Here is a 112,269-nt window from a genome sequence, read left to right as displayed (position 1 = left end):
AATATTTGCTTTATTGTGGAACAAACAAGAAATAAGACAAAAAAACAAAAACTTGAGTGTGCATAGCTATTCAGACCCCCCCCCCCCCAAGCTTGGCACATCTAGCCACTGGAATATTTGCCCGTTCTTCAAGGCAAAACTGCTCCAGCTCCTTGAAGTTGGATGGGTTCCGCTGGTGTACAGCAATCTTTAAGTCATACCACAGATTCTCAATTGGATTGAGATCTGGGCTTTGACTAGGCCATTCCAAGACATTTAAATGTTTCCCGTTAAACCACTTGAGTGTTGCTTTAGCAGTATGCTTAGGGTCATTGTCCTGCTGGAAGGTGAACCTCCGTCCCAAGCTCAAATCTCTTGAAGACTGAAACAGGTTTCCCTCAAGAATTTCCCTGTATTTAGCGCCATCCATCGTTCCTTCAATTCTGACCAGTTTCCCAGTCACTGCAGATGAAAAACATCCTTACAACATGATGCTGCCACTACCATGCTTCACTGTGGGATGGTATTCTCGGGGTGATGAGAGGAGTTGAGTTTGCGCCAGACATAGCGTTTTCCTTGATGGCCAAAATGCTCAAGCTCAGAGTACCTTCTTCCGTATGTTTAAGGAGTCTCCCACATACCTTTTGACGAACACCAAACATATTTGCTAAATATTTTCTTTAATCCCACCAAAGTGTCCGATTTCAAATATGCTTTTCAGTGAAAGCACCACAAACGATTATGTTAGGTCACCACCAAACCACAATAAGCACAGCCATTTTTCCAGCGAAAGATAGCAGTCAGAAAAAGCAGAAATAGAGATAAAATGAATCACTAACCTTTGATTATCTTCATCAGATGACACTCATAGGACTTCATGTTACACAATACATGCATGTTTTTGTTTGATAAAGTTCATATTTATAACAAAAAATCAGAGTTTACATTGGCGCGTTACATTCACTAGCCACATCGTTTCAACAGAAATACTCATCATAAATGTAGATGATAATACAAGTTATACACATGGAATTATAGATATACCTTAATGCAACCGCTGTGTCAGATTTCAAAAAAACTTTACGGATAAAGCAAATCATGCAATAATCTGAGACGGAGCTCAGAACAATAGCCAAATTAGCCGCCATGTTGGGGTCAACAGAAACCAGAAAATACATGATAAATGTTTCTTTACCTTTGATGAACTTCATCAGAATGCAGTCCTAGGAATCCCAGGTCCACAATAAAATGTTTGATGCTTGATTTGTTCGATAATGTCCGTTATTTAGGTCCAATTAGCTACTTTGGTTGGCGCCTTTGGTAAACAATTCCAAAGTCACAAAGCGCCTTCACTATAACGTGACGAAATGTCGAAAAGTTCCGTAACAGTCAGTAGAAACATGTCAAATGAACTGAATCAATCCTTAGAATGTTGTTAACATACATCTTGAATAACGTTCCAACCGGAGAATTAGATTGACTTCAGAAGAGCGGTGGAACGGACGTCCTCAGCATGTGAAGGCACATGGTGAATGCATGATCAGCTCGTGGCAGTGATTACTCATTCCTGTCTCCTTCGGCCCCCCTTCACATTAGAGTCATCAGACAAAGTTCTGTTGACTGTTGACAAACTCATCCATATCTGGCTGTAATTTCATTGAGAGCTTGGTTGAAAATCTGCCACCTCAGAAACAATTCAAACAGGAAGTGGAACTTCTCAGGTTTTTGACTGCCATATGAGTTCTGTTATACTCACATACATAATTCAAACAGTTTTAGAAACTTTAGAGTGTTTTCTATCCGATATGAATAATACTATGCATATATTAGCAACCGGGACTGAGGAGCAGGTCGTTTAATATGGGCACCTCTGTGCACCTTTCATCGAAGCTACTCAATACTGCCCCTGCAGCCATAAGAAGTTAAATGGAAGAAGTTTGGAACCACCAAGACTCTTCCTAGACCTGGCCGCCTGGCCAAACTGAACAATCAACAATAAGAGCCTAGGTCAGAGAGTTGACCAAGAACCCGATGGTCACTCTGATAGAGCTCCCATCTATGCAGATGGGAGAACCTTCCAGAAGAACTGCCATCTCTGCAGCGTTCCACCATTCAGGCCTTTTTAGAGTGGCAAGACAGAAGCCTCAGTAAAAAAAAATGGCACGACAGAACGCATGGAGTTTGCAAAAAGGCACCTAAAGAGTCTCAGACCAGATTCAGACTCATCAGACCAGACTCTCAGATTCTCTGGTCTGATGAAACCAAGATTGAACTCTTTGGCCTGAATGCCAAGCATCACGTCTGGAGGAAACCTGGCACCATCCCTACGGTGAATCATGATGGTGGCAACATCATGCTGTGGGCATGTTTTTCAGCGGCAGGGACTGGGAGACTAGTCAGGATCGAGGCAAAGTACAGAGACATCTTTGATGAAAACTTGCTCCAGAGCGCACAGGACCTCAGACTCGGGCGAAGGCTCACTATCCAACAGGACAACGCCACTAAGCACACAGCCAAGACAACGCTGGAGCGGCTTCAGGGCAAGTCTCTGAATATCCTAGAGTGGCCCAGCCAGAGCCTTGACTTGAACCAGATCAAACATCTCTGGAGAGACCTGAAAATAGCTGTGCAGCAACACTCCCCTTCCCAACCTGACAGAGCTTGAGAGGATCTGCAGAGAAGAATGGGAGAAACTCCTCAAATACCGGTGTGCCAAGCTTGTAGCTGCATAACCAAGGCTCTAATCGAGGCTCTAATCGCTGCCAAAGGTGTTTCAACAAAGTACTGAGTAAAAGATCTGAATACTTATGTTAATGTGATATTTCCATTTTTTATGTTAAATAAATTAGCAATAATTTCTGAAAACCTGTTTTTGCTTTGTCATTATAGGGTATTGTGTGTAGATTGTGTGTAGGGGGGGGGGGGGGGGGGGGAGGAGAGAGAGAGAGAGAGAGAGAGAGAGAGAGAGAGAGAGAGAGAGAGAGAGAGAGAGAGAGAGAGAGAGAGAGAGAGAGAGAGAGAGAGAGAGAGAGAGAGAGAGAGAGAGAGAGAGAGAGAGAGAGAGAGAGAGAGAGAGAGAGAGAGAGAGAGAGAGAGAGAGAGAGAGAGAGAGAGAGAGAGAGAGAGAGAGAGAGCGAGAGCGAGAGCGAGAGCGAGAGCGAGAGAGAGAGACAGAACAATGGGAACACACACCGCTACCTGACCACGCACAGAGAGAGTAGAAATGTGTGTTTTCCTATGTGTGGGAAACTAGTCATTGCTTAACTGAATAACAATGTTGTCCTGTGTGGCTCCATTTGTAGTAGAGAAATGCCAGGGATTGTGGGTTCGATTCTTGCTGGGACAACTCATAAAAAATATATGCATGCTAAATAAAAGTAATCCTGTTCTTTTGAATTGGTCAAAATGTTTAAACTTATTTGTCCATATATAGACAGACACACAATATGTGTTTGAATATAATCGCCTACATATGCACTAAGCTTGTCTGATGCTTTAAGGACACTGTTCAATTAAATTAATTAAAGACACACATATGACTCAAGAACCCGATGGTGAGTGTTAAAAAAAAAAAATGACAGCGAGTTCCTGTGTGACTGTCACATATATTCTCGCTCTACTCCCTACTGCAGCTGGTTGGCTGGTTGTCTAGAGCCTGGTTGTCTGGCTGGTTGGTTGTCTGGGTGGCAGGTTGTCCTCCTGCAGCGAAAAGGCACCATAGCAAGTGTTTATTGCGCTGTCCGTGCTGAAGCTTTTCAACCATTTAGTTTTTTTTATTTACTTGACTAAAAAGTACTGTTACTGAAATTCCTAATTTGTCTTTTCGAAAAACATTCCCTCAACACTGTAAATCACTTTGAACAAAAGCGTCTGCTAAATGGAATATATTATTATAGTAAGAGACACTGGGCTTAGAACGTACAGCACCAAAATATCATAACACATCCGTAAATCTACATAACATCCCTGTACACTTCAAAAATAAATATCTGCATCAAAATTCACCCTCAATATACCCTGATATATAACACAGTCTTTATAAATAAATTTCACCTATGTTATTTACAGAAATGTCATTGGCTGGAATTTGTATGAGCAGACGCTGCCCCCTAGTGGCCAAAGGGACAGATAACAACAAACACTGGCTGGGTTCTATAAAATATCACTGGTTCGAATTATACACAATATAAGCTATTATTTACATGTTTAAATGGTCACTAATCAGTAAATAAACATGTTTTGACAAAAAACAAAGATTTTTGTTGATTTTACGATAACAAGCTGATACTATTTTCCACGTTAGACCCGTGTTATAGCCCCATAGATTTGCTGTACGCATGGCTATAATTACCTTTTGAGAGGGTTATTGCTCAGGGAGCTAAAACAAATTCATAATGTGTATTTAAATCATTATATACACTAGAATGGGCGGTTACCCATTCTCACCATTTCTTCACGGTCATGCGCAATCAGAAGGAAGTGGTGGATGCATTTCTGGTTTCAGGTTGGGTGAAAACAGAGTTGGGTGCTGTGGAATCGGTGACACAAAGTGGTCTTGTGATATTTGTTTGTGTTTCTGCTGGTCAGAGGGAGAAGGCGTTAAACAAATGGGGGGCAATAAATGTGAATTGTTTCTCTCAAGAAAAGACTGCCATTGAAAGGATTGATTACTGGGGTAACAGTAAATGTAAAAGTTGATCAACTGAAGGGGAATATTCCTGGTGTTTGTGATGCTCGCCGTTTGGTGCGACGCAGACAGGCTGGCGAGAGAATGATGCAACAGAAGAGTCGTTGTTTGTTCTTTTGAGTTTGGATGTTGAGTCTTTGCCCGACAAAGTGACTTTAGGAAATATAAGTTCTCCTGTACGAGCTTTAGTGCTGAATACATTACGTTACAGGTGTCAAGCTTATGGGCATGTGGGTAGCAGTGTGTAGGAGGGAGATTCCTAGGTGTGAGAAGTGTGCAGAAGGGCATGAGACAAAGGAATGTGTAGCATTGGGGAAAGAAGCGTTATATGTTAATAATAAGGGTGCCCATGGGGCTGGGGATTTGAAGTGTCCGGTGCGAGAGAGGCACTTTGAGGTTTCCAGAGTCTTGAGTAGTGGAGAAGGTTTCGTATGTTGAGGCAGAGAAGAAAGTAGAGGAGGATCTGTCAAAGGAGAAAAGATCCTGAGAGGATCCCAGTGAGTAGTAGATCTGTACCAGTACAGAGGGAGGGGACAACGAGTGAAACATGCTTCAGTAAGATTGTCTTCTTAGCGTTGATATCAATGGTTATCAACTGTACCACAGAAATGGAATGTCACAGACAACTGAGGTGGTGGTGGAAGCTGCATGGGGGTGTGCGAGACGTCAGAAGACTTACAGGGTGTGTTGATTGGTGGTGTCCCATCCTTTCAGGTTGTTGGCCTGAGGGAGGTCTAAATAGTTTTAAATAGTGGAGTAGGGTGGTGTTCTTGTGTATTATTATTATTTACTTATCGTGAGCGTAGTGTTAGATGGTAGGGTATTTAGTTATTGACTTTTTTTTTCAAGCAAAGCATAAGAGAGTTGTACTTCAGTCCAGTAGGTGGCGGTAATGCAACATTTATTGGATGCCAACCGCCGTTAAACCTCATCGAAGAAGACAAGACAACTGACGACATGGGAACGTTTCAAGAGGTAACATTATTGTTTATGTTGACGATTGATACAAGTTGTACAGTTTATGTAAGTATTTGATAGAATACATGGCCAAGCATGAATGACTCACTAACTCAATAATGACTTTACAGGACAGCTTGAACATAATTTTTGGGAAAAAACGAATCGTTGCTGTCAGAGTTGTGTTGAGCGTCCCTGCTAACGCAAGTGCTGTGCAGACTGCTGTCATCTTGACACACGGGGCTGGAGGGGACATGAATTTAAAGCATTTGGTTTCTCTTGCTCATGTACTTGCCTCGAATGGTCTGCTATGTCTTCGCTTCACGTGTAAAGGTTTAAACCTGGTTTACAGAGTGAAGGCTTACAATGCTGTTTTGGTAAGAATTATTTGTGAAATCCAGATTTTTGCACATCTTCACAGTTAAGAATAACACTAGAGTTTGTGTGCCATTTATGGAAATAGTCTGTTTTATTTTGCAGGAACACTTGAAATATCTTAAGAAATTCACAATAGGACACATATTCTTTGTTGGTAAGTAAGCAAACCAATTTTTGACCGAAATGAAACCTCAATTGGTCTCATGTATTTCCCAGTTATGAGCCAAGTGATGAGGCTGTCACATAACAATAAACCAATTTAACCACATCATTCTGGAAGATATTTTTTCAATGTGTGTTTGCACATAGCTCTCTAGGTCTGCTGTATCTCTGACCCCTGGTCTACTATACCCCTGGTCTACTGTACCCCTGGTCTACTGTATCTCTGGTCTACTGTATCTCTGACCCCTGGTCTACTGTATCTCTGACCCCTGGTCTACTGTACCCCTGGTCTACTGTATCTCTGACCCCTGGTCTACGGTATCTCTGACCCCTGGTCTACTGTATATCTGACCCCTGGTCTACTGTATCTCTGACCCCTGGTCTACTGTATCTCTGACCCCTGGTCTACTGTACCCCTGGTCTACTGTATCTCTGACCCCTGGTCTACTGTATCTCTGACCCCTGGTCTACTGTACCCCTGGTCTACTGTACCCCTGGTCTACTGTACCTCTGGTCTACTGTACCCCTGGTCTACTGTATCTCTGACCCCTGGTCTACTGTATCTCTGGTCTACTGTATCTCTGACCCCTGGTCTACTGTACCCCTGGTCTACTGTATCTCTGACCCCTGGTCTACTGTATCTCTGACCCCTGGTCTACTGTATCTCTGACCCCTGGTCTACTGTATCTCTGGTCTACTGTATCTCTGGTCTACTGTACCTCTGACCCCTGGTCTACTGTATCTCTGACCCCTGGTCTACTGTATCTCTGACCCCTGGTCTACTGTATCTCTGACCCCTGGTCTACTGTATCTCTGACCCCTGGTCTACTGTACCCCTGGTCTACTGTACCTCTGGTCTACTGTACCCCTGGTCTACTGTATATCTGACCCCTGGTCTACTGTATCTCTGACCCCTGGTCTACTGTATCTCTGACCCCTGGCCTACTGTACCCCTGGTCTACTGTATCTCTGACCCCTGGTCTACTGTACCCCTGGTCTACTGTATCTCTGGTCTACTGTACCTCTGATCCCTGGTTTACTGTATCTCTGATCCCTGGTCTACTGTATCTCTGACCCCTGGTCTACTGTATCTCTGACCCATGGTCTACTGTATCTCTGACCCCTGGTCTACTGTACCCCTGGTCTACTGTACCCCTGGTCTACTGTACCTCTGGTCTACTGTACCCCTGGTCTACTGTATATCTGACCCCTGGTCTACTGTATCTCTGACCCCTGGTCTACTGTATCTCTGACCCCTGGCCTACTGTACCCCTGGTCTACTGTATCTCTGACCCCTGGTCTACTGTACCCCTGGTCTACTGTACCCCTGGTCTACTGTATCTCTGACCCCTGGTCTACTGTATCTCTGACCCCTGGTCTACTGTATCTCTGACCCCTAGTCTACTGTAACTTTGACCCCTGGTCTACTGTACCCCTGGTCTACTGTACCCCTGGTCTACTGTACCTCTGACCCCTGGTCTACTGTATCTCTGACCCCTGGTCTACTGTACCCCTGGTCTACTGTACCCCTGGTCTACTGTACCCCTGGTCTACTGTGTCTCTGACCCCTAGTCTCCTGTATCTCTGACCCCTGGTCTACTGTACCTCTGACCCCTGGTCTACTGTATCTCTGACCCCTGGTCTACTGTACCCCTGGTCTACTGTACCTCTGACCCCTGGTCTACTGTATCTCTGACCCCTGGTCTACTGTATCTCTGACCCCTGGTCTACTGTATCTCTGACCCACTGTATCTCTGACCCCTGGTCTACTGTATCTCTGACCCCTGGTCTACTGTATCTCTGACCCCTGGTCTACTGTACCCCTGGTCTACTGTATCTCTGACCCCTGGTCTACTGTATCTCTGACCCCTGGTCTACTGTACCCCTGGTCTACTGTATCTCTGACCCCTGGCCTACTGTACCCCTGGTCTACTGTATCTCTGACCCCTGGTCTACTGTATCTCTGACCCCTGGCCTACTGTATCTCTGACCCCTGGTCTACTGTACCCCTGGTCTACTGTATCTCTGACCCCTGGTCTACTGTATCTCTGACCCCTGGTCTACTGTATCTCTGACCCCTGGTCTACTGTACCCCTTGTCTACTGTATCTCTGACCCCTGGCCTACTGTATCTCTGACCCCTGTTCTGCTGTACCCCTGGTCTACTGTACCCCTGGTCTACTGTTCCCCTGGTCTACTGTATCTCTGACCCCTGGCCTACTGTTTCTCTGACCCCTGGCCTACTGTATCTCTGACCCCTGTTCTGCTGTACCCCTGGTCTACTGTACCCCTGGTCTACTGTACCCCTGGTCTACTGTATCTCTGACCCCTGGCCTACTGTATCTCTGACCCCTGTTCTGCTGTACCCCTGGTCTACTGTTCCCCTGGTCTACTGTATCTCTGACCCCTGGCCTACTGTATCTCTGACCCCTGGAATACTGTACCCCTGGCCTACTGTATCTCTGGCCCCTGGTCTACTGTATCTCTGACCCCTGGTCTACTGTATCTCTGACCCCTGGTCTACTGTATCTCTGACCCCTGGTCTACTGTACCCCTGGTCTACTGTATATCTGACCCCTGGTCTACTGTACCCCTGGCCTACTGTATCTCTGGCCCCTGGTCTACTGTACCTCTGACCCCTGGTCTACTGTACCCCTGGTCTACTGTACCCCTGGTCTACTGTATCTCTGACCCCTGGTCTACTGTATCTCTGACCCCTGGTCTACTGTATCTCTGACCCCTAGTCTACTGTAACTTTGACCCCTGGTCTACTGTACCCCTGGTCTACTGTACCCCTGGTCTACTGTACCTCTGACCCCTGGTCTACTGTATCTCTGACCCCTGGTCTACTGTACCCCTGGTCTACTGTACCCCTGGTCTACTGTACCCCTGGTCTACTGTGTCTCTGACCCCTAGTCTCCTGTATCTCTGACCCCTGGTCTACTGTACCTCTGACCCCTGGTCTACTGTATCTCTGACCCCTGGTCTACTGTACCCCTGGTCTACTGTACCTCTGACCCCTGGTCTACTGTATCTCTGACCCCTGGTCTACTGTATCTCTGACCCCTGGTCTACTGTATCTCTGACCCACTGTATCTCTGACCCCTGGTCTACTGTATCTCTGACCCCTGGTCTACTGTGTCTCTGACCCCTGGTCTACTGTATCTCTGACCCCTGGTCTACTGTACCTCTGACCCCTGGTCTACTGTATCTGACCCCTGGTCTACTGTATCTGACCCCTGGTCTACTGTATCTGACCCCTGGTCTACTGTATCTCTGACCCCTGGTCTACTGTACCCCTGGTCTACTGTATCTCTGACCCCTGGTCTACTGTATCTCTGACCCCTGGTCTACTGTATCTCTGACCCCTGGTCTACTGTATCTCTGACCCCTGGTCTACTGTATCTCTGACCCCTGGTCTACTGTATCTCTGACCCCTGGTCTACTGTATCTCTGACCCCTGGTCTACTGTACCCCTGGTCTACTGTACCCCTGGTCTACTGTACCCCTGGTGTACTGTATCTCTGACCCCTGGTCTACTGTATCTCTAACCCCTGGTCTACTGTACCCCTGGTCTCTTGTATCTCTGACCCCTGGTCTACTGTACCCCTGGTCTACTGTATCTCTGACCCCTGGTCTACTGTATCTCTGATCCCTGGTCTACTGTATCTCTGTCCCCTGGTTTACGTTATCTCTGACCCCTGGTCCACTGTATCTCTGACCCCTGGTCTACTGTATCTCTGACCCCTGGTCTACTGTATCTCTGACCCCTGGTCTACTGTATCTCTGACCCCTGGTCTACTGTACCCCTGGTCTACTGTATCTCTGACCCCTGGTCTACTGTATCTCTGACCCCTGGTCTACTGTACCCCTGGTCTACTGTATCTCTGACCCCTGGCCTACTGTACCCCTGGTCTACTGTATCTCTGACCCCTGGTCTACTGTATCTCTGACCCCTGGCCTACTGTATCTCTGACCCCTGGTCTACTGTACCCCTGGTCTACTGTATCTCTGACCCCTGGTCTACTGTATCTCTGACCCCTGGTCTACTGTATCTCTGACCCCTGGTCTACTGTATCTCTGACCCCTGGTCTACTGTACCCCTGGTCTACTGTATCTCTGACCCCTGGCCTACTGTATCTCTGACCCCTGTTCTGCTGTACCCCTGGTCTACTGTACCCCTGGTCTACTGTATCTCTGACCCCTGGCCTACTGTTTCTCTGACCCCTGGCCTACTGTATCTCTGACCCCTGTTCTGCTGTACCCCTGGTCTACTGTACCCCTGGTCTCCTGTACCCCTGGTCTACTGTATCTCTGACCCCTGGCCTACTGTATCTCTGACCCCTGTTCTGCTGTACCCCTGGTCTACTGTTCCCCTGGTCTACTGTATCTCTGACCCCTGTCCTACTGTATCTCTGACCCCTGGAATACTGTACCCCTGGCCTACTGTATCTCTGGCCCCTGGTCTACTGTATCTCTGACCCCTGGTCTACTGTATCTCTGACCCCTGGTCTACTGTATCTCTGACCCCTGGTCTACTGTACCCCTGGTCTACTGTATATCTGACCCCTGGTCTACTGTACCCCTGGCCTACTGTATCTCTGGCCCCTGGTCTACTGTATCTCTGACCCCTGGTCTACTGTATCTCTGACCCCTGGTCTACTGTATCTCTGACCCCTGGTCTACTGTACCCCTGGTCTACTGTATATCTGACCCCTGGTCTACTGTACCCCTGGCCTACTGTATCTCTGGCCCCTGGTCTACTGTACCTCTGACCCCTGGTCTACTGTACCCCTGGTCTACTGTACCCCTGGTCTACTGTATCTCTGACCCCTGGTCTACTGTATCTCTGACCCCTGGTCTACTGTATCTCTGACCCCTAGTCTACTGTAACTTTGACCCCTGGTCTACTGTACCCCTGGTCTACTGTACCCCTGGTCTACTGTACCTCTGACCCCTGGTCTACTGTATCTCTGACCCCTGGTCTACTGTACCCCTGGTCTACTGTACCCCTGGTCTACTGTACCCCTGGTCTACTGTGTCTCTGACCCCTAGTCTCCTGTATCTCTGACCCCTGGTCTACTGTACCTCTGACCCCTGGTCTACTGTATCTCTGACCCCTGGTCTACTGTACCCCTGGTCTACTGTACCTCTGACCCCTGGTCTACTGTATCTCTGACCCCTGGTCTACTGTATCTCTGACCCCTGGTCTACTGTATCTCTGACCCACTGTATCTCTGACCCCTGGTCTACTGTATCTCTGACCCCTGGTCTACTGTGTCTCTGACCCCTGGTCTACTGTATCTCTGACCCCTGGTCTACTGTACCTCTGACCCCTGGTCTACTGTATCTGACCCCTGGTCTACTGTATCTGACCCCTGGTCTACTGTATCTCTGACCCCTGGTCTACTGTATCTCTGACCCCTGGTCTACTGTACCCCTGGTCTACTGTATCTCTGACCCCTGGTCTACTGTACCTCTGACCCCTGGTCTACTGTATCTCTGACCCCTGGTCTACTGTACCCCTGGTCTACTGTACCCCTGGTCTACTGTACCCCTGGTCTACTGTGTCTCTGACCCCTAGTCTCCTGTATCTCTGACCCCTGGTCTACTGTACCTCTGACCCCTGGTCTACTGTATCTCTGACCCCTGGTCTACTGTACCCCTGGTCTACTGTACCTCTGACCCCTGGTCTACTGTATCTCTGACCCCTGGTCTACTGTATCTCTGACCCCTGGTCTACTGTATCTCTGACCCACTGTATCTCTGACCCCTGGTCTACTGTATCTCTGACCCCTGGTCTACTGTGTCTCTGACCCCTGGTCTACTGTATCTCTGACCCCTGGTCTACTGTACCTCTGACCCCTGGTCTACTGTATCTGACCCCTGGTCTACTGTATCTGACCCCTGGTCTACTGTATCTCTGACCCCTGGTCTACTGTATCTCTGACCCCTGGTCTACTGTACCCCTGGTCTACTGTATCTCTGACCCCTGGTCTACTGTATCTCTGACCCCTGGTCTACTGTATCTCTGACCCCTGGTCTACTGTACCCCTGGTCTACTGTATCTCTGACCCCTGGCCTACTGTATCTCTGACCCCTGTTCTGCTGTACCCCTGGTCTACTGTACCCCTGGTCTCTGATCCCTGGTCTACTGTATCTCTGACCCCTGGTCTACTGTATCTCTGACCCCTGGTCTACTGTATCTCTGACCCCTGGTCTACTGTACCCCTGGTCTACTGTATCTCTGGCCCCTGGTCTACTGTATCTCTGACCCCTGATCTACTGTATCTCTGACCCCTGGTCTACTGTATCTCTGACCCCTGGTCTACTGTACCCCTGGTCTACTGTACCTCTGACCCCTGGTCTACTGTATCTCTGATCCCTGGTCTACTGTACCCCTGGTCTACTGTATCTCTGACCTCTGGTCTACTGTATCTCTGACCCCTGGTCTACTGTATCTCTGACCCCTGGTCTACTGTACCCCTGGTCTACTGTATCTCTGACCCCTGGTCTACTGTATCTCTGACCCCTGGTCTACTGTATCTCTGACCCCTGGTCTACTGTATCTCTGACCCCTGGTCTACTGTATCTCTGACCCCTGGTCTACTGTACCCCTGGTCTACTGTACCCCTGGTCTACTGTACCCCTGGTGTACTGTATCTCTGACCCCTGGTCTACTGTATCTCTAACCCCTGGTCTACTGTACCCCTGGTCTACTGTATCTCTGGTCTCTTGTATCTCTGACCCCTGGTCTACTGTACCCCTGGTCTACTGTATCTCTGACCCCTGGTCTACTGTATCTCTGATCCCTGGTCTACTGTATCTCTGTCCCCTGGTTTACGTTATCTCTGACCCCTGGTCCACTGTATCTCTGACCCCTGGTCTACTGTATCTCTGACCCCTGGTCTACTGTATCTCTGACCCCTGGTCTACTGTATCTCTGACCCCTGGTCTACTGTACCCCTGGTCTACTGTATCTCTGACCCCTGGTCTACTGTATCTCTGACCCCTGGTCTACTGTACCCCTGGTCTACTGTATCTCTGACCCCTGGCCTACTGTACCCCTGGTCTACTGTATCTCTGACCCCTGGTCTACTGTATCTCTGACCCCTGGTCTACTGTACCCCTGGTCTACTGTATATCTGACCCCTGGTCTACTGTACCCCTGGCCTACTGTATCTCTGGCCCCTGGTCTACTGTACCTTTGACCCCTGGTCTACTGTATCTCTGACCCCTGGTCTACTGTACCTCTGACCCCTGGTCTACTGTACCCCTGGTCTTCTGTATCTTTGACCCCTGGTCTACTGTATCTCTGACCCCTGGTCTACTGTATCTCTGACCCCTGGTCTACTCTACCTCTGACCCCTGGTCTACTGTACCCCTGGTCTACTGTACCCCTGGTCTACTGTATCTCTGACCCCTGGTCTACTGTATCTCTGACCCCTGGTCTACTGTGTCTCTGATCCCTGGTCTACTGTATCTCTGACCCCTGGTCTACTGTACCTCTGACCCCTGGTCTACTGTATCTCTGACCCCTGGTCTACTGTATCTCTGACCCCTGGTCTACTGTACCCCTGGTCTACTGTATCTCTGGCCCCTGGTCTACTGTATCTCTGACCCCTGATCTACTGTATCTCTGACCCCTGGTCTACTGTATCTCTGACCCCTGGTCTACTGTACCCCTGGTCTACTGTACCTCTGACCCCTGGTCTACTGTATCTCTGATCCCTGGTCTACTGTACCCCTGGTCTACTGTATCTCTGACCCCTGGTCTACTGTATCTCTGACCCCTGGTCTACTGTATCTCTGACCCCTGGTCTACTGTACCCCTGGTCTACTGTATCTCTGACCCCTGGTCTACTGTATCTCTGACCCCTGGTCTACTGTATCTCTGACCCCTGGTCTACTGTATCTCTGACCCCTGGTCTACTGTATCTCTGACCCCTGGTCTACTGTACCCCTGGTCTACTGTACCCCTGGTCTACTGTACCCCTGGTGTACTGTATCTCTGACCCCTGGTCTACTGTATCTCTAACCCCTGGTCTACTGTACCCCTGGTCTACTGTATCTCTGGTCTCTTGTATCTCTGACCCCTGGTCTACTGTACCCCTGGTCTACTGTATCTCTGACCCCTGGTCTACTGTATCTCTGATCCCTGGTCTACTGTATCTCTGTCCCCTGGTTTACGTTATCTCTGATCCCTGGTCTACTGTATCTCTGACCCCTGGTCTACTGTATCTCTGACCCCTGGTCTACTGTACCCCTGGTCTACTGTACCCCTGGTCTACTGTACCCCTGGTGTACTGTATCTCTGACCCCTGGTCTACTGTATCTCTAACCCCTGGTCTACTGTACCCCTGGTCTACTGTATCTCTGGTCTCTTGTATCTCTGACCCCTGGTCTACTGTACCCCTGGTCTACTGTATCTCTGACCCCTGGTCTACTGTATCTCTGATCCCTGGTCTACTGTATCTCTGTCCCCTGGTTTACGTTATCTCTGACCCCTGGTCCACTGTATCTCTGACCCCTGGTCTACTGTATCTCTGACCCCTGGTCTACTGTATCTCTGACCCCTGGTCTACTGTATCTCTGACCCCTGGTCTACTGTACCCCTGGTCTACTGTATCTCTGACCCCTGGTCTACTGTATCTCTGACCCCTGGTCTACTGTACCCCTGGTCTACTGTATCTCTGACCCCTGGCCTACTGTACCCCTGGTCTACTGTATCTCTGACCCCTGGTCTACTGTATCTCTGACCCCTGGTCTACTGTACCCCTGGTCTACTGTATATCTGACCCCTGGTCTACTGTACCCCTGGCCTACTGTATCTCTGGCCCCTGGTCTACTGTACCTTTGACCCCTGGTCTACTGTATCTCTGACCCCTGGTCTACTGTACCTCTGACCCCTGGTCTACTGTACCCCTGGTCTTCTGTATCTTTGACCCCTGGTCTACTGTATCTCTGACCCCTGGTCTACTGTATCTCTGACCCCTGGTCTACTGTACCTCTGACCCCTGGTCTACTGTACCCCTGGTCTACTGTACCCCTGGTCTACTGTATCTCTGACCCCTGGTCTACTGTATCTCTGACCCCTGGTCTACTGTGTCTCTGATCCCTGGTCTACTGTATCTCTGACCCCTGGTCTACTGTACCTCTGACCCCTGGTCTACTGTATCTCTGACCCCTGGTCTACTGTATCTCTGACCCCTGGTCTACTGTACCCCTGGTCTACTGTATCTCTGGCCCCTGGTCTACTGTATCTCTGACCCCTGATCTACTGTATCTCTGACCCCTGGTCTACTGTATCTCTGACCCCTGGTCTACTGTACCCCTGGTCTACTGTACCTCTGACCCCTGGTCTACTGTATCTCTGATCCCTGGTCTACTGTACCCCTGGTCTACTGTATCTCTGACCCCTGGTCTACTGTATCTCTGACCCCTGGTCTACTGTATCTCTGACCCCTGGTCTACTGTACCCCTGGTCTACTGTATCTCTGACCCCTGGTCTACTGTATCTCTGACCCCTGGTCTACTGTATCTCTGACCCCTGGTCTACTGTATCTCTGACCCCTGGTCTACTGTACCCCTGGTCTACTGTACCCCTGGTCTACTGTACCCCTGGTGTACTGTATCTCTGACCCCTGGTCTACTGTATCTCTAACCCCTGGTCTACTGTACCCCTGGTCTACTGTATCTCTGGTCTCTTGTATCTCTGACCCCTGGTCTACTGTACCCCTGGTCTACTGTATCTCTGACCCCTGGTCTACTGTATCTCTGATCCCTGGTCTACTGTATCTCTGTCCCCTGGTTTACGTTATCTCTGACCCCTGGTCCACTGTATCTCTGACCCCTGGTCTACTGTATCTCTGACCCCTGGTCTACTGTATCTCTGACCCCTGGTCTACTGTATCTCTGACCCCTGGTCTACTGTACCCCTGGTCTACTGTATCTCTGACCCCTGGTCTACTGTATCTCTGACCCCTGGTCTACTGTACCCCTGGTCTACTGTATCTCTGACCCCTGGCCTACTGTACCCCTGGTCTACTGTATCTCTGACCCCTGGTCTACTGTATCTCTGACCCCTGGCCTACTTTATCTCTGACCCCTGGTCTACTGTACCCCTGGTCTACTGTATCTCTGACCCCTGGTCTACTGTATCTCTGACCCCTGGTCTACTGTATCTCTGACCCCTGGTCTACTGTACCCCTGGTCTACTGTATCTCTGACCCCTGGCCTACTGTATCTCTGACCCCTGTTCTGCTGTACCCCTGGTCTACTGTACCCCTGGTCTACTGTATCTCTGACCCCTGGCCTACTGTTTCTCTGACCCCTGGCCTACTGTATCTCTGACCCCTGTTCTGCTGTACCCCTGGTCTACTGTACCCCTGGTCTACTGTACCCCTGGTCTACTGTATCTCTGACCCCTGGCCTACTGTATCTCTGACCCCTGTTCTGCTGTACCCCTGGTCTACTGTTCCCCTGGTCTACTGTATCTCTGACCCCTGTCCTACTGTATCTCTGACCCCTGGAATACTGTACCCCTGGCCTACTGTATCTCTGGCCCCTGGTCTACTGTATCTCTGACCCCTGGTCTACTGTATCTCTGACCCCTGGTCTACTGTATCTCTGACCCCTGGTCTACTGTACCCCTGGTCTACTGTATATCTGACCCCTGGTCTACTGTACCCCTGGCCTACTGTATCTCTGGCCCCTGGTCTACTGTATCTCTGACCCCTGGTCTACTGTATCTCTGACCCCTGGTCTACTGTACCCCTGGTCTACTGTACCCCTGGTCTACTGTATCTCTGACCCCTGGTCTACTGTATCTCTGACCCCTGGTCTACTGTGTCTCTGATCCCTGGTCTACTTTATCTCTGACCCCTGGTCTACTGTACCTCTGACCCCTGGTCTACTGTATCTCTGACCCCTGGTCTACTGTATCTCTGACCCCTGGTCTACTGTACCCCTGGTCTACTGTATCTCTGGCCCCTGGTCTACTGTATCTCTGACCCCTGATCTACTGTATCTCTGACCCCTGGTCTACTGTATCTCTGACCCCTGGTCTACTGTACCCCTGGTCTACTGTACCTCTGACCCCTGGTCTACTGTATCTCTGATCCCTGGTCTACTGTACCCCTGGTCTACTGTATCTCTGACCCCTGGTCTACTGTATCTCTGACCCCTGGTCTACTGTATCTCTGACCCCTGGTCTACTTTACCCCTGGTCTACTGTATCTCTGACCCCTGGTCTACTGTATCTCTGACCCCTGGTCTACTGTATCTCTGACCCCTGGTCTACTGTATCTCTGACCCCTGGTCTACTGTATCTCTGACCCCTGGTCTACTGTACCCCTGGTCTACTGTACCCCTGGTCTACTGTACCCCTGGTGTACTGTATCTCTGACCCCTGGTCTACTGTATCTCTAACCCCTGGTCTACTGTACCCCTGGTCTACTGTATCTCTGGTCTCTTGTATCTCTGACCTCTGGTCTACTGTACCCCTGGTCTACTGTATCTCTGACCCCTGGTCTACTGTATCTCTGATCCCTGGTCTACTGTATCTCTGTCCCCTGGTTTACGTTATCTCTGACCCCTGGTCTACTGTATCTCTGACCCCTGGTCTACTGTATCTCTGACCCCTGGTCTACTGTACCCCTGGTCTACTGTACCCCTGGTCTACTGTACCCCTGGTGTACTGTATCTCTGACCCCTGGTCTACTGTATCTCTAACCCCTGGTCTACTGTACCCCTGGTCTACTGTATCTCTGGTCTCTTGTATCTCTGACCCCTGGTCTACTGTACCCCTGGTCTACTGTATCTCTGACCCCTGGTCTACTGTATCTCTGATCCCTGGTCTACTGTATCTCTGTCCCCTGGTTTACGTTATCTCTGACCCCTGGTCCACTATCTCTGACCCCTGGTCTACTGTATCTCTGACCCCTGGTCTACTGTATCTCTGACCCCTGGTCTACTGTATCTCTAACCCCTGGTCTACTGTACCCCTGGTCTACTGTATCTCTGACCCCTGGTCTACTGTATCTCTGACCCCTGGTCTACTGTACCCCTGGTCTACTGTATCTCTGACCCCTGGCCTACTGTACCCCTGGTCTACTGTATCTCTGACCCCTGGTCTACTGTATCTCTGACCCCTGGTCTACTGTACCCCTGGTCTACTGTATATCTGACCCCTGGTCTACTGTACCCCTGGCCTACTGTATCTCTGGCCCCTGGTCTACTGTACCTCTGACCCCTGGTCTACTGTACCCCTGGTCTTCTGTATCTTTGACCCCTGGTCTACTGTATCTCTGACCCCTGGTCTACTGTATCTCTGACCCCTGGTCTACTGTACCTCTGACCCCTGGTCTACTGTACCCCTGGTCTACTGTACCCCTGGTCTACTGTATCTCTGACCCCTGGTCTACTGTATCTCTGACCCCTGGTCTACTGTGTCTCTGATCCCTGGTCTACTGTATCTCTGACCCCTGGTCTACTGTACCTCTGACCCCTGGTCTACTGTATCTCTGACCCCTGGTCTACTGTATCTCTGACCCCTGGTCTACTGTACCCCTGGTCTACTGTATCTCTGGCCCCTGGTCTACTGTATCTCTGACCCCTGATCTACTGTATCTCTGACCCCTGGTCTACTGTATCTCTGACCCCTGGTCTACTGTACCCCTGGTCTACTGTACCTCTGACCCCTGGTCTACTGTATCTCTGATCCCTGGTCTACTGTACCCCTGGTCTACTGTATCTCTGACCCCTGGTCTACTGTATCTCTGACCCCTGGTCTACTGTATCTCTGACCCCTGGTCTACTGTACCCCTGGTCTACTGTATCTCTGACCCCTGGTCTACTGTATCTCTGACCCCTGGTCTACTGTATCTCTGACCCCTGGTCTACTGTATCTCTGACCCCTGGTCTACTGTATCTCTGACCCCTGGTCTACTGTACCCCTGGTCTACTGTACCCCTGGTCTACTGTACCCCTGGTGTACTGTATCTCTGACCCCTGGTCTACTGTATCTCTAACCCCTGGTCTACTGTACCCCTGGTCTACTGTATCTCTGGTCTCTTGTATCTCTGACCCCTGGTCTACTGTACCCCTGGTCTACTGTATCTCTGACCCCTGGTCTACTGTATCTCTGATCCCTGGTCTACTGTATCTCTGTCCCCTGGTTTACGTTATCTCTGACCCCTAGTCCACTGTATCTCTGACCCCTGGTCTACTGTATCTCTGACCCCTGGTCTACTGTATCTCTGACCCCTGGTCTACTGTATCTCTGACCCCTGGTCTACTGTACCCCTGGTCTACTGTATCTCTGACCCCTGGTCTACTGTATCTCTGACCCCTGGTCTACTGTACCCCTGGTCTACTGTATCTCTGACCCCTGGCCTACTGTACCCCTGGTCTACTGTATCTCTGACCCCTGGTCTACTGTATCTCTGACCCCTGGCCTACTGTATCTCTGACCCCTGGTCTACTGTACCCCTGGTCTACTGTATCTCTGACCCCTGGTCTACTGTATCTCTGACCCCTGGTCTACTGTATCTCTGACCCCTGGTCTACTGTACCCCTGGTCTACTGTATCTCTGACCCCTGGCCTACTGTATCTCTGACCCCTGTTCTGCTGTACCCCTGGTCTACTGTACCCCTGGTCTACTGTATCTCTGACCCCTGGCCTACTGTTTCTCTGACCCCTGGCCTACTGTATCTCTGACCCCTGTTCTGCTGTACCCCTGGTCTACTGTACCCCTGGTCTACTGTACCCCTGGTCTACTGTATCTCTGACCCCTGGCCTACTGTATCTCTGACCCCTGTTCTGCTGTACCCCTGGTCTACTGTTCCCCTGGTCTACTGTATCTCTGACCCCTGTCCTACTGTATCTCTGACCCCTGGAATACTGTACCCCTGGCCTACTGTATCTCTGGCCCCTGGTCTACTGTATCTCTGACCCCTGGTCTACTGTATCTCTGACCCCTGGTCTACTGTATCTCTGACCCCTGGTCTACTGTACCCCTGGTCTACTGTATATCTGACCCCTGGTCTACTGTACCCCTGGCCTACTGTATCTCTGGCCCCTGGTCTACTGTATCTCTGACCCCTGGTCTACTGTATCTCTGACCCCTGGTCTACTGTATCTCTGACCCCTGGTCTACTGTACCCCTGGTCTACTGAATATCTGACCCCTGGTCTACTGTACCCCTGGCCTACTGTATCTCTGGCCCCTGGTCTACTGTACCTCTGACCCCTGGTCTACTGTACCCCTGGTCTACTGTACCCCTGGTCTACTGTATCTCTGACCCCTGGTCTACTGTATCTCTGACCCCTGGTCTACTGTATCTCTGACCCCTAGTCTACTGTAACTTTGACCCCTGGTCTACTGTACCCCTGGTCTACTGTACCCCTGGTCTACTGTACCTCTGACCCCTGGTCTACTGTATCTCTGACCCCTGGTCTACTGTACCCCTGGTCTACTGTACCCCTGGTCTACTGTACCCCTGGTCTACTGTGTCTCTGACCCCTAGTCTCCTGTATCTCTGACCCCTGGTCTACTGTACCTCTGACCCCTGGTCTACTGTATCTCTGACCCCTGGTCTACTGTACCCCTGGTCTACTGTACCTCTGACCCCTGGTCTACTGTATCTCTGACCCCTGGTCTACTGTATCTCTGACCCCTGGTCTACTGTATCTCTGACCCACTGTATCTCTGACCCCTGGTCTACTGTATCTCTGACCCCTGGTCTACTGTGTCTCTGACCCCTGGTCTACTGTATCTCTGACCCCTGGTCTACTGTACCTCTGACCCCTGGTCTACTGTATCTGACCCCTGGTCTACTGTATCTGACCCCTGGTCTACTGTATCTGACCCCTGGTCTACTGTATCTGACCCCTGGTCTACTGTATCTCTGACCCCTGGTCTACTGTACCCCTGGTCTACTGTATCTCTGACCCCTGGTCTACTGTATCTCTGACCCCTGGTCTACTGTATCTCTGACCCCTGGTCTACTGTATCTCTGACCCCTGGTCTACTGTATCTCTGACCCCTGGTCTACTGTACCCCTGGTCTACTGTACCCCTGGTCTACTGTACCCCTGGCCTACTGTATCTCTGGCCCCTGGTCTACTGTACCTCTGACCCCTGGTCTACTGTACCCCTGGTCTACTGTACCCCTGGTCTACTGTATCTCTGACCCCTGGTCTACTGTATCTCTGACCCCTGGTCTACTGTATCTCTGACCCCTAGTCTACTGTAACTTTGACCCCTGGTCTACTGTACCCCTGGTCTACTGTACCCCTGGTCTACTGTACCTCTGACCCCTGGTCTACTGTATCTCTGACCCCTGGTCTACTGTACCCCTGGTCTACTGTACCCCTGGTCTACTGTACCCCTGGTCTACTGTGTCTCTGACCCCTAGTCTCCTGTATCTCTGACCCCTGGTCTACTGTACCTCTGACCCCTGGTCTACTGTATCTCTGACCCCTGGTCTACTGTACCCCTGGTCTACTGTACCTCTGACCCCTGGTCTACTGTATCTCTGACCCCTGGTCTACTGTATCTCTGACCCCTGGTCTACTGTATCTCTGACCCACTGTATCTCTGACCCCTGGTCTACTGTATCTCTGACCCCTGGTCTACTGTGTCTCTGACCCCTGGTCTACTGTATCTCTGACCCCTGGTCTACTGTACCTCTGACCCCTGGTCTACTGTATCTGACCCCTGGTCTACTGTATCTGACCCCTGGTCTACTGTATCTGACCCCTGGTCTACTGTATCTCTGACCCCTGGTCTACTGTACCCCTGGTCTACTGTATCTCTGACCCCTGGTCTACTGTATCTCTGACCCCTGGTCTACTGTATCTCTGACCCCTGGTCTACTGTATCTCTGACCCCTGGTCTACTGTATCTCTGACCCCTGGTCTACTGTATCTCTGACCCCTGGTCTACTGTACCCCTGGTCTACTGTACCCCTGGTCTACTGTACCCCTGGTGTACTGTATCTCTGACCCCTGGTCTACTGTATCTCTAACCCCTGGTCTACTGTACCCCTGGTCTACTGTATCTCTGGTCTCTTGTATCTCTGACCCCTGGTCTACTGTACCCCTGGTCTACTGTATCTCTGACCCCTGGTCTACTGTATCTCTGATCCCTGGTCTACTGTATCTCTGTCCCCTGGTTTACGTTATCTCTGACCCCTGGTCCACTGTATCTCTGACCCCTGGTCCACTGTATCTCTGACCCCTGGTCTACTGTATCTCTGACCCCTGGTCTACTGTATCTCTGACCCCTGGTCTTCTGTATCTCTGACCCCTGGTCTACTGTACCCCTGGTCTATTGTATCTCTGACCCCTGGTCTACTGTATCTCTGACCCCTGGTCTACTGTACCCCTGGTCTACTGTATCTCTGACCCCTGGCCTACTGTACCCCTGGTCTACTGTATCTCTGACCCCTGGTCTACTGTATCTCTGACCCCTGGCCTACTGTATCTCTGTCCCCTGGTCTACTGTACCCCTGGTCTACTGTATCTCTGACCCCTGGTCTACTGTATCTCTGACCCCTGGTCTACTGTATCTCTGACCCCTGGTCTACTGTACCCCTGGTCTACTGTATCTCTGACCCCTGGCCTACTGTATCTCTGACCCCTGTTCTGCTGTACCCCTGGTCTACTGTACCCCTGGTCTACTGTATCTCTGACCCCTGGCCTACTGTTTCTCTGACCCCTGGCCTACTGTATCTCTGACCCCTGTTCTGCTGTACCCCTGGTCTACTGTACCCCTGGTCTACTGTACCCCTGGTCTACTGTATCTCTGACCCCTGGCCTACTGTATCTCTGACCCCTGTTCTGCTGTACCCCTGGTCTACTGTTCCCCTGGTCTACTGTATCTCTGACCCCTGTCCTACTGTATCTCTGACCCCTGGAATACTGTACCCCTGGCCTACTGTATCCCTGGCCCCTGGTCTACTGTATCTCTGACCCCTGGTCTACTGTATCTCTGACCCCTGGTCTACTGTATCTCTGACCCCTGGTCTACTGTACCCCTGGTCTACTGTATATCTGACCCCTGGTCTACTGTACCCCTGGCCTACTGTATCTCTGGCCCCTGGTCTACTGTACCTTTGACCCCTGGTCTACTGTATCTCTGACCCCTGGTCTACTGTATCTCTGACCCCTGGTCTACTGTACCCCTGGTCTCCTGTATCTTTGACCCCTGGTCTACTGTATCTCTGACCCCTGGTCTACTGTATCTCTGACCCCTGGTCTACTGTACCTCTGACCCCTGGTCTACTGTACCCCTGGTCTACTGTACCCCTGGTCTACTGTATCTCTGACCCCTGGTCTACTGTATCTCTGACCCCTGGTCTACTGTATCTCTGATCCCTGGTCTACTGTATCTCTGACCCCTGGTCTACTGTACCTCTGACCCCTGGTCTACTGTATCTCTGACCCCTGGTCTACTGTATCTCTGACCCCTGGTCTACTGTACCCCTGGTCTACTGTATCTCTGGCCCCTGGTCTACTGTATCTCTGACCCCTGATCTACTGTATCTCTGACCCCTGGTCTACTGTATCTCTGACCCCTGGTCTACTGTACCCCTGGTCTACTGTACCTCTGACCCCTGGTCTACTGTATCTCTGATCCCTGGTCTACTGTACCCCTGGTCTACTGTATCTCTGACCTCTGGTCTACTGTATCTCTGACCCCTGGTCTACTGTATCTCTGACCCCTGGTCTACTGTACCCCTGGTCTACTGTATCTCTGACCCCTGGTCTACTGTATCTCTGACCCCTGGTCTACTGTATCTCTGACCCCTGGTCTACTGTATCTCTGACCCCTGGTCTACTGTATCTCTGACCCCTGGTCTACTGTACCCCTGGTCTACTGTACCCCTGGTCTACTGTACCCCTGGTGTACTGTATCTCTGACCCCTGGTCTACTGTATCTCTAACCCCTGGTCTACTGTACCCCTGGTCTACTGTATCTCTGGTCTCTTGTATCTCTGACCCCTGGTCTACTGTATCTCTGACCCCTGGTCTACTGTATCTCTGACCCCTGGTCTACTGTACCCCTGGGCTACTGTATCTCTGACCCCTGGTCTACTGTATCTCTGACCCCTGGTCTACTGTATCTCTGACCCCTGGTCTACTGTACCCCTGGTCTACTGTATCTCTGACCCCTGGCCTACTGTATCTCTGACCCCTGTTCTGCTGTACCCCTGGTCTACTGTACCCCTGGTCTACTGTTCCCCTGGTCTACTGTATCTCTGACCCCTGGCCTACTGTTTCTCTGACCCCTGGCCTACTGTATCTCTGACCCCTGTTCTGCTGTACCCCTGGTCTACTGTACCCCTGGTCTACTGTACCCCTGGTCTACTGTACCCCTGGCCTACTGTATCTCTGGCCCCTGGTCTACTGTACCTCTGACCCCTGGTCTACTGTACCCCTGGTCTACTGTACCCCTGGTCTACTGTATCTCTGACCCCTGGTCTACTGTATCTCTGACCCCTGGTCTACTGTATCTCTGACCCCTAGTCTACTGTAACTTTGACCCCTGGTCTACTGTATCCCTGGTCTACTGTATCCCTGGTCTACTGTACCCCTGGTCTACTGTACCTCTGACCCCTGGTCTACTGTATCTCTGACCCCTGGTCTACTGTACCCCTGGTCTACTGTGTCTCTGACCCCTAGTCTCCTGTATCTCTGACCCCTGGTCTACTGTACCTCTGACCCCTGGTCTACTGTATCTCTGACCCCTGGTCTACTGTACCCCTGGTCTACTGTACCTCTGACCCCTGGTCTATTGTATCTCTGACCCCTGGTCTACTCTATCTCTGACCCCTGGTCTACTGTATCTCTGACACACTGTATCTCTGACCCCTGGTCTACTGTATCTCTGACCCCTGGTCTACTGTGTCTCTGACCCCTGGTCTACTGTATCTCTGACCCCTGGTCTACTGTACCTCTGTCCCCTGGTATACTGTATCTCTGACCCCTGGTCTACTGTATCTGACCCCTGGTCTACTGTATCTGACCCCTGGTCTACTGTATCTCTGACCCCTGGTCTACTGTACCCCTGGTCTACTGTATCTCTGACCCCTGGTCTACTGTATCTCTGACCCCTGGTCTACTGTACCCCTGGTCTACTGTATCTCTGGTCTCTTGTATCTCTGACCCCTGGTCTACTGTACCCCTGGTCTACTGTATCTCTGACCCCTGGCCTACTGTATCTCTGACCCCTGTTCTGCTGTACCCCTGGTCTACTGTACCCCTGGTCTACTGTTCCCCTGGTCTACTGTATCTCTGACCCCTGGCCTACTGTTTCTCTGACCCCTGGCCTACTGTATCTCTGACCCCTGTTCTGCTGTTCCCCTGGTCTACTGTACCCCTGGTCTACTGTACCCCTGGTCTACTGTACCCCTGGCCTACTGTATCTCTGGCCCCTGGTCTACTGTACCTCTGACCCCTGGTCTACTGTACCCCTGGTCTACTGTACCCCTGGTCTACTGTATCTCTGACCCCTGGTCTACTGTATCTCTGACCCCTGGTCTACTGTATCTCTGACCCCTAGTCTACTGTAACTTTGACCCCTGGTCTACTGTATCCCTGGTCTACTGTATCCCTGGTCTACTGTACCCCTGGTCTACTGTACCTCTGACCCCTGGTCTACTGTATCTCTGACCCCTGGTCTACTGTACCCCTGGTCTACTGTGTCTCTGACCCCTAGTCTCCTGTATCTCTGACCCCTGGTCTACTGTACCTCTGACCCCTGGTCTACTGTATCTCTGACCCCTGGTCTACTGTACCCCTGGTCTACTGTACCTCTGACCCCTGGTCTACTGTATCTCTGACCCCTGGTCTACTGTATCTCTGACCCCTGGTCTACTGTATCTCTGACCCACTGTATCTCTGACCCCTGGTCTACTGTATCTCTGACCCCTGGTCTACTGTGTCTCTGACCCCTGGTCTACTGTATCTCTGACCCCTGGTCTACTGTACCTCTGTCCCCTGGTATACTGTATCTCTGACCCCTGGTCTACTGTATCTGACCCCTGGTCTACTGTATCTGACCCCTGGTCTACTGTATCTCTGACCCCTGGTCTACTGTACCCCTGGTCTACTGTATCTCTGACCCCTGGTCTACTGTATCTCTGACCCCTGGTCTACTGTACCCCTGGTCTACTGTATCTCTGGTCTCTTGTATCTCTGACCCCTGGTCTACTGTACCCCTGGTCTACTGTATCTCTGACCCCTGGTCTACTGTATCTCTGATCCCTGGTCTACTGTATCTCTGTCCCCTGGTTTACGTTATCTCTGACCCCTGGTCCACTGTATCTCTGACCCCTGGTCTACTGTATCTCTGACCCCTGGTCTACTGTATGACCCCTGGTCTACTGTATCTCTGACCCCTGGTCTACTGTACCCCTGGTCTACTGTATCTCTGACCCCTGGTCTACTGTATCTCTGACCCCTGGTCTACTGTACCCCTGGTCTACTGTATCTCTGACCCCTGGCCTACTGTACCCCTGGTCTACTGTATCTCTGACCCCTGGTCTACTGTATCTCTGACCCCTGGCCTACTGTATCTCTGACCCCTGGTCTACTGTACCCCTGGTCTACTGTATCTCTGACCCCTGGTCTACTGTATCTCTGACCCCTGGTCTACTGTATCTCTGACCCCTGGTCTACTGTACCCCTGGTCTACTGTATCTCTGACCCCTGGCCTACTGTATCTCTGACCCCTGTTCTGCTGTACCCCTGGTCTACTGTACCCCTGGTCTACTGTTCCCCTGGTCTACTGTATCTCTGACCCCTGGCCTACTGTTTCTCTGACCCCTGGCCTACTGTATCTCTGACCCCTGTTCTGCTGTACCCCTGGTCTACTGTACCCCTGGTCTACTGTACCCCTGGTCTACTGTATCTCTGACCCCTGGCCTACTGTATCTCTGACCCCTGTTCTGCTGTACCCCTGGTCTACTGTTCCCCTGGTCTACTGTATCTCTGACCCCTGGAATACTGTACCCCTGGCCTACTGTATCTCTGGCCCCTGGTCTACTGTATCTCTGACCCCTGGTCTACTGTATCTCTGACCCCTGGTCTACTGTATCTCTGACCCCTGGTCTACTGTACCCCTGGTCTACTGTATATCTGACCCCTGGTCTACTGTACCCCTGGCCTACTGTATCTCTGGCCCCTGGTCTACTGTACCTTTGACCCCTGGTCTACTGTATCTCTGACCCCTGGTCTACTGTACCTCTGACCCCTGGTCTACTGTACCCCTGGTCTCCTGTATCTTTGACCCCTGGTCTACTGTATCTCTGACCCCTGGTCTACTGTTTCTCTGACCCCTGGTCTACTGTACCTCTGACCCCTGGTCTACTGTACCCCTGGTCTACTGTACCCCTGGTCTACTGTATCGCTGACCCCTGGCCTACTGTATCTCTGACCCCTGTTCTGCTGTACCCCTGGTCTACTGTTCCCCTGGTCTACTGTATCTCTGACCCCTGGAATACTGTACCCCTGGCCTACTGTATCTCTGGCCCCTGGTCTACTGTATCTCTGACCCCTGGTCTACTGTATCTCTGACCCCTGGTCTACTGTATCTCTGACCCCTGGTCTACTGTACCCCTGGTCTACTGTATATCTGACCCCTGGTCTACTGTACCCCTGGCCTACTGTATCTCTGGCCCCTGGTCTACTGTACCTTTAACCCCTGGTCTACTGTATCTCTGACCCCTGGTCTACTGTACCTCTGACCCCTGGTCTACTGTACCCCTGGTCTCCTGTATCTTTGACCCCTGGTCTACTGTATCTCTGACCCCTGGTCTACTGTATCTCTGACCCCTGGTCTACTGTACCTCTGACCCCTGGTCTACTGTACCCCTGGTCTACTGTACCCCTGGTCTACTGTATCTCTGACCCCTGGTCTACTGTATCTCTGACCCCTGGTCTACTGTATCTCTGATCCCTGGTCTACTGTATCTCTGACCCCTGGTCTACTGTACCTCTGACCCCTGGTCTACTGTATCTCTGACCCCTGGTCTACTGTATCTCTGACCCCTGGTCTACTGTACCCCTGGTCTACTGTATCTCTGGCCCCTGGTCTACTGTATCTCTGACCCCTGGTCTACTGTATCTCTGACCCCTGGTCTACTGTATCTCTGACCCCTGGTCTACTGTACCCCTGGTCTACTGTACCTCTGACCCCTGGTCTACTGTATCTCTGATCCCTGGTCTACTGTACCCCTGGTCTACTGTATCTCTGACCTCTGGTCTACTGTATCTCTGACCCCTGGTCTACTGTATCTCTGACCCCTGGTCTAATGTACCCCTGGTCTACTGTATCTCTGACCCCTGGTCTACTGTATCTCTGACCCCTGGTCTACTGTATCTCTGACCCCTGGTCTACTGTGTCTCTGACCCCTGTTCTGCTGTACCCCTGGTCTACTGTACCCCTGGTCTACTGTATCTCTGACCCCTGGTCTACTGTACCCCTGGTCTACTGTATATCTGACCCCTGGTCTACTGTACCCCTGGTCTACTGTATCTCTGACCCCTGGTCTACTGTATCTCTGACCCCTGGTCTACTGTACCCCTGGTCTACTGTATATCTGACCCCTGGTCTACTGTACCCCTGGTCTACTGTATCTCTGACCCCTGGTCTACTGTACCCCTGGTCTACTGTATATCTGACCCCTGGTCTACTGTACCCCTGGCCTACTGTATCTCTGGCCCCTGGTCTACTGTACCTTTGACCCCTGGTCTACTGTATCTCTGACCCCTGGTCTACTGTACCTCTGACCCCTGGTCTACTGTACCCCTGGTCTTCTGTATCTTTGACCCCTGGTCTACTGTATCTCTGACCCCTGGTCTACTGTATCTCTGACCCCTGGTCTACTGTATCTCTGACCCCTGGTCTACTGTACCTCTGACCCCTGGTCTACTGTACCCCTGGTCTACTGTACCCCTGGTCTACTGTATCTCTGACCCCTGGTCTACTGTATCTCTGACCCCTGTTCTACTGTATCTCTGATCCCTGGTCTACTGTACCTCTGACCCCTGGTCTACTGTATCTCTGACCCCTGGTCTACTGTATCTCTGACCCCTGGTCTACTGTACCCCTGGTCTACTGTATCTCTGGCCCCTGGTCTACTGTATCTCTGACCCCTGATCTACTGTATCTCTGACCCCTGGTCTACTGTATCTCTGACCCCTGGTCTACTGTACCCCTGGTCTACTGTACCTCTGACCCCTGGTCTACTGTATCTCTGATCCCTGGTCTACTGTACCCCTGGTCTACTGTATCTCTGACCCCTGGTCTACTGTATCTCTGACCCCTGGTCTACTGTATCTCTGACCCCTGGTCTACTGTACCCCTGGTCTACTGTATCTCTGACCCCTGGTCTACTGTATCTCTGACCCCTGGTCTACTGTATCTCTGACCCCTGGTCTACTGTATCTCTGACCCCTGGTCTACTGTACCCCTGGTCTACTGTACCCCTGGTGTACTGTATCTCTGACCCCTGGTCTACTGTATCTCTAACCCCTGGTCTACTGTACCCCTGGTCTACTGTATCTCTGGTCTCTTGTATCTCTGACCCCTGGTCTACTGTACCCCTGGTCTACTGTATCTCTGACCCCTGGTCTACTGTATCTCTGATCCCTGGTCTACTGTATCTCTGTCCCCTGGTTTACGTTATCTCTGACCCCTGGTCCACTGTATCTCTGACCCCTGGTCTACTGTATCTCTGACCCCTGGTCTACTGTATCTCTGACCCCTGGTCTACTGTATCTCTGACCCCTGGTCTACTGTACCCCTGGTCTACTGTATCTCTGACCCCTGGTCTACTGTATCTCTGACCCCTGGTCTACTGTACCCCTGGTCTACTGTATCTCTGACCCCTGGCCTACTGTACCCCTGGTCTACTGTATCTCTGACCCCTGGTCTACTGTATCTCTGACCCCTGGCCTACTGTATCTCTGACCCCTGGTCTACTGTACCCCTGGTCTACTGTATCTCTGACCCCTGGTCTACTGTATCTCTGACCCCTGGTCTACTGTATCTCTGACCCCTGGTCTACTGTACCCCTGGTCTACTGTATCTCTGACCCCTGGCCTACTGTATCTCTGACCCCTGTTCTGCTGTACCCCTGGTCTACTGTACCCCTGGTCTACTGTATCTCTGACCCCTGGCCTACTGTTTCTCTGACCCCTGGCCTACTGTATCTCTGACCCCTGTTCTGCTGTACCCCTGGTCTACTGTACCCCTGGTCTACTGTACCCCTGGTCTACTGTATCTCTGACCCCTGGCCTACTGTATCTCTGACCCCTGTTCTGCTGTACCCCTGGTCTACTGTTCCCCTGGTCTACTGTATCTCTGACCCCTGTCCTACTGTATCTCTGACGCCTGGAATACTGTACCCCTGGCCTACTGTATCTCTGGCCCCTGGTCTACTGTATCTCTGACCCCTGGTCTACTGTATCTCTGACCCCTGGTCTACTGTATCTCTGACCCCTGGTCTACTGTACCCCTGGTCTACTGTATATCTGACCCCTGGTCTACTGTACCCCTGGCCTACTGTATCTCTGGCCCCTGGTCTACTGTATCTCTGACCCCTGGTCTACTGTATCTCTGACCCCTGGTCTACTGTATCTCTGACCCCTGGTCTACTGTACCCCTGGTCTACTGAATATCTGACCCCTGGTCTACCGTACCCCTGGCCTACTGTATCTCTGGCCCCTGGTCTACTGTACCTCTGACCCCTGGTCTACTGTACCCCTGGTCTACTGTACCCCTGGTCTACTGTATTTCTGACCCCTGGTCTACTGTATCTCTGACCCCTGGTCTACTGTATCTCTGACCCCTAGTCTACTGTAACTTTGACCCCTGGTCTACTGTACCCCTGGTCTACTGTACCCCTGGTCTACTGTACCTCTGACCCCTGGTCTACTGTATCTCTGACCCCTGGTCTACTGTACCCCTGGTCTACTGTACCCCTGGTCTACTGTACCCCTGGTCTACTGTGTCTCTGACCCCTAGTCTCCTGTATCTCTGACCCCTGGTCTACTGTACCTCTGACCCCTGGTCTACTGTATCTCTGACCCCTGGTCTACTGTACCCCTGGTCTACTGTACCTCTGACCCCTGGTCTACTGTATCTCTGACCCCTGGTCTACTGTATCTCTGACCCCTGGTCTACTGTATCTCTGACCCACTGTATCTCTGACCCCTGGTCTACTGTATCTCTGACCCCTGGTCTACTGTGTCTCTGACCCCTGGTCTACTGTATCTCTGACCCCTGGTCTACTGTACCTCTGACCCCTGGTCTACTGTATCTGACCCCTGGTCTACTGTATCTGACCCCTGGTCTACTGTATCTGACCCCTGGTCTACTGTATCTCTGACCCCTGGTCTACTGTACCCCTGGTCTACTGTATCTCTGACCCCTGGTCTACTGTATCTCTGACCCCTGGTCTACTGTATCTCTGACCCCTGGTCTACTGTATCTCTGACCCCTGGTCTACTGTATCTCTGACCCCTGGTCTACTGTATCTCTGACCCCTGGTCTACTGTATCTCTGACCCCTGGTCTACTGTACCCCTGGTCTACTGTACCCCTGGTCTACTGTACCCCTGGTGTACTGTATCTCTGACCCCTGGTCTACTGTATCTCTAACCCCTGGTCTACTGTACCCCTGGTCTACTGTATCTCTGGTCTCTTGTATCTCTGACCCCTGGTCTACTGTACCCCTGGTCTACTGTATCTCTGACCCCTGGTCTACTGTATCTCTGATCCCTGGTCTACTGTACCTCTGTCCCCTGGTTTACGTTATCTCTGACCCCTGGTCCACTGTATCTCTGACCCCTGGTCTACTGTATCTCTGACCCCTGGTCTACTGTATCTCTGACCCCTGGTCTTCTGTATCTCTGACCCCTGGTCTACTGTACCCCTGGTCTATTGTATCTCTGACCCCTGGTCTACTGTATCTCTGACCCCTGGTCTACTGTACCCCTGGTCTACTGTATCTCTGACCCCTGGCCTACTGTACCCCTGGTCTACTGTATCTCTGACCCCTGGTCTACTGTATCTCTGACCCCTGGCCTACTGTATCTCTGTCCCCTGGTCTACTGTACCCCTGGTCTACTGTATCTCTGACCCCTGGTCTACTGTATCTCTGACCCCTGGTCTACTGTATCTCTGACCCCTGGTCTACTGTACCCCTGGTCTACTGTATCTCTGACCCCTGGCCTACTGTATCTCTGACCCCTGTTCTGCTGTACCCCTGGTCTACTGTACCCCTGGTCTACTGTATCTCTGACCCCTGGCCTACTGTTTCTCTGACCCCTGGCCTACTGTATCTCTGACCCCTGTTCTGCTGTACCCCTGGTCTACTGTACCCCTGGTCTACTGTACCCCTGGTCTACTGTATCTCTGACCCCTGGCCTACTGTATCTCTGACCCCTGTTCTGCTGTACCCCTGGTCTACTGTTCCCCTGGTCTACTGTATCTCTGACCCCTGTCCTACTGTATCTCTGACCCCTGGAATACTGTACCCCTGGCCTACTGTATCCCTGGCCCCTGGTCTACTGTATCTCTGACCCCTGGTCTACTGTATCTCTGACCCCTGGTCTACTGTATCTCTGACCCCTGGTCTACTGTACCCCTGGTCTACTGTATATCTGACCCCTGGTCTACTGTACCCCTGGCCTACTGTATCTCTGGCCCCTGGTCTACTGTACCTTTGACCCCTGGTCTACTGTATCTCTGACCCCTGGTCTACTGTATCTCTGACCCCTGGTCTACTGTACCCCTGGTCTCCTGTATCTTTGACCCCTGGTCTACTGTATCTCTGACCCCTGGTCTACTGTATCTCTGACCCCTGGTCTACTGTACCTCTGACCCCTGGTCTACTGTACCCCTGGTCTACTGTACCCCTGGTCTACTGTATCTCTGACCCCTGGTCTACTGTATCTCTGATCCCTGGTCTACTGTATCTCTGACCCCTGGTCTACTGTACCTCTGACCCCTGGTCTACTGTATCTCTGACCCCTGGTCTACTGTATCTCTGACCCCTGGTCTACTGTACCCCTGGTCTACTGTATCTCTGGCCCCTGGTCTACTGTATCTCTGACCCCTGATCTACTGTATCTCTGACCCCTGGTCTACTGTATCTCTGACCCCTGGTCTACTGTACCCCTGGTCTACTGTACCTCTGACCCCTGGTCTACTGTATCTCTGATCCCTGGTCTACTGTACCCCTGGTCTACTGTATCTCTGACCTCTGGTCTACTGTATCTCTGACCCCTGGTCTACTGTATCTCTGACCCCTGGTCTACTGTACCCCTGGTCTACTGTATCTCTGACCCCTGGTCTACTGTATCTCTGACCCCTGGTCTACTGTATCTCTGACCCCTGGTCTACTGTATCTCTGACCCCTGGTCTACTGTATCTCTGACCCCTGGTCTAATGTACCCCTGGTCTACTGTACCCCTGGTCTACTGTACCCCTGGTGTACTGTATCTCTGACCCCTGGTCTATTGTATCTCTAACCCCTGGTCTACTGTACCCCTGGTCTACTGTATCTCTGGTCTCTTGTATCTCTGACCCCTGGTCTACTGTACCCCTGGTCTACTGTATCTCTGACCCCTGGTCTACTGTATCTCTGATCCCTGGTCTACTGTATCTCTGTCCCCTGGTTTACGTTATCTCTGACCCCTGGTCCACTGTATCTCTGACCCCTGGTCTACTGTATCTCTGACCCCTGGTCTACTGTATCTCTGACCCCTGGTCTACTGTATCTCTGACCCCTGGTCTACTGTACCCCTGGTCTACTGTCTCTCTGACCCCTGGTCTACTGTATCTCTGACCCCTGGTCTACTGTACCCCTGGTCTACTGTATCTCTGACCCCTGGCCTACTGTACCCCTGGTCTACTGTATCTCTGACCCCTGGTCTACTGTATCTCTGACCCCTGGCCTACTGTATCTCTGACCCCTGGTCTACTGTACCCCTGGTCTACTGTATCTCTGACCCCTGGTCTACTGTATCTCTGACCCCTGGTCTACTGTATCTCTGACCCCTGGTCTACTGTACCCCTGGTCTACTGTATCTCTGACCCCTGGCCTACTGTATCTCTGACCCCTGTTCTGCTGTACCCCTGGTCTACTGTACCCCTGGTCTACTGTTCCCCTGGTCTACTGTATCTCTGACCCCTGGCCTACTGTTTCTCTGACCCCTGGCCTACTGTATCTCTGACCCCTGTTCTGCTGTACCCCTGGTCTACTGTACCCCTGGTCTACTGTACCCCTGGTCTACTGTACCCCTGGCCTACTGTATCTCTGGCCCCTGGTCTACTGTACCTCTGACCCCTGGTCTACTGTACCCCTGGTCTACTGTACCCCTGGTCTACTGTATCTCTGACCCCTGGTCTACTGTATCTCTGACCCCTGGTCTACTGTATCTCTGACCCCTAGTCTACTGTAACTTTGACCCCTGGTCTACTGTATCCCTGGTCTACTGTACCCCTGGTCTACTGTACCTCTGACCCCTGGTCTACTGTATCTCTGACCCCTGGTCTACTGTACCCCTGGTCTACTGTGTCTCTGACCCCTAGTCTCCTGTATCTCTGACCCCTGGTCTACTGTACCTCTGACCCCTGGTCTACTGTATCTCTGACCCCTGGTCTACTGTACCCCTGGTCTACTGTACCTCTGACCCCTGGTCTACTGTATCTCTGACCCCTGGTCTACTGTATCTCTGACCCCTGGTCTACTGTATCTCTGACCCACTGTATCTCTGACCCCTGGTCTACTGTATCTCTGACCCCTGGTCTACTGTGTCTCTGACCCCTGGTCTACTGTATCTCTGACCCCTGGTCTACTGTACCTCTGTCCCCTGGTATACTGTATCTCTGACCCCTGGTCTACTGTATCTGACCCCTGGTCTACTGTATCTGACCCCTGGTCTACTGTATCTCTGACCCCTGGTCTACTGTACCCCTGGTCTACTGTATCTCTGACCCCTGGTCTACTGTATCTCTGACCCCTGGTCTACTGTACCCCTGGTCTACTGTATCTCTGGTCTCTTGTATCTCTGACCACTAGTCTACTGTAACCCTGGTCTACTGTATCTCTGACCCCTGGTCTACTGTATCTCTGATCCCTGGTCTACTGTATCTCTGTCCCCTGGTTTACGTTATCTCTGACCCCTGGTCCACTGTATCTCTGACCCCTGGTCTACTGTATCTCTGACCCCTGGTCTACTGTATGACCCCTGGTCTACTGTATCTCTGACCCCTGGTCTACTGTACCCCTGGTCTACTGTATCTCTGACCCCTGGTCTACTGTATCTCTGACCCCTGGTCTGATGTACCCCTGGTCTACTGTATCTCTGACCCCTGGCCTACTGTACCCCTGGTCTACTGTATCTCTGACCCCTGGTCTACTGTATCTCTGACCCCTGGCCTACTGTATCTCTGACCCCTGGTCTACTGTACCCCTGGTCTACTGTATCTCTGACCCCTGGTCTACTGTATCTCTGACCCCTGGTCTACTGTATCTCTGACCCCTGGTCTACTGTACCCCTGGTCTACTGTATCTCTGACCCCTGGCCTACTGTATCTCTGACCCCTGTTCTGCTGTACCCCTGGTCTACTGTACCCCTGGTCTACTGTTCCCCTGGTCTACTGTATCTCTGACCCCTGGCCTACTGTTTCTCTGACCCCTGGCCTACTGTATCTCTGACCCCTGTTCTGCTGTACCCCTGGTCTACTGTACCCCTGGTCTACTGTACCCCTGGTCTACTGTATCTCTGACCCCTGGTCTACTGTATCTCTGACCCCTGGTCTACTGTACCCCTGGTCTACTGTATCTCTGACCCCTGGCCTACTGTATCTCTGACCCCTGTTCTGCTGTACCCCTGGTCTACTGTACCCCTGGTCTACTGTTCCCCTGGTCTACTGTATCTCTGACCCCTGGCCTACTGTTTCTCTGACCCCTGGCCTACTGTATCTCTGACCCCTGTTCTGCTGTACCCCTGGTCTACTGTACCCCTGTTCTGCTGTACCCCTGGTCTACTGTTCCCCTGGTCTACTGTATCTCTGACCCCTGGAATACTGTACCCCTGGCCTACTGTATCTCTGGCCCCTGGTCTACTGTATCTCTGACCCCTGGTCTACTGTATCTCTGACCCCTGGTCTACTGTATCTCTGACCCCTGGTCTACTGTACCCCTGGTCTACTGTATATCTGACCCCTGGTCTACTGTACCCCTGGCCTACTGTATCTCTGGCCCCTGGTCTACTGTACCTTTGACCCCTGGTCTACTGTATCTCTGACCCCTGGTCTACTGTACCTCTGACCCCTGGTCTACTGTACCCCTGGTCTCCTGTATCTTTGACCCCTGGTCTACTGTATCTCTGACCCCTGGTCTACTGTTTCTCTGACCCCTGGTCTACTGTACCCCTGGTCTACTGTATATCTGACCCCTGGTCTACTGTACCCCTGGCCTACTGTATCTCTGGCCCCTGGTCTACTGTACCTTTGACCCCTGGTCTACTGTATCTCTGACCCCTGGTCTACTGTACCTCTGACCCCTGGTCTACTGTACCCCTGGTCTCCTGTATCTTTGACCCCTGGTCTACTGTATCTCTGACCCCTGGCCTACTGTATCTCTGACCCCTGGTCTACTGTACCCCTGGTCTACTGTATCTCTGACCCCTGGTCTACTGTATCTCTGACCCCTGGTCTACTGTATCTCTGACCCCTGGTCTACTGTACCCCTGGCCTACTGTATCTCTGACCCCTGTTCTGCTGTACCCCTGGTCTACTGTACCCCTGGTCTACTGTTCCCCTGGTCTACTGTATCTCTGACCCCTGGCCTACTGTTTCTCTGACCCCTGGCCTACTGTATCTCTGACCCCTGTTCTGCTGTACCCCTGGTCTACTGTACCCCTGGTCTACTGTACCCCTGGTCTACTGTATCTCTGACCCCTGGTCTACTGTATCTCTGACCCCTGGTCTACTGTACCCCTGGTCTACTGTATCTCTGACCCCTGGCCTACTGTATCTCTGACCCCTGTTCTGCTGTACCCCTGGTCTACTGTACCCCTGGTCTACTGTTCCCCTGGTCTACTGTATCTCTGACCCCTGGCCTACTGTTTCTCTGACCCCTGGCCTACTGTATCTCTGACCCCTGTTCTGCTGTACCCCTGGTCTACTGTACCCCTGTTCTGCTGTACCCCTGGTCTACTGTTCCCCTGGTCTACTGTATCTCTGACCCCTGGAATACTGTACCCCTGGCCTACTGTATCTCTGGCCCCTGGTCTACTGTATCTCTGACCCCTGGTCTACTGTATCTCTGACCCCTGGTCTACTGTATCTCTGACCCCTGGTCTACTGTACCCCTGGTCTACTGTATATCTGACCCCTGGTCTACTGTACCCCTGGCCTACTGTATCTCTGGCCCCTGGTCTACTGTACCTTTGACCCCTGGTCTACTGTATCTCTGACCCCTGGTCTACTGTACCTCTGACCCCTGGTCTACTGTACCCCTGGTCTCCTGTATCTTTGACCCCTGGTCTACTGTATCTCTGACCCCTGGTCTACTGTTTCTCTGACCCCTGGTCTACTGTACCCCTGGTCTACTGTATATCTGACCCCTGGTCTACTGTACCCCTGGCCTACTGTATCTCTGGCCCCTGGTCTACTGTACCTTTGACCCCTGGTCTACTGTATCTCTGACCCCTGGTCTACTGTACCTCTGACCCCTGGTCTACTGTACCCCTGGTCTCCTGTATCTTTGACCCCTGGTCTACTGTATCTCTGACCCCTGGTCTACTGTATCTCTGACCCCTGGTCTACTGTACCTCTGACCCCTGGTCTACTGTACCCCTGGTCTACTGTTCCCCTGGTCTACTGTATCTCTGACCCCTGGCCTACTGTTTCTCTGACCCCTGGCCTACTGTATCTCTGACCCCTGTTCTGCTGTACCCCTGGTCTACTGTACCCCTGGTCTACTGTACCCCTGGTCTACTGTATCTCTGACCCCTGGCCTACTGTATCTCTGACCCCTGTTCTGCTGTACCCCTGGTCTACTGTTCCCCTGGTCTACTGTATCTCTGACCCCTGGAATACTGTACCCCTGGCCTACTGTATCTCTGGCCCCTGGTCTACTGTATCTCTGACCCCTGGTCTACTGTATCTCTGACCCCTGGTCTACTGTATCTCTGACCCCTGGTCTACTGTACCCCTGGTCTACTGTATATCTGACCCCTGGTCTACTGTACCCCTGGCCTACTGTATCTCTGGCCCCTGGTCTACTGTACCTTTGACCCCTGGTCTACTGTATCTCTGACCCCTGGTCTACTGTACCTCTGACCCCTGGTCTACTGTACCCCTGGTCTCCTGTATCTTTGACCCCTGGTCTACTGTATCTCTGACCCCTGGTCTACTGTTTCTCTGACCCCTGGTCTACTGTACCTCTGACCCCTGGTCTACTGTACCCCTGGTCTACTGTACCCCTGGTCTACTGTATCGCTGACCCCTGGCCTACTGTATCTCTGACCCCTGTTCTGCTGTACCCCTGGTCTACTGTTCCCCTGGTCTACTGTATCTCTGACCCCTGGAATACTGTACCCCTGGCCTACTGTATCTCTGGCCCCTGGTCTACTGTATCTCTGACCCCTGGTCTACTGTATCTCTGACCCCTGGTCTACTGTATCTCTGACCCCTGGTCTACTGTACCCCTGGTCTACTGTATCTCTGACCCCTGGTCTACTGTATCTCTGACCCCTGGTCTACTGTATCTCTGACCCCTGGTCTACTGTATCTCTGACCCACTGTATCTCTGACCCCTGGTCTACTGTATCTCTGACCCCTGGTCTACTGTGTCTCTGACCCCTGGTCTACTGTATCTCTGACCCCTGGTCTACTGTACCTCTGTCCCCTGGTATACTGTATCTCTGACCCCTGGTCTACTGTATCTGACCCCTGGTCTACTGTATCTGACCCCTGGTCTACTGTATCTCTGACCCCTGGTCTACTGTACCCCTGGTCTACTGTATCTCTGACCCCTGGTCTACTGTATCTCTGACCCCTGGTCTACTGTACCCCTGGTCTACTGTATCTCTGGTCTCTTGTATCTCTGACCCCTAGTCTACTGTAACCCTGGTCTACTGTATCTCTGACCCCTGGTCTACTGTATCTCTGACCCCTGGTCTACTGTACCCCTGGTCTACTGTATATCTGACCCCTGGTCTACTGTACCCCTGGCCTACTGTATCTCTGGCCCCTGGTCTACTGTACCTTTGACCCCTGGTCTACTGTATCTCTGACCCCTGGTCTACTGTACCTCTGACCCCTGGTCTACTGTACCCCTGGTCTCCTGTATCTTTGACCCCTGGTCTACTGTATCTCTGACCCCTGGTCTACTGTATCTCTGACCCCTGGTCTACTGTACCTCTGACCCCTGGTCTACTGTACCCCTGGTCTACTGTTCCCCTGGTCTACTGTATCTCTGACCCCTGGCCTACTGTTTCTCTGACCCCTGGCCTACTGTATCTCTGACCCCTGTTCTGCTGTACCCCTGGTCTACTGTACCCCTGGTCTACTGTACCCCTGGTCTACTGTATCTCTGACCCCTGGCCTACTGTATCTCTGACCCCTGTTCTGCTGTACCCCTGGTCTACTGTTCCCCTGGTCTACTGTATCTCTGACCCCTGGAATACTGTACCCCTGGCCTACTGTATCTCTGGCCCCTGGTCTACTGTATCTCTGACCCCTGGTCTACTGTATCTCTGACCCCTGGTCTACTGTATCTCTGACCCCTGGTCTACTGTACCCCTGGTCTACTGTATATCTGACCCCTGGTCTACTGTACCCCTGGCCTACTGTATCTCTGGCCCCTGGTCTACTGTACCTTTGACCCCTGGTCTACTGTATCTCTGACCCCTGGTCTACTGTACCTCTGACCCCTGGTCTACTGTACCCCTGGTCTCCTGTATCTTTGACCCCTGGTCTACTGTACCTCTGACCCCTGGTCTACTGTACCCCTGGTCTACTGTACCCCTGGTCTACTGTATCGCTGACCCCTGGCCTACTGTATCTCTGACCCCTGTTCTGCTGTACCCCTGGTCTACTGTTCCCCTGGTCTACTGTATCTCTGACCCCTGGAATACTGTACCCCTGGCCTACTGTATCTCTGGCCCCTGGTCTACTGTATCTCTGACCCCTGGTCTACTGTATCTCTGACCCCTGGTCTACTGTATCTCTGACCCCTGGTCTACTGTACCCCTGGTCTACTGTATCTCTGACCCCTGGTCTACTGTATCTCTGACCCCTGGTCTACTGTATCTCTGACCCCTGGTCTACTGTATCTCTGACCCACTGTATCTCTGACCCCTGGTCTACTGTATCTCTGACCCCTGGTCTACTGTGTCTCTGACCACTGGTCTACTGTATCTCTGACCCCTGGTCTACTGTACCTCTGTCCCCTGGTATACTGTATCTCTGACCCCTGGTCTACTGTATCTGACCCCTGGTCTACTGTATCTGACCCCTGGTCTACTGTATCTCTGACCCCTGGTCTACTGTACCCCTGGTCTACTGTATCTCTGACCCCTGGTCTACTGTATCTCTGACCCCTGGTCTACTGTACCCCTGGTCTACTGTATCTCTGGTCTCTTGTATCTCTGACCCCTAGTCTACTGTAACCCTGGTCTACTGTATCTCTGACCCCTGGTCTACTGTATCTCTGATCCCTGGTCTACTGTATCTCTGTCCCCTGGTTTACGTTATCTCTGACCCCTGGTCCACTGTATCTCTGACCCCTGGTCTACTGTATCTCTGACCCCTGGTCTACTGTATGACCCCTGGTCTACTGTATCTCTGACCCCTGGTCTACTGTACCCCTGGTCTACTGTATCTCTGACCCCTGGTCTACTGTATCTCTGACCCCTGGTCTGATGTACCCCTGGTCTACTGTATCTCTGACCCCTGGCCTACTGTACCCCTGGTCTACTGTATCTCTGACCCCTGGTCTACTGTATCTCTGACCCCTGGCCTACTGTATCTCTGACCCCTGGTCTACTGTACCCCTGGTCTACTGTATCTCTGACCCCTGGTCTACTGTATCTCTGACCCCTGGTCTACTGTATCTCTGACCCCTGGTCTACTGTACCCCTGGTCTACTGTATCTCTGACCCCTGGCCTACTGTATCTCTGACCCCTGTTCTGCTGTACCCCTGGTCTACTGTACCCCTGGTCTACTGTTCCCCTGGTCTACTGTATCTCTGACCCCTGGCCTACTGTTTCTCTGACCCCTGGCCTACTGTATCTCTGACCCCTGTTCTGCTGTACCCCTGGTCTACTGTACCCCTGGTCTACTGTACCCCTGGTCTACTGTATCTCTGACCCCTGGCCTACTGTATCTCTGACCCCTGTTCTGCTGTACCCCTGGTCTACTGTTCCCCTGGTCTACTGTATCTCTGACCCCTGGAATACTGTACCCCTGGCCTACTGTATCTCTGGCCCCTGGTCTACTGTATCTCTGACCCCTGGTCTACTGTATCTCTGACCCCTGGTCTACTGTATCTCTGACCCCTGGTCTACTGTACCCCTGGTCTACTGTATATCTGACCCCTGGTCTACTGTACCCCTGGCCTACTGTATCTCTGGCCCCTGGTCTACTGTACCTTTGACCCCTGGTCTACTGTATCTCTGACAACTGGTCTACTGTACCTCTGACCCCTGGTCTACTGTACCCCTGGTCTCCTGTATCTTTGACCCCTGGTCTACTGTATCTCTGACCCCTGGTCTACTGTTTCTCTGACCCCTGGTCTACTGTACCTCTGACCCCTGGTCTACTGTACCCCTGGTCTACTGTACCCCTGGTCTACTGTATCGCTGACCCCTGGCCTACTGTATCTCTGACCCCTGTTCTGCTGTACCCCTGGTCTACTGTTCCCCTGGTCTACTGTATCTGACCCCTGGAATACTGTACCCCTGGCCTACTGTATCTCTGGCCCCTGGTCTACTGTATCTCTGACCCCTGGTCTACTGTATCTCTGACCCCTGGTCTACTGTATCTCTGACCCCTGGTCTACTGTACCCCTGGTCTACTGTATATCTGACCCCTGGTCTACTGTACCCCTGGCCTACTGTATCTCTGGCCCCTGGTCTACTGTACCTTTGACCCCTGGTCTACTGTATCTCTGACCCCTGGTCTACTGTACCTCTGACCCCTGGTCTACTGTACCCCTGGTCTCCTGTATCTTTGACCCCTGGTCTACTGTATCTCTGACCCCTGGTCTACTGTATCTCTGACCCCTGGTCTACTGTACCTCTGACCCCTGTTCTGCTGTACCCCTGGTCTACTGTTCCCCTGGTCTACTGTATCTCTGACCCCTGGAATACTGTACCCCTGGCCTACTGTATCTCTGGCCCCTGGTCTACTGTATCTCTGACCCCTGGTCTACTGTATCTCTGACCCCTGGTCTACTGTATCTCTGACCCCTGGTCTACTGTACCCCTGGTCTACTGTATATCTGACCCCTGGTCTACTGTACCCCTGGCCTACTGTATCTCTGGCCCCTGGTCTACTGTACCTTTGACCCCTGGTCTACTGTATCTCTGACCCCTGGTCTACTGTACCTCTGACCCCTGGTCTACTGTACCCCTGGTCTCCTGTATGTTTGACCCCTGGTCTACTGTATCTCTGACCCCTGGTCTACTGTATCTCTGACCCCTGGTGTACTGTACCTCTGACCCATGGTCTACTGTACCCCTGGTCTACTGTACCCCTGGTCTACTGTATCTCTGACCCCTGGTCTACTGTATCTCTGACCCCTGGTCTACTGTATCTCTGATCCCTGGTCTACTGTATCTCTGACCCCTGGTCTACTGTACCTCTGACCCCTGGTCTACTGTATCTCTGACCCCTGGTCTACTGTATCTCTGACCCCTGGTCTACTGTACCCCTGGTCTACTGTATCTCTGGCCCCTGGTCTACTGTATCTCTGACCCCTGGTCTACTGTATCTCTGACCCCTGGTCTACTGTATCTCTGACCCCTGGTCTACTGTACCCCTGGTCTACTGTACCTCTGACCCCTGGTCTACTGTATCTCTGATCCCTGGTCTACTGTACCCCTGGTCTACTGTATCTCTGACCTCTGGTCTACTGTATCTCTGACCCCTGGTCTACTGTATCTCTGACCCCTGGTCTACTGTACCCCTGGTCTACTGTATCTCTGACCCCTGGTCTACTGTATCTCTGACCCCTGGTCTACTGTATCTCTGACCCCTGGTCTACTGTGTCTCTGACCCCTGTTCTGCTGTACCCCTGGTCTACTGTACCCCTGGTCTACTGTTCCCCTGGTCTACTGTATCTCTGACCCCTGGCCTACTGTATCTCTGACCCCTGGCCTACTGTATCTCTGACCCCTGGCCTACTGTACCCCTGGTCTACTGTACCCCTGGTCTACTGTACCCCTGGTCTGCTGTATCTCTGACCCCTGGCCTACTGTATCTCTGACCCCTGTTCTGCTGTACCCCTGGTCTACTGTTCCCCTGGTCTACTGTATCTCTGACCCCTGGCCTACTGTATCTCTGACCCCTGGAATACTGTACCCCTGGCCTACTGTATCTCTGGCCCCTGGTCTACTGTATCTCTGACCCCTGGTCTACTGTATCTCTGACCCCTGGTCTACTGTATCTCTGACCCCTGGTCTACTCTACCCCTGGTCTACTGTATATCTGACCCCTGGTCTACTGTACCCCTGGCCTACTGTATCTCTGGCCCCTGGTCTACTGTACCTTTGACCACTGGTCTACTGTATCTCTGACCCCTGGTCTACTGTACCTCTGACCCCTGGTCTACTGTACCCCTGGTCTCCTGTATCTTTGACCCCTGGTCTACTGTATCTCTGACCCCTGGTCTACTGTATCTCTGACCCCTGGTCTACTGTACCTCTGACCCCTGGTCTACTGTACCCCTGGTCTACTGTACCCCTGGTCTACTGTATCTCTGACCCCTGGTCTACTGTATCTCTGACCCCTGGTCTACTGTATCTCTGATCCCTGGTCTACTGTATCTCTGACCCCTGGTCTACTGTACCTCTGACCCCTGGTCTACTGTGTCTCTGACCCCTGGTCTACTGTATCTCTGACCCCTGGTCTACTGTACCCCTGGTCTACTGTATCTCTGGCCCCTGGTCTACTGTATCTCTGACCCCTGGTCTACTGTATCTCTGACCCCTGGTCTACTGTAACTCTGACCCCTGGTCTACTGTACCCCTGGTCTACTGTACCTCTGACCCCCGGTCTACTGTATCTCTGATCCCTGGTCTACTGTACCCCTGGTCTACTGTATCTCTGACCTCTGGTCTACTGTATCTCTGACCCCTGGTCTACTGTATCTCTGACCCCTGGTCTACTGTACCCCTGGTCTACTGTATCTCTGACCCCTGGTCTACTGTATCTCTGACCCCTGGTCTACTGTATCTCTGATCCCTGGTCTACTGTGTCTCTGACCCCTGGTCTACTATACCCCTGGTCTACTGTATCTCTGACCCCTGGTCTACTGTACCCCTGGTCTACTGTGTCTCTGACCCCTGGTCTACTGTTTATCTGACCCCTGGTCTACTGTACCCCTGGTCTACTGTATCTCTGACCCCTGGTCTACTGTTTATCTGACCCCTGGTCTACTGTATCTCTGACCCCTGGTCTACTGTACCCCTGGTCTACTGTATCTCTGACCCCTGGTCTACTGTATCTCTGACCCCTGGTCTACTGTACCCCTGGTCTACTGTACCGCTGGTCTACTGTATCTCTGACCCCTGGTCTACTGTACCGCTGGTCTACTGTATCTCTGACCCCTGGTCTACTGTACCCCTGGTCTACTGTATCTCTGACCCCTGGTCTACTGTACCCCTGGTCTACTGTATCTCTGACCCCTGGTCTACTGTATCTCTGACCCCTGGTCTACTGTACCCCTGGTCTACTGTATCTCTGACCCCTGGTCTACTGTACCCCTGGTCTACTGTACCCCTGGTCTACTGTACCCCTGGTCTACTGTATCTCTGACCCCTGGTCTACTGTATCTCTGACCCCTGGTCTACTGTATCTCTGACCCCTGGTCTACAGTATCTCTGACCCCTGGCCTACTCTACCTCTGGTCTACTGTATCTCTGACCCCTGGTCTACTGTATCTCTGACCCCTGGTCTACTGTACCCCTGGTCTACTGTACCTCTGACCCCTGGTCTACTGTATCTCTGACCCCTGGTCTACTGTATCTCTGACCCCTGGTCTACTGTACCTCTTACCCCTGGTCTACTGTATCTCTGACCCCTGGTCTACTGTACCTCTGACCCATGATCTACTGTATATCTGAACCCTGGTCTACTGTACCCCTGGTCTACTGTATCTCTGACCCCTGGTCTACTGTATCTCTGACCCCTGGTCTACTGTACCCCTGGTCTACTGTATCTCTGACCCCTGGTCTACTGTACCCCTGGTCTACTGTAACTCTGACCCCTGGTCTACTGTATCTCTGACCCCTGGTCTACTGTATCTCTGATCCCTGGTCTACTGTATCTCTGACCCCTGGTCTACTGTATATCTGACCCCTGGTCTACTGTACCCCTGGTCTACTGTATCTCTGACCCCTGGTCTACTGTATATCTGACCCCTGGTCTACTGTATCTCTGACCCCTGGTCTACTGTACCCCTGGTCTACTGTACCTCTGACCCCTGGTCTACTGTATCTCTGACCCCTGGTCTACTGTATCTCTGACCCCTGGTCTACTGTATCTCTGACCCCTGGTCTACTGTACCTCTGACCCCTGGTCTACTGTATCTCTGACCCCTGGTCTACTGTACCTCTGACCCCTGGTCTACTGTATCTCTGACCCCTGGTCTACTGTACCCCTGGTCTACTGTACCTCTGACCCCTGGTCTACTGTATCTCTGACCCCTGGTCTACTGTATCTCTGACCCCTGGTCTACTGTATCTCTGACCCCTGGTCTACTGTATCTCTGACCCCTGGTCTACTTTACCTCTGACCCCTGGTCTACTGTATCTCTGACCCCTGGTCTACTGTATCTCTGACCCCTGGTCTACTGTATCTCTGACCCCTGGTCTACTGTATATCTGACCCCTGGTCTACTGTATATCTGACCCCTGGTCTACTGTATCTCTGACCCCTGGTCTACTGTACCCCTGGTCTACTGTATCTCTGACCCCTGGTCTACTGTACCTCTGACCCCTGGTCTACTGTATATCTGACCCCTGGTCTACTGTATCTCTGACCCCTGGTCTACTGTATCTCTGACCCCTGGTCTACTGTACCCCTGGTCTACTGTATCTCTGACCCCTGGTCTACTGTATCTCTGACCCCTGGTCTACTGAACCTCTGACCCCTGGTCTACTGTATCTCTGACCCCTGGTCTAGTGTATCTCTGACCCCTGGTCTACTGTATCTCTGACCCCTGGGCTACTGTATCTCTGACCCCTGGTCTACTGTACCCCTGGTCTACTGTACCCCTGGTCTACTGTATCTCTGACCCCTGGTCTACTGTACCCCTGGTCTACTGTATCTCTGACCCCTGGTCTACTGTATCTCTGACCCCTGGTCTACTGTACCTCTGACCCCTGGTCTACTGTATCTCTGACCCCTGGTCTACTGTATCTCTGACCCCTGGTCTACTGTATCTCTGACCCCTGGTCTACTGTACCTCTGACCCCTGGTCTACTGTATCTCTGACCCCTGGTCTACTGTATCTCTGACCCCTGGTCTACTGTATCTCTGACCCCTGGTCTACTGTGTCTCTGACCCCTGGTCTACTGTATCTCTGACCCCTGGTCTACTGTATCTCTGTACCCCTGGTCTACTGTATCTCTGACCCCTGGTCTACTGTACCTCTGTACCCCTGGTCTACTGTACCTCTGACCCCTGGTCTACTGTATCTCTGATCCCTGGTCTACTGTACCCCTGGTCTACTGTATCTCTGACCTCTGGTCTACTGTATCTCTGACCCCTGGTCTACTGTATCTCTGACCCCTGGTCTACTGTACCCCTGGTCTACTGTATCTCTGACCCCTGGTCTACTGTATCTCTGACCCCTGGTCTACTGTATCTCTGACCCCTGGTCTACTGTGTCTCTGACCCCTGGTCTACTGTACCCCTGGTCTACTGTATCTCTGACCCCTGGTCTACTGTACCCCTGGTCTACTGTGTCTCTGACCCCTGGTCTACTGTACCTCTGACCCCTGGTCTACTGTATCTCTGACCCCTGGTCTACTGTATCTCTGACCCCTGGTCTACTGTACCCCTGGTCTACTGTATCTCTGGCCCCTGGTCTACTGTATCTCTGACCCCTGGTCTACTGTATCTCTGACCCCTGGTCTACTGTAACTCTGACCCCTGGTCTACTGTACCCCTGGTCTACTGTACCTCTGACCCCCGGTCTACTGTATCTCTGATCCCTGGTCTACTGTACCCCTGGTCTACTGTATCTCTGACCTCTGGTCTACTGTATCTCTGACCCCTGGTCTACTGTATCTCTGACCCCTGGTCTACTGTACCCCTGGTCTACTGTATCTCTGACCCCTGGTCTACTGTATCTCTGACCCCTGGTCTACTGTATCTCTGACCCCTGGTCTACTGTGTCTCTGACCCCTGGTCTACTGTACCCCTGGTCTACTGTATCTCTGACCCCTGGTCTACTGTACCCCTGGTCTACTGTGTCTCTGACCCCTGGTCTACTGTATATCTGACCCCTGGTCTACTGTACCCCTGGTCTACTGTATCTCTGACCCCTGGTCTACTGTTTATCTGACCCCTGGTCTACTGTATCTCTGACCCCTGGTCTACTGTACCCCTGGTCTACTGTATCTCTGACCCCTGGTCTACTGTATCTCTGACCCCTGGTCTACTGTACCCCTGGTCTACTGTACCGCTGGTCTACTGTATCTCTGACCCCTGGTCTACTGTACCCCTGGTCTACTGTATCTCTGACCCCTGGTCTACTGTACCCCTGGTCTACTGTATCTCTGACCCCTGGTCTACTGTATCTCTGACCCCTGGTCTACTGTACCCCTGGTCTACTGTACCCCTGGTCTACTGTACCCCTGGTCTACTGTATCTCTGACCCCTGGTCTACTGTATCTCTGACCCCTGGTCTACTGTATCTCTGACCCCTGGTCTACAGTATCTCTGACCCCTGGCCTACTCTACCTCTGGTCTACTGTATCTCTGACCCCTGGTCTACTGTATCTCTGACCCCTGGTCTACTGTACCCCTGGTCTACTGTACCTCTGACCCCTGGTCTACTGTATCTCTGACCCCTGGTCTACTGTATCTCTGACCCCTGGTCTACTGTACCTCTTACCCCTGGTCTACTGTATCTCTGACCCCTGGTCTACTGTACCTCTGACCCATGATCTACTGTATATCTGAACCCTGGTCTACTGTACCCCTGGTCTACTGTATCTCTGACCCCTGGTCTACTGTATCTCTGACCCCTGGTCTACTGTACCCCTGGTCTACTGTATCTCTGACCCCTGGTCTACTGTACCCCTGGTCTACTGTAACTCTGACCCCTGGTCTACTGTATCTCTGAACCCTGGTCTACTGTATCTCTGATCCCTGGTCTACTGTATCTCTGACCCCTGGTCTACTGTATATCTGACCCCTGGTCTACTGTACCCCTGTTCTACTGTATCTCTGACCCCTGGTCTACTGTATATCTGACCCCTGGTCTACTGTACCCCAGGTCTACTGTATCTCTGACCCCTGGTCTACTGTACCCCTGGTCTACTGTACCTCTGACCCCTGGTCTACTGTATCTCTGACCCCTGGTCTACTGTATCTCTGACCCCTGGTCTACTGTATCTCTGACCCCTGGTCTACTGTATCTCTGACCCCTGGTCTACTGTACCTCTGACCCCTGGTCTACTGTATCTCTGACCCCTGGTCTACTGTACCCCTGGTCTACTGTACCTCTGACCCCTGGTCTACTGTATCTATGACCCCTGGTCTACTGTATCTCTGACCCCTGGTCTACTGTATCTCTGACCCCTGGTCTACTGTATCTCTGACCCCTGGTCTACTGTATCTCTGACCCCTGGTCTACTGTACCTCTGACCCCTGGTCTACTGTATCTCTGACCCCTGGTCTACTGTATCTCTGACCCCTGGTCTACTGTATCTCTGACCCCTGGTCTACTGTATCTCTGACCCCTGGTCTACTGTATATCTGACCCCTGGTCTACTGTATCTCTGACCCCTGGTCTACTGTACCCCTGGTCTACTGTATCTCTGACCCCTGGTCTACTGTACCTCTGACCCCTGGTCTACTGTATATCTGACCCCTGGTCTACTGTATCTCTGACCCCTGGTCTACTGTATATCTGACCCCTGGTCTACTGTATCTCTGACCCCTGGTCTACTGTACCCCTGGTCTACTGTATCTCTGACCCCTGGTCTACTGTACCTCTGACCCCTGGTCTACTGTATATCTGACCCCTGGTCTACTGTATCTCTGACCCCTGGTCTACTGTATCTCTGACCCCTGGTCTACTGTACCCCTGGTCTACTGTATCTCTGACCCCTGGTCTACTGTATCTCTGACCCCTGGTCTACTGAACCTCTGACCCCTGGTCTACTGTATCTCTGACCCCTGGTCTAGTGTATCTCTGACCCCTGGTCTACTGTATCTCTGACCCCTGGGCTACTGTATCTCTGACCCCTGGTCTACTGTACCCCTGGTCTACTGTACCCCTGGTCTACTGTATCTCTGACCCCTGGTCTACTGTACCCCTGGTCTACTGTATCTCTGACCCCTGGTCTACTGTATCTCTGACCCCTGGTCTACTGTATCTCTGACCCCTGGTCTACTGTATCTCTGACCCCTGGTCTACTGTATCTCTGACCCCTGGTCTACTGTATCTCTGACCCCTGGTCTACTGTACCTCTGACCCCTGGTCTACTGTATCTCTGACCCCTGGTCTACTGTATCTCTGACCCCTGGTCTACTGTATCTCTGACCCCTGGTCTACTGTATCTCTGACCCCTGGTCTACTGTATATCTGACCCCTGGTCTACTGTATCTCTGACCCCTGGTCTACTGTACCCCTGGTCTACTGTATCTCTGACCCCTGGTCTACTGTACCTCTGACCCCTGGTCTACTGTATATCTGACCCCTGGTCTACTGTATCTCTGACCCCTGGTCTACTGTATATCTGACCCCTGGTCTACTGTATCTCTGACCCCTGGTCTACTGTACCCCTGGTCTACTGTATCTCTGACCCCTGGTCTACTGTACCTCTGACCCCTGGTCTACTGTATATCTGACCCCTGGTCTACTGTATCTCTGACCCCTGGTCTACTGTATCTCTGACCCCTGGTCTACTGTACCCCTGGTCTACTGTATCTCTGACCCCTGGTCTACTGTATCTCTGACCCCTGGTCTACTGAACCTCTGACCCCTGGTCTACTGTATCTCTGACCCCTGGTCTAGTGTATCTCTGACCCCTGGTCTACTGTATCTCTGACCCCTGGGCTACTGTATCTCTGACCCCTGGTCTACTGTACCCCTGGTCTACTGTACCCCTGGTCTACTGTATCTCTGACCCCTGGTCTACTGTACCCCTGGTCTACTGTATCTCTGACCCCTGGTCTACTGTATCTCTGACCCCTGGTCTACTGTACCTCTGACCCCTGGTCTACTGTATCTCTGACCCCTGGTCTACTGTATCTCTGACCCCTGGTCTACTGTATCTCTGACCCCTGGTCTACTGTACCTCTGACCCCTGGTCTACTGTATCTCTGACCCCTGGTCTACTGTATCTCTGACCCCTGGTCTACTGTATCTCTGACCCCTGGTCTACTGTGTCTCTGACCCTTGGTCTACTGTATCTCTGACCCCTGGTCTACTGTATATCTGACCCCTGGTCTACTGTATCTCTGACCCCTGGTCTACTGTACCCCTGGTCTACTGTATCTCTGACCCCTGGTCTACTGTACCTCTGACCCCTGGTCTACTGTATATCTGACCCCTGGTCTACTGTATCTCTGACCCCTGGTCTACTGTATATCTGACCCCTGGTCTACTGTATCTCTGACCCCTGGTCTACTGTACCCCTGGTCTACTGTATCTCTGACCCCTGGTCTACTGTACCTCTGACCCCTGGTCTACTGTATATCTGACCCCTGGTCTACTGTATCTCTGACCCCTGGTCTACTGTATCTCTGACCCCTGGTCTACTGTACCCCTGGTCTACTGTATCTCTGACCCCTGGTCTACTGTATCTCTGACCCCTGGTCTACTGAACCTCTGACCCCTGGTCTACTGTATCTCTGACCCCTGGTCTAGTGTATCTCTGACCCCTGGTCTACTGTATCTCTGACCCCTGGGCTACTGTATCTCTGACCCCTGGTCTACTGTACCCCTGGTCTACTGTACCCCTGGTCTACTGTATCTCTGACCCCTGGTCTACTGTACCCCTGGTCTACTGTATCTCTGACCCCTGGTCTACTGTATCTCTGACCCCTGGTCTACTGTACCTCTGACCCCTGGTCTACTGTATCTCTGACCCCTGGTCTACTGTATCTCTGACCCCTGGTCTACTATATCTCTGACCCCTGGTCTACTGTACCTCTGACCCCTGGTCTACTGTATCTCTGACCCCTGGTCTACTGTATCTCTGACCCCTGGTCTACTGTATCTCTGACCCCTGGTCTACTGTGTCTCTGACCCTTGGTCTACTGTATCTCTGACCCCTGGTCTACTGTATCTCTGTACCCCTGGTCTACTGTATCTCTGACCCCTGGTCTACTGTACCTCTGTACCCCTGGTCTACTGTACCTCTGACCCCTGGTCTACTGTATCTCTGATCCCTGGTCTACTGTACCCCTGGTCTACTGTATCTCTGACCTCTGGTCTACTGTATCTCTGACCCCTGGTCTACTGTATCTCTGACCCCTGGTCTACTGTACCCCTGGTCTACTGTATCTCTGACCCCTGGTCTACTGTATCTCTGACCCCTGGTCTACTGTATCTCTGACCCCTGGTCTACTGTGTCTCTGACCCCTGGTCTACTGTACCCCTGGTCTACTGTATCTCTGACCCCTGGTCTACTGTACCCCTGGTCTACTGTGTCTCTGACCCCTGGTCTACCTTATATCTGACCCCTGGTCTACTGTACCCCTGTTCTACTGTATCTCTGACCCCTGGTCTACTGTTTATCTGACCCCTGGTCTACTGTATCTCTGACCCCTGGTCTACTGTACCCCTGGTCTACTGTATCTCTGACCCCTGGTCTACTGTATCTCTGACCCCTGGTCTACTGTACCCCTGGTCTACTGTTCCGCTGGTCTACTGTATCTCTGACCCCTGGTCTACTGTACCCCTGGTCTACTGTATCTCTGACCCCTGGTCTACTGTACCCCTGGTCTACTGTATCTCTGACCCCTGGTCTACTGTATCTCTGACCCCTGGTCTACTGTACCCCTGGTCTACTGTATCTCTTACCCCTGGTCTACTGTACCCCTGGTCTACTGTACCCCTGGTCTACTGTACCCCTGGTCTACTGTATCTCTGACCCCTGGTCTACTGTATCTCTGACCCCTGGTCTACTGTATCTCTGACCCCTGGTCTACAGTATCTCTGACCCCTGGCCTACTCTACCTCTGGTCTACTGTATCTCTGACCCCTGGTCTACTGTATCTCTGACCCCTGGTCTACTGTACCCCTGGTCTACTGTACCTCTGACCCCTGGTCTACTGTATCTCTGACCCCTGGTCTACTGTATCTCTGACCCCTGGTCTACTGTACCTCTTACCCCTGGTATACTGTATCTCTGACCCCTGGTCTACTGTACCTCTGACCCATGATCTACTGTATATCTGAACCCTGGTCTACTGTACCCCTGGTCTACTGTATCTCTGACCCCTGGTCTACTGTATCTCTGACCCCTGGTCTACTGTACCCCTGGTCTACTGTATCTCTGACCCCTGGTCTACTGTACCCCTGGTCTACTGTAACTCTGACCCCTGGTCTACTGTATCTCTGACCCCTGGTCTACTGTATCTCTGATCCCTGGTCTACTGTATCTCTGACCCCTGGTCTACTGTATATCTGACCCCTGGTCTACTGTACCCCTGGTCTACTGTATCTCTGACCCCTGGTCTACTGTATATCTGACCCCTGGTCCACTGTACCCCAGGTCTACTGTATCTCTGACCCCTGGTCTACTGTACCCCTGGTCTACTGTACCTCTGACCCCTGGTCTACTGTATCTCTGACCCCTGGTCTACTGTATCTCTGACCCCTGGTCTACTGTACCTCTGACCCCTGGTCTACTGTATCTCTGACCCCTGGTCTACTGTACCCCTGGTCTACTGTACCTCTGACCCCTGGTCTACTGTATCTATGACCCCTGGTCTACTGTATCTCTGACCCCTGGTCTACTGTATCTCTGACCCCTGGTCTACTGTATCTCTGACCCCTGGTCTACTGTATCTCTGACCCCTGGTCTACTGTACCTCTGACCCCTGGTCTACTGTATCTCTGACCCCTGGTCTACTGTATCTCTGACCCCTGGTCTACTGTATCTCTGACCCCTGGTCTACTGTATATCTGACCCCTGGTCTACTGTATATCTGACCCCTGGTCTACTGTATCTCTGACCCCTGGTCTACTGTACCCCTGGTCTACTGTATCTCTGACCCCTGGTCTACTGTACCTCTGACCCCTGGTCTACTGTATATCTGACCCCTGGTCTACTGTATCTCTGACCCCTGGTCTACTGTATCTCTGACCCCTGGTCTACTTTATCTCTGACCCCTGGTCTACTGAACCTCTGACCCCTGGTCTACTGTATCTCTGACCCCTGGTCTAGTGTATCTCTGACCCCTGGTCTACTGTATCTCTGACCCCTGGGCTACTGTATCTCTGACCCCTGGTCTACTGTACCCCTGGTCTACTGTACCCCTGGTCTACTGTATCTCTGACCCCTGGTCTACTGTACCCCTGGTCTACTGTATCTCTGACCCCTGGTCTACTGTATCTCTGACCCCTGGTCTACTGTACCTCTGACCCCTGGTCTACTGTATCTCTGACCCCTGGTCTACTGTATCTCTGACCCCTGGTCTACTGTATCTCTGACCCCTGGTCTACTGTACCTCTGACCCCTGGTCTACTGTATCTCTGACCCCTGGTCTACTGTATCTCTGACCCCTGGTCTACTGTATCTCTGACCCCTGGTCTACTGTGTCTCTGACCCCTGGTCTACTGTATCTCTGTACCCCTGGTCTACTGTATCTCTGACCCCTGGTCTACTGTACCTCTGTACCCCTGGTCTACTGTATCTCTGACCCCTGGTCTACTGTATCTCTGACCCCTGGTCTACTGTACCTCTGACCCCTGGTCTACTGTACCCCTGGTCTACTGTACCCCTGGTCTACTGTATCTCTGACCCCTTTTTTAGTGTATCTCTGACCCCTGGTCTACTGTACCTCTGACCCCTGGTCTACTGTATCTCTGACCCCTGGTCTACTGTATCTCTGACCCCTGGTCTACTGTACCCCTGGTCTACTGTACCCCTGGTCTACTGTATCTCTGACCCCTGGTCTACTGTATCTCTGGTCTACTGTGTCTCTGACCCCTGGTCTACTGTATCTTTGACCCCTGGTCTACTGTATCTCTGACACCTGGTCTACTGTATCTCTGACCCCTGGTCTACTGTATCTCTGACCCCTGGTCTACTGTACCCCTGGTCTATTGTATCTCTGATCCCTGGTCTACTGTACCTCTGACCCCTGGTCTACTGTACCTCTGGTCTAATGTACCCCTGGTCTAATGTATCTCTGACCCCTGGTCTCCTGTACCTCTGACCCCTGGTCTACTGTACCTCTGACCCCTGGTCTACTGTACCCCTGGTCTACTGTGTCTCTGACCCCTGGTCTACTGTACCCCTGGTCTACTGTACATCTGACCCCTGGTCTACTGTACCTCTGACCCCTGGTCTACTGTACCCCTGGTCTACTGTATCTCTGACCCCTTGTCTACTGTACCTCTGACCCCTGGTCTACTGTTTCTCTGACCCCTGGTCTACTGTATCTTTGACCCCTGGTCTACTGTATCTCTGATCCCTGGTCTACTGTACCCCTGGTCTACTGTACCCCTGGTCTACTGTATCTCTGACCCCTGGTCTACTGTATCTCTGACCCCTGGTCTACTGTACCCCTGGTCTACTGTACCTCTGACCCCTGGTCTACTGTACCCCTGGTCTACTGTACCTCTGACCCCTGGTCTACTGTATCTCTGACCCCTGGTCTACTGTATCTCTGGTCTAGTGTATCTCTGACCCCTGGTCTACTGTATCTCTGACACCTGGTCTACTGTATCTCTGACCCCTGGTCTACTGTACCTCTGACCCCTGGTCTACTGTACCTCTGACCCCTGGTCTACTGTACCCCTGGTCTACTGTGTCTCTGACCCCTGGTCTACTGTACATCTGACCCCTGGTCTACTGTACCTCTGACCCCTGGTCTACTGTACCCCTGGTCTACTGTATCTCTGACCCCTGGTCTACTGTACCTCTGACCCCTGGTCTACTGTTTCTCTGACCCCTGGTCTACTGTATCTTTGACCCCTGGTCTACTGTATCTCTGATCCCTGGTCTACTGTACCCCTGGTCTACTGTACCCCTGGTCTACTGTACCCCTGGTCTACTGTATCTCTGACCCCTCGTCTACTGTATCTCTGACCCCTGGTCTACTGTACCCCTGGTCTACTGTACCTCTGACCCCTGGTCTACTGTACCCCTGGTCTACTGTACCTCTGACCCCTGGTCTACTGTATCTCTGACCCCTGGTCTACTGTATCTCTGACCCCTGGTCTACTTTTTCTCTGGTCTAGTGTATCTCTGACCCCTGGTCTACTGTATCTCTGACCCCTGGTCTACTGTATCTCTGGTCTAGTGTATCTCTGACCCCTGGTCTACTGTATCTCTGACCCCTGGTCTACTGTATCTCTGGTCTAGTGTATCTCTGACCCCTGGTCTACTGTACCTCTGACCCCTGGTCTACTGTATCTCTGACCCCTGGTCTTCTGTACCCCTGGTCTACTGTACCTCTGACCCCTGGTCTACTGTATCTCTGACCCCTGGTCTACTGTACCCCTGGTCTGCTGTACCCCTGGTCTACTGTATCTCTGACCCCTGGTCTACTGTACCTCTGACCCCTGGTCTACTGTATCTCTGACCCCTGGTCTACTGTATCTCTGACCCCTGGTCTACTGTACCCCTGGTCTACTGTACCCCTGGTCTACTGTATCTCTGACCCCTGGTCTACTGTACCCCTGGTCTACTATATCTCCGACCCCTGGTCTACTGTACCCCTGGTCTACTGTACCCCTGGTCTACTGTATCTCTGACCCCTGGTCTACTGTACCTCTGACCCCTGGTCTACTGTACCCCTGGTCTACTGTATCTCTGACCCCTGGTCTACTGTATATCTGACCCCTGGTCTACTGTACCTCTGACCCCTGGTCTACTGTATCTCTGTACCCCTGGTCTACTGTATCTCTGTATCCCTGGTCTACTGTATCTCTGATCCCTGGTCTACTGTATCTCTGACCCCTGGTCTACTGTATCTCTGACCCCTGGTCTACTGTACCTCTGACCCCTGGTCTACTGTACCTCTGACCCCTGGTCTACTGTATCTCTGACCCCTGGTCTACTGTACCCCTGGTCTACTGTACCTCTGACCCCTGGTCTACTGTATCTCTGGTCTACTTTTTCTCTGGTCCAGTGGCCCTGTTTTTCACCAGGCAGGGATATATGTACCGGTATACCTATCTCAGTATTAGGGGTTACTGATGTCATAATGAGTTATTCTTTAGCAGTCAATTTCAAGACAGATCAAATATTATAGGTTAGTGTATGAAGATACTGCTGAATACACATCATGTTGACATGGTGGAGGCTACTCACTGTGTCCCCTCCACTTTAGGCCGTTCTATGGGGGCTCGAGCTGCCTCTGCTCTGGCCAGGCAGCTCAGTGTTAGACCAGAGGATGCAGTAGCTGGCCTAGTCTGTCTGTCCTTCCCCCTACACCCTCCAGGACAGACCCACAGCCATCGCCAGCGGAGTGAGGACCTCAGGGGGCTGCCTAAGGAGGTGCCTGTGTTGTTTCTGTCTGGCACTGCAGACAACATGTGTGAGAAGGTGAGAATGGCGTTGGGCGTCTTTTGGACCTTAAATGACAGCAGATCGGAGTGATCAGACAGACACCGTTAACCATGTTTATGACATGCACAGCTCTCTCTTTCTTTGATTCTGTGTGATATTTTATTGATGTATTTTTTTATAACTGATAGGCTGGAAGAAACATATGATCCCAATGTTGTGTTTCTGCAGTAATGATTTCCTCCGCGTGTCCAGGTCCTTCTGGAGAATGTTGTAAAAGAGATGAAGTGTCCAACGACTGTTCGCTGGATTGAAGGAGGCAACCATGGACTTACAATGAAGGGAAGGGCTGAGGAGTCTGCCCTGGATGAAGTCAACTCACATGTCTTATCATGGATTCGGGATCAAATTTGCATGAAGCTGACTGTAGATCCGAAAGTTGTTGTTGCGCCACACATTCCGTAGTGTGTTATCATACATCCAGTTTATATTATGAATGTGTTGTGCTTATAATGAAGAATAAATATATACTTTTATATATATTTTTTTTATTTTGGGCTAAAGGTATTGACATAGATTTGCCTTGAATAATACAGCGTGCGGGTTGCTTCTCTGAAACGGACCGGTGCCTTCTAGTGGCGTGTATTCAGGGAAGACAAACTTCCTCAAATATCTGTACCAAATCAAATCAAGTTGTATTTGTCACATTGCACCGAACACAACTGTGAAAGTGTCAAATCCCGTTGAGAGCAAACGTCATTGACAGAAAAACAAAATGGAATTGTTGCATCTCGTTGTGTTGTCGTCCTCCGGTGGCTAGCTAGCCAGCTAGCTAAAGTTGTCTCTTTCCTAAATTAGCCGTGGATGGGAGATGGGGATGTGGACTTTTTACTTTTACTTCATTCTCTGTACTGGCCAATGATTATAACGGTGATACTGATCCAGCCATTAGTTCATACATTGTTGTTTACCTGGCCTGATAGAATGGGTTTTCAATATGTAGCTAGATGTAGAAGGCTCATGTTAACTAGCTAACGTTGCCCACGAATGGAAGTTAGGCTAGCGAGCAAGCATTTTATCCAGGTAGCCTAGGGCAACAAAAACTAAAAGTGTGTACTGAATGACAGAGTGAAAGACTGTTTCAGCAACATGAAAGAGAGGAGGATGTCATTGGCGTTTCTCTACAAGTAGGGTGAGTCAGCGTGTTTTCTACTTGCACGAACACACACACACACACACAGAAATCAGAGCCATGGACAGCCACATCATATTTAGCTTAAATTGATTGGACTAAATTGTTTTGGGGTCTCTTTTAGTTGTCACTATTGGACTAAGCAGAGTTGATTTGATGAATTTGAAATGGTGCTGGAATAAGGCAGCTCTTGTTTTGTTTGTGACTTGCGGTTACTCTCTGTGGTTCTAAATCAATAATTGTTTAGTGGTCCGAAAATATCTGAAACAACTTGATTGACCATGCTGAATGTCATGTAGCTGTCTGTTACTGTACATCCGAAATGCTTCGTGGACGTCACTGGACAGAGGTTGCCATTTTGTAATAAAACAAAGATGAGGTTGAATTTATTCTGCCACTGTGTCTTTCTTATTGTCTCAGCCTTTAGGCCTTTATATCACGGTCGCAAGGCATGTGGGTTAACAGGTTATAGAGCAAACAACGCAATGATCACAACACATGTTGTCTTGGGTCTCTCTTTATGTCGCGGTGGGTCGTCTTCTCTTGTCGTGATGTGTTTTGTTGTCCTATATTTATAATCCCAGTTCCCCGTCACCGCAGGAGGCCTTTTGCCTTCTGGTAGGCCGTCATTGTAAATAAGTATTTGTGTTTAACTGACTTGCCTAGTTAAATAAAGGTTAAATAAATAATAGGTTGTAATATAGGTTTTACCCACGCACCGCTACTGTTGACATCAGATGTTTCATTTAAAATGTGCAGAATGTAGTTCCAGCCGCTCTCGTTACCTGCGACGGGACCTCCTCCTATCACTCACATTTGGTGGTCAGGAGTTCCAGCCGCTCTCGTTACCCGCGACGGGACCTCCTCCGATCACTCACATTTGGTGGTGAGGAAACGTTCTGAACGGACGTGTGATGTTTTCGTGGTGCTGCTGTACCTTTTAAAGCCGGGTGATGACATTTTATATTTCCTTGATCAGATATTAGACATAGAAAGGGGTGGAGGGCCAGGATAGAACTAAGGTACTCTGGGATAGGGATTAATGCACACAACATGCTCTGGGGTGGGGATTAATGCACACAACATGCTCTGGGGTGGGGATTAATGCACACAACATGCTCTGGGGTGGGGATTAATGCACACAACATGCTCTGGGGTGGGGATTAATGCACACAACACGCTCTGGGGTGGGGATTAATGCACACAACACGCTCTGGGGTGGGGATTAATGCACACAATATGCTCTGGGGTGGGGATTAATGCACACAACATGCTCTGGGGTGGGGATTAATGTACACAACACGCTCTGGGGTGGGGATTAATGCACACAATATGCTCTGGGGTGGGGATTAATGCAAACAACACGCTCTAGGGGGGGATTAATGCACACATCCCGCTCTGGGGTGGATGGAAATGGCCACGTGATGGAAAATCTGATAGAAATGAAAGATGTGGTGTGCCTGAATGATGGCCAAGGGACCATGATTGATGTAGTTACAGGGAAAGAGTCTGTATTGGACCTTACTCGTATCTAGTGCGATGGCAGGAATCTGTGAGTGGGAGGTATGGGAGGAGTCGACAGATCATTACCGCATAGTATGTACAGTAGGCCGGAGGGAGGAAAAGGTGTCAGCGGATGGAGTAAGTGGGAGTTTTGAAATGGCAAAGTGGGGTCAGTTTCAGGACTTAAGTGAGCAGGTGATGGCATGGTTGGATAGGAGAGGGGATGTGGATTGTATGAGTAACTGGGTGAGAACAGAGTTAGTGGGGGGCAGCTACTGAGGCGATACCTAAGAGTTCAGGGAGGAGGAGGAATACATTCTCATGGTGGATGGAGGAGTGTGGGGCAACGGGGAGGAGTAGAAACAGGGCATTTAGAGTACTGACAAGGATGCATACCTTCCAACATCTGATTCAGTATCAACAGGCCCTGGTGAGGAGAACTATCCATCAGTCTGATTCAGTATAAACAGGCCCTGGTGAGGAGAACTATCTGTCAGTCTGATTCAGTATAAACAGGCCCTGGTGAGGAGAACTATCTGTCAGTCTGATTCAGTATAAACAGGCCCTGGTGAGGAGAACTATCTGTCAGTCTGATTCAGTATAAACAGGCCCTGGTGAGGAGAACTATCTGTCAGTCTGATTCAGTATAAACAGTCCCTGGTGAGGAGAACTATCTGTCAGTCTGATTCAGTATAAACAGGCCCTGGTGAGGAGAACTATATGTCAGTCTGATTCAGTATAAACAGGCCCTGGTGAGGAGAACTATCTGTCAGTCTGATTCAGTATAAACAGTCCCTGGTGAGGAGAACTATCTGTCAGTCTGATTCAGTATAAACAGGCCCTGGTGAGGAGAACTATCTGTCAGTCTGATTCAGTATAAACAGGCCCTGGTGAGGAGAACTATCTGTCAGTCTGATTCAGTATAAACAGGCCCTGGTGAGGAGAACTATCTGTCAGTCTGATTCAGTATAAACAGGCCCTGGTGAGGAGAACTATCTGTCAGTCTGATTCAGTATAAACAGGCCCTGGTGAGGAGAACTATCTGTCAGTCTGATTCAGTATAAACAGGCCCTGGTGAGGAGAACTATCCACCAGTCTGATTCAGTATAAACAGGCCCAGGCCCTGGTGAGGAGAACTATCTGTCAGTCTGATTCAGTATAAACAGGCCCAGGCCCTGGTGAGGAGAACTATCTGTCAGTCTGATTCAGTATTAACAGGCCCTGGTGAGGAGAACTATCTGTCAGTCTGATTCAGTATAAACAGGCCCAAGCCCTGGTGAGGAGAACTATCTGTCAGTCTGATTCAGTATAAACAGGCCCTGGTGAGGAGAACTATTCATCAGTCTGATTCAGTATAAACAGGCCCAGGCCCTGGTGAGGAGAACTATCTGTCAGTCTGATTCAGTATAAACAGGCCCTGGTGAGGAGAACTATTCATCAGTCTGATTCAGTATAAACAGTCCCAGGCCCTGGTGAGGAGAACTATCTGTCAGTCTGATTCAGTATAAACAGGCCCTGGTGAGGAGAACTATCTGTCAGTCTGATTCAGTATAAACAGGCCCTGGTGAGGAGAACTATCTATCAGTCTGATTCAGTATAAACAGGCCCTGGAGAGGAGAACTATCTGTCAGTCTGATTCAGTATAAACAGGCCCTGGTGAGGAGAACTATCCATCAGTCTGATTCAGTATAAACAGGCCCTGGAGAGGAGAACTATCTGTCAGTCTGATTCAGTATAAACAGGCCCTGGTGAGGAGAACTATCCATCAGTCTGATTCAGTATAAACAGGCCCTGGTGAGGAGAGCTATCTGTCAGTCTGATTCAGTATAAACAGGCCCTGGTGAGGAGAACTATCTGTCAGTCTGATTCAGTATAAACAGGCCCAGGCCCTGGTGAGGAGAACTATCTGTCAGTCTGATTCAGTATAAACAGGCCCTGGTGAGGAGAACTATCTATCAGTCTGATTCAGTATAAACAGGCCCTGGTGAGGAGAACTATCTGTCAGTCTGATTCAGTATAAACAGGCCCTGGTGAGGAGAACTATCTGTCAGTCTGATTCAGTATAAACAGGCCCTGGTGAGGAGAACTATCTGTCAGTCTGATTCAGTATAAACAGGCCCTGGTGAGGAGAACTATCCACCAGTCTGATTCAGTATAAACAGGCCCTGGTGAGGAGAACTATCCGTCAGTCTGATTCAGTATAAACAGGCCCTGGTGAGGAGAACTATCCGTCAGTCTGATTCAGTATAAACAGGCCCAGGCCCTGGTGAGTAGAACTATCAGTCAGTCTGATTCAGTATAAACAGGCCCTGGTGAGGAGAACTATCTATCAGTCTGATTCAGTATAAACAGGCCCTGGTGAGGAGAACTATCTGTCAGTCTGAATCAGTATAAACAGGCCCTGGAGAGGAGAACTATCAGTCAGTCTGATTCAGTATAAACAGGCCCTGGTGAGGAGAACTATTCATCAGTCTGATTCAGTATAAACAGGCCCTGGTGAGGAGAACTATCTGTCAGTCTGATTCAGTATAAACAGGCCCTGGTGAGGAGAACTATCCACCAGTCTGATTCAGTATAAACAGGCCCAGGCCCTGGTGAGGAGAACTATCCGTCAGTCTGATTCAGTATAAACAGGCCCTGGTGAGGAGAACTATCCACCAGTCTGATTCAGTATAAACAGGCCCAGGCCCTGGTGAGGAGAACTATCCGTCAGTCTGATTCAGTATAAACAGGCCCTGGTGAGGAGAACTATCCACCAGTCTGATTCAGTATAAACAGTCCCAGGCCCTGGTGAGGAGAACTATCTGTCAGTCTGATTCAGTATAAACAGGCCCTGGTGAGGAGAACTATCTGTCAGTCTGATTCAGTATAAACAGGCCCTGGTGAGGAGAACTATCCGTCAGGCAAAGAGGTAATGTTGGCGTCGGTTCTGCGACACCATAGGAAGGGGGCGAAGAACGTACAACTGGATAAAGGATTTCCTGTTAGGAAGGTCTATTCAGGTGAGGGTGGGGAAGTGTCTCTCCGGCAGCTACATGGTGGATAACGGTACATCACAGGGGAGCGTATTTATTCCTCCGTTGTTCTCAATCATGATCAATGATGTTTACTCTCAGGTACAGCCAGGTATTGGGAGGTCGTTCTTTGCAGATGATGGCGCATTATGGAAGAGAGGAAGAAACGTGCCATACGTAGTCAGGAAGGTACAGGAAGCAAATAAATGGGTTAGACCGGTGGGCATTAATGTAGGGATTCAGGTTCTCTGTAGAGAAAACTCAGACAGTATTCTTGACCAAGAGGAAGGTGGGAGATGAGGTATGCTTGAGGTTATATGGGAGAAACTTGGAGAGGGTGGGGGCCTTCAGGTTTCTTGGGGTATACTTTGACACTAGACTGACCTGGGCAGAACGAGTGGGGGCCTTCAGGTTCCTTGGGGTATACTTTGACACCAGACTGACCTGGGCAGAACGAGTGGGGGCCTTCAGGTTCCTTGGGGTATACTTTGACACTAGACTGACCTGGGCAGAACACATTGAGAGAGTGATGGGAAAGTGTAAGAAGGTGCTAAATGTGACGCGCTGTCTGACGGGAAAGGAGTGGGAGGCTGGGCGTTCCTCATTGAGAACTATGTATGTTGCATTGATCCGGTCTGATGGGGAAGGAGTGGGAGGCTGGGCGTTCCTCATTGAGAACTATGTATGTTGCATTTGATCCTGTCTGACGGGGACGGAGTGGGAGGCGTTCCTCATTGAGGACCATGTATGTTGCATTGATCCTGTCTGACGGGGAAGGAGTGGGAGGCTGGGCGTTCCTCATTGAGGACCATGTATGTTGCATTGATCCTGTCTGACGGGGAAGGAGTGGGGGGCTGGGCGTTCCTCATTGAGGACCATGTATCTTGCATTGATCCGGTCTGATGGGGAAGGAGTGGGGGGCTGGGCGTTCCTCATTGAGGACCATGTATGTTGCATTGATCCGATCTGTAATAGACTATGGCAGTATAGTGTATGGTTCTGCAGCCCGGACCTGATTAGAAAGGCTAGATGTCATACAGGGGCAAGAACTCAGAATGTGTAGTGGGGGGTTTCGGACATCCCCAGTGGCTGAACTACAGGTGGAGATGGGGGGAAATGCCTTCGCAGATTAGGAGACAGCAAATGGCAATTCATTATTGGGTCAACCTACAGGGACATGGGGTTTCATCCTGCGAAAGGGATTTTACAGACATGCTGGGAACACGGGAGCGAAGACAGAACACGAGCTTTGGGTGGGTGGGTAATATCCAGGCGAAGGAGATGGGACTGTATGGAAGGGAGTTCAGTCCAACAGTAGCTGTTCCTGTAAATCCACCATCTAGAAGTGTTGGAGAGACTACAGAAAGATAGGGAGGGTGTTGATCCATCTGATTGGAGAGACTACAGAAAGATAGGGAGGGTGATGATCCATCTGATTGGAGAGACTACAGAAAGATAGGGAGGGTGATGATCCATCTGATTGGAGAGACTACAGGAAGATAGGGAGGGTGTTGATCCATCTGATTGGAGAGACTACAGAAAGATAGGGAGGGTGATGATCCATCTGGAGAGACTACAGAAAGATAGGGAGGGTGTTGATCCATCTGATTGGAGAGACTACAGGAAGATAGGGAGGGTGATGATCCATCTGGAGAGACTACAGAAAGACAGGGAGGGTGTTGATCCATCTGATTGGAGAGACTACAGGAAGACAGGGAGGGTGTTGATCCATCTGATTGGAGAGACTACAGAAAGATAGGGAGGGTGATGATCCATCTGGAGAGACTACAGAAAGATAGGGAGGGTGATGATCCATCTGGAGAGACTACAGAAAGATAGGGAGGGTGATGATCCATCTGGAGAGACTACAGAAAGATAGGGAGGGTGATGATCCATCTGGAGAGACTACAGATAGGGAGGGTGATGATCCATCTGGAGAGACTACAGAAAGATAGGGAGGGTGATGATCCATCTGGAGAGACTACAGAAAGATAGGGAGGGTGTTGATCCATCTGATTGGAGAGACTACAGGAAGACAGGGAGGGTGATGATCCATCTGATTGGAGAGACTACAGAAAGATAGGGAGGGTGATGATCCATCTGATTGGAGAGACTACAGGAAGACAGGGAGGGTGTTGATCCATCTGATTGGAGAGACTACAGGAAGACAGGGAGGGTGATGATCCATCTGGAGAGACTACAGAAAGATAGGGAGGGTGATGATCCATCTGATTGGAGAGACTACAGGAAGACAGAGAGGGTGTTGATCCATCTGATTGGAGAGACTACAGGAAGACAGGGAGGGTGATGATCCATCTGGAGAGACTACAGGAAGACAGGGAGGGTGATGATCCATCTGATTGGAGAGACTATAGAAAGACAGGGAGGGTGATGATCCATCTGGAGAGACTACAGAAAGATAGGGAGGGTGATGATCCATCTGATTGGAGAGACTACAGGAAGATAGGGAGGGTGATGATCCATCTGATTGGAGAGACTACAGAAAGATAGGTAGGGTGATGATCCATCTGATTGGAGAGACTACAGAAAGACAGGGAGGGTGATGATCCATCTGGAGAGACTACAGAAAAATAGGGAGGGTGATGATCCATCTGATTGGAGAGACTACAGAAAGATAGGGAGGGTGATGATCCATCTGATTGGAGAGACTACAGAAAGACAGGGAGGGTGATGATCCATCTGATTGGAGAGACTACAGAAAGATAGGGAGGGTGATGATCCATCTGATTGGAGAGACTACAGAAAGACAGGGAGGGTGATGATCCATCTGATTGGAGAGACTACAGGAAGACAGGGAGGGTGATGATCCATCTGGAGAGACTACAGAAAGATAGGGAGGGTGTTGATCCATCTGGCGAGACTACAGAAAGATAGGGAGGGTGATGATCCATCTGATTGGAGAGACTACAGAAAGACAGGGAGGGTGATGATCCATCTGATTGGAGAGACTACAGAAAGATAGGGAGGGTGATGATCCATCTGATTGGAGAGACTACAGGAGAACAGGGAGGGTGTTGATCCATCTGATTGGAGAGACTACAGAAAGATAGGGAGGGTGATGATCCATCTGATTGGAGAGACTACAGAAAGATAGGGAGGGTGATGATCCATCTGGAGAGACTACAGAAAGATAGGGAGGGTGATGATCCATCTGATTGGAGAGACTACAGGAAGACAGGGAGGGTGTTGATCCATCTGATTGGAGAGACTACAGAAAGACAGGGAGGGTGATGATCCATCTGGAGAGACTACAGAAAGATAGGGAGGGTGTTGATCCATCTGATTGGAGAGACTACAGAAAGACAGAGAGGGTGATGATCCATCTGGAGAGACTACAGAAAGACAGAGAGGGTGATGATCCATCTGGAGAGACTACAGAAAGACAGAGAGGGTGTTGATCCATCTGATTGGAGAGACTACAGAAAGACAGGGAGGGTGATGATCCATCTGGAGAGACTACAGAAAGATAGGGAGGGTGTTGATCCATCTGATTGGAGAGACTACAGAAAGACAGAGAGGGTGATGATCCATCTGGAGAGACTACAGAAAGATAGGGAGGGTGATGATCCATCTGGAGAGACTACAGAAAGATAGGGAGGGTGATGATCCATCTGATTGGAGAGACTACAGAAAGATAGGGAGGGTGATGATCCATCTGGAGAGACTACAGAAAGATAGGGGTGGTGTTGATCCATCTGATTGGAGAGACTACAGAAAGATAGGGAGGGTGATGATCCATCTGATTGGAGAGACTACAGAAAGACAGGGAGGGTGATGATCCATCTGATTGGAGAGACTACAGGAAGATAGGGAGGGTGATGATCCATCTGATTGGAGAGACTACAGGAAGACAGAGACGGTGATGATCCATCTGGAGAGACTACAGGAAGACAGGGAGGGTGTTGATCCATCTGATTGGAGAGACTACAGGAAGACAGAGAGTGTGATGATCCATCTGATTGGAGAGACTACAGGAAGACAGAGAGGGTGATGATCCATCTGGAGAGACTACAGGAAGACAGAGAGGGTGATGATCCATCTGATTGGAGAGACTACAGGAAGACAGGGAAGGTGATGATCCATCTGGAGAGACTACAGGAAGACAGAGAGGGTGATGATCCATCTGATTGGAGAGACTACAGGAAGACAGAGAGGGTGATGATCCATCTGGAGAGACTACAGGAAGACAGAGAGGGTGATGATCCATCTGATTGGAGAGACTACAGAAAGATAGGGAGGGTGATGATCCATCTGATTGGAGAGACTACAGGAAGACAGGGAGGGTGTTGATCCATCTGATTGGAGAGACTACAGGAAGACAGAGAGTGTGATGATCCATCTGATTGGAGAGACTACAGGAAGACAGGGAGGGTGATGATCCATCTGGAGAGACTACAGGAAGACAGAGAGGGTGATGATCCATCTGATTGGAGAGACTACAGGAAGACAGGGAAGGTGATGATCCATCTGGAGAGACTACAGGAAGACAGAGAGGGTGATGATCCATCTGATTGGAGAGACTACAGGAAGACAGAGAGGGTGATGATCCATCTGGAGAGACTACAGGAAGACAGAGAGGGTGATGATCCATCTGGAGAGACTACAGGAAGACAGAGAGGGTGATGATCCATCTGATTGGAGAGACTACAGGATTACAGAGAGGGTGATGATCCATCTGATTGGAGAGACTACAGGAAGACAGAGAGGGTGATGATCCATCTGGAGAGACTACAGGAAAACAGAGAAGGTGATGATCCATCTGGAGAGACTACAGGAAGACAGAGAGGGTGATGATCCATCTGGAGAGACTACAGGAAGACAGAGAGGGTGATGATCCATCTGGAGAGACTACAGGAAGACAGAGAGGGTGATGATCCATCTGATTGGAGAGACTACAGGAAGACAGAGAGGGTGATGATCCATCTGGAGAGACTACAGGAAGACAGAGAGGGTGATGATCCATCTGATTGGAGAGACTACAGGAAGACAGAGAGGGTGATGATCCATCTGGAGAGACTACAGAAAGACAGAGAGGGTGATGATCCATCTGATTGGAGAGACTACAGGAAGACAGAAAGGGTGATGATCCATCTGGAGAGACTACAGAAAGACAGGGAGGGTGATGATCCATCTGATTGGAGAGACTACAGGAAGACAGGGAGGGTGATGATCCATCTGGAGAGACTACAGGAAGACAGAGAGGGTGATGATCCATCTGATTTGAGAGACTACAGAAAGATAGGGAGGGTGATGATCCATCTGGAGAGACTACAGAAAGACAGGGAGGGTGATGATCCATCTGGAGAGACTACAGAAAGACAGAGAGGGTGATGATCCATCTGGAGAGACTACAGAAAGACAGGGAGGGTGATGATCCATCTGGAGAGACTACAGAAAGACAGAGAGGGTGATGATCCATCTGGAGAGACTACAGAAAGACAGAGAGGGTGATGATCCATCTGGAGAGACTACAGAAAGACAGAGAGGGTGATGATCCATCTGGAGAGACTACAGAAAGACAGGGAGGGTGATGATCCATCTGGAGAGACTACAGAAAGACAGGGAGGGTGATGATCCATCTGATTGGAGAGACTACAGGAAGACAGGGAGGGTGATGATCCATCTGGAGAGACTACAGAAAGAAAGGGAGGGTGATGATCCATCTGGAGAGACTACAGAAAGATATGGAGGGTGATGATCCATCTGGAGAGACTACAGAAAGATAGGGAGGGTGATGATCCATCTGGAGAGACTACAGAAAGACAGAGAGGGTGATGATCAATCTGGAGAGACTACAGAAAGATATGGAGGGTGATGATCCATCTGGAGAGACTACAGAAAGATAGGGAGGGTGATGATCCATCTGGAGAGACTACAGAAAGATAGGGAGGGTGATGATCCATCTGGAGAGACTACAGAAAGATAGGGAGGGTGATGATCCATCTGATTGGAGAGACTACAGGAAGACAGGGAGGGTGTTGATCCATCTGATTGGAGAGACTACAGGAAGACAGGGAGGGTGTTGATCCATCTGATTGGAGAGACTACAGAAAGACAGAGAGGGTGATGATCCATCTGATTGGAGAGACTACAGGAAGATAGGGAGGGTGATGATCCATCTGATTGGAGAGACTACAGCAAGACAGGGAGGGTGTTGATCCATCTGATTGGAGAGACTACAGAAAGATAGGGAGGGTGATGATCCATCTGGAGAGACTACAGAAAGACAGGGAGGGTGATGATCCATCTGATTGGAGAGACTACAGGAAGACAGGGAGGGTGTTGATCCATCTGATTGGAGAGACTACAGAAAGATAGGGAGGGTGATGATCCATCTGGAGAGACTACAGGAAGATAGGGAGGGTGATGATCCATCTGGAGAGACTACAGAAAGATAGGGAGGGTGATGATCCATCTGGAGAGACTACAGAAAGATAGGGAGGGTGATGATCCTTCTGGAGAGACTACAGAAAGATAGGGAGGGTGATGATCCATCTGGAGAGACTACAGAAAGATAGGGAGGGTGATGATCCATCTGGAGAGACTACAGAAAGACAGAGAGGGTGATGATCCATCTGATTGGAGAGACTACAGAAAGACAGGGAGGGTGTTGATCCATCTGATTGGAGAGACTACAGGAAGACAGGGAGGGTGTTGATCCATCTGATTGGAGAGACTACAGGAAGACAGGGAGGGTGATGATCCATCTGGAGAGACTACAGGAAGACAGGGAGGTGATGATCCATCTGATTGGAGAGACTACAGAAAGATAGGGAGGGTGATGATCCATCTGGAGAGACTACAGAAAGATAGGGAGGGTGATGATCCATCTGATTGGAGAGACTACAGAAAGATAAGGAGGGTGATGATCCATCTGGAGAGACTACAGAAAGACAGGGAGGGTGTTGATCCATCTGATTGGAGAGACTACAGGAAGACAGGGAGGGTGATGATCCATCTGATTGGAGAGACTACAGGAAGACAGGGAGGGTGTTGATCCATCTGATTGGAGAGACTACAGGAAGATTGGGAGGGTGTTGATCCATCTGATTGGAGAGACTACAGGAAGATAGGGAGGGTGATGATCCATCTGATTGGAGAGACTACAGAAAGATAGGGAGGGTGTTGATCCATCTGGAGAGACTACAGAAAGACAGGGAGGGTGTTGATCCATCTGGAGAGACTACAGGAAGACAGAGAGGGTGATGATCCATCTGATTGGAGAGACTACAGGAAGATAGGGAGGGTGTTGATCCATCTGTAGAGACTACAGGAAGACAGGGAGGGTGATGATCCATCTGGAGAGACTACAGGAAGATAGGGAGGGTGTTGATCCATCTGATTGGAGAGACTACAGGAAGATAGGGAGGGTGTTGGTCCATCTGGAGAGACTACAGGAAGACAGGGAGGGTGTTGATCCATCTGATTGGAGAGACTACAGGAAGACAGGGAGGGTGTTGATCCATCTGGAGAGACTACAGGAAGACAGGGAGGGTGATGATCCATCTGATTGGAGAGACTACAGGAAGACAGGGAGGGTGTTGATCCATCTGGAGAGACTACAGGAAGACAGGGAGGGTGATGATCCATCTGATTGGAGAGACTACAGGAAGAAAGGGAGGGTGATGATCCATCTGGAGAGACTACAGGAAGACAGGGGGGGTGATGATCCATCTGATTGGAGAGACTACAGGAAGACAGGGAGGGTGTTGATCCATCTGATTGGAGAGACTACTGGAAGACAGGGAGGGTGTTGATCCATCTGATTGGAGAGACTACAGAAAGACAGAGAGGGTGATGATCCATCTGATTGGAGAGACTACAGGAAGATAGGGAGGGTGATGATCCATCTGATTGGAGAGACTACAGGAAGACAGGGAGGGTGTTGATCCATCTGATTGGAGAGACTACAGAAAGACAGGGAGGGTGATGATCCATCTGGAGAGACTACAGAAAGACAGGGAGGGTGATGATCCATCTGATTGGAGAGACTACAGGAAGACAGGGAGGGTGTTGATCCATCTGATTGGAGAGACTACAGAAAGATAGGGGGGGTGATGATCCATCTGGAGAGACTACAGGAAGATAGGGAGGGTGATGATCCATCTGGAGAGACTGCAGAAAGATAGGGAGGGTGATGATCCATCTGGAGAGACTACAGAAAGATAGGGAGGGTGATGATCCTTCTGGAGAGACTACAGAAAGATAGGGAGGGTGATGATCCATCTGGAGAGACTACAGAAAGATAGGGAGGGTGATGATCCATCTGGAGAGACTACAGAAAGACAGAGAGGGTGATGATCCATCTGATTGGAGAGACTACAGAAAGACAGGGAGGGTGTTGATCCATCTGATTGGAGAGACTACAGGAAGACAGGGAGGGTGTTGATCCATCTGATTGGAGAGACTACAGGAAGACAGGGAGGGTGATGATCCATCTGGAGAGACTACAGGAAGACAGGGAGGTGATGATCCATCTGATTGGAGAGACTACAGAAAGATAGGGAGGGTGATGATCCATCTGGAGAGACTACAGAAAGACAGAGAGGGTGATGATCAATCTGGAGAGACTACAGAAAGATATGGAGGGTGATGATCCATCTGGAGAGACTACAGAAAGATAGGGAGGGTGATGATCCATCTGGAGAGACTACAGAAAGATAGGGAGGGTGATGATCCATCTGGAGAGACTACAGAAAGATAGGGAGGGTGATGATCCATCTGATTGGAGAGACTACAGGAAGACAGGGAGGGTGTTGATCCATCTGATTGGAGAGACTACAGGAAGACAGGGAGGGTGTTGATCCATCTGATTGGAGAGACTACAGAAAGACAGAGAGGGTGATGATCCATCTGATTGGAGAGACTACAGGAAGATAGGGAGGGTGATGATCCATCTGATTGGAGAGACTACAGCAAGACAGGGAGGGTGTTGATCCATCTGATTGGAGAGACTACAGAAAGATAGGGAGGGTGATGATCCATCTGGAGAGACTACAGAAAGACAGGGAGGGTGATGATCCATCTGATTGGAGAGACTACAGGAAGACAGGGAGGGTGTTGATCCATCTGATTGGAGAGACTACAGAAAGATAGGGAGGGTGATGATCCATCTGGAGAGACTACAGGAAGATAGGGAGGGTGATGATCCATCTGGAGAGACTACAGAAAGATAGGGAGGGTGATGATCCATCTGGAGAGACTACAGAAAGATAGGGAGGGTGATGATCCTTCTGGAGAGACTACAGAAAGATAGGGAGGGTGATGATCCATCTGGAGAGACTACAGAAAGATAGGGAGGGTGATGATCCATCTGGAGAGACTACAGAAAGACAGAGAGGGTGATGATCCATCTGATTGGAGAGACTACAGAAAGACAGGGAGGGTGTTGATCCATCTGATTGGAGAGACTACAGGAAGACAGGGAGGGTGTTGATCCATCTGATTGGAGAGACTACAGGAAGACAGGGAGGGTGATGATCCATCTGGAGAGACTACAGGAAGACAGGGAGGTGATGATCCATCTGATTGGAGAGACTACAGAAAGATAGGGAGGGTGATGATCCATCTGGAGAGACTACAGAAAGATAGGGAGGGTGATGATCCATCTGATTGGAGAGACTACAGAAAGATAAGGAGGGTGATGATCCATCTGGAGAGACTACAGAAAGACAGGGAGGGTGTTGATCCATCTGATTGGAGAGACTACAGGAAGACAGGGAGGGTGATGATCCATCTGATTGGAGAGACTACAGGAAGACAGGGAGGGTGTTGATCCATCTGATTGGAGAGACTACAGGAAGATTGGGAGGGTGTTGATCCATCTGATTGGAGAGACTACAGGAAGATAGGGAGGGTGATGATCCATCTGATTGGAGAGACTACAGAAAGATAGGGAGGGTGTTGATCCATCTGGAGAGACTACAGAAAGACAGGGAGGGTGTTGATCCATCTGGAGAGACTACAGGAAGACAGAGAGGGTGATGATCCATCTGATTGGAGAGACTACAGGAAGATAGGGAGGGTGTTGATCCATCTGTAGAGACTACAGGAAGACAGGGAGGGTGATGATCCATCTGGAGAGACTACAGGAAGATAGGGAGGGTGTTGATCCATCTGATTGGAGAGACTACAGGAAGATAGGGAGGGTGTTGGTCCATCTGGAGAGACTACAGGAAGACAGGGAGGGTGTTGATCCATCTGATTGGAGAGACTACAGGAAGACAGGGAGGGTGTTGATCCATCTGGAGAGACTACAGGAAGACAGGGAGGGTGATGATCCATCTGATTGGAGAGACTACAGGAAGACAGGGAGGGTGTTGATCCATCTGGAGAGACTACAGGAAGACAGGGAGGGTGATGATCCATCTGATTGGAGAGACTACAGGAAGAAAGGGAGGGTGATGATCCATCTGGAGAGACTACAGGAAGACAGGGGGGGTGATGATCCATCTGATTGGAGAGACTACAGGAAGACAGGGAGGGTGTTGATCCATCTGATTGGAGAGACTACTGGAAGACAGGGAGGGTGTTGATCCATCTGATTGGAGAGACTACAGAAAGACAGAGAGGGTGATGATCCATCTGATTGGAGAGACTACAGGAAGATAGGGAGGGTGATGATCCATCTGATTGGAGAGACTACAGGAAGACAGGGAGGGTGTTGATCCATCTGATTGGAGAGACTACAGAAAGACAGGGAGGGTGATGATCCATCTGGAGAGACTACAGAAAGACAGGGAGGGTGATGATCCATCTGATTGGAGAGACTACAGGAAGACAGGGAGGGTGTTGATCCATCTGATTGGAGAGACTACAGAAAGATAGGGGGGGTGATGATCCATCTGGAGAGACTACAGGAAGATAGGGAGGGTGATGATCCATCTGGAGAGACTGCAGAAAGATAGGGAGGGTGATGATCCATCTGGAGAGACTACAGAAAGATAGGGAGGGTGATGATCCTTCTGGAGAGACTACAGAAAGATAGGGAGGGTGATGATCCATCTGGAGAGACTACAGAAAGATAGGGAGGGTGATGATCCATCTGGAGAGACTACAGAAAGACAGAGAGGGTGATGATCCATCTGATTGGAGAGACTACAGAAAGACAGGGAGGGTGTTGATCCATCTGATTGGAGAGACTACAGGAAGACAGGGAGGGTGTTGATCCATCTGATTGGAGAGACTACAGGAAGACAGGGAGGGTGATGATCCATCTGGAGAGACTACAGGAAGACAGGGAGGTGATGATCCATCTGATTGGAGAGACTACAGAAAGATAGGGAGGGTGATGATCCATCTGGAGAGACTACAGAAAGATAGGGAGGGTGATGATCCATCTGATTGGAGAGACTACAGAAAGATAAGGAGGGTGATGATCCATCTGGAGAGACTACAGAAAGACAGGGAGGGTGTTGATCCATCTGATTGGAGAGACTACAGGAAGACAGGGAGGGTGATGATCCATCTGATTGGAGAGACTACAGGAAGACAGGGAGGGTGTTGATCCATCTGATTGGAGAGACTACAGGAAGATTGGGAGGGTGTTGATCCATCTGATTGGAGAGACTACAGGAAGATAGGGAGGGTGATGATCCATCTGATTGGAGAGACTACAGAAAGATAGGGAGGGTGTTGATCCATCTGGAGAGACTACAGAAAGACAGGGAGGGTGTTGATCCATCTGGAGAGACTACAGGAAGACAGAGAGGGTGATGATCCATCTGATTGGAGAGACTACAGGAAGATAGGGAGGGTGTTGATCCATCTGGAGAGACTACAGGAAGACAGGGAGGGTGATGATCCATCTGGAGAGACTACAGGAAGATAGGGAGGGTGTTGATCCATCTGATTGGAGAGACTACAGGAAGATAGGGAGGGTGTTGATCCATCTGGAGAGACTACAGGAAGATAGGGAGGGTGTTGATCCATCTGATTGGAGAGACTACAGGAAGACAGGGAGGGTGTTGATCCATCTGGAGAGACTACAGGAAGACAGGGAGGGTGATGATCCATCTGATTGGAGAGACTACAGGAAGACAGGGAGGGTGTTGATCCATCTGGAGAGACTACAGGAAGACAGGGAGGGTGATGATCCATCTGATTGGAGAGACTACAGGAAGACAGGGAGGGTGATGATCCATCTGGAGAGACTACAGGAAGACAGGGAGGGTGATGATCCATCTGATTGGAGAGACTACAGGAAGACAGGGAGGGTGTTGATCCATCTGATTGGAGAGACTACAGGAAGACAGGGAGGGTGATGATCCATCTGATTGGAGAGACTACAGAAAGACAGGGAGGGTGATGATCCATCTGATTGGAGAGAATACAGGAAGACAGAGAGGGTGTTGATCCATCTGGAGAGACTACAGGAAGACAGGGAGGGTGATGATCCATCTGATTGGAGAGACTACAGGAAGACAGAGAGGGTGATGATCCATCTGGAGAGACTACAGGAAGACAGGGAGGGTGATGATCCATCTGGAGAGACTACAGAAAGACAGGGAGGGTGATGATCCATCTGGAGAGACTACAGAAAGACAGAGAGGGTGTTGATCCATCTGATTGGAGAGACTACAGGAAGACAGAGAGGGTGTTGATCCATCTGGAGAGACTACAGGAAGACAGGGAGGGTGATGATCCATCTGATTGGAGAGACTACAGGAAGACAGAGAGGGTGATGATCCATCTGGAGAGACTACAGGAAGACAGTGAGGGTGATGATCCATCTGATTGGAGAGACTACAGAAAGACAGGGAGGGTGATGATCCATCTGATTGGAGAGACTACAGGAAGACAGGAAGGGGGTTGATCCATCTGATTGGAGAGACTACAGGAAGACAGGGAGGGTGATGATCCATCTGGAGAGACTACAAGAAGACAGAGAGGGTGTTGATCCATCTGATTGGAGAGACTACAGGAAGACAGAGGGTGTTGATCCATCTGATTGGAGAGACGACAGAAAGATAGGGAGGGTGTTGATCCATCTGATTGGAGAGACTACAGGAAGATAGGGAGGGTGATGATCCATCTGATTGGAGAGACTACAGGAAGACAGAGAGGGTGTTGATCCATCTGATTGGAGAGACTACAGAAAGATAGGGAGGGTGATGATCCATCTGGAGAGACTACAGAAAGATAGGGAGGGTGATGATCCATCTGGACAGACTACAGAAAGATATGGAGGGTGATGATCCATCTGGAGAGACTACAGAAAGATAGGGAGGGTGATGATCCATCTGGAGAGACTACAGAAAGATAGGGAGGGTGATGATCCATCTGGAGAGACTATAGAAAGATATGGAGGGTGATGATCCATCTGGAGAGACTACAGAAAGATAGGGAGGGTGATGATCCATCTGGAGAGACTACAGAAAGATAGGGAGGGTGATGATCCATCTGGAGAGACTACAGAAAGATAGGGAGGGTGATGATCCATCTGATTGGAGAGACTACAGAAAGATAGGTAGGGTGATGATCCATCTGGAGAGACTACAGGAAGATAGGGAGGGTGATGATCCATCTGGAGAGACTACAGAAAGATAGGGAGGGTGATGATCCATCTGGAGAGACTACAGAAAGATAGGGAGGGTGATGATCCATCTGGAGAGACTACAGAAAGATAGGGAGGGTGATGATCCATCTGGAGAGACTACAGAAAGATAGGGAGGGTGATGATCCATCTGGAGAGACTACAGAAAGACAGAGAGGGTGTTGATCCATCTGATTGGAGAGACTACAGGAAGACAGGGAGGGTGTTGATCCATCTGATTGGAGAGACTACAGGAAGACAGGGAGGGTGATGATCCATCTGATTGGAGAGACTACAGGAAGACAGAGAGGGTGATGATCCATCTGATTGGAGAGACTACAGGAAGACAGGGAGGGTGTTGATCCATCTGATTGGAGAGACTACAGAAAGATAGGGAGGGTGATGATCCATCTGGAGAGACTACAGAAAGATAGGGAGGGTGATGATCCATCTGATTGGAGAGACTACAGAAAGATAAGGAGGGTGATGATCCATCTGGAGAGACTACAGAAAGACAGGGAGGGTGTTGATCCATCTGATTGGAGAGACTACAGGAAGACAGGGAGGGTGATGATCCATCTGATTGGAGAGACTACAGGAAGACAGGGAGGGTGTTGATCCATCTGATTGGAGAGACTACAGGAAGATTGGGAGGGTGTTGATCCATCTGATTGGAGAGACTACAGGAAGATAGGGAGGGTGATGATCCATCTGATTGGAGAGACTACAGAAAGATAGGGAGGGTGTTGATCCATCTGGAGAGACTACAGAAAGACAGGGAGGGTGTTGATCCATCTGGAGAGACTACAGGAAGACAGAGAGGGTGATGATCCATCTGATTGGAGAGACTACAGGAAGATAGGGAGGGTGTTGATCCATCTGGAGAGACTACAGGAAGACAGGGAGGGTGATGATCCATCTGGAGAGACTACAGGAAGATAGGGAGGGTGTTGATCCATCTGATTGGAGAGACTACAGGAAGATAGGGAGGGTGTTGATCCATCTGGAGAGACTACAGGAAGATAGGGAGGGTGTTGATCCATCTGATTGGAGAGACTACAGGAAGACAGGGAGGGTGTTGATCCATCTGGAGAGACTACAGGAAGACAGGGAGGGTGATGATCCATCTGATTGGAGAGACTACAGGAAGACAGGGAGGGTGTTGATCCATCTGGAGAGACTACAGGAAGACAGGGAGGGTGATGATCCATCTGATTGGAGAGACTACAGGAAGACAGGGAGGGTGATGATCCATCTGGAGAGACTACAGGAAGACAGGGAGGGTGATGATCCATCTGATTGGAGAGACTACAGGAAGACAGGGAGGGTGTTGATCCATCTGATTGGAGAGACTACAGGAAGACAGGGAGGGTGATGATCCATCTGATTGGAGAGACTACAGAAAGACAGGGAGGGTGATGATCCATCTGATTGGAGAGAATACAGGAAGACAGAGAGGGTGTTGATCCATCTGGAGAGACTACAGGAAGACAGGGAGGGTGATGATCCATCTGATTGGAGAGACTACAGGAAGACAGAGAGGGTGATGATCCATCTGGAGAGACTACAGGAAGACAGGGAGGGTGATGATCCATCTGGAGAGACTACAGAAAGACAGGGAGGGTGATGATCCATCTGGAGAGACTACAGAAAGACAGAGAGGGTGTTGATCCATCTGATTGGAGAGACTACAGGAAGACAGAGAGGGTGTTGATCCATCTGGAGAGACTACAGGAAGACAGGGAGGGTGATGATCCATCTGATTGGAGAGACTACAGGAAGACAGAGAGGGTGATGATCCATCTGGAGAGACTACAGGAAGACAGTGAGGGTGATGATCCATCTGATTGGAGAGACTACAGAAAGACAGGGAGGGTGATGATCCATCTGATTGGAGAGACTACAGGAAGACAGGAAGGGGGTTGATCCATCTGATTGGAGAGACTACAGGAAGACAGGGAGGGTGATGATCCATCTGGAGAGACTACAGGAAGACAGAGAGGGTGTTGATCCATCTGATTGGAGAGACTACAGGAAGACAGAGGGTGTTGATCCATCTGATTGGAGAGACGACAGAAAGATAGGGAGGGTGTTGATCCATCTGATTGGAGAGACTACAGGAAGATAGGGAGGGTGATGATCCATCTGATTGGAGAGACTACAGGAAGACAGAGAGGGTGTTGATCCATCTGATTGGAGAGACTACAGAAAGATAGGGAGGGTGATGATCCATCTGGAGAGACTACAGAAAGATAGGGAGGGTGATGATCCATCTGGACAGACTACAGAAAGATATGGAGGGTGATGATCCATCTGGAGAGACTACAGAAAGATAGGGAGGGTGATGATCCATCTGGAGAGACTACAGAAAGATAGGGAGGGTGATGATCCATCTGGAGAGACTATAGAAAGATATGGAGGGTGATGATCCATCTGGAGAGACTACAGAAAGATAGGGAGGGTGATGATCCATCTGGAGAGACTACAGAAAGATAGGGAGGGTGATGATCCATCTGGAGAGACTACAGAAAGATAGGGAGGGTGATGATCCATCTGATTGGAGAGACTACAGAAAGATAGGGAGGGTGATGATCCATCTGGAGAGACTACAGGAAGATAGGGAGGGTGATGATCCATCTGGAGAGACTACAGAAAGATAGGGAGGGTGATGATCCATCTGGAGAGACTACAGAAAGATAGGGAGGGTGATGATCCATCTGGAGAGACTACAGAAAGATAGGGAGGGTGATGATCCATCTGGAGAGACTACAGAAAGATAGGGAGGGTGATGATCCATCTGGAGAGACTACAGAAAGACAGAGAGGGTGTTGATCCATCTGATTGGAGAGACTACAGGAAGACAGGGAGGGTGTTGATCCATCTGATTGGAGAGACTACAGGAAGACAGGGAGGGTGATGATCCATCTGATTGGAGAGACTACAGGAAGACAGAGAGGGTGATGATCCATCTGATTGGAGAGACTACAGAAAGACAGGGAGGGTGATGATCCATCTGGAGAGACTACAGGAAGATAGGGAGGGTGTTGATCCATCTGATTGGAGAGACTACAGGAAGACAGGGAGGGTGTTGATCCATCTGATTGGAGAGACTACAGAAAGATAGGGAGGGTGATGATCCATCTGGAGAGACTACAGGAAGACAGGGAGGGTGATGATCCATCTGATTGGAGAGACTACAGAAAGACAGGGAGGGTGTTGATCCATCTGGAGAGACTACAGGAAGGCAGGGAGGGTGATGATCCATCTGGAGAGACTACAGAAAGATAGGGAGGGTGATGATCCATCTGGAGAGACTACAGAAAGATATGAAGGGTGATGATCCATCTGGAGAGACTACAGAAAGATAGGGAGGGTGATGATCCATCTGGAGAGACTACAGAAAGATATGGAGGGTGATGATCCATCTGGAGAGACTACAGAAAGATAGGGAGGGTGATGATCCATCTGGAGAGACTACAGAAAGATAGGGAGGGTGATGATCCATCTGGAGAGACTACAGAAAGATAGGGAGGGTGATGATCCATCTGATTGGAGAGACTACAGGAAGACAGGGAGGGTGTTGATCCATCTGATTGGAGAGACTACAGGAAGACAGGGAGGGTGTTGATCCATCTGATTGGAGAGACTACAGAAAGATAGGGAGGGTGATGATCCATCTGGAGAGACTACAGAAAGATATGGAGGGTGATGATCCATCTGGAGAGACTACAGAAAGATAGGGAGGGTGATGATCCATCTGGAGAGACTACAGAAAGATATGGAGGGTGATGATCCCTCTGGAGAGACTACAGAAAGATAGGGAGGGTGATGATCCATCTGGAGAGACTACAGAAAGATAGGGAGGGTGATGATCCATCTGGAGAGACTACAGAAAGATAGGGAGGGTGATGATCCATCTGATTGGAGAGACTAAAGAAAGATAGGGAGGGTGATGATCCATCTGGAGAGACTACAGGAAGATAGGGAGGGTGATGATCCATCTGGAGAGACTACAGAAAGACAGAGAGTGTGATGATCCATCTGATTGGAGAGACTACAGAAAGATAGGGAGGGTGATGATCCATCTGATTGGAGAGACTACAGAAAGATAGGGAGGGTGATGATCCATCTGGAGAGACTACAGAAAGACAGAGAGGGTGTTGATCCATCTGATTGGAGAGACAACAGGAAGACAGGGAGGGTGTTGATCCATCTGATTGGAGAGACTACAGGAAGACAGGGAGGGTGATGATCCATCTGATTGGAGAGACTACAGGAAGACAGAGAGGGTGATGATCCATCTGATTGGAGAGACTACAGAAAGACAGGGAGGGTGATGATCCATCTGGAGAGACTACAGGAAGATAGGGAGGGTGTTGATCCATCTGATTGGAGAGACTACAGGAAGACAGGGAGGGTGTTGATCCATCTGATTGGAGAGACTACAGAAAGATAGGGAGGGTGATGATCCATCTGGAGACACTACAGGAAGACAGGGAGGGTGATGATCCATCTGATTGGAGAGACTACAGAAAGACAGGGAGGGTGTTGATCCATCTGATTGGAGAGACTACAGGAAGACAGAGAGGGTGATGATCCATCTGGAGAGACTACAGGAAGACAGGGAGGGTGATGATCCATCTGGAGAGACTACAGAAAGATAGGGAGGGTGATGATCCATCTGGAGAGACTACAGACAGATATGGAGGGTGATGATCCATCTGGAGAGACTACAGAAAGATAGGGAGGGTGATGATCCATCTGGAGAGACTACAGAAAGATATGGAGGGTGATGATCCATCTGGAGAGACTACAGAAAGATAGGGAGGGTGATGATCCATCTGGAGAGACTACAGAAAGATAGGGAGGGTGATGATCCATCTGGAGAGACTACAGAAAGATAGGGAGGGTGATGATCCATCTAATTGGAGAGACTACAGGAAGACAGGGAGGGTGTTGATCCATCTGATTGGAGAGACTACAGGAAGACAGGGAGGGTGTTGATCCATCTGATTGGAGAGACTACAGAAAGACAGGGAGGGCGATGATCCATCTGATTGGAGAGACTACAGGAAGACAGGGAGGGTGTTGATCCATCTGATTGGAGAGACTACAGAAAGATAGGGAGGGTGATGATCCATCTGGAGAGACTACAGGAAGATAGGGAGGGTGATGATCCATCTGGAGAGACTACAGAAAGACAGAGAGGGTGATGATCCATCTGGAGAGACTACAGAAAGATAGGGAGGGTGATGATCCATCAGGAGAGATTACAGAAAGATACGGAGGGTGATGATCCATCTGGAGAGACTACAGAAAGATAGGGAGGGTGATGATCCATCTGGAGAGACTACAGAAAGACAGAGAGGGTGATGATCCATCTGATTGGAGAGACTACAGAAAGATAGGGAGGGTGATGATCCATCTGATTGGAGAGACTACAGAAAGACAGAGAGGGTGATGATCCATCTGATTGGAGAGACTACAGAAAGATAGGGAGGGTGTTGATCCATCTGATTGGAGAGACTACAGGAAGACAGGGAGGGTGTTGATCCATCTGATTGGGGAGACTACAGGAAGACAGGGAGGGTGATGATCCATCTGGAGACACTACAGGAAGACAGGGAGGGTGATGATCCATCTGATTGGAGAGACTACAGAAAGATAGGGAGGGTGATGATCCATCTGGAGAGACTACAGAAAGATAGGGAGGGTGATGATCCATCTGATTGGAGAGACTACAGAAAGATAGGGAGGGTGATGATCCATCTGGAGAGACTACAGAAAGACAGGGAGGGTGTTGATCCATCTGATTGGAGAGACTACAGGAAGACAGGGAGGGTGATGATCCATCTGATTGGAGAGACTACAGAAAGACAGGGAGGGTGATGATCCATCTGATTGGAGAGACTACAGGAAGACAGAGAGGGTGATTATCCATCTGATTGGAGAGACTACAGAAAGATAGGGAGGGTGTTGATCCATCTGGAGAGACTACAGGAAGATAGGGAGGGTGATGATCCATCTGATTGGAGAGACTACAGAAAGATAGGGAGGGTGTTTATCCATCTGGAGAGACTACAGAAAGACAGGGAGGGTGTTGATCCATCTGGAGAGACTACAGGAAGACAGAGAGGGTGATGATCCATCTGATTGGAGAGACTACAGGAAGATAGGGAGGGTGTTGATCCATCTGGAGAGACTACAGGAAGACAGGGAGGGTGATGATCCATCTGGAGAGACTACAGGAAGATAGGGAGGGTGTTGATCCATCTGATTGGAGAGACTACAGGAAGATAGGGAGGGTGTTGATCCATCTGGAGAGACTACAGGAAGATAGGGAGGGTGTTGATCCATCTGATTGGAGAGACTACAGGAAGACAGGGAGGGTGTTGATCCATCTGGAGAGACTACAGGAAGACAGGGAGTGTGATGATCCATCTGATTGGAGAGACTACAGGAAGACAGGGAGGGTGTTGATCCATCTGGAGAGACTACAGGAAGACAGGGAGGGTGATGATCCATCTGATTGGAGAGACTACAGGAAGACAGGGAGGGTGATGATCCATCTGGAGAGACTACAGGAAGACAGGGAGGGTGATGATCCATCTGATTGGAGAGACTACAGAAAGACAGGGAGGGTGTTGATCCATCTGATTGGAGAGACTACAGGAAGACAGGGAGGGTGATGATCCATCTGATTGGAGAGACTACAGAAAGACAGAGAGGGTGATGATCCATCTGGAGAGACTATAGAAAGACAGAGAGGGTGTTGATCCATCTGATTGGAGAGACTACAGGAAGACAGAGAGGGTGCTGATCCATCTGGAGAGACTACAGGAAGACAGGGAGGGTGATGATCCATCTGATTGGAGAGACTACAGGAAGACAGAGAGGGTGATGATCCATCTGGAGAGACTACAGGAAGACAGGGAGGGTGATGATCCATCTGATTGGAGAGACTACAGAAAGACAGGGAGGGTGATGATCCATCTGATTGGAGAGACTACAGGAAGACAGGGAGGGTGTTGATCCATCTGATTGGAGAGACTACAGGAAGACAGGGAGGGTGATGATCCATCTGGAGAGACTACAGGAAGACAGAGAGGGTGTTGATCCATCTGATTGGAGAGACTACAGAAAGATAGGGAGGGTGATGATCCATCTGGAGAGACTACAGAAAGATAGGGAGGGTGTTGATCCATCTGATTGGAGAGACTACAGGAAGATAGGGAGGGTGATGATCCATCTGATTGGAGAGACTACAGGAAGACAGAGAGGGTGTTGATCCATCTGATTGGAGAGACTACAGAAAGATAGGGAGGGTGATGATCCATCTGGAGAGACTACAGAAAGATAGGGAGGGTGATGATCCATCTGGAGAGACTACAGAAAGATAGGGAGGGTGATGATCCATCTGGAGAGACTACAGAAAGATATGGAGGGTGATGATCCATCTGGAGAGACTACAGAAAGATAGGGAGGGTGATGATCCATCTGGAGAGACCACAGAAAGACAGGGAGGGTGATGATCCATCTGGAGAGACTACAGAAAGATAGGGAGGGTGATGATCCATCTGATTGGAGAGACTACAGGAAGACAGAGAGGGTGATGATCCATCTGGAGAGACTACAGGAAGACAGGGAGGGTGATGATCCATCTGATTGGAGAGACTACAGAAAGACAGGGAGGGTGATGATCCATCTGATTGGAGAGACTACAGGAAGACAGGGAGGGTGTTGATCCATCTGATTGGAGAGACTACAGGAAGACAGGGAGGGTGATGATCCATCTGGAGAGACTACAGGAAGACAGAGAGGGTGTTGATCCATCTGATTGGAGAGACTACAGAAAGATAGGGAGGGTGATGATCCATCTGGAGAGACTACAGAAAGATAGGGAGGGTGTTGATCCATCTGATTGGAGAGACTACAGGAAGATAGGGAGGGTGATGATCCATCTGATTGGAGAGACTACAGGAAGACAGAGAGGGTGTTGATCCATCTGATTGGAGAGACTACAGAAAGATAGGGAGGGTGATGATCCATCTGGAGAGACTACAGAAAGATAGGGAGGGTGATGATCCATCTGGAGAGACTACAGAAAGATAGGGAGGGTGATGATCCATCTGGAGAGACTACAGAAAGATATGGAGGGTGATGATCCATCTGGAGAGACTACAGAAAGATAGGGAGGGTGATGATCCATCTGGAGAGACCACAGAAAGACAGGGAGGGTGATGATCCATCTGGAGAGACTACAGAAAGATAGGGAGGGTGATGATCCATCTGGAGAGACTACAGAAAGATAGGGAGGGTGATGATCCATCTGGAGAGACTACAGGAAGACAGAGAGGGTGTTGATCCATCTGATTGGAGAGACTACAGGAAGACAGGGAGGGTGTTGATCCATCTGATTGGAGAGACTACAGGAAGACAGGGAGGGTGATGATCCATCTGATTGGAGAGACTACAGAAAGATAGGGAGGGTGTTGATCCATCTGATTGGAGAGACTACAGAAAGATAGGGAGGGTGATGATCCATCTGGAGTGACTACAGGAAGACAGGGAGGGTGATGATCCATCTGATTGGAGAGACTACAGAAAGACAGGGAGGGTGATGATCCATCTGATTGGAGAGACTACAGGAAGACAGGGAGGGTGATGATCCATCTGATTGGAGAGACTACAGGAAGATAGGGAGGGTGTTGATCCATCTGATTGGAGAGACTACAGGAAGACAGGGAGGGTGATGATCCATCTGGAGAGACTACAGGAAGACAGGGAGGGTGATGATCCATCTGATTGGAGAGACTACAGAAAGATAGGGAGGGTGATGATCCATCTGGAGAGACTACAGAAAGATAGGGAGGGTGATGATCCATCTGATTGGAGAGACTACAGAAAGATAGGGAGGGTGATGATCCATCTGGAGAGACTACAGGAAGACAAGGAGGGTGATGTTCCATCTGATTGGAGAGACTACAGAAAGACAGGGAGGGTGTTGATCCATCTGGAGAGACTACAGGAAGACAGGGAGGGTGATGATCCATCTGGAGAGACTACAGGAAGACAGAGAGGGTGATGATCCATCTGATTGGAGAGACTACAGGAAGACAGAGAGGGTGATGATCCATCTGATTGGAGAGACTACAGGAAGACAGAGAGGGTGATGATCCATCTGATTGGAGAGACTACAGGAAGATAAGGAGGGTGATGATCCATCTGATTGGTTTAAGAGACGTCTGGATACTGTGTATATCAGGATGTTGTGGCCATTTACACAGATGGTTCAAAAGATCCAAGGACAGGATGTACTGGGTCAGCATTTGTAGTGCAGGAATGTGGGGTGGAAGTCAGGAAACGTATTACAGATCATCTGGCTGTGTATACAGCGGAGATGATGGCCATAGTGTTGGCCTTGCAGTGGGTGGAGGAAGTCAAGCCAGAAAGAGTAGTTATTTGCTCTGAGTCATGTGCAGTGCTAAGAGAGTCTCCAGTCCTTCGTATCACGTAGCAGACAAGACCTGCTTTATGAGGTGCTACAAACCCATGGCAGGATTAGACAGATGGGTATCCAGATAATATTTACATGGGTCCCAGCTCATGTGGGCGTGGAGGGGAACGAGGGAGTTGATATACTGGCTAAATAAGCACTAAGTAGTGGGGATGTGGATGTACTTGATAAACAAGTACTAAGTAGAGGGGATGTTGATGTACTGGCTAAACAAGCACTTAGTAGTGGGGATGTTGATGTGGTAATTTCAATGAGCAAGGCAGAGGTAAAAAAAAAAAAAAACATGATATGGATGGACAGTGATGGCGGAGAAATGACAGGAGCAGTGGAATAGAGATAATAAAGGCAGGCATTTATTTCATGTACAGAGGAAAGTTGGGGAGGGGAGAACGACAGGAAGGGACAGAAGAGAGAAGGCTATATTTACAAGATTAAGGGTGGGACACAGCCAGTTGAATAAGACCTTACATGTGATAGGAATGCTTCCGACAGGAAGCTGTGATTATTGCCAGGAAACAGAGACTGTGGAACGTGTACTGATACAGTGTGGACATTATTGGAGGGAAAGAGAGAGGATCTAGTATGAAGGAGAAGGGGATATAGGATACAATTAGTTTAAGTAGTATATTGAGTAGAACGCTATTAGATATAGTCTCAGATATTTTATATTTTTTAAAGAGCAACAGGGCTGGCAGATAGGATTTAGTTTCTTCCTGTCTCTGGCCCACACTCCAGTACAGTAGGTGGCGATAATGCACCATAACGTTGGATACCAACTGCCGATAAACCCCACCGAAGAAGAATACGTATATTTCCTTGATTCTAATTGGCTGGCTTTCACTTTTTTGTTTTGTGTTGAAAAGAGCGGCTGAAGAACTGTGGCATAAAGTAAATATACCCTTTCCAAGTGCAGTTTCAACTGTCCGTATACCATTCAGTAACTCAACAGGTATGTCATTATTCAATTGTGCACAAACCATTTGGAGAATATTTTCGCTGTACAATAAGTTACGTTTGCAAACGAAAACAAGCCTTGGTGCACACTACTGCAAGCTACACGTTTGCTTTGGGACACACGATCCGGAGTACAGAGAAATCATCCGGAGTACAGACTCCTGACGATGTGTCACAAAGCTAGCTACATGATGGATGGATGGAGTGAGTGTTCAAACTGATTGATGCTAGAGCAACATACTCTGTACAAGTTAGGCTAACGAACCAGCTAACTAGATAAAAACACAATTTACATCACCAATGTGCTGTAATATTATCATTTTTTTCATGCGTTTGTTTAACTGCATTGTATCTAGCTAGTTAGGTACATATTTAAACTGTGTCCTGGAGGATAATGAGAAACCGCTCAAGTTGCTTGGCAGTCAAGTCCTGCAGGCTGAGATCCGTGACCTGTACGAGCTGCTCTAACTCAAGTTTTTAACAACCGCCTCAGGCAGCACAAACCTTTTTTAGGGTTCTTAAACTGGTGAGCGTCGTGAGTTAGACCTGCATTCGCCTACTTCTTTGTCTCCTCAAATACCCCCAACAGTACACATTTGTGTTTTAGCCCCGGACCAATTCAACTCATTCGGGACTTGATGATTAGTTGGAAAGTTGTATCAGGTGTGCTTGTCAGGGGTTACAATAAAAATGTGTACTATTGGGGTATTTGAGGACTGGAGTGGATAAACACTGGCCTTGACCATTATTTGTTTTTATTTGTTTAACTAGGCAGGTCAGTTAAAAACAAATTCTTATTTACAATGACAGCCTACAATGAGAGCCAATGACAGATTACATAGTTTTGTCTTGTGACATTGAGAGAGCAACATTTGAGTCAAATCCACAAATTCAGTTCAACAAGAACTTCCCAGTCCTACAAAAGAACTTGCACGGTACATAGAAGCTAATGACCAAGACATGGGGTGTCAAATTGAATTGTCTATTTAATGAGCTTTAGGAACTACCATGTCTGCCAGCCTGGACTGCCTCTTTGCCTTGGTCATGGTACTACCATGTCTGCCAGCCTGGATTGCCTCCTTGTCATGGTACTACCATGTCTGCCAGCCTGGACTGTCTCCTTGCCTTGGTCATGGTACTACCATGTCTGCCAGCCTGGACTGCCTCCTTGCCTTGGTCATGGTACTACCATGTCTGCCAGCCTGGACTGCCTCTTTGCCTTGGTCATGGTACTACCATGTCTGCCAGCCTGGATTGCCTCCTTGTCATGGTACTACCATGTCTGCCAGCCTGGACTGTCTCCTTGCCTTGGTCATGGTACTACCATGTCTGCCAGCCTGGACTGCCTCCTTGCCTTGGTCATGGTACTACCATGTCTGCCAGCCTGGACTGCCTCTTTGCCTTGGTCATGACCTCTCTGAGGGCATTGTCTCTTTTGACCTTGCAATGTTCATGAATCATTTGGTCAATCAAGAGAAACGTTTTACATATTTGGAATTGAACAGATGCATCAGCCAATTTGAAATAGCTTGGGAGTGATGGTAATGACAGACCTCCTGAGATCAGCCCTGGCAGTGAGACGGAGGTTGTGATGTCAGTCCACTACAACTTTGTAGCAGCACTGGCTTCTTTTTCCTCATTCTACACCTTCAGTACCAGGAGGAGGCGTCACGCATCCAAAGGTAAACAAAAATATACTTCTTCCTTTGGAGAATTCCTTTGGGGGCTTTTAAACTGAGGTATTTTGTATGACCGCTTGGTTTGGCAGGTTTAATTGAATCAAAATATGTTGATAAGTTTGAAAGGATCCTTTTGTCAGAGCATAAACACGTCATGCGAAGCCGCTATTTGAACTGGGGACAATGTACAGAGGTAATTGACATCCGGTTTGGAGCGAGCGGTCGCATTTGCATTCGCTCTGCAGGTAGTATAACTTTTCATTACATTTTATTACATTTCATTATAGTACAACGGTTTAATTTGTCTAACCTTAGCAATTTCTTCTTAGCTAGCTACTTAGCCGTCTGTGTATAAAAGATAATTGCGTAATCATCGTATTCCGTCGTCTATCGTAGTCCACACTGCTATCTGCCCAGCAGCTAGCAAACGTCCACCGTCTACCGAATAGTAGTATAACTGTTCATTACATTTCATTATAGTACAACGGTCTGATTTTCATTTTCACTACAGTACAACGGTTTGATTTGTTTGATCTTAGCTAGCTACATAGCCGTCTTTGCATCAAACATAATTGTGTAGTTATTGAGGTTCGCCAGCCAGCTATTTTCGCCCTAACGTAACGCAACGTAGCCAACACGGCTAGCTAGCCAGCTTGCCACCGAATAGCAGCATTGTAGAAACGAGTGCATTACAACGGAACGACTTGATCAGTGTAGTGTTGGCTGACTACACAGTTGTCTTTGCTATCTTTGATTTGTATTTGTTCGATCTTAGCTAGCTACTTAGCTGGCTACATAGCCGTCTTTGTATCGGTGATAATTGTGTAGTTATCAAGGTTCGCTGAGGTTCGCTAGCCAGGTATTCTCGCCCTAACGTAACGTAACGTAGTAAACCCTGCTAGCTAGCCAGCTAGCCACCAATTAGCAGCACTGTAGAAACGATTACATTACAACGGAACGACTTGACTTGTGTAGTGTTAGCTAGCTACATAGTTTTCTCTGCTATCTTTGTATCTAAGATAATTGTGTAGCTTTGAGTAATTATCGGTTAGCTAGCCAGCTATTTTTCGCCTGCCGCGCTGCCGTCCTCCTACCTAGCCAACGCTGCTAGCTAGCCAACTTCTACCGAATAGCAGCACTGTAGAAACTTACATTACAACGGAACGACTTGATTAGCGTAGTGTTAGCTAGTTGTCTTTGCTGTCCTTGTATCCACGATAATTGTGTAGTTTAGAGAAATTTAGTGAAATTGTCGAGGTTACCTAGCCAGCTTCACTTTCAACAACGTAGCCACTGCTAGCCAGGCTACTTCACCAGCCAGCAGTACTATATCATTTTAGTCAATAAGATCTTGTATTTTATTTTTATTTTTTTGCAACGTAAGCTTAACTTTCTGAACATTCGAGACGTGTAGCCCACTTGTCATTCTAATCTCCTTTGCATTAGCGTAGCCTCTTCTGTAGCCTGTCAACCATGTGTCTGTCTATCCCTGTTCTCTCCTCTCTGCACAGACCATACAAACGCTTCACACCGCGTGGCCGCGCCCACCCTAACCTGGTGGTCCCAGCCCGCACGACCCACGTGGAGTTCCAGGTCTCCGGTAGCCTCTGGAACTGCCGATCTGCGGCCAACAAGGCAGAGCTCATCTCAGCCTATGCGTCCCTCCAGTCCCTCGACTTCCTGGCACTGACGGAAACATGGCTCACCACAGATAACACTGCTACTCCTACTGCTCTCTCTTCGTCTGCCCACGTGTTCTCGCACACCCCGAGACCTTCTGGTCAGCGGGGTGGTGGCACCGGGATCCTCATCTCTCCCAAGTGGTCATTCTCTCTTTCTCCCCTTACCCATCTGTCTATCGCCTCCTTTGAATTCCATGCTGTCACAGTTACCAGCCCTTTCAAGCTTAACATCCTTATCATTTATCGCCCTCCAGGTTCCCTTGGAGAGTTCATCAATGAGCTTGATGCCTTGATAAGCTCCTTTCCTGAGGACGGCTCACCTCTCACAGTTCTGGGTGACTTTAACCTCCCCATGTCTACCTTTGACTCATTCCTCTCTGCCTCCTTCTTTCCACTCCTCTCCTCTTTTGACCTCACCCTCTCACCTTCCCCCCCTACTCACAAGGCAGGCAATACGCTTGACCTCATCTTTACTAGATGCTGTTCTTCCACTAACCTCATTGCAACTCCCCTCCAAGTCTCCGACCACTACCTTGTATCCTTTTCCCTCTCGCTCTCATCCAACACTTCCCACACTGCCCCTACTCGGATGGTATCGCGCCGTCCCAACCTCCGCTCTCTCTCCCCCGCTACTCTCTCCTCTTCCATCCTATCATCTCTTCCCTCTGCCCAAACCTTCTCCAACCTATCTCCTGATTCTGCCTCCTCAACCCTCCTCTCCTCCCTTTCTGCATCCTTTGACTCTCTATGTCCCCTATCCTCCAGGCCGGCTCGGTCCTCCCCTCCCGCTCCGTGGCTCGACGACTCATTGCGAGCTCACAGAACAGGGCTCCGGGCAGCCGAGCGGAAATGGAGGAAAACTCGCCTCCCTGCGGACCTGGCATCCTTTCACTCCCTCCTCTCTACATTTTCCTCTTCTGTCTCTGCTGCTAAAGCCACTTTCTACCACTCTAAATTCCAAGCATCTGCCTCTAACCCTAGGAAGCTCTTTGCCACCTTCTCCTCCCTCCTGAATCCTCCTCCCCCTCCCCCCCCCCTCCTCCCTCTCTGCAGACGACTTCGTCAACCATTTTGAAAAGAAGGTCGACGACATCCGATCCTCGTTTGCTAAGTCAAACGACACCGCTGGTTCTGCTCACACTGCCCAACCCTGTGCTTTGACCTCTTTCTCCCCTCTCTCTCCAGATGAAATCTCGCGTCTTGTGACGGCCGGCCGCCCAACAACCTGCCCGCTTGACCCTATCCCCTCCTCTCTTCTCCAGACCATTTCCGGAGACCTTCTACCTTACCTCACCTCGCTCATCAACTCATCCCTGACCGCTGGCTACGTCCCTTCCGTCTTCAAGAGAGCGAGAGTTGCACCCCTTCTGAAAAAACCTACACTCGATCCCTCCGATGTCAACAACTACAGACCAGTATCCCTTCTTTCTTTTCTCTCCAAAACTCTTGAACGTGCCGTCCTTGGCCAGCTCTCCTGCTATCTCTCTCAGAATGACCTTCTTGATCCAAATCAGTCAGGTTTCAAGACTAGTCACTCAACTGAGACTGCTCTTCTCTGTATCACGGAGGCGCTCCGCACTGCTAAAGCTAACTCTCTCTCCTCTGCTCTCATCCTTCTAGACCTATCGGCTGCCTTCGATACTGTGAACCATCAGATCCTCCTCTCCACCCTCTCCGAGTTGGGCATCTCCGGCGCGGCCCACGCTTGGATTGCGTCCTACCTGACAGGTCGCTCCTACCAGGTGGCGTGGCGAGAATCTGTCTCCTCACCACGCGCTCTCACCACTGGTGTCCCCCAGGGCTCTGTTCTAGGCCCTCTCCTATTCTCGCTATACACCAAGTCACTTGGCTCTGTCATAACCTCACATGGTCTCTCCTATCATTGCTATGCAGACGACACACAATTAATCTTCTCCTTTCCCCCTTCTGATGACCAGGTGGCGAATCGCATCTCTGCATGTCTGGCAGACATATCAGTGTGGATGACGGATCACCACCTCAAGCTGAACCTCGGCAAGACGGAGCTGCTCTTCCTCCCGGGGAAGGACTGTCCGTTCCATGATCTCGCCATCACGGTTGACAACTCCATTGTGTCCTCCTCCCAGAGCGCTAAGAACCTTGGCGTGATCCTGGACAACACCCTGTCGTTCTCCACCAACATCAAGGCGGTGGCCCGTTCCTGTAGGTTCATGCTCTACAACATCCGCAGAGTACGACCCTGCCTCACACAGGAAGCGGCGCAGGTCCTAATCCAGGCACTTGTCATCTCCCGTCTGGATTACTGCAACTCGCTGTTGGCTGGGCTCCCTGCCTGTGCCATTAAACCCCTACAACTCATCCAGAACGCCGCAGCCCGTCTGGTGTTCAACCTTCCCAAGTTCTCTCACGTCACCCCGCTCCTCCGCTCTCTCCACTGGCTTCCAGTTGAAGCTCGCATCCGCTACAAGACCATGGTTGCCTACGGAGCTGTGAGGGGAACGGCACCTCAGTACCTTCAGGCTCTGATCAGGCCCTACACCCAAACAAGGGCACTGCGTTCATCCACCTCTGGCCTGCTCGCCTCCCTACCACTGAGGAAGTACAGTTCCCGCTCAGCCCAGTCAAAACTGTTCGCTGCTCTGGCACCCCAATGGTGGAACAAACTCCCTCACGACGCCAGGACAGCGGAGTCAATCACCACCTTCCGGAGACACCTGAAACCCCACCTCTTCAAGGAATACCTAGGATAAAGCAATCCTTCTGCCCCCCCCCCCCCCCCTTAAAATGATCTAGATGCACTATTGTAAAGTGGCTGTTCCACTGGATGTCATAAGGTGAATGCACCAATTTGTAAGTCGCTCTGGATAAGAGCGTCTGCTAAATGACTTAAATGTAAATGTAAATGTAATGCAGCACACTTCAGACACTATTAAAGACATCACAGAACATAATCCTTGTCTGGATGTGCTCTTTGTTTTCACAGATTTAGCTGGAATCAATCCATCCACTGGTTCGAAGACCGCCACAGCAGAGGTCGTTAGCAACCAAAGCGGAAAGCTAGCGGAGAAGAAGAGACACAATTCATATCCATGTCTAACGCACTTTTGTACGTCGCGCTGTTCCGTACATTTGACCTTATTTTAGCACCCCAAACAACGTAATACTTCCAGGTCAACTGTACTATGTAAAACACAATTTCTCCCCTTTCCAGCAAAATCCACCACGAGACCTTCATGCTGCCGGTCTCTGCAGGTGGAGCTTCGCCGTGTCTTTTTTTAAAATGGCGGCGGGGGGAGTGAAGGCTACTGAGTGATAGTGAAAGGGGGAAGATATGTTGTATGGGGAAACAGCTTTTTTTCACCTGATTTGTCCAACTTTTCTCTAAAATTAAATTAAAACACTAAAAAGAGTTTATAAAATGTTTCACTACATACCTGTTTGAAGGTCTGTGTCGAATTTGAAGAGAGGTTTAGGGCTATGCTAACGCTAGCTTCAAGATTATACTGCGGCTGTCACGGCTTTCGAGAGTCATGATGGTAATGATGAAAAAAATAATGTGCTATTGATTGAATGAACTACTGTATTGATAAACTCATGAGTAATTAACTTGCACTTGTAACGGATGTGAAATGGCTAGCTAGTTAGCGGGTACGCGCTAGTAGCATTTCAATCAGTTACGTCACTTGCTCTGAGACTTAAGTAGTGTTGTCCCCTTGCTTTGCAAGGGCCGTGGCCTTTGTGGAGCGATGGCTAACGACGCTTCATGGGTGGCTGTTGATGTGTGCAGAGGGTCCCTGGTTCGTGCCCGTGTCGGGGCGAGGGGACGACGTAAAGTTATACTGTTACATTGATGCTGTTGACCCGGATCACTGGTTGCTGCGGAAAAGGAGGAGGTTGAAAGGGGGGTGAGTGTAACGGATGTGAAATGGCTAGCTAGTTATCGGGTACGCGCTAGTAGCATTTCAATCAGTTACGTCACTTGCTCTGAGACTTAAGTAGTGTTGCCCCTTGCTTTGCAAGGGCCGCGGCTTTTGTGGAGCGATGGGTAACGACGCTTCGTGGTTGACTGTTGTTGATGTGTGCAGAGGGTCCCTGGTTCGCGCCCGTGTCGGGGCGAGGGGACGCTGTAAAGTTAGATCTGTTACACACTCACCATTATGTCTCTAAATACAATTTAAATAAACAATATTAATATAAAAAACTGAAATAACTAACAACAGTTATAATACCAACTCACTCCTTCCTGACATTTTCACTGAGTGTACAAAAACGTTATCAACACCTGCTCTTTCCATGACATATCCAATAAACGTTATGTTGGATTACATGGAAATGTTATCAACATTTGTGAGTCCACTTCCCTGGAACCATCTTAATAATAAATAATGTTGCATGAACACACAACAACAACAAAAAAACGACTTTTATTTTGACAGGAGATGTCTGGAAAGGGAACGGCCCAACAAAAGCCCAATCAACGGCGCAGCTACACCTCCGAACAGCTACAGGCTGCTGTCGAGGAGGTGAAGTGCAGGGAGGAGCCTGAGGGAGGTGGCTCTTGAGTTCAGTATACCTCACACCACTCTCCAGGAATAGAAAAATATATGTATGTGTGTGTGCCAATGTCCTTCACCTAAACCTTGCAATCACCCCAGATGAGGAGGCCCAGCTGCTATTGCTATATCCTGTGGATGGCCGAACATGCCTTTCCTCTCAGCAGGACAGTCAAAAAGCTCCTTGCTTTCGAGATCATTAAGAAGAGTGGACGCACCATTACTGTCAACTTAGAGCGGGGTCTTTGTGACAACTGGCGGTTGAGATTCAGGACTCGCCACCCTGAACTGTCCAGCAGGATCCCAGACACCTTGGAACGGGCCAGGGTGCATGGGACAACTCATGAGGCAATCAAGGGCTTCTTCAATAAGTATGGGTTTGGAAAAAGAAAAGCCACACCTCACCTTTAACTGTGATGAGACGGGGTTCGGCGACAAGTCCAGGGAGCGGGTGCTGGTGCAGAAGGGCAGAGCATGTTTATCAGCAACAGCACACCACCAGGGAGCACATCACTGTGCATGACTGCGTGAATGCAGCGTGTGAGAGTATCTCTTCCGGTTTATCTTCTACACCGTCAATGCCTCCCCTGTACTGCCTACTCCCTGGAGTGACCCAAGGACGCCCTTTATGGAGTTTCCCCCTTGCTGATAGGCCCCTTCTCTTCATAATGGATCAGCACGAGACGCATGGCATCCAGGGACGTTGTTAGGTTCTGCTGGGAGAACATGGAGGCGGTGTTGCTGCCATCACACACCACCCATGTGATGCAGCCGCTGGATATCGGTGTCTTTGGCTCCCTGAAGTGGGTTTTCACCACCAACGCTGCACACCTGGTGCAGGGGGGATGTTGTCTCTGCCGTGCTGCACCAGGCCTGCACCAAGGCGGTGAGCAGGGAAAACAGAGTGGGTTTAGGAAGGTTTGGGTTTCCCCCCGAACCGGAAGGCCTAGGACCACACCCAGATGGTGAGGATCGCAGCGGCCCCCACAGCAGCCACCCTGGCAGCTCCTACAGCAGTGGACAACGCAATTCCAGCAGCATCAACCCCATCTCCTGTGTGCTGTCCCACCTGCAAGCAGGTCACCCCAACCAACCCCCTGGTGGCTGCAGCAGTTGTCTCAGTGAGGCTGGCAAACATCCTGACGCCTCCCACCTTGGCAAACAGCAGCCGACCGTGAGGCGTGGACTTCCCCTAACAGCTCGGGTCATTACCGCTGACGACTTCAATGAAATGCTCATCCAGAAGGAGACGGAGAAGCACAGGAGGCGGGAGGAACTGCACAGGAGGCGGGAGGAACTGCACAGGAGGCGGGAGGAACTGCACAGGAGGCGGGAGGAACTGCACAGGAGGCGGGAGGAACTGCACAGGAGGCGGGAGGAACTGCACAGGAGGCGGGAGGAACTGCACAGGAGGCGGGAGGAACTGCACAGGAGGCGGGAGGAACTGCACAGGAAGAGAGAGGAGAACAAGAAACGCAGACTGAGGTACCAGGTAGTAGACCTCGCCGGGGTGGGGGGGGGGGGGCACTGTGCCATCTGCTGAAACATCGAGCCACCGATTGATGAGGACGACGTTGACGAGTGGGTACAGTTTGAGTTCTGCCAGCTCTGGTTACGTCTCCAGTGCCTGGAGGTGGTGACTGGTACTGTACCTAGTGCCAGAAGCTGTAGAAAGAAGACCCACAAACACACACAGAACATTTAGTAAATCGTATTTTTTATTTTTTATTTTTTACAACCAATATTTTTATTCACCTTGATGCTTTTATTCCTGTCAGTTATTCCAATAGATGTTTTATTCCTGTCAGTTATTCGGGAGGCGTTGGATCAGCGTTCTCGTCGTGACCTCCTGTTTACAGGGAAGCCAACGGTCCAAAAGCAGTCCCTAGTTCAGAACTAAAGCAGTTTGGTGACATGATGTTAAAGGCTGTGCACTTTGGTCTTTTTAGAAAACAGAAAAAAAAGAGACATGCAGGAATCTCATTTCGGGTTAGAGCATGTCATGTCCAAATCAGTTTAATAGATGGCATCATTATCATTAGGACACGTGCTTATCGCACACGTGACATTTCATATTTCAGTTATTGAACACGCAACACACAGTACTCATGAATAGGTTGGCACGGCAAAGGTCACAACATTAACGCAGCAAACGTGAGAGACTACAAAGAAGCTCTGTCAGCAGGTTTGTGTCAATGTAGATCAGAGGTCGACACGGTGATATTCTTTTTAAGATTCTGCACATCAGTCTTATGCAGTTCATTATTGATTGATTCATTTGTTTGTGTTATTGATGACCACATTTCAATTAACGACCTACTCATGAAATATTAGTTTAATATTAGCCATACTGATATTAATAGTAATTTAGATGAAAATCATGAATGGTGATGTTTTCTTACAAGTGTATATGGTTAAGAGTGTTTAATCTGCGAGAGAAGGGCGACCCCTGGTGGAAAGAGGCTGTACGGCACAACATGAGTTACAAATGCGTGCCGTACGTTACGAGTGACGCGTCACGATGTAACGTACCGTGTCAGAGGAGTCAGTTTTTTTTTTCTTTTCTTTTTTTTTCTCTCGAATTCTATTAGTCCATTACCATGTCAATCAACGCTGAATCGAAAATTAGTTCAAACCCCCCGGATTTTGATTCCAACACAGTCGCTACAGTCCCATTCGTTTTCCTTGCAGCCTCGTTTGGAATGGAGTTTGTCACCGTTATAGGCTAGTTCCACATACATTTACATTTATTTTAGTCAATTGTGACCTGCTCAAGCACGTTTGGTTTGTTGATTATCCAGTATGCAATTGACACATTGTTGAGGAAGTAATGCTACTTTGAATGTTAGGTTTAGGTTTGTAATTGAGGCATTTGTGCTGCAGCCCATTTGCCTTTAGGTTATTGTCATTTCCTACCGAGCGACGGGGAAGTTGTACTAATGGAGCTTATTGAATGTGTTTGTCACTTTTTTGTTGTTGGTTTGTTTACATTAAACCATGCTAAAGAACATATTTGTACTGTGTTTACTTGTTTTGGTAATGCAAATGTTTTTTGAAGTTTACAGTACTATTGACATATTTAATCTGTACATTTTGTTACTGTAAAAGCACGTACAGCAGATCTGTAGTTTTACAGCAAAAATACTGTAAAATTACAGTAAGTTGACGGCAATTCGAGTTTCCAAGTAATTACTGTAAAATAGAAGCACAATAATATATTGTAATTAGAAAGGTTAACAGGTACTATAAAAATGCAGCATATTGCTGTTATTGTAGTACATCTACAGCAACATGTAATTCTAATTTACAGTAAATCATTGTTTTACAGTACTTTTACGGGCAACTTTTTTTCCTGTTAATTTACTGTAATTTCATTTTTTTTTTTTTACAGTGAGTTTTGATTACCCTTGCATTTTGAGCAATGCATAACTCGGTTGTAAGAAAATTAAACTGGATGTGCAAAGATGCCAGAGAATTCACAATTTTGCACACCTTTGGTAGTTGGTACTTAGCACATTTGTCGCCTGCTGGAGGTCATTTTGCAGGGCTCTGGCAGTGCTCCTCCTACTCCTCCTTGCACAAAGGCGGAGGTAGCGGTCTTGCTACTGGGTTGTTGCCCTCCTACGGCCTCCTCCACGTCTCCTGATGTACTGGCCTGTCTCCTGGTAGCGCCTCCATGCTCTGGACACTACACTGACAGACACAGCAAACCTTCTTGCCACAGCTCGCATTGATGTGCCATCCTGGATGAGCTGCACTACCTGAGCCACTTGTGTGGGTTGTAGACTGTCTTATGCTACCACTAGAGTGAAAGCACCGCCAGCATTTAAAAGTGAGCAAAACATCAGCCAGGAAGCATAGGAACTGAGAAGTGGTCTGTGGTCACCACCTGCAGAACCACTCCTTTATTGGGGGTGTCTTGCTAATTGCCTATAATTTCCACCTGTTGTCTAATCCATTTGCACAACAGCATGTGAAATTTATTGTCAATCAGTGTTGCATCCTAAGTGGACAGTTTGATTTCACAGAAGTGTGATTGACTTGGAGTTACATTGTGTTGTTTAAGTGTTCCCTTTATTTTTTTGAGCAGTGTATATATACCAGTCAAAAGTTTGGGCACACGTACTCATTCAAGGGTTTTTCTTTGGTTTTACAGTTTTTTTTTACATTGTATAATAATAGTGAAGACAAACTATGAAATAACACATAGGGAAGCATGTAGTACCAAAAAAGTGTTAAACAAATGAAAATATAAAACCTATTAAAATTAGATTCTTCAGTGTAGCCACCCTTTGCCTTGATGACAGCTTTGCACACTCTTGGCATTCTCTCAACCAGCTTCATAAAGAATGCTTTTCCAACAGTCTTGAAGGAGTTCCCACATATGCTGAGCACTTGTTGGCTCCTTTTCCTTCACTCTGAGGTCCAACTCATCCCAAACCATCTCAATTGGGTTGAGGTTGGGTGATTGTGGAGACCATTCATCTGATCCAGCACTCCTTCTTGGTCAGATAGCTCTTACACAGCCTGGGGGTGTGTTTTGGGATATTGTCCTGTTGAAAATGTTTGATGTAGTCCCACTAAGCACAAACCAGATGGGATTGCATATCGCTGCAGAATGCTGTGGTAGCCACGCTGGTTAAGTGTGCCTTGAATTCTAAATAAATCACAGACCGTGTCACCAATTAAGCACCCCCACACCATAACACCACCTCCTCCGTGTGTCATGGTAGGAACAATACATGCAGAGATCATCCGTTCACCTACTCTGCATCTCATAAGGCAAATCTCATATTTGGACTCATAAAACAAAAGGACAGATTTCCACTGGTCTAATGTCCATTGCTCGTGTTTCTTGGCCCAAGCAAGTCTCTTCTTTTTTTTTGGTGTCCTTTAGTAGTGGTTTCTTTGCAGCAATTTGCGGTTGTAGTGTGTGGTGGTGGTTAGTAGTAGTAGTAGTAGTAGTAGAAGTGTGGTAGGGGTGGTGTAGTAGAAGTGTAGTAGGGTGGTAGTAGTAGGGGTCGTAGTAGAAATGTAGTAGGGGTAGTAGTAGAAGTTTGGTAAAGGTAGTAGTAGAAGTGTAGTAGGGGTACTAGTAGAAGTGTAGTAGTAGAAGTGTAGTGGGGTCGTAGTAGAAGTGTGGTTGGGGCAGTAGTAGAGGTATAGAAGTGTAGTAGTAGAAGTGTAGAAGTGTAGTAGGGGTAGTAGTAGAAGTGTAGTAGTATAGGTGTAGTGGGGTAGTAGTAGAAGTGTGGCTGGGGCTCTGAGTCACTGGCTTGCTGGTGCTCTTTCATGCCGTCCCTAGGAGGGGTGCGTCACTTGAGTGGGTTGAGTTACTGACGTGAACTTCCTGTCTGGGTTGGCGCCCCCCCTTGGTTGTGCTGTGGTGGAGACCTTTGTGGGCTATACTCGGCCTTGTCTCAGGATTGTAAGTTGGTGGTTGAGGATATCCCTCTAGTGGTGTGGGGGCTGTGCTTTGGCAGAGTGGGTGGGGTTATATCCTTCCTGTTTGGCCCTGTCCGGGGGTTTCTTCGGATGGGGCCACAGTGTCTCCTGACCGCTCCTGTCTCAGCCTCCAGTATTTATGCTGCAGTAGTTTATGTGTCGGGGGGCTAGGGTCAGTTGGTTATACCTGGAGTACTTCTCCTGTCTTATCCAGTGTCCTGTGTGAATTTAAGTATGCTCTCTCTAATTCTCTCGTTCTCTCTTTCTCTCTGAGAACCTGAGCCCTAGGACCATACGTCAGGACTACCGGGCATGCTGACACCTTGCTGTCCCCAGTCCGCCCGGCCTTGCTGCTATTCCAGTTTCAACTGTTTCTGCCTGCGGTTAAGAAACCCCTACCTGTCCCAGACCTGCTGTTTTCAACTCTTAATGATCGGCTATGTAAAGCTAACTGAGATTTATTCCTGATTATTATTTGACCATGCTTGTCATTTATGAACATTTTGAAAATCTTGGCTCTCTCTAATTTTCTCCTTCTCTCTTTCTCTCGGAGGACCTGAGCCCTAGGACCATACGTCGGGACTACCGGCCGTGGTGACTCCTTGCTGCCCCCAGTCCGCCTGTCCTTGCTGCTATTCCAGTTTCAACTCTTCTGCCTGCGGTTATGGAACCCCTACCTGTCCCAGACCTGCTGTTTTCAACTCTTAATGATCGGCTATGAAAAGCCACTGAGATTTATTCCTGATTATTATTTGACCATGCTTGTCATTTATGAACATTTTGAAAATCTTGGCTCTCTCTAATTTTCTCCTTCTCTCTTTCTTTCTCTCGGAGGACCTGGGCCCTAGGACCATGCGTCGGGACTGCCGCCCGTGGTGACTCCTTGCTGTCCCCAGTCCGCCTGGCCTTGCTGCTATTCCAGTTTCAGCTGTTCTGCCTGCGGTTATGGAACCGCCACCTGTCCCAGACCTGTTGTTTTTCAACTCTTAATGATCAGCTATGAAAAGCCAACTGAAAATTATTCATGATTATTATTTGACCATGCTTGTCACTTATGAACATTTTTGAACATCTTGGCATAGTTCTGTTATAATCTCCACCCGGCACAGCCAGAAGAGGACTGGCCACCCCTCATAGCCTGGTTCCTCTCTAGGTTTCTTCCTAGGTTTTGGCCTTTCTAGGGAGTTTTTCCTAGCCACCGTGCTTCTACACCTGCATTCTAGCTGTTTGGGGTTTTAGGCTGGGTTTCTGTACAGCACTTCGAGATATTATCTGATGTACGAAGGGCTATATAAAATAAAATTGATTGATTGATTGTTGGGTAGTAGTAGTAGAAGTGTATTAGTAGAAGTGTAGTAGTAGAAGTGTGGTTGGGGTGGTGGTAGTAGAAGTGTAGTTGGGGTAGTAGTATAAGTGTAGTAGTATAATTGTACTAGGGGTAGTAGTAGAAGTGTGTTTGGGGTAGGAGTAGAAGTGTAGTAGGGGTAATAGTAGAAGTGTGGTAGTAGAAGTGTAGTGGGGTCGTAGTAGAAGTGTGGTTGGGGTAGTAGTAGATGTATAGAAGTGTAGTAGTAGAAGTGTAGTAGGGGTAGTAGTAGAAGTGTAGTAGTATAAGTGTGGTTGGGTGGTGGTAGTAGAAGTGTGGTTGGGGTAGTAGAATAAGTGTGGTTGGGGTAGTAGTATAAGTGTAGTAGTAGAATTGTACTAGGGGTAGTAGTAGAAGTGTGGTTGGGGTAGTAGTAGAAGTGTAGTAGGGATAGTAGTAGAAGTGTGGTAGTAGAATTGTACTAGGGGTAGTAGTAGAAGTGTGGTAGTAGAATTATACTAGGGGTAGTAGTAGAAGTGTGGTTGGGGTAGAAGTAGAAGCATAGCAGGGGTAGTAGTAGAAGTGTAGTAGAGGTAGTAGTAGAAGTGTGGTTGGGTAGTAGTAGAAGTATATAAGTGTAGTAGTAGGGGTAGTAGTAGAAGTGTGGTTGGGGTAGTAGTATCTGTAGTGTTGTAGGGGTGGTAGTAGTAGAAGTGTAGTAGGGGTAGTAGTGGAAGTGTAGTATGGGTAGTAGTAGAAGAAGTAGTGTGATTGGGGTGGTGGTAGTAGTAGTAGAAGTAGTGCTGTGAGGGTCGTAGTAGAAGTGTGGTACTGGTGGTAGTAGCAGTAGTAGTGGTAGTGAGATAATATATTTAGCATGTTATCAGTCTGCATGCAGCCACACCTCCTTCCTGTAGACTACAAGTCTTCACCTGCACATCAGGGATGACCCTTGTTCTAATCATGTGATGGTTAAAATGACATGGTAAGGGTTGGTGTGTCAATCAGTCTCTTGCCAAATACAAGCTTCACTATCTCTTTATGTCCTTAAACAACAATGCCTGTGTAATTCTGACATGACAATTTCACACAACTCATCAGTCTAAAAAGGGGATGTGTATGGTTCTCAATTTACCCTAAACAATAGTAATGTTTATGTCCCCTGCCCCTGAACAGGAAGGGCTGTGGGAATCAGACTACAGTCTGTCTTATGACATTCTGAAGTTTGAAGCAGGTTAATCAACAGCACCCCCTGGTGGCAGTTGGCAGCACCCCCTGGTGGCAGTCAGCAGCACCCTGGTTGCAGTCAGCAGCACCCCCTGGTGGCAGTCAGCAACACCCTGGTGGCAGTCAGCAGCACCCCCTGGTGGCAGTCAGCAGCACCCTGGTGGCATGCAGCAGCACCCCCTGGTAGCAGGCAGCAGCACCCCCTGGTGGCAGAAAGCAGCACCCCATGGTGGCAGTCAACAGCACCCTGGTGGCAGTCAGCAGCACCCCCTGGTGGCAGTCAGCAGCAACCACTGGTAGCAGTCAACAGCACCCCCTGGTGGCAGGCAGCAGCACCCTGGTGGCAGTCAGCAGCACCCCCTGGTGGCAGTCAGCAGCACCCCCTGGTGGCAGTCAGCAGCAACCACTGGTAGCAGTCAACAGCACCCCCTGGTGGCAGGCAGCAGCACCCTGGTGGCAGTCAGCAGCACCCCCTGGTGGCAGTCAGCAGCACCCTGGTGGCAGTCAGCAGCACCCCCTGGTGGCAGGCAGCAGCACCCCCTGGTGGCAGTCAGCAGCACCCTGGTGGCAGGCAGAAGCAACCCCTGGTGGCAGGCAGCAGCACCCCCTGGTGGCAGGCAGCAGCAACCCCTGGTGGCAGGCAGCAGCACCCCCTGGTGGCAGTCAACAGCACCCCCTGGTGGCAGTCAGCAGCACCCCCTGGTGGCAGGCAGCAGCACCCCCTGGTGGCAGTCAGCAGCACCCTGGTGGCAGGCAGAAGCAACCCCTGGTGGCAGGCAGCAGCACCCCCTGGTGGCAGGCAGCAGCAACCCCTGGTGGCAGGCAGCAGCACCCCCTGGTGGCAGTCAACAGCACCCCCTGGTGGCAGTCAGCAGCACCCCCTGGTGGCAGGCAGCAGCACCCCCTGGTGGCAGTCAGCAGCACCCCCTGGTGGCAGTCAGCAGCACCCCCTGGTGGCAGTCAGCAGCACCCCCTGGTAGCAGGCAGCAGCACCCCCTGGTAGCAGACAGCAGCACCCCCTGGTAGCAGGCAGCAGCACCCCCTGGTGGCAGGCAGCAGCACCCCCTGGTAATAGTCAGCAGCACCCCCTGGTAGTAGCCAGCAGCACCCTGGTGGCAGTCAGCAACACCACCTGGTGGCAGTCAGCAGCACCCTGGTGGCAGTCAGCAACACCCTGGTGGCAGTCAGCAGCACCCCCTGGTGGCAGTCAGCAGCACCCTGGTGGCAGGCAGCAGCACCCTGGTGGCAGGCAGCAGCACCCCCTGGTAGCAGGCAGCAGCACCCCCTGGTGGCAGAAAGCAGCACCCCATGGTGGCAGTCAACAGCACCCTGGTGGCAGTCAGCAGCACCCCCTGGTGGCAGTCAGCAGCAACCACTGGTAGCAGTCAACAGCACCCCCTGGTGGCAGGCAGCAGCACCCTGGTGGCAGTCAGCAGCACCCCCTGGTGGCAGTCAGCAGCACCCTGGTGGCAGGCAGAAGCAACCCCTGGTGGCAGGCAGCAGCACCCCCTGGTGGCAGTCAGCAGCACCCTGGTGGCAGTCAGCAGCACCCCCTGGTGGCAGTCAGCAGCACCCCCTGGTGGCAGTCAGCAGCACCCTGGTGGCAGTCAGCAGCACCCCCTGGTGGCAGTCAGCAGCACCCCCTGGTGGCAGGCAGCAGCACCCCCTGGTGGCAGTCAGCAGCACCCCCTGGTGGCAGTCAGCAGCACCCCCTGGTGGCAGGCAGCAGCACCCCCTGGTGGCAGGCAGCAGCACCCCCTGGTGGCAGTCAGCAGCACCCCCTGGTGGCAGTCAGCAGCAACCCCTGGTAGCAGACAGCAGCACCCCCTGGTAGCAGGCAGCAGCACCCCCTGGTGGCAGGCAGCAGCACCCCCTGGTAGTAGTCAGCAGCACCCCCTGGTAGTAGCCAGCAGCACCCTGGTGGCAGTCAGCAACACCACCTGGTGGCAGTCAGCAGCACCCCCTGGTGGCAGTCAGCAGCACCCCCTGGTGGCAGTCAGCAGCACCCCCTGGTGGCAGTCAGCAGCACCCTGGTGGCAGTCAGCAGCACCCCCTGGTGGCATTCAGCAGCACCCTGGTGGCAGGCAGCAGCACCCCCTGGTGGCAGTCAGCAGCACCCCCTGGTGGCAGTCAGCAGCACCCCCTGGTGGCAGTCAGCAGCACCCTGGTGGCAGTCAGCAGCACCCCCTGGTGGCAGTCAGCAGCACCCTGGTGGCAGGCAGCAGCACCTCCTGGTAGCAGTCAGCAGCACCCCCTGGTGGCAGGCAGCAGCAACCCCTGGTAGCAGTCAGCAGCACCCCTGGTAGCACATCTTGGTCACGACAATCTGCATCACACACAACATCAGTGTGACCCCCTGCTGATACATGACCATGAACGAAGACAGGTTCTCATTCTGAAATGAAATAGCTTGAATGTGTTCATCTAAGTCAGATACTGTTGTACCCATTTCCCCCCCGAAGCAAAAATAGATGTTATTACCCAATGCACTAATCTGTCCCATTCTCCACGACTGACGACATGAGCTTTATTTAATACCCCCAGTTGAAATGATGAGTGGACCCTATTAACTTAATTTTAGTTATGTGGTCAAAGTGCTTAATAACCTGATCGCATGAATACTTGAAGTCCCCCATGCATTATGCACAGGACAGAGGCACTCTGTAATGACGGTCCTTTGGCGGTTAGATAGAAGTGCAGTTTATAAATAGCTGCGTACTAATCTGCTCCCTACAGTCAGTGGGATGGAACATAACATAAGGGGAGAGAAAAGAGCTACGTGACATGTAGTGAAAATTAAAAACCTAGATGCCAGCAAGATTCTGTACTCTAAAACAGCAGCACACAAATAATTGCTCAATGAAATGCCCTCGTCCAAGATGAAAGACATGATATAATAAGTTGACATGCAAAATTAATTGAGCCAGTATGTCACTCACCACGTAAGGCCGACTGAACTCACACATCTCCAGGTCGATCGTATCTGACTCCTGCACTCCCATCCACCAATAGCAAAGTCCTCGCCAGACTGCCTCCTACAGCCCAACACTCCCATCCACCAATATCAAAGTCCTCGCCAGACTGCCTCCTGCAGCCCAACACTCCCATCCACCAATAGCAAAGTCCTCGCCAGACTGCCTCCTGCAGCCCAACACTCCCATCCACCAATAGCAACGTCCTCACCAGACTGTCTCCTGCAGCTCAACACTCCCATCCACCAATAGCAACGTCCTCGCCAGACTGAGAGAACAGTAACAGAGCAGAGGGAGGCATGACAATGTTGACCATCTCTACGGTGACAAACACCTCAGTTTGATATCCTCATACAAACACACACACATTCTGGACATTGATTGAAGGCCACATAATGTAAAACCATGTGTCCTTAACCAGGCATGTCCACCATTGGTGAAAGCCTTTCACACCTTGAAGAAGTTCATCTTGACAGAGAGAGAGATGGTAAAGTGCCAGGTAGTGAAAGTAATTAAGCAAAAGTGTGAAAGAACTTGCTTCTACACCTGCATTGCTTGCTGTTTGGGGTTTTAGGCTGGGTTTCTGTACAGCACTTCGAGATATTAGCTGATGTACGAAGGGCTATATAAAATAAACTTGATTGAAAGAACGAGTAGTAGCTCTCTCTCAGGTGGAAGTCTTAAGACCCCCCCCCCCCCCCCCCCCCCCCAAAAAAAACATTTAAAAAACCTATAGCAGATTAACAACAGATCTTTGTTTACTCACAGGTGTTTTGGAGACTCTGACCTCAACCACAGAGGCCATGGGGGAACAGAGTTCTGTTAGGAGAGGACTTTCCCACATTACTCCTGCCGATCAAACACACCTGGTAACAGACACGATCACCGTGGGCAATATTACAATACAACACCCAATCACCGTGGGCAATATTACAATACAACACCCAATCACCATGGGCAATATTACAATACAACACCCAATCACCATGGACAATATTACAATACAACACCCAATCACCATGGACAATATTACAATACAACACCCAATCACCATGGACAATATTACAATACAACACCCAATCACCATGGGCAATATTACAATACAACACCCAATCACCATGGGCAATATTACAATACAACACCCAATCACCATGGGCAATATTACAATATAACACACTTCCAATCACCATGGGCAATATTACAATACAACACCCAATCACCATGGGCAATATTACAATACAACACCCAATCACCATGGAAAGTATTACAATACAACACCCAATCACCATGGACAATATTACAATACAACACCCAATCACCATGGGCAAGATTACAGGTCAACACCCAATCACCATGGGCAATATTACAATACAACACCCAATCACCATGGGCAATATTACAATACAACACCCAATCACCATGGACAATATTACAATACAACACCCAATCACCATGGACAATATTACAATACAACACCCAATCACCATGGGCAATATTACAATACAACACCCAATCACCATGGGCAATATTACAATACAACACCCAATCACCATGGGCAATATTACAATACAACACCCAATCACCATGGGCAATATTACAATACAACACCCAATCACCATGGGCAATATTACAATACAACACCCAATCACCATGGGCAATATTACAATACAACACCCAATCACCATGGGCAATATTACAATACAACACCCAATCACTATGGGCACTATTACAATACAACACTCAATCACCATGGGAAGTATTTCAATACAACACCCAATCACCATGGGCAATATTACAATACAACACCCAATCACTATGGGCACTATTACAATACAACACTCAATCACCATGGGCAATATTACAATACAACACCCAATCACCATGGGCAATATTACAATACAACACTCATTCACCATGGGCAATATTACAATACAACACCCAATCACCATGGACAATATTACAATACAACACTCAATCACCATGGGCAATATTACAATACAACACTCAATCACCATGGGCAATATTACAATACAACACCCAATCACCATGGACAATATTACAATACAACACCCAATCACTATGGGCAATATTACAATACAACACCCAATCACTATGGGCAATATTACAATACAACACCCAATCACCATGGACAATATTACAATACAACACCCAATCACCATGGACAATATTACAATACAACACCCAATCACCATGGGCAATATTACAATACAACACCCAATCACCATGGAAAGTATTACAATACAACACCCAATCACCATGGACAATATTACAATACAACCCCCATTCACCATGGGCAAGATTACAGGTCAACACCCAATCACCATGGGCAATATTACAATACAACACCCAATCACCATGGGCAATATTACAATACAACACCCAATCACCATGGACAATATTACAATACAACACCCAATCACCATGGACAATATTACAATACAACACCCAATCACCATGGGCAATATTACAATACAACACCCAATCACCATGGGCAATATTACAATACAACACCCAATCACCATGGGCAATATTACAATACAACACCCAATCACCATGGGCAATATTACAATACAACACCCAATCACCATGGGCAATATTACAATACCACACCCAATCACCATGGGCAATATTACAATACAACACCCAATCACCATGGGCAATATTACAATACAACACCCAATCACCATGGGCAATATTACAATACAACACCCAATCACTATGGGCACTATTACAATACAACACTCAATCACCATGGGAAGTATTACAATACAACACCCAATCACCATGGGCACTATTACAATACAACACTCAATCACCATGGGCAATATTACAATACAACACCCAATCACCATGGGCAATATTACAATACAACACTCAATCACCATGGGCAATATTACAATACAACACCCAATCACCATGGACAATATTACAATACAACACTCAATCACCATGGGCAATATTACAATACAACACTCAATCACCATGGGCAATATTACAATACAACACCCAATCACCATGGACAATATTACAATACAACACCCAATCACTATGGGCAATATTACAATACAACACCCAATCACTATGGGCAATATTACAATACAACACCCAATCACCATGGACAATATTACAATACAACACACACCCAAGAGGTATGAGGACCTTAACAACATTTAAATTAAAATGACATATTTTATTATTTTGTATATCTTTTCAGTATCACTTTGAAGTTGAAGCTTGGTACACGTAGGCCTAGATCTTTGACAACTAGATCAGTTGTTCCTGTAGAGTCAGTGTTCAAATCATGTGATGCTGAGAGCACCGCTACAGGTCACGCACGGTGTGTTGCCAGCCGTGATAAGAAGTAGTCATTTGTAGAGATATGACAATGTGCTACTGTAATATCCCTGGAGTCCCAGGTGGACAATCAGAGCTACTGGAGCCTTCCATCTCTCGACACAAAATGGAGTCTGTCTCGACACAAAATGGAGTCTGTCTCGACAAAAGATGGAGTCTGTCTCGACACAAGATGGAGTCTGTCTCGACGCAAGATGCAGTCTGTCTCGACACAAGATGGAGTCTGTCTCGACACAAGATGGAGTCTGTCTCGACTCAAGATGCAGTCTGTCTCGACTCAAGATGGAGTCTGTCTGGACACAAGATGGAGTCTGTCTCGACACAAGATGGAGTCTGTCTCGACACAAGATGGAGTCTGTCTGACACGCTTTACCGCGAGTCTCTCTGCCTTGTCTATGACCTCCACACCGGTCCCAGCTCCACAAGGGGACAAAAGGTGGGCTTTGCCCCCTCAGTTGAAACTTGAGTCCCCTCAGTTTTCGTTATTTTTCCCAACATAAAAATAGCAAAACATTTCAAATGATTGAGTGACAGGTTGGTGCAAAATCTGCATCTCCACTGCGCTAATATTTGATGGGTCAAGTTTACCGTTGAAGCTGCTTCACTCAACTCACTCAACTGTTGGGCCTCATGACCCAACACTACAGAGTTGAGTTAGCTTCTTAGCAAGCTGGTAACAGCATTAGGGATATCAGGCTTAGCTTATTTAGCTAGCTCAAACCAGCTAATCTGCCATTGCCACGATGGATATCGGAAATAGGCTTTGCCAAAGTACTCAAACAAAGGAGAAGGAGTGGGATGAGAAGCAACATCAAACCACTGAGTCCGCTGCCAAACCCAGCAGCGATGATGCTGCCGAGCTCCAGCTAGCTCCAGAGTACAGAGCCTACCCACCCTTTCACAAGCGCCGCCAAGATAATGGCTCCACAGCCAGCTCCCAACTCCCTCTGTTCCTGAAGATCTTGGAACAGAGCAGCCAGCCCAGGTTATCTTAGAATCCTTCCCTAGCCCATGATTTCTGTCTAAAAACATTCATTTAATAGCAATTCGTTTATAGGAAAAGAGTGTTTAGAATACTCGGCGACTGCAGATTTCTGTTTCCCATGTCGAACGTTCTGTGTCGGTTGGGTTCAATGCTAACTTAGACAAGGCCTTCACCCAAGTTGGGTATTCTAACTGGAAGCATGCTATTGATAGCACCAGAGGATTTGCTAGGCACGCATCAAGCAAAGAGCATTTGTAATGCACTACACTGTGGAGAGAGTTCCATAGTGCTATTGGGAACATTGGTGTCAACACATTGTGGATATTATTGAATTCCTTGTTTCAAATCAGCAACCACTGAGGGAGACATTGGACATGACAGAGTCAACAAGGGAGGGGTGCCAGTGGACTCGTTCTGTCTATGATGGAAAATACTCTCAGAAAAGACCAGGAAGTTGACAAGATGTTTAGCACCGTAGCCCACAATGCCACACACACGTCACATGATGTTCAACATGAGATCGCCGTACCCCACAATGCCACACACACGTCACATGATGTTCAACATGAGATCGCCGTACCCCACGATGCCACACACACGTCACATGATGTTCAACATGAGATCACCGTACCCCACAATGCCACACACACACGTCACATGATGTTCAACATGAGATCACCATACCCCACAATGCCACACACACGTCACATGATGTTCAACATGAGATCGCCGTACCCCACGATGCCACACCCACGTCACATGATGTTCAACATGAGATCACTGTACCCCACAATGCCACACCCACGTCACATGATGTTCAACATGAGATCGCCGTACCCCACAATGCCACACCCACGTCACATGATGTTCAACATGAGATCATCATATCCCACAATGCCACACACACACGTCACATGATGTTCAACATGAGATCACCATACCCCACAATGCCACACACACGTCACATGATGTTCAACATGAGATCACCGTACCCCACAATGCCACATCCACGTCACATGATGTTCAACATGAGATCATTGGGCTCGTGAGTGGGCCCTTCCACAGCTAGACTCATTTTTCCACTTTGACAAACTTATTCAGTAGCACAGAAGAAGCATTTTACACCCGAGGAAAGCTCAACTAATCTAACTGGAATTTGAGGGGGAATCTAACAAGAATATTTAGGTTAGAGCCTGTAAGTAAGCATTTCACTGTAAGGTCTACACCTGTTGTAATCGGCATTTCACTGTAAGGTCTACTACACCTGTGGTATTCAGCATTTCACTGTAAGGTCTACCTACACCTGTTGTATTCGGCGCACTTGACAAATAAACTTTGATTTGACTTGATTTGATTTCAGCGGCCTTGCTTTAGTGTCTATGGTGCTGTCCATGGTGCTGTCCATGGTGCTGTGCATGGTGCTGTCCATGGTGCTGTCCATGGTGCTGTCCAGGGTGCTGTCCATGGTGCTGTCCAGGGTGCTGTCCAGGGTGCTGTCCAAGGTGCTGTCCAGGGTGCTGTCCAGGGTCCTGTCCAAGGTGCTGTCCAAGGTGCTGTCCAAGGTGCTGTCCAAGGTGCTGTCCAAGGTGCTGTCCAGGGTGCTGTCCAAGGTGCTGTCCAGGGTGCTGTCCAGGGTGCTGTCCAGGGTGCTGTCCAGGGTGCTGTCCAGGGTGCTGTCCATGGTGCTGTCCAGGGTGCTGTCCAGGGTGCTGTCCAGGGTGCTGTCCATGGTGCTGTCCAGGGTGCTGTCCATGGTGCTGTCCAGGGTGCTGTCCAGGGTGCTGTCCAGGGTGCTGTCCAGGGTGCTGTCCACGGTGCTGTCCACGGTGCTGTCCAGGGTGCTGTTCATGGTGCTATCCAGGGTGCTGTCCAGGGTGGTGTCCATGGTGCTGTCAACTGTGCTGTCCATGGTGCTGTCCATGGTTCTGTCCAGTGTGCTGTCCATGGTGCTGTCTATGGTGCTGTCCAGGGTGCTGTCTAGGGT

General features: G+C 50.0%; 1 protein-coding gene across 1 annotated transcript; it reads left to right on the top strand.

The window, feature by feature from the left end:
- Positions 1–5,519: 5,519 nt before the first annotated feature.
- Positions 5,520–58,928, top strand: LOC129844834 (testis-expressed protein 30-like). Its single transcript, XM_055912985.1, has 5 exons — positions 5,520–5,641; positions 5,755–6,000; positions 6,104–6,155; positions 57,172–57,386; positions 57,603–58,928. Exons 1-5 carry the CDS (start codon positions 5,624–5,626, stop codon positions 57,810–57,812), a joined length of 741 nt encoding a protein of 246 aa, XP_055768960.1. The 5' UTR covers positions 5,520–5,623; the 3' UTR covers positions 57,813–58,928.
- The last annotated feature ends 53,341 nt before the right edge of the window (positions 58,929–112,269 follow it).

The sequence above is a fragment of the Salvelinus fontinalis genome, unplaced genomic scaffold, assembly GCF_029448725.1.
Source record: "Salvelinus fontinalis isolate EN_2023a unplaced genomic scaffold, ASM2944872v1 scaffold_0238, whole genome shotgun sequence".
Classification (NCBI taxonomy): domain Eukaryota; kingdom Metazoa; phylum Chordata; class Actinopteri; order Salmoniformes; family Salmonidae; genus Salvelinus; species Salvelinus fontinalis.
This window is presented reverse-complemented; position numbering and strand designations above follow the sequence as displayed.

What these genes read in the sequence shown, in the direction of transcription:
- LOC129844834 (XM_055912985.1), top strand. An exon ending in AGGACACATATTCTTTGTTG is followed by an intron (nt 6,156 to 57,171) that starts GTAAGTAAGCAA and finishes CCTCCACTTTAG; the next exon opens with GCCGTTCTATGGGGGCTCGA. An exon ending in CAGACAACATGTGTGAGAAG is followed by an intron (nt 57,387 to 57,602) that starts GTGAGAATGGCG and finishes CCGCGTGTCCAG; the next exon opens with GTCCTTCTGGAGAATGTTGT.